The sequence below is a fragment of the Diorhabda sublineata genome, chromosome 8 (genome assembly GCF_026230105.1).
Source record: "Diorhabda sublineata isolate icDioSubl1.1 chromosome 8, icDioSubl1.1, whole genome shotgun sequence".
In the NCBI taxonomy this organism is placed as follows: Eukaryota; Metazoa; Arthropoda; class Insecta; order Coleoptera; family Chrysomelidae; genus Diorhabda; species Diorhabda sublineata.
The window spans coordinates 22,713,645-22,857,823 of record NC_079481.1 but is presented as its reverse complement, the minus strand read 5'-3'; the positions used below and the strand labels follow the sequence as shown (position 1 = coordinate 22,857,823).

At 30.9% G+C, this 144,179-nt stretch overlaps 1 protein-coding gene and 1 long non-coding RNA gene across 3 annotated transcripts; one reads left to right on the top strand and one right to left on the bottom strand.

Annotated features, from left to right (window-relative positions):
• Positions 1-59,801: 59,801 nt before the first annotated feature.
• Positions 59,802-67,122, bottom strand: LOC130447229 (uncharacterized). Its single transcript, XR_008910224.1, has 4 exons — positions 67,111-67,122; positions 66,920-67,054; positions 60,780-61,155; positions 59,802-60,719 (listed from the first exon to the last, which is right to left on the bottom strand). It is a non-coding gene; the product is annotated as an uncharacterized LOC130447229 (long non-coding RNA).
• Positions 65,985-142,699, top strand: LOC130447228 (growth/differentiation factor 11). Of its 2 annotated transcripts, XM_056783934.1 has the most exons (4): positions 66,032-66,445; positions 66,501-66,860; positions 121,610-121,977; positions 131,338-142,699. In XM_056783934.1, coding segments are annotated over exons 1-4 (1,107 nt in total). In that variant the 5' UTR covers positions 66,032-66,444; the 3' UTR covers positions 131,716-142,699. The 2 variants fall into 2 exon arrangements, with proteins under 2 accessions (XP_056639911.1, XP_056639912.1); XM_056783933.1 differs by having other exon boundaries at positions 65,985-66,860.
• Positions 142,700-144,179: the final 1,480 nt, after the last annotated feature.

Below are 144,179 nucleotides of genomic sequence, written 5' to 3'. Positions count from 1 at the left end.
TATTTATAGCTACATTTATAGTATCTCCACCAAAGTTACAATAAATATTGTATATTTAGATGGCTTCTTTAGTAACTTTAGTAACAAATTTCGCCACAAGGTCCAGTGTCAGTAAGTAAATAAAAAGTTTAACGAAACTGGTGCAGTGGAATATGTATCCAAATCATGGCGCAGAAAAACTACAGCAACTAAAGACAAATCTTTGAATGTTTGTGACATGTTAAAAGTAGATCCATATTTATGAAATAGGAAAAATACGACTTTTAAAAAACATACACTAAAGGCGATTACGGCAGATGCTCAAAATTTACTTCAATACAACAAGCCATGCGATTTTTAAAACCTCGCGATACATTTTGCAGCATCAATTCTTCTTATCTCTGTAGTAATCCTATCATTTAATTCCTGAATATTGGCAGGTTTTGTGTCAAAAACGATGTTTTTTATAAGTGACTCTAGAGGCAATAATCTAAAGGATTCGGGTCGGTTGATCGTGGGGGCCATTTGATAAAACCACGCCTTCTAATCCATGTTCTGGAAAAAACAGTCTTTAGGTATTTCATCACCACACACGCAGTGAGGTGGGGCACCATCTTGTTGTAGCCAAATATTGTCCTTTTGGATAATGTTAATGTCAGAAAATTTCTAATAAGTTTTTTTTAATGTAATTGCAAACAATTATTTGGATCTGGAAATATCCGAGCCAACGCAGGTATAGTAATATTTTCCAATAAATCTAAATACACCGGATCATTTAAGTTACCTTCAATGAAAAAGGGACCAATTTTTTTGTCGCCTATTATTCATACATTCAGTTTTTCGAGATATTGGGGTGGGGTTCATGTATCACGAGGATTGTTACGTGACCAGTATCTACAATTATGCCGATTTACGTTTCCATTAATACAAAAAGTAAACTCATTGCAAAACATAACATTACTTTAAAAATTTGGATTATTTTGATTGTAACATTTTTCCAAATTCTTCACGTCTATCAAAATCGTCATTTGACAACTCTTGAAACAACGTTACTTTGTATGGATGAAATTTATTATCATGTAAAATTTTTCATTACGGATATTTACGAAATATCAAGTTCCCTGGATATTTGTCTAGTACTCAAGCGTGAATCGTATTCTAACAGCACACAAAGATCTGAAGATTTGTTTTCAGTTGATGCAGTTTTTCTGCACCCTGATTCGGATAAAACTGAACCAGTTTCGTTGAACTTTTTTACTCATTTACTAACGGTAGATCTTGTTATAAGATTTCGGTTAGGATATAAATTATTAAAGATATTACACACTTCTTATTGACTTCAACGCCTATCACCATATCCTAATAACATTAAAATTTCAATTCGTTCTTTTTCAGATAAACGATCCATTGTGACTTTCAATGAAGTTCATCAATAATAATTTATTGAAATGTCAAATTTGTTATTGTAGCAGTAATATTCACCTAAATATATTATTCTATCTTCGGCGGAGATAACGCTATATCTCAGAAATTATGGCATTGGGAACATTAGATGAAAAATAATTAGTATTTCTCAAGGATTTCTAAAAACACAAAATATATAGAGTGATCTATTTGAAATAACAATGTTCATTATTTTGCTGGAAAAAGGAAAGATCTGACAACAATGTAAATACCACCATAATACCGGCCGTATCACAAGACTGTTGTACACAAAAATTTATGAAAAGTTGTTTCCGAGATAATTAAGCCGTTTCATAGATAAAAATCACTCTGTAGATGAATAAAACAATATTCATATTAATTTTCTTAGTCTGTCAGTCATTTTATCCGTTTTTATTTCTAGTTTGTATTTGTATTGTATAGAAATTTATAATGGAACTACCATATTACTAGAGAATGAGAAAGTGAACCAATATTAGAAATAAAAGAGACACGACCTCAAAAAAATCAAAATACAAAATCATTACCGCTTTCCCAAAAATTTGATGGAACGTCACAACTCTGTAATGCATTATGAAAAATATGAATTGCAATATTCAATAAGCCGGTTGGAGAGTTATATGTTCCAGGAAAAAGTTGGTATAAGGAGACGTGGCATAGATACCCTTCACGCGTTTTCAATTTAAAAATAAAGTATCATATTCATATAGTTCAATGGCTTCAAAGATTGATTTTTTTACCACCTTTTCTTGTATCACAATGTAGGCGTTACAAAACATGATTTGTGAAGCCTACCACTTCTTCTCGGAAAGAAATTCAATTTTAGTCAGAAAAGATATGTCTAACTAATTTATTAAAAAGTGTGCGATATTAAAATTTTGATTCTAAGGACTGAATAACTTGTGTGAAGTGAACAGGCATTATCAAATGAAAATGTCATAAATACGTATGAGGTTAATGATAATGTACCAAACAGCAAACAGCAAACCACCAGAGTTCAAAGTAGAAAGCCCTCTGATAGGAAAGTGCTTTTTACGTAATCGATTGACCATGATTTGAAATTCTTTCAATGACGAATTGTTTGGTAAATTATACTCACTAACAGCAGATTCCTGTTATTTATGAATATTCAATATTAATATACAATATATAATATTAATATGTGAAAATCATTTTCAGTTGTGTATTTCATTTGAAAAAAAACCTCTACTGCTTATAATTTTTGTATAACATTTTTGACATAAATAGAAAGAACTCGTTAACTTTGATTTGAGTTCTTATGACCCTAAGTAATCTGTTAAACTGCTTTTAGTTTTAACTGTAAATGTTTAACATTGCTTGTAAATTACGTTTATTGTGGAATATCTTTCCTTTGTGTAGTCACTTCCGTCGCAAAGTGCCTCCGAAACCAAGAATAAATTAAATCAATTCTAACATGGTATTTCACCAACACTTCCTAAGTGAAGGCACTAATCAATAAATTGATAATATTTAGTCATACCAATAATTTGATAATCTGCAGCCGCTAAGTCATACACTGCTTATATTGATTATCAGTTCTATCGTCTCATCTCTATTGCGATGACAAGTTGAGAATGTAGCAGACCCTATACTTCGGCCTTCAAAGAAAATTGAAATATAAGCACAGTGACTCACTTTTATTCAAGTGGGGAAGTTGATAGACTAGTTTCCATTTATAATATATCAATTCTGTAGTGGTGGCCGTCATAACCTTAGGGAAATTCTGTGGTGGAAAGTTTTTCAAAAATAGCACATAGTTAATCTTTAAATTCAGCTTTTGGAAAATCGTGATTAACTATGAAATATTTCTGAAAATATTGTCTGTTATTATCTAAATAGTCTTATATTACAATATCTCGAATTTTTGATGATTTATTAAATTTAGATGCACTCAAAGGAAAAAATATAGAGATGCTCAGACATGAACATAGTGGTGACAATTACAGTGCTCCATTTCAAACAATTCATCTGCTTCATTTATCTTTTAGCTTCTTTATTTCTTGAAGAAAATTCAAGAAAAGCTCATTAGTTAGATTATCCGTGATAAACAAAGGATTCAGTTATACTACTGATAACTAAGATAATAGCCCAAACTTTCACTTTCTTTAAGTCCTGTTCATGACTTGAAAAATTTTGCTTATTAACTTGCACATAACAAAACGTAAACTTATAAGTGATATTGTAAAAAATATTCAATATTATCAATTCAAAAGTAAAAATTGTTTCACAAATTTCAGTCCTACTTAATAGTCATTAAAAAGCTTTTGAAGTATATGCAATCATTCAATATCAATAGTAGTGTTATATTTGCTCTTTCGTGATATATTCCTATTTTGCACGACACTGTCAAATAGTATTGAGGCTTTTATAATAAAGGTAAATAAAACTTTCATCCAAAACAGAACTATTATTCCTTTTTTTAGTAATAACTGAACTAAACTTAATTCGTAAAAATAGTTAAACCAAAGGAAATCCTTAATATTCTATCGGTTTAACCCAATGTTCAGCAAGCTGAGACCTTGATAAAAAAGTTGACGCCCTGCATTTTTAACATCTCTTTTGGATTCGGACAAGTGCTGGATGTGATAGGAGCAGTACCACTAAGCTCTTCGATCTTATTCCGCGTAACTTTCGCAGTAAGTGGTTTAATATTGTCTTTTTATAAGAGAGTCCGCTTTCGATTAAGTAAACCTGGCTTCGATAAAATCTTATACATTCGTTTCAACTGTCCAACTATATACCTCAGCATTGATAAATCGACCATCTGGGATAATTTCGAAGAACACTAAAATTTCATAATGTCATCAGACACACAACAAGACTTTCCGATCGAATCGACTTTTCTTTAAGACGGATTTAGGTGATAATCCTTTGTATATCCACTGATTTCTCATGTTCTGGTTGTTTAGATAAATCCTCTATTCATTGTAAAGATGATCTTTCGACAGAGCAAGGAGCTGTTTCCACACTTTTACTCGAGGTTTCGCTTGAATCTGGTTAATTTGGCGCTATTCGACAACTTTTCAGATCTTACCAATGACTTTAAATGGGTGATGTATCGTATTTTGCTGGTACTAGGTTCGTTTTTTACTCCTTATATTGTAACGTCAATATCGCAACCTGGTCGCGAACGATCTTCAAGCGTCTATTCTCCACTATTAACATGATTAACAAAACGCTGTACCGTTTGTATATTAACTGTATCTTATTCTTCAATTTTACTGATCTCTACGGCTACGGCTGCTTAAAATTTTTGTTGCCAATAATATCTTGAGAATACACGAATTTCATGTTTATCGCACTGTATTATAAATTTTTGTTTTCACTTCTCTTTGCTCTTTGTTTGTTAGTTAATCCGTAATCTCGCAATAGAATTTTAATTTGAGTTATAAGACACTTTTTTATCTGATGTCCTTTTGAAACTAAGAATTAGATATATATTTTATTTCGATTAAAGAAGCTTACTCGAGCAACAATTTTTAAGTTGAATTAGCACTACAATTTCCTTCGCGAAATGCTTTTTTTCTATATGACACTCGATATATATATATATATCATTAATTTTACATATGTACCTGTCTTAGTTATTAAATTTCTACTGTGACTACAAAACAAATATCAAGAATAATAAATAAGAGTAGCTAGCATATTGTGAAGCTTTTCCATGTCTGACTGTCAAAAATTCTGTCCATTATAGGTACCTCGACACGTATTAAGTTGTATATAATTGCAACTCATTACCTGATATTTCGGTAGGCCTATACATTAATAGTAATTATGTTTGTACTTGGACTAGAATAATTATGTTTAATAATAAAGAATTATCAATTAATATTTTAATAATTTCGTCTATTCAACTGACATGTAACTATTGACAGTCTTGTTGATACCTAAAATTTGCTTACACCCCCGCGAGAGGTTTATTTTCAAATTGACACCTTTAATAAGTCTCGAGTTAATACTTTCCTCATATTCCTGCTTTATATTGATTCTATCTTTTGAATTCGCAGTCAATCTGAGTTTTCACTTTATATTTTCTTCGCTAATTGTTTTCAATATAATTTGATATAAGTTCTCTCCAGTATTTTCTTCTTATTCAGTTTCCATTCTGTTGAAAATCTGGTACGTGTGTCATCGTTAACTTTTCACCCCATCCCATTGGTAGTTTAATTAAGAAAAAATACTTATGGATGAGTTTCCAGTCGGATGCTTTGAAAATATATGGCGTGATAAGCTTATGATTTCATCTGAAAATTGTTGCTTCAATAAATAGATTGTGCAGTCCCCTTTTTGCTAGAATAACATATAATTTGGCATTTCTGTTTGTCGACTGATCAGATGAAAATACGCTTAAAGGATAACTGAAAAATTCACATCATCATGTATCTTCGCCCATTGTACTTTGGTGAGCATGGTCTTCTGGATTGAGCTTCTGAGTGAGTTGATACATTGATGTTTCCGTGTTACGGTTACGTAATCGTGTACAGCAGCAATTCTTCGAGTGACCGCTACATATGTTTATAATGAACCGTTTTTCAAATATTTATTGATAATTTTTAAAATTGTCGATACTTCCACGATCGAAAATTTTGCATGTAGTTGCAGACTAACTTTTATAATAGTTTTCCAAAATAATAACGATCTTTTCAATTTTCAATGCTGATACTAACTGTTAGTTTCAGATTTGTAGCTTCAAAAAATAGCAAAAACCTTAATTATGCACTTTTATTTGAACATTTGAATATCAAAATGACTACCATGTTGGATAATGTGGAAAAATTAAGCTATTTATATGAATGTTCCATTCATGTATATTAAATAATAACATATTTACTAAAATTACAATGAAATTTAGTATCTCAAAGCTTATTCTGATATTAACTCTGTTTATTCCAACATTTCCATACAATTTGAGGTATATCATCATATAAAGCTTTGAAAAAATGTATGTAATAGATGTATATTGTTTTCATTTCAGTTAATCCTAAATTGACGGTCTGTAAAAAATTTGTCTGACAAACATTAGAATTCTATTCATAGCCAGAAATTGGGGCATAAATATTTTTGTGAGACGGTTTCCTAGCCGTCTGGTCCCCAGGAGTTTCAGGTTGCTCTTGGTGACTAAAATTCTCACAGAATGTCGTCTACTTGTCTCAGTTTCTGATAACGTATATTACAATTACGCAGAGGAAGAGCAAGGCTGTTATACTTTGTAGGTCAGACGGACCCGCAAATAATGTGAAAAATATAATCGATACGTTTGAATTTGTTCAAGGTTGTATGTGAAGGGTATATAATAATATATAGGATGTACTAATCTTAGGCAAGTTGCGTTATACATATATAAGTTATATTAAGATATATCAAAATATGTGAGAAAAATCTATATTTTGAAATTATCTCCAACTATACAAAATATTGCATAACTCAGTTACAAACCATGCTTATGAATTTATAAATAAGGATCTCTGTATATTATATCGAATTCGAATCGCTTATACATTATATTAGCTCTCTAACTCACCGTACAATGAAGAAAAAAACATTTATTTTACCTAACGTTCGTATACAGGGTGGATGGAAACTCGAACCTCTCATTTTCTTTTATCTTTTTAATGAAGCGCCCTATATTTTGAAGTAGAAATAGAATCTTGGGTTTATAACTTCAATCTTTGTCACGCCATTATTTTGTCATATTTATTGTAGACGATAATTAATATTAATTTATAACATTTTCTCAGTAAGCGTTAACACAATTTGACATAACTTCAGTCATTTTATTTTCGAAAAGCAGCAGTAATTGTCGTCTGCATCTTGTAGTTTTTTCCAATGAAGTAAAAAATTTTTTAAATGAATATAGTAAATTTTGGTTTTTAAGAAATGGATATGTTTTGGGTATTTTTGAATTAGAAGTATAAAATTATTTGTGAAGTCTTGACAATCCAATACGCATAAAACAACATTAAAAAATTCAGAAAATATTTTATGTTAAATTAAGGACCGGTTAGTTTTTTTCATTTTTCCGAAAGTTCACTTTTACACATAGTTGTTCATTTTTTTTCTCGAAAATTCAAAAATAGAAGCTTTTCCGAAAATATATATTTTATAAATCAAGTATAATGAAATACGAAGATTTGGAGTTTCAAAATACACCTTCAGGTATTGTCCAGAAAGTATCCGATGTTTGTAATTTGTTACTAAGCGCATCAAGACAAAAATATGAAATCGCTTTCAGTGAAGTAATGGATGGAAGAATTAATTTTCTGAAAATACTTAAAATTCTCTACAAAAATGGTATGAATAATTTTTTTCTTAAGAGTTACCATTTCCGAGATATCGCGATTCTTAGAGTCACATTATACGAGTACATGATATGCACACATTTCCACGCCACCTGTGAGGTAGTCTACTCGGCCCGTTTTTTATCGTGGTTTCCCCTGTACGCATACTCCACGGAGTTTCGGAGTTTCAGGGAACAATATACGTCAAGTTCTAGATATTACATTATTATTGATTATTGATACTGCTATTGATTATTGAGTTCACTATTCTTTGGTTTCCTTAGATATTTTAGTCAAATTCATATTCTTGAAAGTCTACTTCAACGGACATGTCTTCTTCGATTTCTTCTTCTTCCTCTTCCTCTTGCTGTATTTTCATGAATTGCTCAAATGTGACTGAGTCATTGGTTTCTTCATTAAAATCACAGGAATCTCCAGCATGCAAGCTAGGTACTGACTATATTTTGAATGAATGTTTTCAGCATGGTATAATATATATAAAAGAGACACAAATAATTAATCGAATCAGTGAATATTTTCACATATAGCTCCTTAATCTAAATATGTTGCACTGTATATAAAAAACATAGTTGCAATTTTAATATAGATTTACCGGTTTTAATAATATTTCTATAGATTTTACTGTATTTTATGTGTCAAATATATATTTCAGTCATCACTGTATCATTGAAAATGATCACAAGATAATAAGAAAAAGTTATCCTATATCATAAATAAATATGATAAAAAATACTAATTTGTCAGAAATCTGTCTAAACATTACATTTTATCAGCTAATGTAATTAATAATGTGAAATATTTTGGCCTTTGACATCAATTATCTAAATGCAAATAAATATTGCAAGAATGTAATACTGGACACATTTTTGAATAGTTTCCAATGAATAGTGAGATGAGGTAGGTACTCACATTAAAATATCTGCCAGAAATAAATCTAATAAATGGTATATACCTACATACATGTGTGTGATTGTTTGAGATCATTCGACCTAATAGTTTTTCTATACTTTTTGATATTATGTGATACCCACCTTTTAGACTGAACTTTACATAGAAATTCCAGATATTATATGGTTGTGTGATAATTTCATTTTTTTTTTTACAAAAAGTTTACTATTTTTCAAATAATTCTTATACAAGTAGTTATCACGCTATTGGGCAATTAGGAAAAAATTGTTTATGATGGTAAATTGTTTTTTAGAATATAAAAACTTTTCCATTTTTCAATATGGTTACTATCAGCATTTAAACATTTGTGAAGTCTTTAAACGATTCAAAATATTGACTCTTCCTGCCTAATTCATCTTTAAAAACGTTTGCCTAATTCGTAAGCACGCGTCTCCAATTTTACGAAGATAAATGCGGAGCAATCTAACCTTTATATACCTACTACACGTTCAGAATTAGTTAAGGACTCAATACTTGCAAAAAAATGCACAATCATTTGCAAATTGAAATCAAATCTATAATATGTTTTACAGTATTTAACAATATATTAAAGGCATATTTACTGAAAGGTGCTTTCTAGTCTATGAATGAGTTTTATTCTAATACATACTCTCTAATATGGAATATACTAAGCACTCGTTTAATGTTGTTCTTGATTCTTAATACGAATTATTAACAATTTTAGGTTTGTCGTATAATTAGTTTTATTAACTGACTTGATTTTGACAAAATAAACATGTGATATTCATTACACATAAAAATTTTCACTTGTACATTTTAAAAGGTGATTTTGTAATTCATGTAGTTTTCTTGTGTATACTTCATATTTAGATTTTATTCCATTATTATCTTTATTTAGTTATTTGTATGTTTGCTGTTTAGTTTTGACAAGCATTTGTCTACAGATTGTAAGCAATTTCTTGACAACAAGCATTTCTCTCTCCTCCTCTCTCGTAACACCAGCTTTTTGATTTTTCTGTAAAGCATTCTGGCGCCCGACCGTTAAACCAGTTAGTAACACCCAAGCAACTTCCACCCAGAAATTCCTTAGTTATAGAAGCAGTACTTATTCAGAATAGCAGAACAGAATGAGGGATGCTATAATACTTCCCAATGGAAATATTTTATACGAAGCTGTAGATTGTTGTAAAGCAAACTAACGATTCTATAGAATAGTTCTCCTGTGATTTTGAATAGCAAGAATAACGTTTCACAATATCGTTAGATAATATCTCTTATCTTGTGATAACTCTTCACAAAAACCCGTTGCTATTATAAAAACCCGTTGCTATAATTTTTTATTCTTTGAATTTTCATGATCGTGTCGGAGAGACTTAATGAAATCAAATGAATTTACGTTTGCTATCTGGAGTGTAGTACGCACTTGACATCTCATCTCCGATCACAATTTGACTCAAACATTGGCAGTCAGTTTTTAATAGTTCTTCAAAAATGTCAGTTTGCCGTTTTTACCATATCTTAGTCTACTTAAACTTTTGTCTGTTTCTATGGAACAAATTTTGTGAACAGTATTTAACTTTCTGTTAACCAATCACCTTGGAATTTTGCATGCTTTTTCACTGCCTATGACAATACATAAATTGAGTTTGTATTTTTTCATGAATTCAGGAATTGATAACGATTGTAACAATTATACTTTCTATATAGATTGGAATAGATCGCGTTAATAATCTACATAATTAAAATACATGAATAGTATACATGTATATACATTAATAGTAGGTATTATAAACGAGGATAACCTAACCAGTAATCAGGAAATAAAGGACACAGCATCGAAAAGGCAAGATCTTCAACCGAATGAGTGCCTTCTTCAAGAGTCACAATCTTTCTCTCAAAATAAAAATAAGAATGCTGAGATGCTACGTTTCCTCTATTTTGCTTTATAGAGTTGAGTCCTGGACCTTGAACAAGAATGTGAGCAAAAAATTTTTAACATTTCCAATGTGGCTTTATATATTCAAGATCCAGTCCTCAGAAAAAAGAAGAAAAAACAATAACTAATGATAACCATAAAATCTCGCAAACAACGTTATTTCAGTCGCATAATGAGAAACGAATCCAGATATGAATTACTACATGCCATCCTTCAAGGCACAATATTTAGAAATAAAAGGTCTAGACGAACAATCTGGCTCGGGCAACTTGGAATAAACCTCTTCTCAACTAAATTCTAAATTTTAAATATATATATATATATATATATATATATATATATATATATATATATATATATATATATATATATATATATATATATATTGACCGGAATGACGAAAATCGAAGTAGAAACCTATAAAGAGTGCATGACCTGGAACTGACATTACTTGAGAAGATGCTCTTATTTTAAAATTACCCTCGTATTATAATATGTTAATCCAGTTTCAGGTTATTTCAAAACAAGCTATTACATTTGATAATATGAATAAAATCAATTTATGAATTGATAAATATTTCTTGGCGCCAGTATTTGTGCCAACGAAACAACGTGAACGAGATATGGAAAACTGACTGCTAGGAGCCATAAATATACTGCAGACACCGGAGTTAGGTGAAATGTAGTAATTGTCTTCAATCCTGACAATATATTTTCTGGTATATAGTATGAAATTAAAGTCTTTGAAGATAAAATACAAATTTTGAAATAAAATAAGTAATACGAAATGCATTGATGAGCGAAGTTTATTATAACCAGGGAATACTTTTGTTTTAAGCAGTATATTAAAGTATCAATAACATCTTTTAATCAATTCTTCTTACCTTCAGTATAACGCTAATTTGTCTTTAGAGCTGTTGGCTTCTCTCATGTTCGTATTCTATCCTCATCTTAAATCTAAGAAGATCTAAAAAAATCGTTGAATAAAACTATGGATATCTAAAAATAATGTTGTTTCGACATGTCCCAATTGCCTGATTAGAATTTTGAACGTCTATAAATGTTGAGAATTGATCAATTGACAGCTGACCCGAACCCAACCCAACCTTGACCCTATCCAACTTCACACTATACTTTTGTTTTATATAGAGTCAAAGTTGGTAATTATGTATTCTAATGTATTCTGATTTTATTAAATTAGTAGGCGATAAGCACCTTTTGACAGTTTCATGTAATAGTGACACGAGCGAAAAGAAAGGCGAAAGAAAAACGTGCTCCGAAATTGTTATTCCGTTATTATTGTTATTTGAACGCACTTTTGAAATCCTGTTCAATAAATCGAACATTGATCAAGATTGGACTCAATTTATTTGCAACTACAAACCCAAAACCCACAGTAAATGAAACAACAGGTTGTGGGCCCAGGGCAGCTGTAAAAGGGTTTTGTTGTAAATGAAGCCAGGAAAGCGATGGCGAAGTCCAGAAAGCAGTTCAAAACGTCAGTCAGGCACGCAGTCAGACGACCACATCCGGCTCGCACAACAAGTCAACGTTGAACAACGCACACGCAAGTCAGAAAATCGCCACGAAAGATTGTAAATTCATTTTGTTTATTTAAAAAAATTGTCAGAAGTCAGTCAAATTGTAGAATTTAAATGCAAAATGGATACTGTAAAATCTCAGTTGGAGATGTTAAGTGAAGATAGTCAGGGGAATGTCAATTTTATGTCTTGGCGATTTAAATTAAACCTAGTACTTAAGAACAAAGACCTGTTTGAGATTGTATCAGGCACGAAAGTCAGATCAGCAGGTGCTGCGTCAGATGCAACTGTTTCAGCTTGGACCAAGAAAGATGTCGAAGCTCAAACACTGATAGGTTTAAATGTAAACAGTAAGATAGCTAACAAAATTGCTAATTGTAAAACTTCCAAAGACATGATAGACAAATTAGTTAGTTTATATGGTACAAAGACTGATGTAACTTTAGAAACGTCCCTAATCAAACAGTGGAGTGGTTTGTACAGCTTGTCGAGCTGGACGAGCCAATCCCAATTGTGATCGGAGATTCAACTAGGCTAGATGGCGTTGCAGTCGGGAACATTGAGATGGAGGCTTTTGATGGTCAAAAGTGGTATCCAGTGGTACTTGAAGATGTGATCTATGTACCAAATCTCAACTTTAATCTTTTCTCAGTCAGTCAGATGTTAGACAAGGGACATGTACAGAGGGCAGATGAAAACTAGTCGATATTCCATTGTAAGAAAAGCAACGAGATTGTGGCAGTAGCAAGGCGCAAAGGAAATTTATACAAAATGATGCTCAGAAGAGAAGGAGAGGAAGAAGAGGCAAGTTTGATGGTTCAGTCGATCAAAGTATGGCATGAAAGACTCGCCCATCAAAACGTGAAGTATGTGAGGGACATACTGAAAAGGAAAGGGATCAAGTATGTTGATGACTGGAATAATTATGTGTGCACAGGGTGCGCATATGGCAAGCAACATCGATCCGCACATCCGAACAATCCCAAGACAGCCCAGCAGCCGTTAGATCTTGTTCATGTCGACACTGGAGAGATGAACATCCCATCCCTGGGAGGAGCAAAGTATTGGCTCATGTTGAAGGACGACTTCATTCACTACCGAAGCTGTTATTTCATGAGGACGAAAAGTGAGGCCCCTGAGAAGATTGTTAGCTACCTGAGACTTGTAGAAAATCAACTAGGAAGGAGAGTGAAGAGCCTGAGATCGGACAACGGCACGGAACTGAAGAATGCAAAAACGAAAGAACTCATGGACAAGTTGGGAATCTTTCACACCTTTACGAATGTACACACGCCAGAGCAAAATGGAAGGGTTGAAAGAGAAATGAGAACTATTGTCGAAGCAGCCAGGGCAGCGATACATGAAGATGGATTGAACGAGAAACTATGGGCAGAGGCAATGAACTACGTGATCTTCACGATCAACCAGACAGGAACCAGCAACGTACCAGGAAAGAGTCCAGCAGAATTGTGGTTTGGAAGGAAAATGAAGATTGAGAAACTGCGACCTTTTGGCTGTGAATGTTATGTGCTGACCCAAGCACAAAAGAGTGGCAAAATAAATAGAAAATCAGAAAAAGGAATTCTGGTTGGCTATGACATTGATTCGCCCTGTTACAGGATTTACATGAAAGAGAAAAGAGAGGTCATTACTTCAGACAATGTAATCTTCGACGAGGAGAGGATACGATAGAGGCAAGGCACTGAAGTTGAGACATCGGCAACAGAGGGTACACTTGAGAAGAAAGAAGAAAGCAGCAGTGAATCAGACGAAGAAGAAGACAACTGGACGACTGGAGAAAGTGCTGAAGAGGAAAGTGAGAACGAAAGTGGGACACAACCGCCAGAAGAAGAGCCAGGAAGGAGAAGTTTGCGAGATCGTCGAACTTTGCAACCACCACCGAGACTGAAAGACTATGTATTTAATAACAGACATGGAGGAATGAGCGCAAAAGTAGCCATGATTGGTGAAGCTGAAGACATTCCGGTGAGTCAGGCACTTAAAGATGAAAAGTGGAGAAAAGCACTGCAGGAGGAGTACGACTCGCTAATGGAAATGAAAACTTGGGAACTGGTGGACTGCCCTGAAGGAGTGAAACCTACCACATGTCAGTGGGTACTTCGAGAGAAAGCAGATGGAAGATACAAGGCCAGACTCGTAGCCAGAGGATTTGAACAGAAGGAAGGAGTGGACTACAAGGAAACATTCAGCCCAGTAGCCCGCCATGCATCGATTCGACTACTACTAAGTCACGCAGCGTCAGAGAAAATGAAGTTGGTATCGTTCGATGTGAAAACGGCATTCTTGTATGGAAATCTGGAACAAGTCATCTACATGAATCAGCCTGAAGGATTCGACGATGGATCAGGTAAAGTTTGCAGGTTGGATAAGAGTCTTTACGGACTCAAGCAAGCCTCAAAGATGTGGAACGAGAGAGTCACTACACACTTTGTAAAGAAAGTTGGCCTGATCAACGCAGATGACTACCCGTGTATTTACTATACCAAGGACAAGAGCATTATGCTCTCACTCTCCGTGGATGATGGACTGATAATTGGGAAAGATGAAAAGAGAATATACAGACTTTTGAAGGAAATAAGCAATGAGTTTCAGATCACTTACAGTGAGAAAGTTCAGGACAAGTTGACGTACTTGGGCATGGAAATCAAGGTCGACAAAGATGGAATCTTCGTGAATCAGCCTCGGTACACGGAGAAGATCTTGAGGAGGATGAAACTCGAACAGTGCAACCCAGCATCCACACCAATTGAGCAAGGAATGATCACCAAGGAAACAGATTTCAAGAACGACGAGGCACTACCGGTGAAGAACAACTATCGCGAGGCGATAGGGAGTTTGTTGTACCTCGCTACAATATCTCGACCAGACATCAGTTTCGCCGTGAACTACCTCAGTCGATTCTGCAACAATCCCATGAGTAGCAATCAGGCGATGGTGAAACGTGTATTCCAGTACTTGAGAGGGACAGTGACAGCAGGAATCTACTTCGGAGGAGGCAAAGAACTCGTAGCATACACCGATTCAGACTTCGGAGGAGACCCTGAGACAGGAAAGTCGACAAGTGGAGTATTGGTGATGAGAGGAGGACCAGTAGTCTGGTACTCACAGAACCGCAGAAGCCGAGTACCGAGCCACAGTGTCTATGATTGGAGATGTGTTCTGGATCAAGAGACTCGCACTGGAACTTGGTATCCTGGAAAGTGATCAGCCGATCACTCTGAAAATCGACAACATGTCAGCGATTCACATGTTACAGAATGCACACGAAGGAAAGACAACCAGAGGCGCAAGACACACATTGAGATACCACGAAAACACATTCAGCAACACGTCGGCAACACTGTGACACTGCAACACGTCGAGAGCAGCAAACAGATTGCAGACATTTTTACAAAAGCACACAACAAAAAAGTTTTTGAGACACTTCGCTGTAAATTGATCAAGGAGGAGTGTTGAGAATTGATCAATTGACAGCTGACCCGAACCCAACCCAACCTTGACCCTATCCAACTTCACACTATACTTTTGTTTTATATAGAGTCAAAGTTGGTAATTATGTATTCTAATGTATTCTGATTTTATTAAATTAGTAGGCGATAAGCACCTTTTGACAGTTTCATGTAATAGTGACACGAGCGAGAAGAAAGGCGAAAGAAAAACGTGCTCCGAAATTGTTATTCCGTTATTATTGTTATTTGAACGCACTTTTGAAATCCTGTTCAATAAATCGAACATTGATCAAGATTGGACTCAATTTATTTGCAACTACAAACCCAAAACCCACCGTAAATGAAACAACAATAAATGATGTCGTTGTCTCACAAGTGGATATAACAAGTATCTTCTCTATATACAAAATAATGAGTTTATACGCGACCATACTTTTGAGAGGTTGATTATGATATTAAGATTTCCTATTTCCATTTTTTCCTATTATTTTAGTTATTGAAGATGTCATGGAAAGGCGGACGCATTCAGTTTTCTCATACTAGTTTCAACAGAACGTAAGCGAAAATTACCAGCACTTGCTAAATGTAATGAAGATATACCAAGATTTGGAATAATAAAATATAGAGCAATTAATGGAAGAAGAATGCACGAGGATAGAATACAAACTAATAAAATCGATGAAAATTTGTATGCAATAGTATTGAACAGTAGAACGTTTTATCGGGTAATGTCAGAGAACAAATAATAAAAGAGATAATCATAGTTGAAATAGTAAATGGACGAAATAAAGCCAGTGACTTAAATAAAACACGGATTTTAGAATAAAAAATAATTAAAACTTTTGTCTTTGTCCTTTTTTAGTCTATACAATTCAATTCAATTATTTTATTCCTTGAAAATATGATTTGTGGAGCTAATTAAAATAGATATTTTTTTGGGTGATGATCGTTGAAATCCGAAATAAAAAGATGGATAAGGAATGATGAATATACTTTTTTCTGAGAGAGTTAATTTCTTCTTATTTATTTTTTAAGATATCCAATGTGTATAATCAACAAAACGGACGTTATGACTTTATTTACCGAGAAAACCACCTAAGCTATATTGATGTCTGCTACTCCAAGAAACCAATCCACCGTTTCGACTTTCATTTGGTATATTATGGTGGATCTATGCTGCTTCAACAGAAAAAGTTTGTTAATCTGTGAAAAACGCTACACATTTCTGTAAACTTATGATACGATACAGTGAAGCCAATTGCTGAATTTTCTTCTTTTAAATTCGAATTGAAATAACCTTACTTATAACGTGATGACATGCTCTACCGTTTTACGAAAACTCTGGGTGAAAATAAAGAAGTAGTGAATGCACAGTACGCAAAAGATATTCTTATTCTCACATCCTAAAATAATATTAACGACTTGGAAATTTAACGATAGAAATAAAAAAAATTAAGTAAGAGTGAAGAGTGCGTATATATATATATATATATATATATATATATATATATATATATATATATATATATATATATATATATATATATATGTATATATACTATAATTTGATTTTCCTACGTCCACCTATTTGTAGGTGAAGTGAAGAAAATATTTGGCAATATTTTGTAGATACTTGACAACATATACGATATGACATTTGCTTTCACAATTTCCAAAAAGCACGACTAATTTCATAGGGCATTGTGCAGTTTAATGTGAACACTTCTAAGGACACCATTCGCTCAATCCAAAATGTATCTTTCTAATGCTCAAAGATTTTATGGTTTTTAAATGAATATATTGCTATTAACAATAAGAGTTTACGTAACAAGTCCCGAAAGTGGTCTTTTACAAGAAGAGTGGGCATATTTTAAGCTTGGGAGTGTACGTGTGTGTAGTGTAGGATAAACACTATCAAATGCATAATTTTTAATATCCATTTTATAATAAATGTCACGTTTTCAACTAACGTCAAAATAAGTCAAGTTATTTTATAGTTTTAAATAATACAAAACTCTGTTAGTAAATAAAAATGTGTCCGGTAAAAGCTTTTACCGGACTGTCACAATAATTTTCTGGCTCGGTCCGACAAAATGAGATTTTCTGACCTAAAAATAAACCGGAAAATACAAATTTCTAGTCCATTTAAAAAAAAATAACATCATATATAGTAAAAAGATTGATAACTTTTCAATTAAACCAAGAAATTTGATTTGTATTATAATAAATCCCGTGTAGGTACTTTATGAGATGTCATACGTTGATGTTATTATCATATGACAAAGAATACGGACTTTTTTGGCTTAGGTACACTAGTATAAGAGAAGAGAACATTTTCTCTTTAGAAAGCTTCCCCGACAAAATAACTTATTTCAAATCATTACTTCTAAGTTTAAGATGAAAATTGGCATCACTGACACATTTGTGTCACTCACCTTGCGTAAAGCGTACTCATAACATAAGATGATAATAATCCATAATTGAATTCACAGAACATATTAGATGATTTCGAAATATGTTGATTCAAATGATTCAAATTTTTTTTATTGTTTTCGATGTAGAGATCTCATCTAGGATCCTAAAACTTTAATAACTTCTGGGTTTGTACGGCCTCAACGAAATTCAGTCTTTTACCAATAAAATTGGTGGTATAGATCTTTGTAGTATTTACCAAGCTCAGCCTTGATTCCAGAACCGAACACACTGTTCACATTATCACTATATCAACATTCATAATTACAGTAGGTTACGCGCGTTTCTTTAACCATTTTATCGTTTTCAGATAATAAGGTGAAGTACAGCCTATGAACTTTGTAGGGAAATTTGACATTATATTTATTATGAGGAACATTTTTTAACAATTTTACATTATTTATATTTCTTTCATGATTATGATTGACATCATGCTCTGCAATATTCGATTTTTTTGGTCTGTTCATATTGTGAATGAGCTATGTGATCTTTAAACCAGACATTAACAGACCTCTTAGTACGCCTAATATACTTCTTATCATAATCATTACAGCTGATTATGATTTTTTTCAAGATCTGGTATTATTATTGTATCTTTCGATGTTAAGTGAAAAATGAATCAAACTATGTACCAGGAAATGGAAACTAGCTATCTAATGTTGGATACGTGATGAGTGTTAGTGTAGTGGTATTATAAACAAAGTGTTCAGTATGAATATCACCAACGGTTTCAGAAATTCCAACTTACTTGGTTCAAGTGAGGTTTTTTTATCACGAATAAAGAGTGCACAAGATTTTTTTCTCTCTCCACACTCCACACTACGTGTAAACTCAAATGACAGATAGACAGTAGCAATTTTCTTCTTGCATTCTAGAGACAGGAATTGATTATTTATTCTAATCATGCAAATCTAATTTCTTTTTTTTCCTCAAAATTTACAATTCAATGGCTACATAATATTGGCAAACTATCATATATTTTTATACATAAACATAAACTCTTGTTGGGCTCTAATTTTTTCAAAAATGCTTCCCAGAATTATACCTTTATCGTAATGGAATATGTCTTGGACTGATAATAAGAAACAAAATTTATACGTATTTTAATACAAATTCCCTTCAAAACAGGCTCCCTTCAAGTCAACACAAGCATACCAATGCTCAACTCAATTTTCCATATACTAGTTGTAAACCTTTTTGATTTTGGAAAAGTGAAAAAAGTCGTAGGGAGCTGAATGTTGTGAATACGATGACTGAACGATGACTGTGTAAATCCTAAAACTCCATTCCAATCATGGTGAAATATGACTTGATCCTTTGATTTTGTGAAATAAATTTATAGTAAATTAGACCACGGTAATCAAGGAAAACGATTAGCATAATATTAATTTTCGACTAACTTTGACGTTGGTTTTCAGTTAATGATTATTTTTGAAGCGCCTTTCGCTAGATTATTTTGGTGTCATATTCATAAGCCCACGCCACGTTTCGTCACCCAAAAAGATCGAGTCGATACATAAGAGATGTTGAGAGACTCTGCTACCTCTAGGATGCTGACGCGACTACAGGTGGGAGGGCGACTCGCGTGAGACAAGTTTCTGACGACTTCATAACATACACTGAATGCTTTATGCCATTTAAATATTTGCGTGGGCGATAGAGAAAACTTCTCAAAATATTTTTGCGAAATTCCCAATGACTCCGTAGCCGTAACTTCATTACAAGCACACACTTATTAAGACAAGGCACTCTAACTTCACAATAACATCGGAATAAATTTTACTAATTTAGGAAATAAAAATGTTACCGCTTATATTTTCAAGAGGAGTTTAAATGCATCAGTCCAGGTCAAATTAGTACAGATTATGTATTTATGGAATACTGCGTATATGTATTGAAATAAATACACAAATATAGTATTAGTTCTATTTACATTTCATTATTACTGCTTCTTGTTTAATGAATGCAGAAATCATGTTGACAACAGAGGCAGTTTGTGCATCGATTACTTATATCCTGATTCTGGTGCTGAAAGAGAATAAATATAAGAAGAATAAATATAAGAGAAATAAAAAGGGTAGATCCGAATAATTAGTAATGAAATATCGAATCACTAGGAATCAGTAGCACAGCAATTAATATCTTATTTTAAAATAATTGAAATTTGCTTCCAATATTTGAGCTATTATTTTCTATTCTGCCAATTATATGGATAACATCAACTTATAACTCGTTAAAACTATTACTACTACTACTTTTTATAGATATTGCCAATACTATGAAACATAACCTTCACAGTCTTATTCATATCATGAAGGACGATCTCTACAAAATATTTTGTAAGATTCTATGAATGGAAAGTATCACTTGGATACTTAATATGGTAGGGAACAATTTCGTCAACATTCAATTTACTTTTATGAATAAACTCATAGAATTGATTACATACAAATTCAACAAAACTAATTGGAAGCAATTTAAAAAGTATGAATAGCGATAAAAAAATTCATTCTTAAATATTTTTAGTCATTTTGCCAGTTTTTGTCTAGAGAAAAATAAACTCCAGTCGATGTGGGTAAAACCGACTATAATTGAAAGTAAAAACTAGAGACATCAATTTGAAGTATATTGCTTTAATGTGAGGGATGAATTTATTCCTTGATATTACATAACTACACCAAGGTCACAATCTGACATCACAATTTATCAGAGGCCAGATGATCCAATTGAAATTAGCAGTATGGTCAGTATAATTTAGTGTTATCAGGAACGATCACAAAGGTTCAAATTTAGTCATGGTTACTGAACATAATAGTAAAATAGAAGAGGGAATGAAAACGTTCGTTACATAGATATAAAGAAGAGTGAGCAGAAGAAGTTTTCATAAATAAGGCTAGCATTTGAAATCAAATTTATAAATAATTGTTGATAAAAAAGTGATGCTAGATCAAGTATAAAAAGGACAGAAAATAATATGAGCTTCTGTGCATAGAAACAACTATCATATTATACTATTATACATTTTGTGAAGACCATATTCCATGCTATCTACATGTTATGTAGAAATCAAGCTGTCAGTGACAGTGAAATTCATAAATGTGTTAAATGATTGAAATATTTCAATAGTTCTTATTAATGGAATCGAAGAATGCTAGCTTTACTTGCAATAGAGAATCTGATCAAGTTCTGTCATCAGATTCATGCGCATTTTGGAATATTGCGCTAACGGTGCTAATAAAACACCTTTGGGATTTTGTGATATTTAATACAAACTAACTTTTAACCTGTGTTTTTTAGCGTACTTGTAATTGAAACAAACATGTTAGTTGACTTTGTACTCCAAAATATCAAAAATAAATCAATCTATGGCCAGTTAATCCTCCAGTTAGGTGAATATATTATTTTATTTTCCTGGCTAGCTTTGAGGTCAAATTTAAATTTTAGGAAGAACTAAGCAACTGCATTATAAAACATTTAGATAGATATTCCGAATTTATTCTAAATGCTCGAATAAACTACCGTAAAAAAGCTAATAATACCCTGAGAGTAATATATACGGTGATAAGCCTTCACGGCTCTGCTAACACATAATTGATAATTGTTTTTCGAGCCATTGTATATACATACTAAGACATACTAAGACTATATTCAGAGCAAATTTTGAATGGAATAGAGATTTTTCCATGGAAAATTTTTGGCATATTGTCTTCGAGATCTAAGTTAGTTTCTATTTTGTTTCTTCTGTTCATAAACGACATTGCCTATCTAGACATCAGTGGTAAAATATATCTATTTGCAGACGATGTTTCTTTTGGAGCAGCCATGATCTCACGGCACTTCATAGGACTATATCTAGTGTCCTAATCACCCTTAAATCATGGTGAGATTCTAGCTTTGTCTCAATGTTTATAAAACCAAAACTTTATCCTATAAAAATACACTGAGCGGAACTTATCCACCTCCTTAACATTCTATTATGCCCTTATTGAGTCGCATCTCCGATATGCACTTCCCTTCTGGGTTACGTGTGGTCAATTTTCAAACTACAAAATAAAGCTGTTATATATGTACTTGGACTAAACAGCAGTACTCACTGCAGGACTTATTTAGAAGACTATAAGTTCTGACCCTTCCTTATTCAGATTTAAATCCGTTTGCCTAATTCTTAAGCACGCTTCTCCAATTTCAAAAAGATCGTTGCACGATCTTTACCTACCTACTCCTCATTCGGAATTAGTGGGATCAATATTTTACAATGCAAAAAGTGTACAATCACTTGCCAATTGAAATTAAATCGATACTATCTTTTTCCGCATTCCGCAATAATTTGAGGGCATATTTACTGGAAAGTGCCTTCTATTCTGTAAACAAACTTATTAACTAATTATTACCTATTACTATTACCTAAAAATTAATTACTCATTATGTTTTTATTCTTTATATTGAAATTTTATTTCATTTGTTTTTTCTTTATTTAGTTATTATTATGATTGTTTTTTAGTTTTTACAAACTTTTGTCTACAAATTGTAACAATTTTTTGACAGTAAAGCATTTCTCTCTCCCTCTATATATATTTTGTCCATTTTATTTTCACTTGAATCCAATATAATGAGATTTGTCGAGATAATCGAAAGAGAAATATATCTTTTCATCAAATTATTTTGTTAATTTAGATAACAAAAAATAATCAATAAAGCTTTAACCTAATGAAAATACCATACTCACATTATCTTGACCAAATTCAAACGCTTTTTTTTTAATCTTCCTTACATCGACCCAATATAATAGCATGTTATTGGCATGTAATTGTTTGAGCCTTTTCGTGGTAGTTAATGAGGATTATACCACAATTGTTTTGAGAAAGATTCGTAATGATGCATAGTGTCTTTCCTTCCTTGTTTTTTAGACACCACAAAAACATTCTTCAGTACTTGTACGGCAAGAACGAAATTGAGTAATCCATTTTTTTGAACTTGATAATGTCAGTAATCATTACTATTTGATTGGGAAGAAGATTCATCAATATGCATGAAATCACTCACATTCACAACTTGTTGGATTCACGAATAAAAAAAAGTTAAAAATGAGTATCAAACACCGAAATGCTTAGGATGCCTTTGTTTTTCAAATGTACTTACTTTCTAATCCAAGTGTGATATTTGAAACAGTGATAAGGTTTCATCGTTGGAAATTATTTTGGTTTTCAAACTCGCATCTATTTGTTTAAATTGGAATTCTAGCAAAAAAATTATTCTCTGTCCGTTGTTATTGTGTGTGGAAGCTGGAAAGTATTAAATTTTGTGGGCGTAAAGAAGCAGGTCTTTACAAATGACAAATTGAAATTTTACTGAAATTTTGGTATTTGGAATATTATTATTTAATTAAGAGGACATAATATGTTCCTTATATAAATAGTCTGTGAAGAAGTCAATTTCATTGATTGAGAGTTTGTCGTATATTAATAAATACTGTTTTACTTGACACCAACAACTAATTATTTGAACTCTCCCACAACATTATGTTTGGAAACAAATTCTAGACGTATGTAAATATTACTTCTCACTAGCTACGACACTGGTTATTGTTTTCGAAAAGATCAGCACCCTGCGAAAGCGGCTTAGAGGTTAGATATTTGACCCTAAGTGACTCTATAAAAGAAAAGGGTTGATGCCTTATTAAGATAATATGTCGGGTATCACATATTTTTTATTTTTTGTAACTCTTTTTACCTGTTCTTTCGGGTACAAGCAGGTAGAGTACATAATGCGATGCAAATTTATGCAGCTTAGAAGTTGAGCGGAATGTTTGATTTTCTTTTATTTTTGTTGTGAGGATTGTTTATAGCTACTAACGAGTTCAGGATCGGTATCAAATTAAATATCATCACATGTTTCAAATTCTAATTGTAGCTATAAAGAAAGATAAAATCTATAGCGGCACCAATTCGCCTGTATGTTAATTTATTAAGTACAAAGATTCCGAATATCAGTTTAATCACGACGAGCAAATCATTTAAAATGAAATTATTGGGCAATATTGAAAAAATGAATATATGGAATTTAAGTTTCTAGTATTTTATATAAAAAACAATGTTAATACATTATAATATTTATGAAGATCATTCAAATCTTTTCCGAGAAAATTCAGGCGTTTCCTATTCAAATATCTTCTCCTATGATACAATAAATTTGCATGAACTATAAGAATATTTGAAATTTTACAAACGAAGTGAAGATTTTGTGTGTTTTTCCTCACTTCAATCTGAATGCATCCATGTAAATATCAGCCATAGGAAACATTAATTGGCAACATATAAATCAGATATAGAGGCGTCAAGAATCAATCTACAAGGTGTAGGTAGACGAAAACGATATTGAAAAAGTTTCTTGTTTAGCTATAATGCAAAAAATCAATAGAAAAATCATACAAAACAAAGTAGTGAGTCATAAAAACAACTGAATGAGTAGAAGTATATAAATATAATTCAAAATATAGTAGTAGAATAAAATATAGTCAAAATCAAAAGAGAAATTTTCCTCATAGCATAAATGTTAACATTGAAAAGATGATTGATTTGCTTGTATCATGTGATGCTAAAATTAATGGTTACTTAACCAATGAAAGATATTTTAATTTTTTGTTCAATATACTTCGATTAAATCTAACACATGCTTTTAAATTTCGCGCGCCGATAGAATCTGTAATATTTTTTTCTAAATAACCTTTTTTGATGTATTCATGAAGTTTAAAACTATTGATTATGGAAAAAAAGAGTGCAGCATTGGGTTTGCATAAAATTGGGTCTAATAGAATGAACGCTACAAAACTATTACACATGTCGTAAAACTGTTTTGGGAGGTCTACTTTATCTCGAACGTAAGAGCTTTTATGGCACAAAGCATTCAGTGAACAAAGACTCTCAATATTTCTTATCAATCGACTCAACATAATCCAGTTGATATTTCCAACGTTTCTTAGCAAATGGCGCTCCAAAATTGGACCGAAACTGAAGAAACCACATCAAAGTCTCTGGATTATCAAGATGATGCTCATAATTTTCCTTGCTTATCATGGTGTAGCATGAATCCTTCCAAAGGACTGACGGTCAATAAAGAAAACTACCGTGGGGACTGTGATGATGCAAACAAGAATCATTTACCCGTGATATTTTCGGTGCATTCGCATATTCTTTAATTAATTTGGCCTTATTAACCATGACCACTTTCTAGATATCGATGAATTAATAAGGCACTCATTTTGAACAACAAGTTAGACATAGGTGAACCTCACCAATTGTCTTTTGCTGCCAATCCTGTATATTTTGTCAGTAGATCTTCTTTCACTAGCTATTGCACAGATTTGATGTTTTAAATAAATTGGAGCACGCGAACAGCCAGGACAAGGCCCCTTTTCTAATGTCCGTCCCGTCTTAAATTCGGCTAACAAGAATATTTGATCAAAGATTTATGACATTCCTTTTGTTTAAGGAATTTTCAAAATTTTGCAAAAAATAAAGTTTCATTTCAACGTGAAATTCATGTTAATTTGCAGCGTCGTAATGTACGGAACTCATCACAATCATATACATAACAAATACCTAACATTCCACCTACAAGTACAAATTTGTAACAAACTTTTCCTAATCGAGACTAATGGCTCAAAACAAATGTTTTCCCAAGTAAATATAATAGAGAAACAACAAAAAAAGTACATAATTCAAGTATTATTATATAATATAAACAATAAAGAAAACAATGTATAACAATGTATAAGAGTTGTCTACAAGTAAAATGAGTAAAAAAATAAAGAAATTGCTATTATCCTGCATAAAATTGAGGAAATTTTAGAATAATCATGAGGTATAAGAAGCAATTCACTCTAGCGACACATCCTAGCGACATGAATATTTGTATGAGTTATATTAACGCTTTCACAACGCGTATGGTATTGGTTCAACCGAAGCTGAAGCAGATCTTTGAAAGATCTCTGAAAGACTGAACGATAGGATTTTTCAGAAATTGTTGCCATCACTGAACATTGGTTGAATAATAATGAGCCTGTTTTTGTAAAAAAAACTATACCACAGTAGTCGGATTTAATAGAACTAATTTATCTCACCGAAGTTCTATGATCATATCCACAAATAATGACTTTTCCGTAATAACGCAAGACTTATGACTTCTATATTGTTTGGCATTTACCTGACGCTGTCGTGCATACTTTCTGTCACAAACTACTGATCTTACTGGAGTCATAACCTCTAAAAAGCAAACTAATTCCATTTGGCGATCTCAATATTGATTATTCCAGAATGTGTGCTGGTCAAGAATGTCTTCATTCAATTTTTGATTCTCTTGGTATGGTCTTGCATATAATGGCACAAACCAGAATAACTAAGACCAGTTCTAGTACTATAGACTATGTTGTTACATCGTAAGATTCAGATTCCACCGACTGTTCTGTCTTTAATTCAGGTGTCTCCTATCATGAAGCAGTGTTAACAAAATTTTTGGTAAAATCCAATATTAAGAAGGCTTCTTGTCGATTATACCGTATCTTTAAAAAAAGTTTTTAAAACTCCAAGCACCGTTGTCAAACAGCTAGCTGGAACATGCTCTTTGGTGATGACTTCGAATTTCAAGGGTGATGACACTACTACTAAACACAATCCGACTCTTCCTCCCTCAGGCGTATCAAAAATAAGCATAATAAGCCCTGGTCCACTAAAGGTTTACGTATATCTGCAAAGTGCAAGCGATCTATATCTCATCTACGGAAATTCGGATAGTGTTTTCTTCGTAATACAATAACAGCTGCCAAAGATATTTGTTACAATAGGAGACTCGCCAGTTCTCGTACTGTTTCTAAAGAAACATGGTCCATTGTGAATTATCTAAGAAATAAGGTTTCTCCATCGAGAATCTCTACTTCACTGATAACCTTAATAATTACGTTGGGACTGTATCCAAAAATTTATCAAATTATATAACTCCTTCTCATGATCCGCTTTCATATCTCCCTGATGCTAGTGCTAACTCACAAAGTTTCTTCTTTATGCCCGTAGTTTCAGCAGAATTTCGCAGTTCCATTAATGACATTAAAAATAAATAATCAGTTTCCAAAGAACTAAATTTATCGTCCTCCTTAACAGTTTATGATGCCTTTATTGAGTCGAATCTCCGATATGCCACTCCCTTTTTTATGTTTATTTTCTAGTTTTTACAAGCTTTGGTCTACAAATTGTAACATTTTTTTACAATAAAGCATTTCTCTCTGTCTCTCTATATTGTTAGTTGTTATTATAATTTGCAAATTTTTGTTTAGTGGAAACTCCATCATCACAATCAATTTTTTTTCCAATTTACATCAGCTTTTTGAAATTAGGTCATTAAAACATTTCCAGAAATCATGGATTAAAACATGAGCAATATAAGTAAATGAACAAATTCCGTCACTGACAAGAAGTTGACTAAGATAATATTTGAAAAGAACAACAAAACTGATCATTTTCAAAATATTTATATTCTTATTTTTCTCTATTTTGAGAAGTCATGTTGAAATAATACTAATAATTTGCTTAAAATTGACACATCCTTTAGTTCCAGTTTGAATTTTCTCTGTTTCGGTATTAGATCATCGTTATTCTCGCACAAATTTTCCTTACGATGCATAATACGATGGACGATGCATAATATTTTGATGAATGTTTAACGTTAACTTTGACATGGAATAAGAAAGCAATTGACACATTTTCTAATTCGAACTCCAAGCCATACATTTTTCATATTTTTCACAATTGTTTTTTGATTGAACAGGTAGTAAATTATTTATGGCGGTAGAGGCTACGTCCCGCAATTCTGGTGATGTAAATTGAAGGTATCCACCCGATATCGGTGTAATTTCCCTAATGTATATTTTTAACACTTTCCAAAAGTAAATAATGTGAATGTAATCCGAAACAGATAAAATAGTATTAAATACTCGAACAGAAGGCCATTCCAACATTCGTTCCTTGGACGTCTTGCTGGATTGAAAAGCTTTTTGTTATTTGTATGTCAATATACTATTTTGATATTGTTCCGTTTTAAGCAGTTTGTTCCTCAATTGTCTTTTCCCTGGAGGTACTAGTATTATATCGTCATCTGCTTCCTGATAATTTATTAGATTTTTTCACTTCTCTGTATTATTTTAATGTTATTTTTCGAAATTTTTCTATGATCTTCCTCCTATCGTTTGGTCATAGAAGTAGTTTTTTTTCACTTTATTTTCTTCCTATTTCTTTTCATAATATCCCTGTCATTAGATTGGATTAGATTTCTTTGTGTTCTCCAATCATCTCATCTAAATACTTTATTTGCCCAGTATTGATTTTCCTATTAGGTTTTTTTTCTTTATAAATTAATACAATTGAATCGCTTATTTCGGAAATGTGCCATTACGTTTGGGAACGTTTTCGAAATGATCCTAGACGAAACGACGGTTTCAAATTAGCGCAATCAAACTTTGTCAATAGTAAAATATTAAAGTTAGTTTGTTATCTTGGACGTTTGATGTATGGTCTATGAACCATCAATTGGTACTTACCATTATGGAGGGTAGGTAGAATAACAATGTGTGGTGTAGTTAAATAAGGGTGGCGCCACATTAACATCAAGGTAAATTTCTTCTGGTTAAATTCACTACATTATTTTGTATAATACAAGTCGTTTAAGTTTCTAATAATGGACTACTCGAGTCAAAAATCATATTAAATTTTCAACTCCACATACTTGGTTGTTAGATCTCATTATTATTACGTGGCTTAGTGTTTTTTAATTTCGACTGCGCAGTGGTGTGTAATGAGTATAAATGAGCGATAAATAGAATCTAAAAAGCTAGTATTTTGAAAATTAGTAGAAAATGAGCAATATTCTGACTAAAGATCTTTTGATGTTAAAGGGGTTAACTCCACGTGAAGCTTGAGTGCTACCACTGGCACTTTGCCACCTTAATATGTTCTTACTCGTGTTTATAGCAAAAGTGAGAATCAATTTTTAAAAGCGTTATGTATTCTAAATTCAGTGATTTGTGCCAAAGCTTACTTGTGGGTAAAAAACTACTAAAATACTCAGTTCTTGCTGTAACAATTTCAATAAAACAAGTCATCAAAGTATCTTAACAATACAAAATAACCGAGAAAATGAAAAAAAGTTAACACGGGTAGATAACAAAAAAGTCTATTGTTTACTCCGCCATTTCTATTGTAGATTTCCTAATTAACCTACAATCACTACATTCATATCAAAAATTTCATATGCATGGGTGCCAATCTAGAAAGATTTTGAACTTTTAGTTTTAGTTTTACATTTATATATATTTATATACAGATGGACTATTTTTCAACTTCTCTCCCATAAAAAAACTCCTCTTTCTCTCTACCCTCCATCTTATCACTTAGATATAATTTATTGTCACACTAACAGCCGGCTCTCATTTTTTGCCGCCACTACTGAAGTTTGACACCGAATGGCTGCTTTCAATTAAAATTATTTTTGTTCGATTAACGATACGTTCGCTGAAGTGACAAACTATGTTGGCATTTTTTAATTTAATATTTCAGCTGCCCTCGTTATATTGTGTAATGACATGTGTTACCTATCTCAAATTTTTTTATTGATTTTTTCGTCTTGATGCTGAAGACTATACCGGAGAAGGTGTTCCTGAAATGACTTTCTCTGTACATTGATTTCATTTGAAATGTACCTAGGTAATAAATTTTATTTTGTTATGTACAGATAATACAGATTATTTGTAGTATTTCATATTTTTCTTATTTCAATGAAGTCAAGTGTTATGCATTAAATTGCTAGGAAAACCAATTCTGAACCTTAATTATTTTGATTTTAATAGTTTCTTCACCACGTTAGTGTATGAAACCTCTAACAAATATATGTTTTTAATTGAATAATTGAAAATTACATTCACATTTATTTTGCTTAACAATTAAAATCATACAATTCCAGTAGTGAAACAGAATCCTTTTGCCGCGGCCTTGAAAAATGCATTCGAAGTCAAAAATTTCATATTAATCATGACATACTTAAAAATGAAATTTCAATATGGAAAAAATAAAACAAAGCTTTCGGCGATATAGCAAACTAGTTTTTTTAAATAACGAAATCGACGCAGGTCCAAATCGTTCACTATCGAGAGCGTCTGTGTTATGAATGTCTTATTTAGCTGGTCCACAACAATGCACGATTTTTTGCAATTTAATAATAAGGTATCATGAATTGCAATTGACTGCATTTTAAAAAGACCTTAAATCCTCTGTTCTTTTTAAAATGCCGCTGAATTATTTCTCAGTGTCGTACCCCCAGCTGCCACACACGAACACTGACAGTGTAACATATATTGTTTATTCAATTGAATTTCCCTTGAAAATATCATTAAACATGAGTATAGGCATTTATTTCATAGGTATAATACTACCCAATTTTGTCATGTTATTTTCTAAAATAAAAATGATGAATACAAAGGAAGTAGTTTCCAAGAAAGTATATTCAATATTATTGTATAAGGCATTACAATAAACCAATATGGCAAAAAAATATAAACAGATGATAATTCCTACCTTTGTTGCTATTTCAAATTTTTGTTGTTGCTGAATTCCGTTTCAAAAAAGGTGATGTTTATGTTGCAATTTGTACCATTTTCTATGCTTGTACAATACCTTCTTCCAAGGACTATACTCACATATGAGTCTTTTTAATTGGTGTTCTTTACTATTTTCATTATTCATTGATATGATCTTAATAGTTTTCTTTGACTGTACAACAAGGTGGCCCAAAAAGTATAACTTGCTCTATTTTGATTAAATACAAAATGGTATCACGTGAATACAATATTTAGATTATCAAATATTAGAATAATACTTCAGACAGATGGCATCCTTCCCCGTCGATACACATAAAAAGTCCTCATTTGAATTTTCCATTACTTTTAATATCATCGTTCAGGATGCGCTGCAGCGAGCGTGGAGACAAGTTCAGAGTTGGAGCGCGCCGCCTAGTGGAACGGCGAGGACTTTGAAGAGCCGACACCCTAACTCTGTTGACATTTTGTGGAGTTCGCTCCGTGCGAGAACGACCTACTTCATAACTGATGCAGTTGTACGAAAAGAGGAAAAGAGGCAGTCCAACGAAGTATTGTGTGTAATATTGAACTCTGTGTGAAAAAGACGTTCTACATTAATAACAGATTCATTACTTTTGAAGAAAAGTTCAACATCGAAAAAGCGATGCGCCATGGTCTACTGCGCCATTGCTACTAAAACTGGACGCACCAACCTACAGAACAACCAGCCCCCGCCGCTCCGCTCCTTCCACTCCCACTTCTAGACTCAAATTCATTAATTCTTTTTACGCCACCCCTTACTTCTATTACCCTTAATCGATATTTTAGGTTTCTAGTATTTATGGTATAGTTGATGTTGATAGGTACATGCAGCAAAGAAATCAATTGAGAAGATTTTTTCTTAGAAACATTGAAATATTGAAATATTTCCTCAGTCATTTTCAGAATATCCCCAGTGCAATTTGTGATGGATCTTTTCTTGCTCTTCGTTGTTGACCAATATTTTCTTATAAATTTTTTATGGCTTATCTGCAATAAGCTCATAATCCTTGTGGGATAGTTTACTGATATCAACTCAATTAACTTTTTAAAAATATTGAAAATAATTGAAAATTTAGAAGATTGAACTTAAAAAAACGTTGCAGTCCCACAGTTGTAATGATGCATCAAATTTGGTAAGAATTATGGTTTGCCCCATACCTGTAACAAACCACAATAGCTTGGTATGGAATCTTTCTAGTTTTTTTTTGTTCATGCGTAAATAAGTGATGTACATTTCCACTAAGTTTGATTACCACTGCAATCTGATTCAACTGTCTATAAAAAACAGTTTTTCTCACAAAGCGTGATGTTGTCGACTTGTTTGCGTTTGTGTTAACAGGTGACTTAATCTTATTTCCAGTGATAACAATTTATGTATACAAATGGGATGTCGTACACACCTCTCATCAATTTAAAATAATAGTATTGTCTAGTGATTTCTTATTGTAATTTCATATTTAGTCTGTGTCTCTCGGAGTAATTTATTTTTTTTAGAACGTATTTTGTTCAAGTAATTTTTATAAGCTATAAAGTATCCACATAAAATTCTCTATAAGGTTTAGAGAGACAAGGGTAGATTAAGTTAGTACGAACAACCTCAATATAGACTGGTCGTGGTTTACTCGGAGTCACAGTTAGGAATAAAAAAAAAACAAAACAATACCCGACAATATCATTTGCTGCAATCCAAGTCCTAACTAGGGTCCCCCAATTGACTTTATCTGTCAAAAAGCCGGTTCAAATTGAAGAGTCCATACGGGTTGTACCTCTTAAATCGCAGATTAGACTACTTCCTTACTCAGACATTCACTGGACAGGGATCTTATACTTATACCAAAAGACTTTTAACCCGTACAGTGTCCAAGATACACCAGAGTACACCTTTTTGGTATTAAAAGCAACAATCAGAACGTTGATGGAAATGAAAATGAGCAAGAGAAACGCTGACAAAACAAAATATGATCTCGACCATGACAAAGAAAGTTGAGATGATATTTAGTGGGTATTATCTTCTTGAAGACAGAGGAGTTAAGTCCGGAATAGCTGGGACCCTTCTCCAGGGGTACGTAGATGTATATTTGTAACTTTAAAAAACATTCCAAGTTTGAGGGCTCAGGCGGTGAGCTTGTATCTCATCATTAGTGCAAAGTTTTAATTTTAAGAAATCTAGCGGACAAACTACACGATTCAGGATTTATCATAATCATAAATACATTCCTTATGACCATATACAATAATCAAAGGTCCAAACAAAAACAACACGAAGTCAAGTTTTTGGAGAAATCGAGAAGATGGAAATAAACATATCAGCTCTAATCATTTGAGATAATAGCTAGTAGGAAAATAGTTCTAGCTACCAATATTTTTCGAAATTTATCTGTAAAATTTTGGACAATCGTTGAGGGATTAAGCCCCATCAGAGACGCTTATGTGCTTTACACAGATTCAAACTGTATAACGTGGGTGTCCTGGTTTTTCTTTTGTTTTTGATGACGGACCGTTGCTAACAAGATTTCTCGAGATATGAAGAGACATTGTATTTGCGTTGAATACCAGTTGTCTGTATGAAAATTCTTTTTTGTTCGATGAACGTATGATGAATGTATCACTAACTACGAGTATAATGTCATATATTAACCGCTTCTAAAAATAAAAAGGAATTGGAAAGTACCGAAAACTCACATTATCGAATCTTGTTTCTCCAGTTGTATTATTATAAAATATGATTGAACCAATGATCAATATTATTATTTTATCCAGATGTGTATAACGAACTACTTGCAAAAATAGTTTGTCCATATCATAATTTTATGTTCATCCGCTATGCCTCTGCTAACCAATAACTTCTTTTCTATTTTCCACTAATTCATTCAATATGTGATCAAAATTTTTGATCATATGTTTATGTATTTTTGGTAAATCAATGAGGTTATCGAACAAGTAAATATCATGAGAGAAATTCATGTTATTTCGTTGGATGAGAAATTTTCATATGGGATATACAAGGTGGAGCTGAAAGCTGAAGCTGAAAAATATTTGACTTGCTCAATAAAAAATTTTCGTAACTCCATCCGTATTCACGATAAAAGGCGTTGAAGAAATACACTTTTTTACCATTTTGCCGCAACTACTGACAACATTCTCTTTAAATTTTATACGAATATGTTTTCGAAACTGATAACATCCAATGTATTTATTTTTATGTCCGACTCTGTAATATTGAACATAACATTTTCAATATTATAATATTTCTTAGGGCAAAATTTCAAGTAAACTTAAAAAAAATGGTACTATTGATAGAGCTCGATACTTTGTACGGTTTTCGAAATAATTTGATTTGAAAATTATGGAGTAATAACCGATGCTGGTCTCAAGTATTGATAAAGTTATTGATTATTATTATTACTAATTAGTGAGCATTATGTGAAAATTTTTTGTCGCGTAAATGAGACCCCCATCGATAAAACGGATACATTTAAAAACATTGGGACCGAGGGCTTTCGTTTCTTGTAATGTTTTATAAAAATACAGTCTAATCAATATAGGATCTCGTTTTACAGAATTAAATATATATGAACACTGAGCTATTGGAGGCATTATTAAGAAACAAACAACAATTTGATGATCATGTAGTTTGCCCTGGAAAACTGTCATTCAGTGATAGTTATGACGTTGAGTCAATAATAATTACATACCTGATACTTTGTTATTTGTTAAATTAGATATTAATCAAAATGAACTCAAATTTTGAATACACTAACACGTTGTCAACCTTATGCTAGTGTACAGGAAATTCTAGTGCAGCTGATACGTGTTGTGCAAAAAAATTTCCAATTTGAAAATGGACGCAGAAGATTTTAGGATTTGATCATTTCTCAGAGATATCGAGGTGTATGTATAAATGATGTAAGGAAAAGGGGCTAGTATGAGGTCTTGTGAACCCAGTAAGGGCGAGAATGGTTGAGATTATTAAGTGGAAGTAAGATATGAATATATAAATTTTATTAATGGATATGGCAGATGAATACTCAGAACATTTCTTGGAAGTCCGGAATCCCAGAGTTTGCTTGTAGACTGATATTAACTTATTGTGAACTTTTCAAAATTTGAACAGAGCTCGTTGTTTAAAACTCAATTGAATTGAAGAAATAAAAAATCTTCCATCACATTTACACGTAATACTGACAATTACATAAATACTAGTCGCTTCATAAGTGTTTAAGAAGATTTAACAAAAGATGTGAATAATATATTGTCTTGAGAGCTTAACATCGAAGAAGCATATATGGATAGACAAACATGTGTGCTCTTTTCGTCGATGATAATTATATAGTAAACAATACTAGAAATACAGACTTTTTGTAGAATCTTTCTTCAATTAACTTTGAACAAAGTATAAAATCGTTATATTATGGATTGCTTTTCGAAAGCTTCGAAATAATATTGAATTTACATTAGTTATGACAGAACGGCTTACGTTTTCAATTGCTCGAGTATGAAAGACCATAAAGTTTAAATCAGAGAACTTAACTTTCAACTAGATTGAACAACTACGATAAATAGCAATCTTCTTAGAAGAAAATTAATGATTTATTTAATAAACAACAATATGGTCTATCATTCTAAAAAAAAAAGAAAATTGAGTGTCTAATCATAAAAAGGATAATTTTATTATGAATTTCTTGCGCTCGGTACTATATCTTTCATAACCAATACGATTTCAATGATAAGGCGTATTTACTATATTGTATGCAATATTAGTGTCATTGGAATTGAAATTGAGATATTGCATAGATATACGGTATTTCCTTCAGACTCGTATTTCTTGCATATCTGATAAGCTTAATATTACAAAAACTCCTTTGCAATCATGATCTTATGTTTCGCATTCAATACAACACTTCAAAGTGATTTGAGCTCGAATGGTGTCTGAAAAATGAAGCTACCACGAAATATTGATAACATAATAATAATAAATAATTGTTTCCATATTGATTAGTACAGTAAATAATCTTATGAGCTATTAAAAAAAAGTAGTACTCAAAGTCATACTATTTCATGATCAAAAAACTTATTCAATGTTTTTTCACAATTTTAATAAATTATTCCACAGGTCAGATTCAAAGTTATAGGTCTTTTTCCCTTGTATTTGCAACCATTTTATGAATAATCATTATTCCACTTCATCCTTGCTAAATACTGAAATATATATTGATTTGAATATTTGGATTGTTTTAATAAATATTGAGTCCACTTCCAGTCATTTTCTGTACTTTATGAGAACAAAAAGAGGTTACTAAATAAATCTAAAGAAATCAAACTAGAGATATATAGAAGAAGAAATAAGGATTAGAAGGAGAAGGATATTAATAGGAAAAAAGTAGGGAGACCTATGGAACAGAAGGACATACCAGAAAATAAAGAACCTGCATGATGACAAAAAAATGTCAAAATTATAAGATACTGAAGACTAGGATGGCTGGAATATTTCGAAAAAATGACGGTATCAGAAACGACAAAAAATGACTGATACAAGTGTGGTAGGAATACGAAAAAAAGGCAGACTCCACAAGAGATGGTATGGGGAGACACAAAGATCTAATGGAAAGGCGAGTTAGGAATTGAAAGACCAAGACACGAAATAGAAAAAAATAGGAAAAAATTATTACCATGATAGGAATAATCTTTTTCTTCTTCAATGTAAGTTTGTTCCTGTACATCTTGAAAGTTCAAAAACTTAGATAGATAAGCTTTAGGTAGGACTAGTATTTACTAAAAACATATTTTAAGTATTACGAGCTATTAAAAAATGTGGCACGAGAATTCATACTTTTCAAAGATCAGAATCCAATGTTTTTTCCCACATATATCATTGCTAAATAATAAAAGATATATTAATTTGAATATTTGGATTATTTCTAATTTTTCTAAAAATTTTATCTCTTTTATCTCTTTTTTACAACTGCTATCTTCATCCCACAATTACGTAGGTACTCTATCTAATTATTACTTATTATTATACTTACTAAAAAATAATTTTTATTCTAGCTGATGTTTTTACTTTCCTTTTCTCTTGAAAGACAATAGCTATTTCCATATCAGAGATTCATCATACTGACAGTACCTTAAGCGAAAAATGGATACTAAGTAAACGAATTGGATATATGGGAGAGAAAATTACTTGAAATGATATTAGGAGAAAAAAAGTAGGAACACATATGAAGAAGAAGGACATACTAGGAAACAAAGAACCTGATGAATAAAAGATTAGCAAAATTATAGGTTCCAGAAAACTAAAAAATAATGCCCGAATCAAGAACGACAGAAAAAGTTATTGATATGAATATGACAGGAACAGGAAAAAACGGAAACCGAAAAAGAAATGGAACGCGGAGGCAAAAGGAGATTAATGGAGAGAGGAGTTCAGGATTGGAAGGCTGATATAAGAAATAGAGAAGAATGGAAAAAATACTATCACGCTATGGGCCTAGATGCCCTGAATGTAGCGCGATATAATTGATTAAAATAATCTTTTTCTTCTTGAATGTAAGTTTGTTCCCATGCACAATTAAAGATCAAAAACGTAGATATACTGTTCTCAGTGCTGCCTTGATATTTCCATAAACTTACGTAGGACTAGTATCCACTCCAAACATATTTCAAATGTTTTTTCGTTTTTGTTTTTATTTTTCAAACTTGTATTATAAATGTTTGAACTGGAGTAACTTACCGAGACAACATTTTCTTGTATTTCTTTAATATTTTTGAAGTTATTTATAAGCTCTGCTTCAGCAGTTATAATAATGTCGGAGAAATTCTCTACCATCTTCTTATTCTCAGATATCGATGAAATTGTCGTTGGGTATTTGTGAAGCTAATGATAGATCAATGATCGCTAGACTAGAGATATTGCAAGATAATCCATTTGAAAATCAGTGATGGAGAAGTATCACAGAAGGAGAAATCTATTATCATATCTTATCTTGATGGTCGCTCAACATTGAAAAAATGTCTTTCTTTCATTAATTATTTATTTTGGTATATAACGAAATAGTAGATTCATTTGTGAGCCCCAGATCATTTAACGGGCATTGAAATTAGTATCAGTTTATAAGTGACTGTGTCATTTCACAGTTTCCGTGAAAAACCATTAATTTGACATTATCCAGTGAATAGATGACGAATGCACAGCAGGATCATATCTCATCTATAGTGACGCTCCACAAGTGTCAGTAATATCAACTCTCCACCAACTCTTCTTCAGGCGTAAAAGTTGTCTTTGTTAAAATAAATTGACCATAATTGCCTCTAAAATAAAGTAGTACTTATTTCGTAGGAAAAATTGCTCAATGGAATAGCAGATACGTACCAATGATACTATTGTGATATGCAGCTTTCCAATAGAATTATCAATTCTATCTTAGCATATGCTGCTGCAATAAACTACAAACAGAATCCAAATATAGTTTCCACCTTATTGGGTGGTACGAAAAAAGTGCAATTATATATCAGTCGTTCTACAGCACATAATCAAATTGCCAAAATCTCCAAAGTACTGGGTGTATGAATATAAAATATTTTTAGATTTATTGCAAAATTGTGGCATTATAATGACACATTTAATGACGCTGATAGGAAAAATAAAATGAGACAAAATCATTATGAGGGAATTGTCAAGTTAAAGCAATATTGACCCATAATAAGAACGAGCAAGATATTAGGTCCAAGAGCGTAATGGAAGTTGATAAACCAAATAATAAGCAGAGGTAACTACTAACAAGACAACTGACTAAACAAATAGAAGATGTGAAAGAGCTGAAAGGGAAATTCATAGAAAAAAATTAATAGAAGAGGATACACAGTCCAAAGTTGTTACACAAAATGCATAACGATTGAACAAGAAGAAGCAGAAGAAGAAGGGATAGAAGCTGGAGAGATACTGATTTCATTTATTCGTATTTTTTATCAACTCATCAATTCTTTCAAGAAATTTAATGTTGGTCTGCATTTCCGCGAATTTTTTCCATATCTTCTTTTTTCTGCTTTCACATTTTGACCTCCCAATGGATTAACCATGTTTTTTGATTAGAGGAAATCGATTCTTCATATTCAACAATGTTATTTGTTTAATAGTTATCTACCAACTTTTTGTTTTCCTTTCATTCTACAGTGTATTCCTCCTCTAAAAAGATGTAATAATAGTTTCCTGGAATGCTTTGTTTTATTCTTGATTTGTTTCATTCATCAGACGTTAAGAAATTTTTGTTCTTATATCAATGGATAAAGTTATTATTCTTATAGTGTTGGAAGCAGTAATAAATGAACAATTATGATTTTTTGAAAAATATAAACTCGTATTGTGGATACATGTTATTTTTTTTTCTAAAAATACTTTGATTTTCTTGGGATGTCGATCGACTGTTTTCAAGCAAAATTCGAAACGGGCCTGTTTTACGAGTGCATCCGTTCGCGTGCCGCGAAGAATTTTTATTTCAATCAAGGGTAAACCTGATGTTAATAAAATCAACATACTAGGTGAATAACACGGTTAAAAGTGCAAACACTTATGCAAAATTTATTGTGTAAATAAAAAAACAACTCAATGAATTTATTCGATCGTGTCATTTGTTATTCCCACTTTTACCCAAATACTGAATTTTTAATAAGTTTCGTATATGTCAAGTGTACGAGAGTTGAAGAAAAAGTTTTCTATTCATTTATAACCGTAACGTATTTAGGTAGAAATATGTGTTAAAGGAGGGGTGGAAAATATAAAAACAAAACGTTTTCCTTAAAGTCTAGTACAATAATCTATGTTACTGGGGAATTTACTCTTATATGATTGTATTGAAATATAAATGTATTTATTATGATTTGTTTGAAGAAAGGACAGTCGTTTAGTACATTAAAAGATACTAGAATCTAGCAATAACAGATCCCCTCAATATAATTAGCTTGACATTTAACTAATTATTGTAAGTCAATTTTACTATAGTTATAGTTTTATATATATTTTTATATTGTAATTGGCCGTAATTTACAATGAATAAATAAGTATTTGGAAGCTCTTAATATATTAGAGTTAGTACACTTTGGTGTTTAATTTTGGTACATTACCATTAGGAAAACGTAGGAGAAAACAATCTTGAAAGCTAAATCTGAAATGAAACACTCTAATTCGGTTTAATATGCATGTGACAGTTATAGCCAATAACACAAATTACTAAATGTAATTGAAGATTGTTATAGATAAATATAGTTGAAACAGTTTTGTGAAAGTTATGAATTAAACTAGAATTAATGTTAGTAAAGTTATATTTTGTAAATAAGCTACTTTTCGTTCTGGAACTGAATCACTTGATTGGCTCATTTTAAAATATGACATATTTTTAACGTGTGCTTCGTGTGACAATATGTGAGATATTGATATTAGATAAACCTATGTCGAGTATTACTAATACGTAATCTGCGAAATATTTTGCATGGAAAGACAAAAACTGATAAATCATTAACCCAGTTATTTGGATATTAAATATGTTGGCGAGATAACTCTTGAGCTAAAGGATGAAATTAATGGCTAATAGGAAATCTATGCATGTCACTTTGCGAGAATTTGTATGTTGCTTTGTATATTTGAACGCTTATAAGATAACGAATAATTCATTAACATAAACACTAAAAGATAAATCAGATTTTATAGGATTCGATGTGTTCATCCAGCTTTAGTCTTTTAGGCATTCATGTAGAAAACCATATTATATTGTTACCGTAGTAGGTTGTAGTGAAATGTAACGCCTAATAGACGTTTAGATCTATATCTACAAATTCCTACTCTCTATAGAAGGTGTGGCACATAAGTTCCGGGAATTGAGTCCTAGCTCGGAAAGGGGAACTCTTTTTTAGCTTAAGTCACAGTCGGTAACACGTTTGGTTTGTGTTTTGTACGATATTTCCGAAGAAACTGTTTTAGTGGTTAGGTTAGGTTAGGTTTTAGTGGTGTCGTGAAACAACTCACTTGTCGCGATTCAATTTTCAGTGAAATCTGTCAGTCAGAGCGAAACGGTTCAAAGAGGAACGTGAATTAGTAAAAGAATATACGAGTACAAGCTAAAGTACTTTCGTTACCGATCCTACCAACAATATGTCCATCGTTTGTGAACGTTAATCACATATAATAGGTGACGAATCATTCGTGCATTGCATCTTGAGTTGAATATCGACAATAGCAGTTAATTACTAATGATGAGAAGATGTCCGAATCATTAACAAACTGCATCTTAAACCACGATAACACTCTAGCCCAATTTGGTCAAAAAGGCATTGCAACGATATTACCCCCCTCTTATAGTCCAGTTAATGTCCCCTGGGCGATAACAGAAACTTTGTTTCTTAATTTTTTATTCAATAACACTCAGTTGCCGCACTTCATATGAAAATATTTTTTAAAAGACCTCATACAGTATGCCCTTAAAATAAAAACTGAAGATACCAGATGTGATTTAATTTGTACCTAACCTAATTTACTTACTAATATCAATGTTTTTACATAGTAAAAACCTATAGTGAATATACACTCCACGTGGCAACAATGTAATGTAAGACATATATTCAATTGTTTCTGTGAAGATAGTATAACAAGCATATGAATGAAGATTTTGTATGTATAAAGTAAAATGATTTGTAGAATTACAAAAATCAAATGGATTGAAATCGATAAATTCTGCAGGCTTCCTCAAATATCGTTAATAAATGGACAAACTACTAAACTATATAAGTAAAACAACGAGCTTGCATGAACCACATAGTTCAGTCATCTTCTAAGACCTACAACCGGTCAATAATTTGTATTTCACATAAAAACTGTCCCGTTGAAGAGTCAGGTAACTCTACTAATCCTAGTAGTTGATTAGCAATTATATCTATCAATTACTAACCAAATAATTTTTTTGAGTATAATACTGATTCCCATGTTAACATGAAATTTATTATAAAATGAATACACAAATTCAGGCATTTCGGGAAATTTACCTGAGGTGATTCTCACTTTGATTACTTGTGACAGCAATAAAAAAAAGTCAGTGAGCATCATATTGCATTATGAAGGATATCATCTATTAGTTGCCAATTAATGAAAGATCAAGTTTACTTTATCAGTGAAATGGGTGTTCTATTAAAAATTTTAGAGCTATATTGAATACATGTTTACACCAACACTCACATTTACACTGCTTGATGCGCGTTTCGATAACCAAGTAATCGTCTTCATAGACTTAGGTAAACTGAGACGTTAGACAGTGTAATTGTGAGTGTCGATGTAAACAGTGTATTAAGTACGAATATCACTAATGGTGCCAGAAATTTCAGCTTAATTTCAGAGTTGTGAAAGAATTGCTTAAAAACATGCAAACCGGAATAGACCTTGGTATTCTGTTCATAGATTGCTAACCCATATCTCCAAATCTATTAATGTTAGATTTCGTTCTCTGGGAACTAATTATATGAAATATTTACAAATTTACTCAATGAGCAGCGAGCGAACAAAAATATGCAGCATAAAATATATGCAGAAAGGTCCCCATAAGAATTGAATAATGTAATTTAAAACAGGTGTACACATGCTACAAATTATGGAAGGTTTAGTGAAATGAGATCTTGAGTGAAATGAGTTTTTGAAATATTTCCTTTTAAAACTAACTAAAAAGTGTTGTCTCTAAAGGGCTCTAGCATTTGTTGAGGGGTAAAAGGATATAAAATCACCTCTAGTAGCTTTAGTTTGCGATTGGCACGATAGTTTCTAAAAATATTTTACTTTATACGAGGTCTGGCTATTAAATAACAAGACTGGTTATGAAAAAGGATTTTCTTCATACCTTGGTTGAATGGTTGAAAGTACGTTCTTTCGCCTCTAGTAGCAGGTACAAAAGTTCAACATTTACTTCCTGTAGAAAGTACACTCACGTCCTTCTTAACAGCGGGAAGGAAAAATTTCTTATGCTTAATTACACTCGTAACTAGGGAGTATTTATTCTGTTGCTATGACAAATTGTTATGACTGTTGTCATTAGTATTGCTATCTCTAACCTTAATAAATAAATATTAATGTTATATATTGTGAAATTTATAATGTACTTTCGACCAGCTATGAAGAAAAATCGTATACACTACACGGGCCAAAAGTTAAAATTTTGATCCTGCTCATCATGACGAGGAGGGCCCCCAAAAATTAACTTTTGGCACTTGTGTAATGTACTATTTATTATAAAAATTATTCTACATTCGAATATACTCCCCATAGGCCTCTTATAAAAATTTATAGCACTTAGTCGGAGTTTTTTTTTTAAATTAACGAGAAATTTGAGAAATTGATATGTTGCTCCCGTTTTCGTCACTTATGGTTTTCGGCACGAGAAAAAAAAACGTTAACTTCAAACCGCTAGTGCACAAATACTATAATAGTGACAAAAAAGTGTTTTAGAACGTTAATAGACAAAATATATAGATACCCAACGCACTACTCGTTTTTTATCCCACCCGTCTAGGGCACCCTCTAGGCGCACAGTTTCGTTATTTAATAGCCAGGCCTCGTACATACAATTGTAATTCCTTTGAGGAGTTTCTTGTACTCGTATTAGATTTGATACAGATAGAAACTTTCTTCTAGACACAATCATGCGAAAAATATATTAGGACCCTGAAATAATTTAAGATTATGAAGATTTTATAGAATTCCTCTGCAAATTTATTATTGCGACAATTTTGTTCAATACGTTTTATTCGCAGTAGGAATCTATTTCAAATGCACAATTTGAACTTCGTGTCACACAATTCGCATTTCACACAGCACGTGGCTGTAAGTAGTTGTCTAGATTATTTAAATTGCACTACTAAAAGTTAAATGGCATTTGGTTGGCAAATTTTCAGGAAATAATATTAACAAAAACGTTATTGCTGTTTGTTTTTAGACAATAGTGAACAGTATAGATTACGAGGTCAAGTTGAAAAGTTCACACTACCGCTTCATTACAACAAAACTGTAATTCATAAAAAAGCCAAAAATTATTTATAGGTATGTATTTCTACCAATAGAGGGCGACATTGAATTGGTATATTGAGAAAGCTATCTTTCAGAAAATACAAATCGCACTTTTGGTAAAGACACGCGATTATCAAATTTCGAAATATATCTATACTACAAAATAACATCATCATTTTGCAGTATCTTTTTTAGCAAGTAATTACTCAATCTTTTAAGGACGGGTGACCTCAATAAGCATTTCCGAAAATTATGCTTAATAACTTATGAAGCCTTGTCGTTTGTAAACTAAACACACTGTGATAAAAAATTCAAAATATGAATTCGATAACAATTTTTGATTTATATTAAAAATAAGAAATACAAGTGCTAATTAATATTTTTCATGTATTTCTAGGAAAAATTAGAAATCTTTCATAAAAGTACTTACTTTCATTGTTATAATCAGGTATTATGAGTGTTTTATTAGTTATTTCATGTCTTCGACTTAAAATTACCAGTATCAATATTTTTTATCAATTTATCGATAATAATTTGAATAAGGATTTGTTGTTAAATTATCACAATTAATCGTTAAAACTAAGTTACACGATTGAAACCTGCAGTCATTCATATTGCAGTACTGATAATAGTGACATTGAAAAGATTCTGTCAGTGAACGTAATACAAAAGTTTGCTGAAATCATTTTGACATCTGAAATTCAAATTTCAATTACAGAAAGTTATATTAAAATTTTATTCATTGAGGTCCGCGATAAGTTAAGTAGAAATCGTGGAAGTATTTAAGTTCGATGTACAAAGTTGTTTTAGCGGTTAGTCGGATAATGAAGTTACATGTGCGTTTATCAATGGTTGGTAGAAACTGAACAATCTTTCTTTCTATTAAATATACAAAAAATATATAATAGAGAATATATTGACAAATAAAAATAATATATTTTATATAATTTTTTCTTGTGAATGAGTCTAATAACATTTCTAATAAATCAATTCTTCATTATATGTCATGCGAGGGCTATTTGGGTTACCTACAGCTACTTGAAACATTCCTCTTCTTAAAAAAATTGAATCACAAGCATTTTGGTGCGATGGTTATCTGTGTCCTTTGGCATGGATTAAGCCAACAGCAGTGTACCGATCATCTCTCTTCGACTGTTGGTGAAGAAGCACCATATCGAGACACCGCTGGTTTTTCTAATTCAATTATAGTAGCACTTCGCTTCAGAATGAATTTCATAAAGGTCGTTCAAAATCGGTTTTTATGCCCGAAAACATCGATGCTGTGCGTAAACTGCTTACTCCACAAAAAGTCTATAAGATCGTGACAGGCGACGAATCATGGATGGATGATCCAAATCCAACAAAAGCTGTTCACACACGAAGCACTTCGAAGTAAATGGTCGTCTGTATTTTCGGAATAACTGCTCATGTCGTCACCGTTCCATTAGAGTAACGTAGAAGGGTCAATAATAATACACCAGAATTTGTTTGCTAGTAGTGTTCGAAAAAATTTTCCACCATAACACTGCAAGCTTTCACACTTCAGCTCAACCAAAAACATTTTTGAACAGTCAAAACATCACATTGATGGATCATCCACCTTACAGTCCTTGTTTGGCACCCAATAATTTCTTCACATACTTTGGAGGTACCTCAATGGGAAAAAGTGCTTCGACAATTGGTTCGAATGCATGCAAAAAGGAGAATTAAATGGAGAATATTTTGAAAAACAATAGAGCTATATCCAATTATGAATATTTGTTATCATTTTTCTACCTCAAAGCATAAGTAGCAACCCACGTAGCATTGTAAAGTTTTTTGGCATTACTAGTCATCTGGTTTTCCCTAAGCGCATCCCGTTAATACTGATAATACGTTCTTGCATGAAAAGACTATTTCATATTTTTTATAATAATAATCTATAAATTAATTGACATAATAGTTGCTGTAAATGCCCTCCTCTCTTTATTTCACTGGTTCTCAGGTAGTGGTGAAAAACTCCTCTAAGGAGTTCCGAATAGCATAAGCTGCTATATTAGGTGATTCCACTGTAACTCTGTTTTTTATAACTTCAAGATAAACTGGCCTATTTTATCTTGTCTTTCAGATATCTTCAAAGGTAATAATTTGTTTGAGTCATAGTTCTAGGTATAAGAGGGCTGATCCAATTGCTCCATTCCTGACCATTTTATGAATAAAATATATTCATCGCCACATTGCAACCTGTTATGCATAGACTAATATCAGAAGCTGATAAGTCTCAATCTGGCAGAAGCACGAAATCGGGCTTAGTATCAAAATGGATCATGTGGAATATAATATTCTTACTGCAAATAAACACAATAAAAACATCTGCAGTCGTTTTTTAATGAAGCAAAGACAAGTAACAATGAATAATTCATGGATTCATTACTATGAAAACGTCAAGACTCAACACCTTAAAAACAATTCATGAGACAGTAATCATCAGGAAACGTAACCATCAGTGGTGGATAGTTCCAAATAACTTCATTTTATAATTTTTTTTAGAGCTCTGCAGTGCTTGTAAACTAGCAGCCCCTGCTAATATTACCCGCAAATGTCTTTTTTAAGCTGCTGTTCAATAATTATAATTCATTCCAAAATTTCACTCATTTCTGAATTTGGAAATGGTGGAGAGTTCGATTGTTTTTCACAATAATTGCAGCCGACAGAATAAGAATTTGTCATTAAACAATCATTAAATTTTTGTTTTTAATTCAAAGTATTTATAATTTATTATAAATATTACAAATTTATAATTTGTGCTTTGCAAGCTGATGCGATGTTATATTAGTCACCTAAAATCGTCAACCATTTTTTATTACGTATATTTTAAATTAATCAATCGTTTGATGTCGTTATGCAGGTTCAAATTTCATACCAATGTTTTTTCCTCACTTATGAGTGCAAAGTACTGGTGGTTTTTTCAACAGGTAACTTGAAAACTGATTTCGCAGAATTATTTAAAGAGCTTGTTTTCACAGAGATTCACTGGATTTTTATATATTTTTTTCAATCTTGACGTGAGCAAGTAAGCAAACAATTATCATTTAATTTAACAAGAGAAATAAAAACATTTCCTTTGAATTCTTTTATGCAAATTATGGGAAAAAAATTAACAATAAATATAGCAATAAATATCTTATATAGACGTTCTTTTCATACTTCAATCATATTCAAAATTGTCTGTTGAACGTCCAATTATTAAGTATTAATTTTTTTTGGAAGGAATATTTTTCGTTATGAAGCAATTTTTAAAAGATTTTGTTAAAATGAAACATTCTATTTAGTCTATTTAGGTCAAAAACTAAGATTTATACAAAGAGTGTTTTCAAAATAATTTAAAACATTGCTGTGAACGATTCGCTATTTAAATTTAAGACGGAAAGTTCCTATAAATACTTGAAATGAGTATAGGGCATTAAATTTTTTTGAAGCAACAAACGTTGACTTTCGGTGATAAATAAACATTGACTGTAGATAGTCAGAAAAATACGCGGATTTTTAGGGAATATTGGGCTGGAGATCTGCTCACTTAAATAATAATTATAAATCTTATACTTCATGGGATTTGAACTATTGTAAATTCATGATTATTGCTGCTTTGATTATTTTATTTATTATAGTTTTAACTAATTTTCTTGAAAATGGTAAGTTATATTATACATTTATACTTTCAAGACAACTATGGATATAGTTTTAACTATAGATATGGAACGAATGGAAACAATATCATAGTTTAGAAATTATTTTTATTATCATTAAGAGACGAAGACTTAATCGGAAGATTTAATGGGGTGAAAAATAAAAAGACTATTTAGAGGTAACGGTACATCAGTATAACGAAAAAGAGTTCATTCTATAGTAAGTCGGTCAGTAGTCATTAATAGCAAAGAATAATATTTCTTTCACCAAAGTGATGAGTTTGATTATTTAAGTCTATTTTACATTACTGATTTGCTGAACATAGATCAGCATCCAATAGATATGTTGCTGACGGATTCGGTATTGCCCCCAGTACGTTGAGAAAGGTTGTAGAGAGAACAGAACTTTTTAAACATTCAGTATTCCAATGCCATAATCTGGTCAACAATTGAAAAACAAATGCATATAAGGCAACAGTTTTCAGCCAATGGATTCTGAAGTTATAGGCGCTATATTAATCACAAAAATCGAAGAGATTATGTTTATAGAGTCATCGTTTCGTAGATTTTCAAATTGATCTATTATTAATCCGTTCGCTGAGCACAAAAATGAGAAATAAGTCATGGGCTTTATTCAAACCACACTTGTGTAGAAAAAAATGTCCATCTTGTCCGGGATTTGCCTTTTTGAACAAAGCTATTATTGCTTTGAATGAAATAATTTTAAATTTCTTCGTTTGAAATAGGGGTTTCGTAGATATTCACACTCATAAAGATACAAAGAATTGTGTTGATGTATTTTTGGCAGCCTCCTTAGTGGATATTCTCGTCGGATTCAGAGGTATGGAAAAAGATTTTTTAAAAGCTCTCATAGGATTACTGCAAAATATAGAGGGCCACCACGAACCACAGCTACTTATTTTTATATGTATATTTACCTCTAATCTTAGAAATCGAAATCTACATTATCGAAGACTACGCTAGACTTCTACCTGGCCAGTGATTCGCAGTTGGAAGTGAGAATGGCGCCAGAGAGCGTTCTTTGGAAAATGTTTAGCAACATGAACTAAATAGCAACGTACTTTCACGTAGTCTTTAGGTCGGGTCTAACAAACAACAAACAAAGTATAACAAACAAAAGTTTGTTATACTACTCTGATGAGATGCAATAACGTCGAAACTAGTTAGCGGTTACAAACATATCCTCGCAATTGCGAGCCATTGGGGACGTGAATATCGATAACAAGGTTGATTGACATTACGCTGTTCAGAGGAGATGTAATTCAATATTCGTCGAGGCATTAGCCAGGAAAGTTGTTGTTTTCTCCTTTGAAGAACAGTATTTTCGAAATATTGAATTTCCAAATTATTTCAGAGGTGAATAGTAATAATAGTGTAGTAGTAATATTTTCATATATTTGACACACCTTATTTACCTTCGAAATCTAATATAATATCAATTTGAATTGATGCTGACTACGAAATATTTATTGATGATTTGATTTTGAGTCATAACATATTATTAGGTGAGTAATACACATATTCTCATAATAAATAGTACCTACTACTGCAATGTTTACACAGCGATAATTTCAATACAAACATGATTACTAATATAATTTAAGCATAAATTGAAATCTATGCATAATGTTTGCTCCCTAATGTTGTTTCACGATGGAATTTGTAAGATCGTTGGTAATATTTATAATATCCACAACCATTAAATCAATACTCACGATTAAACTTTCTGACCCACATTTACCAATTGTTTTTACATATAAACTTGATTTTTCTTTGAAAAACCTACGTAAGCTCCTTTGCTAGAGAGCGTGAAATTTAATATAGATAAGACCTGAAAGATTATTTGTAAATTCCAATATAGTCTCCATTAGGGTTTTCATTTTGTTTATATTGAAAATCTTCACTATAGACATTCAACCCGTATCTTAATCCATTTTAAGTGAAGCTTTACTTGTTAATATGCGCTAAACTGTAATAATTCAACTTCTGTAATATTATGATGTACCCTACCAACGTTCTTTGCTCCTATACTAACACAACGTTAAACCAACTCAAAATGTTCACTTCTATTGAGTCTTCTAGTCAAGTTCACATTGCCAATAAGCTGGATAGGATTGAATGGTATAAGAGCCGTACTCTGTAATTTGCAAAACGGTACCGGAGTCCATTTCCAAGCCCCTTTGATTATTTCTACTGAGAACGACTCCACATTTTTCTGAATTTTAGGTCTAATTCTTCTTTTTGCTTTTGGTTATGAGCTTTCCAGAGTAGCATTTACTCCATACATAAATATTTTCCTGGCACTTGACTTATAATTTATATTGACAGGAAAGTATTGGTTCCTTTCGTTTGTAAAATTGACATGGACCGATTTGATTGATCATTGATTTGTCAGATTATTAATTTTATTAACTTTGCAGACTTTTTCTGACATTTTTTCGTACTACATTTATAGTATCAATAGCAAATGACGCTAACGTATAACGCTCTAATTATTTGGGAAATCTTTGGTGAATAGAATATCTGGCTACAATACATTACCTTGTTGTACTCCTGTATTCATTCCATTTATGTCAAAATAAGTGTCTAAGTTGTTTGAAGGGATTCTCTAAATTTATTAGCCTTTCCTAAATTATTTACCGTCCATATAGCAAATGCACTCTTAATTAAAGTCGTTTAACAAATGTTTCACGTCGATTTTGATTTTTGAAATGAACTGACAATGTGATATATTTCTCAAGCTGAAGTTTATAGATCTGCAAATCGATCAGACCAAAAGTCAATCTACGGAAAGTTTCTTAAGTGTGAGAAGAATTATGGTTACCTTTTCCCATAGGTGGTCTGGCATTCTCGAAAAAAATATTTTGACTATTTGACTATGACTTCATTAACCGAAAAAAATTGTTCATCCCACAAGTTCTTCAAGTTTTAGCCATAGCCTGTAATAGCAGCAGGTCGAAGTTGAAAAATATGGTGGATAATCAATTTACCAACAACTCTGGTAACAAATAACTAGGATACCAATCAAAATAGACCATTTTACGTTGCTCTAATACAACGGTGGCGACATGTCCAGTTATTCCGAAAAATCATGCTACTATTTGCCTCTAAGTGCTTCGTGCGCGAACAACTTTTGTTGGATTTGGCTCGTCTTGAAAGACCCGTACAGTCGATTGTTGTTTATTTTCGGGCTCATAAGCATAGATAAATGATTCGACGCCTGTCATGGTATTATTTTGAAGAGCTACGATTGAATTTTTTCAGCATTTCTCACATCAATCGACACGAGCTTTTCTTCACGATTGCCAAACTATGCGGTATATAAAGCGAAAAAAATTTTTTTGATCGCCAAATGTTCATACAATATTGAATTTTTCAAGTTTCTGTAAGCTACTCAAATAGAACACGTTCTGAGTATGCTCCCCATTAAAAATGTGAAATTTTATGATGGCGATATCAGATTTGACATATTCACAACACGTTGAATTTATTTGAAATTTTGTACACTTGGATTGATGAAAATACAATAATTTCATAAATTAATGCTGGTTCTAATCAGGTTAATCAGGATGTCAATATCTATCCACATAAAATATTTACTTCGATCTACGTCAAGTATCTCATGTTTTTTACAAATACTGTACCCTTACGTGAGTGTTAACATAATTATATAGTAATTTTTAGATTAGTTTAATATTGAGGCATGTTTTTTGTTTTTTAAACTATTACTTATTTATACTGTTAGATTCCTAGCTGCAGCAGAACTTGTTAGTAGAATCCAAGATATCGAGTCAGGCACAATAAAACCCACAAGTGAAGCGATTGAACAATTTATATTGTTGTGTCAGCAAAAATAGGAACAAATAATAAACTGCTATACTCATACACATTAACATTTACCTTACTATAAAGACAATACAAACTAACTATGCAGAATTCGTTAATTTGCATGGTTATCACTTATGGAAGGGATATTCCGGAAATCCGGAAATCCCTCAACCAATCGAATAGTTTTCTAGTATTCAACAGAAAGGCTGCAAGCTATTTTGCCCAATCTTAATTCCTGTTCTATATTTGGCTTCCCTTATTTATAATATTTTTTGGCTTCTTTATATATTCCATTAAGTGTGTTTATGTTGGGCGTAATGATTACTCCGCTCAACATTTTCTTATAGTTGCTACTTCTCATCGAATATTTCTAGTGCAATTCACAGTCATCAGTACATGTTTGTAGAATAAATTCATTATTTTGCATTATTTCAATCATACAGAATTATTATTCTTTCAACGTCTTTTACAGTTCAATCGGAAAACGTTTGATTTTAAAATTGAAAAAAAACTATTAATAATTTTAACAAATCAAGTTGTTTCATATAAATAAGTTTCTGAGAAACCATTAGTTAATCGATGCAATGTCAATCATATTATTGTGAAAAATAAATCCCAAGCTGATAAATTTTGAAAGGTAATAAATATCGGCAACAACTTCTAATTATAACTAGCAAGTGCTACAAAAAATACTATTATATATTTCATTCCAAAATGTAAAACCCGTAACTCAATGACGGTATTACCTGTCAAATACAAAACTTTATCATCAAAGTTTTTTTGTGCTGAATAAATCATCGATATTTGATAAAGGAATTCATCAGAATATATTTTTTATAATGACGTCAATGAGTTAAACCAGCGTTTCTAATCCTGTAAGGCTCGTCTCAATATGGGGGCCTTAGCTCGACGTGGGGGGCTTCAGCACATCGAAATGAATAAAAAACGATTGTTACTATTGAAAAAATTAACACTCTCAAAAAAAATCAGAATGATATTCATTTTAACATTTCCAAATATTGAATGAAATCAATACACTAAAGTATTATTTAAGTTGTGATTTCTGGAACCGTTTATTCTATAACTATAACTTTACTAACATTCACAATCACATTGTCTGAATTGCAAGAATTTGATAACCAAGTTTTCGTCTTCAGACAGCGAAGACGATATCAATGCATTTACATCCCGTTTCTGTAGACCATTGGTTCCCAAACTTTTTTGTTTCTTAGACCATTTCCAAAAAGAGTAGATCTATGTATGGAAACTTGCGTTGTTACTGAGTTTCTACTACGAATTAACAGTTTTCGAAAAATAAGGTTAGAATGGATTGCTTCAAAGGATCAATTATTTGATAATCGAATAAACAAAATTTCCATTAAATTTCAATTCTTCACTCACTTTTATAAGAATTGTGTTCTCCATTTATCATAGATAAACGGACTTACAATTCGACAGCAGAGACTATAGACACTGCTTTTATTTTCGTGCATTGACAATGACTTTTCTACTTGTTTCAGTCTACTAATAGGGTATCATTGAAAGACCTATTGCGTCTTCTACAACTTATTCCTGTCATTTGTTCTGAGTCTTTCAATTGGACAACGCTTTGTACTCTGACAAATTCTGAGATCTGTGGATATCCAAATAGCAAAGCTGGCCTATCGAAGAAGTGACTCTATCCAACTTTACTTTTTTGAAATCTACAGTGACTCACAGCATAAGAACCTATCAATTATCACAAATTTTATTTGGATAACCTCCCATTCGGAATAGTGAAAAGAAATATAGTATTTTCTTGTGTGGTAGGTTTTTTATTGAAATATATAAATTATTACCTTATTATATTATTAATCAATAATAGTCGTAATATAATCCAAATTGAACGCTCACATCATTATGTAAATTGTACAATGGTAGTTAAAAAATTACAAACAACATATAATTTCAAGAGGTGGATAGACAGCAAGTAATCAATATTGGGCTTAAGTTTTGTAAGGAGTAATCACAAATTTCCCCGCTCTGTGATATTCAATCTGTTCCTTTTTTTATTAGTAAGTTTGTAACGGCACCAAAACATTTTTCGATAAGATATGACGAGAGAAACACGATCAGAAGATTTCGCACAACTCCCCACAGTCCAGGTAAAGAGTATCGGAAACCTCTGCATTAATTAATTTCAAATCTTCACCTATTTTATCAGAATGACACCTTTCTAGATGATCTTCCTACTTTCCAACACTGGCAATCATTAATTTATTTATGAAATTCCGAAAACAAATTCATATTCATATTGGTGAAGAATCGAATAAGCTCATGCAAGATTGCAAGTACCTACACCACAAGGCGTATTAATTCGCAAGTGTTGTGGACGGCCGACAAACAAGTTTGGATGCGATGTACTAAATATGGAATATGCAAGTTTTTACAAATAACAGTTCCTAAGATTCTTAAAATATTATCTGCCTATATTGATACGAAAAATCAAGCTAAGATTTAGTTCTTCACGAAACCCCATAAATGAACCCCCGCTCACGATTGTGGACCCCACTGTTTGCTATGGCCAACGTAGATCCTCATCGAGTCCGCTGGTGGTGCATCTGGACTACTTTGGGAATCACGAATGTAAACATAAATTGTTTATCGAAGCTCGCGTCAGATAATTATGAGTGTTAGTCTATAGGTAGTAATAAATAGCGTGTATAATATCCTATTCAATCATAATAAACAATTCTGTATAAGTAGGTAATATGAAATACTAAATAAACCAATATTAAGATGTTCTTGTGCGATATCCATGGACGCACGTAACATCTACCTTTTATAAATATTTTTCCATTTCTCGCAGTAAAGAGGACCTTAAGTTTAACAATAGAGACTACAGAGGCATTAAACTGTTTTTTTCTTATTCTATTGACCATTACTTCCCTTAAGTTTTCTCTCCCAGTAGTTCTAGTCCAAAGCTGCCCTCTACCAATAATGTATCTTCAAAAGACCAATTGCGGCTTCTGTCTGTCGTCTGTTACGAGGTCTTCCAATTGATCAACGCTTTGTATTCTAACAAATTCCGGGATCTGTATTTCCTTACATTTCTGCCCTCCATATTGTCATTGTCTAATGCTATTGGTCTTCATGATCGACAGGATTCAGAGTTAGACCGAATCTTACTGACTTAGAGAACCATCTGTGGTATTTGCGGGCGTTTAATGTACTTGGATAAATAATATTGTTATTTTTTATACGATGTACATATTTTCATCTTGTACTTCGACCATATTTTTACTCCCCATAGATGAATATATGAGCAATAGAAAGCTCGGAATATATATGTTAAACAGAGTACACTTTGGTGTTTAGTTGCCACAATCTCACAAAAAATAATTCGTATATATAATAAAACTATTACTTAGTAAAGCCATGATATAACATTTTGCGATGTAGCTGTGAAACAATTTCACATATAATTATAATTCCATGTCAAATAGAAGTATTTTACCTACAGTCATAATAGATATAAAAAAAATTCAGATTAGTCAGAGATATGAGTGAATAGTTTAAAAGATTCCGATTTACATACACATTCGCATATATAAGTCATCCCAATTAAAAACTGATAATTAAACATTCAAAAAATTTGGAATAATTTATGAAACGTGCCCACTATCTTAATTTAATTAACCTTATCGATCAAATACTTATTTAATTTCTAAGTCCTATTCAAATAAACTGAATTTGTTTTATATTTGATGATAAATCTGAAATTTTGATACTTTGTAGTGCATTCTAATGATGTTCATACCATTGAGTTATTTGTTGAGATTAAACAACAAACACGTTACTATCAGAAAGTAAATAATAATTCACCTCCAGCAAATAAGGTTATTTTTAGCAAAACAAATATTAAATAAAACTGCGATCCTAGAGTAAACTTAAACGAGAGTTGGAAATAAAAGTATCATCACAAAAATTTGAAGAAGTGCAAATGTACAGATTAATTGGAAAGCTGAAATACCATATTCCGAGAAATTATTCAACGTAGAAGTAGTTATAAATCTTAGTAAAATTATTGTAATTGTCTTAAACATGTGTTGTTCGTTACTTATTAAATTTTACATACGAGGATTGCAACAAAACTAGGCTCTCCCTATGAGCCACAGCCTGGAGGGAAAGTACTAAATTTAACAACAGTACCATGCGCAGTGGTTTCCACACCTTCGAACCTGCTCTTTATGGTTTGCGCTGCTTGGCAACCGTCAGATATGGAAGTGTCAACTACCGCTCCAGCCAAGTTTAGTTTTCAAATGTAATCTGGTTTCACCAAGCAAAGAAGTTACCACTCGCGTAGAAACAATAGCAAATGACTGATGCTTAATGCTAAGAGTGGATGTCCGTTCATCAAATCCAAAATGATTAAAGGTTTTTTCTAAAAGTTATGCGAAAGCTCACGATAAAGAAAACAGTGGAAGACTGCCGCAATCGGATGCGATTGTTCAGAAGAACAACAGTGCTCAAAGAGTTTTTGAACTCTATCTTCACGTGGGTGTTTACCCCCAAAAACAAAAAAAAAATTTCGCCAGCGTAATCACTCTGGTTCACCGCCTTCAAAGACATTGCACAAAACGTAATCGGCAGGAATGATAATGGCTACTGTGTTTTGAGATCAGAACTACTGTGTTTTGAGATCAGAACTACTGTGTTTTGAGATCAGAAAGAAGTACTTCCAATTGATTTCATGCAACCTGGGACAATATTAGACTCAGAATGATATTGAGAAACATTGATCTAGCTCCTGCAAGCATTTCACAATCACCAAATAGGACAAGTCCAAGCAAAAACCGCAAACATCAATTTGACTAACTTGTAATGAAATCGATAATCAAATAACAAGTTTTGAAATTTGAGGCATAAATTTAAAGAGAATTCAATAAAAAAATACTCAAAAACTATCCCAAGAATTCAATTCACAACACACATCATTGTAATTTCATTTCTAATCAATAAATACATATTCAATTCAATTTATTTACAACGTTTCCAGAACTCTTGAATTCATTCATAACTTTAACGTTAACGTTAACATAAAGTTAACACCGTTTTATGAATTCTTTTAGAAATTTATTAATTTTTGACATTGATCAAATCGAAACACCAGACTATTCACACATATCCGTGATGGGCCGGCACCGTTGCTCTACGTGTTCCGTGGCCTCCGGAGACATCTGTGATGAATTTTTCTTTGCAATTCCTACAGTACCGTACCTTTGCGGGACAATGTTCTATAGTGATTGAACGTGTCTGCTCGAGTTATATCAATTTTCTTTCCACAATGAATTTCAGTACAGGTGACTTAGCAGTGATTACATTAATTTGAGACGAAGAAAAAAATAGAAGAGGAGAAGACACTGGGTTCATCCAATAGGGATGCTTCGAGACACGGAAAGAGATTTTTTGACTCTAAAATCCAATAACTCTACAGCCTGAAAGTGAAACCAATTGGTTATAGTTTTTTACAGCTTTACATCATTTTTGAAGCGGCTTAAATAAACAAATTTATTGAAATGGATGGATGGAAGTCCATTGGATTCATTGAATGTTTCTGAACTTCCAAATGAAAAATATATCAAACGAGTTTTCGCTTTTGAAGCCTGATGTAGCCAAGTTTTATCCTTAAACCATGTAACTAGATAGCAATCTCGCAATTTCATAGTACTCATTAGCATTTATTGTCCCTTCCTTCTTGAAAAAAGGCAGATACATCCGTTTCTGGTCGTAAAAAACCTTTTTAACAACTAACTGCATACAATTTTTTGTAATTCAGTTACACTGTGACAAACAACTGATATCGAAACGAGGAAATTTATAGTCAGACGTATCGATAGTCTTTTGTTTGAAATAAATTCCTCTTTTAATTTTAGTATCAAAACGTACATCCAGACCGTTCTTAATAATGAAAATTTGTACTTCCTTAATTAGAAAACCTTCACCTTTTACATATATTTCAGTCATTCAATCCCACCTTAATCATAAAATCTAACAAACTTTCGTAAATAATTCGCAATCTAGAAATAATTTACGGATCAGACCTGTACATTCTATAGTTCAATATCTTATTGCAAAGATATTTCCAACATGTCGCGTTATCCGCCTTATTAGATTATTACGTAACAAAAAAAGTAAAATAAAATGAAAGAGTAATTATATAATAGTTGTTCCGTTTGTAAAAAATGGGCATATCTCAAATATATTAAATATTTAACGCATTTGGTGAATTATTTTGGCCTCAATCGCGAGCGAGAAGATTTATTGAAAGGTATGAATTATATTCCTCTGGAAATAATTCCTTTTTCCATCCATAAATCCAATATTGGGAGGAACAAAATAATACTGAAGTTATACTTTTATTTTATGAAGCACAGACATTTAGTGAACAAAACCCAGGGCTCATTACTTTATTAGCCGTTGAAGGAAAACGTAGAAATCAAATTTCAAATCAGTTGGAATTTTTAATTGATGTGAATAACATGTATGTAAGAATACCTAAATTTCAAATAAAAATGGAAATATACTCATAGTAATATCATTTTAAACAACGAGTTTGGAAAGGGATACATTTTGCAAAAAGTTACTATTTTGTTCGAGCCTTGTACACTATTTTCCTACGACCACCTAAAAAATTCATCAATATTTTTTAAATAAGAAAGTCAATTAAACCATATCGCACATGTGTTGAAAAGGATTTTAACACATGTGCTGAAAAGTATAGCAACATGTAAGCTGAAAAGTTCAAAAATTCTACAAAATATTTTTTATTTTGTAATGTAATATTTTGTAATGACAAAAACGAAAAGAATAATTATGAATTTTATAACTAAAGAACAGAAAAATACATTTTCTGTAACTATATTAGATACTTAACAAGACCAGATTAAGTATTAATGATTTTATTCTACTTTTTTCTAAGACGTTATAAAAGTTAAATGTAAAGTTGTTACATATTATAATAATTACTAAATTGCAGTGAATTTTGCAATTTTTTTGGATTGTGCAGTGTCAGTATGTTTTTCAGCATTTTGTTCAACACTATGTTCAATGTTTCTACTTCTTTGTTTAATATGCTAATGTTGCTAATGACATTCATTATTTTATTCGCAGTCACTAATCTTCTAGTTGCAGTCATCTATGTACTGCTCAGCTTTCACTATTGAGAATAAATTTTCATTTAACTCATTTATACGAGTATATTATCCAGTAATAGTAATAACACTTTAACGTTTAAATTATCTTGCAGACACTAGAATGTATTTGAACAACCTCAACAAATCACATTGTCTACTTCTTCAGTCTTCTTAGTTTTGACCTTTTGCCTTTCGATACCCAGTCAGATTCACATTTTATTAACGTAGTCCCTCTATTGTTCGAGACCATATATAACATAAGAAAAAGAAGAATTTTAATACATATATGGACAGTTATTTGTTAGTACATATGTGAAATAAGCTACTTTCTTAGGTAAAAATGAGTGTACAATCTATAATTTTCATAAGTGGTCGTAGAAAAAAATATTTTAAGTCTCTTATATTAGGGCATCAGCACGTAACAGCCGTCAAGCCAGGGAAATTATCACTTATTAATTTTTCAGTTAGTTTCTAGAAATTAGTTAATTACTTAGTTAAGGCACTTGAGTAGCTTAAAATGAGAGGTATAACATTTTCGTTTAAATACTGAATAACCGACCGAACTTTACACTCGAGTCGGCAGAAATTAACACAACGACAAATAAATCAGTTAACCAAGTACTATCAACAGGCGTAAAACTTAACGACAGCATAGTAAGAGATTGGCGAAGAGTGACTGTCCTTAATTGGACGTCACTTTACTAGATGTGCTGACCCCATGCACAATTGGTTCTTGCTTTGAAAACGGCACCTGTATTGAACGTTTCTGTTACTTTTCTATTTGTGTAATAATTGTCTTCTACAATAATAATTCCACTCTTATCTTCAATAATTAATTCTATTCACATTTTCAATCGCGACAAAGATGCATTCATGTAACCTATAAAATAATAACAAAACAGTATGGATTTGTAAGGCTTCAAAGCGTTTTACTCTTCAACATTTATTAAAGTGAACAAACGATTTTGAAATTTACATTTACGGAGGCTGACTGGAATCAAACAGACACAACGTGTTCGTTTGAATGTATGGGTTTTGGTCAGAGATTTTTTTTTTTGAAATAGTAAAATAATAATGTTTGAAAAAAAATATATTAAATATATATATTATATTTTGAATGCATAACACAATATGTTTTATAAGTGCTTATACAAATAAAATTTATAATAACTCACATTTATTTGATGAATTTTGATTTGTGGATAATAGAGAAACTTGTCAAACAATAAAATTTTTCACTACATATGTGGAGAGTTTGTGAAGGTTAATCTGGGGTATATTTCCAATTATGACTGTTTGTTTGTCTTTCGTAGAAAGCCTAACATCCCCTTTTCTTCTTTTCATCCACTAAAACATGGTTGACGCTAATTCGATTAGACTTGGGATGTCTTGTCAAACTTGTCAAACGGATATTTTTTCTCTATTATCGTCTTATGTTTTGCATTTATTACCGTACTTCCTATTATCTGCTCTAATGCTATTAATTATCATTTGATCTCTGAGTGTAAACCGGTGGAATATGATTTCAACTGAACAGAAAGATCTATAAAGGCTTTATGATATCTAATCTAAAACTATTGTCAGTTTTTCCATTTCATCTCAATGTCTTCTCACAAAAACCATTGATGAGTTTTCTTCTTTTGAAGTATTTATATCACCAGTTTTGTATTTGCCGCACTATACCTTCAAGTCATATATGTAACCGCATTGAAAACACAGTAATTTTATTTGTGCCGCTTATTTGGAATATATGGCTTAGACGGAAAGGAAGTTAGTGTCTTATCAGTACAAAATTCTTCTTCTGGTACATAGACGTATTGGAAAATGCATATCTGTCAAGGATGTCTTCATTTAAAGCCGAACATTTTCTGGAGGATTGAAGTTGTCACCGAAATGCCATGTTCTTACCAGTATTTCAAACCTATTTCTTGTTAAAATAGTGTTTATTTCATTTGTACATATGTTATTTGTTTACCACTAATCCTTGACTTAAGTTAACCGGATAATTCCCGTCCACAGTATTACGGACAAAAAAATTTTCATTTTATCATAAGGGGTATCATACCAATTTCTAATGCGAGCATGAGCATGAGTACTTCTTTTTCTTTGATGATGTTCACTATATCTTCAGTTACTGCCTGGTTTTGTAAATATTTGTTCCATTGTGTTCGTTATATGAGTTTTTGTTTTCCATATCAAAGTTCCACATCTAAGTTTCCTGATCTGCTTACGTTTTCCATGGATTTACCAATATGGGTATTTGAAACTAAAAAAATGACAGATAAATAATTATAATGTAATGAAAAAGTTAATAATAAGGACATACTAGAACTGGAACATTTGTTAGGTTTCTGGTCCAACATTCATCTTCTAATCTATTGGTAATAATTTCCAGAAGTAGAGGGCATATTATATGTCTGGTCAAGTTTTCTAACTTCTGTTGTATCGCCGATATAGTTATCAAAATCTAAAAAATAAATCTATTTTCTAACAAAGTAAAATTAGGAAACTTACTGGTAGAAACACTCAAATGGGTATTTTTCATATTGGTATTTATTTCCTTTTATGGTGTTTTTGTGGGTCTAGTAAGGCTCCTTTTCTTGACGAGGATATTCTCATCACTTGAACTCTCGTTCCTTGACTCATCTTTCTCATACTCTTGGTCCCCCCGGCCTTTGTCTAACATGGTACACATGGTAGCGCTAACGGGTTAAAAACCAAAATAAATTAAGAATTCTACTTAAGAAAACTCATATGTTTTGACAAATCTTGTAAACGACTACATTTTAAGCTTTAGGTCTTGCAAAGATCTGTTTAATGAAATTGATAGAATAAAACGGAAATTAAACAGAAAAAGTCACAACAGTGTCATTACTTTTCTGTATAGAGTTAGCTAATTACGATATTTATTAATAAATATTCTCTAAAAAATTTTTGTTCCAATTTCTTGATATTTAATTCTATTATGAATGAATAGTTTTAATTTTAAAGCCATTTTATGAACGTTTTTTTTTTCAAAAAAAAATATATTTTTGCTTTCGCTTTTCATCCAAATATAACCTGAATATCAAAAAACATATGAAATTTTCTTATACGGACAGTTATTGAAACAAGCAAAATTATAAGATTTCTTGTAATAGCTATGATACTATTTTCCTCATACAAACATCTCTTTATTTAGAAAATAGATTGAGAAATCATCAATACGACAAAATAGAACCGCATCAACAAATAATACAATTTTTAAAAATATATTTAGTTCTTGTAATAGAGTCAAATACAAGAAAAGAATGGTTCGCACATAAAAAATTTAGAAATCTGTTAATGATGAGAAGAACTTAACAATTTAAGTAAAATTCATAATAGTATTCTATAAATTTCAAAGTATTTAAATTGAAAATTACTTCTTTCTTGTATAATACTCCAAATTTAGTAGGTGATTAATAAAAAAAACCAAAATTGTCATTATAGGGTTATATTTTGATGATAATAGAAAGTAGATTGGAATTTTTATCTTTGAAATAAATCTAAAAACAAAATCATTTATTAAGGAGAAAAAAAAATGAGAGTAGCTATTTAACTCATCCTAATGACTTTTTATTAGATTTTCGCCAAATTTTTGTCGACCTATTAACTTCAAAACTTTCTTGCCTTTCATATCAGTATTTAATTTGATGAATGAATTGGTGAAATATTCAATACACAATCAAAGTTTTATTAATGGATGGCGATATAAGAAACAAATAAGACATAATTCACTAAACATGGTGTTATGAAATTAAAAGTTATATTAAGAAAAGAAAACTATGAGAAAAAACTAATTATACGAATAGCAATACATATTTTTGAATGTTAAATATTATTAATTTGATTAATTATGATCACATATATAAATTTTATCGCTTAACTATTCAACACAAAAGCGCGTGGAAGTCTTGTAGTTAGGTTTTGGCTTTAACGCCTTCGACAGCTCAAATTTGAATGAGAAATGCGGAAATTCACATTTTCGTTATTCTAGAATAGTATTTTCGATTAAATCAAATTTATACTCAAAAAGTTTTTTATAGCCTCTCCCGTACAAAGTTTCAATTGTAAAATAGATTCTATTGCTCAATGGTTCATAAAAGCGGCTTAAATTTTATGGTGAATAAATGTAATCTTATTAGGAACGTGAGTAAAAACGTTGAAAGAAAATTATGAATTTTTCCTGCTCACAAAACTAAAACGAAAGTTTTTTCTTCAAAATCACACTTTACGTACAACGCACTTAAAAAAATTGGCATTTTTGATACAAACGGTCTTTAAAAATGATTTAGATGATAAATATTTATGATAACAAAGTTTAAAAATTATATTATTTTATATATACAGTGAACTCGCTAAGAATAGAATAAAATTTAAAATATTGAAAGTATTACTATGTTTATAGAGTCTTGAGTTTTTAAAGATTTTTTCAGGCATTGTAACAGTTTTTTAACAACTTCACCTTCATCACATTGTACATGAACATGTACATTAACTTTATTCAATAGCGGATTTTTCAACTAAATATCATAAAGTGATATAACTGAATTTCTTTCAGATTTCTGTAACTATATGTTTACAGAATAATTTAAACTTATCATTATCAGATTCTTATACTTATATCATTGCTAAATACCAATTGAAAAAAGTATGTGTTATGTATACAGTGAACTCGCGAAGAGTAGTCTAAAATTTAAGACTTAATGGTATTATTATGTAAATTTACTCTTTAATATTTTTTCAGTCATTACAACAATTTTCATTTTATTGATTAGCGGATTTTTCAGGTAATTATTAAAAAGTTATTAAACAGTTATCCTTGAAATATGTGGATTGCCATCTCCTTATGTCATAAGATCAGAAATACTAGTGAATTCAATGTAAAATATAATCATATGAATATATTGTTGTCAAAGTAGATCTCAAAATACACAAAGTTATATTAATTTTTGGACGAAGATGATATAAACGATAATACTAGAACATGAAGAAAGCCCGACGGAAGTGAAATGTAATGACATAGTCAACAAAATATTAACAACAACAATAACTGGAAGGTTGAAAAAGGTAGTGGAATCAGAAACAGGGGAGTATCGGAAAGGTTTTAAACAAGGAAAATCGAGAGTAGATGCCATACATACTATAAAACAAGTGATCGAAAAAAACTATGAGCACAACATTAGTATGCAAATGATATTCATCGATGTCAAAGCATTCGACAATTTGAAAAGGAGGACAATGATAAATGACATGGAAAAATTGATAGTACCCCAAAAGCTATTCCGATTGATAAAACTGACTATCCTAAATTCTACGGCAAGGGTAATAACAACAACGGACCATCTGAGCAATTTGAAATGAATACTGGGGTAGGGTGATGAACTCTCAGCGGTGTTGTTTAGGGACTGTGTGATTAATAAATCAAAACATATGCTGATGATTTAACTGTAATAGCAAAGGACCAAAAAAGTTTTAAGAGTACAATAGAAAAAATTGTGAGAGAGGCAGGAAAATAAGGATTGGGAATGAATCAGAAAAAGACAAATTATATGGAAATGAAAAAATGAAGGGAGTTCACAAACAAGAAACTATAAAGATAAGTGACCTCATCTTCGGAGTAGTCGACACTTTTAAGCACCCAAGAAAAATGTAAGCAACAAAAATGGCACAAAAATAATAAGTACAAAATTATAATGCAGAGCAATAGAATAAGCCGAGCAATCAATCTACAAGACTGCGATAATATGAACTATATTTACAAAATTATATAGGCATGACTACACAATACTTGGAGAACAGAATAAATGGTCACAAATACACCAAAAATGCATCGACTGCTCTGCACAAACATGAAAAAAAAATGAACATCATGAATTTAATTAAATAAAAAAACAAAAATCTTAGCTCAACACACGTACCACCAAAAATTATTAATCAAAGAAATGATATACATAAAACAAGATAAGTGTATTGTGCATGTTAAACAAGATATAAAAAAAATCAGCAAAATTTACCATAAATTGATTAATTAGTTCAATCTACGTTGTATAATATCGTTCTATTGAAATTTCGAGGTAAATACATTTATTCTAATACTATGATTCTAATTACGTTCTTAAGATTTTTATCTATTCTACAAATATTTTAATCATTATAAATTAATTATTTTTTTTTTTTGAAAATGCTCCCAAGGAAGAGGCGAAACTTTAAGTTATACATTTCTAACATAAAAATGTGATATTTCATCGACGTTTGATTATTTCAATCAAACGCTATATATATATATATATATATATATATATATATATATATATATATATATATATGCATCTAAATGTTCTTTAGGTCTCTTCTGTTTTAAAATTAGTTTTTTCTGATAATTTTCAAAAGAAAGATAAATTTTGACGTTTCGACTTTTCTTTATCGAAATATGATATTGACACTGATAATTTGCTTATATATATATTGATCTATAGATCACCTTCATCATGAATATCAAAATAAGGATAAAATCAACTCAGAACTTTGTTTTAATAAGAAAAATTAATTTTTCTACATCCCGAATGTATAGTAGTAATGAATTAAATTATTTGTAGTTTTATTGCACTAATTGTGACGCTGTCTACATATGGCAAACATCTCAGTATTTAGAAAATAGACTAAGAGATCATCAATACGATAAAAAAAAATAGAAATGCTTCAACGATCCATAAAATATTAAAAAAAAACATAAATTCAAATATAAAGATTAAAAAATTCTTAAAACGGAATATAATACAAGAAAAAGGGAAATTGTAGAAATGGTTTACATTCATAGAATTAAAAAGCTATAAATGATTAAAAAGATCTAAATAAAGTAAAATTTATCTAAATTGAGTAAACTTTATAGTTCTATTTTGTAAATTCTAATAAAACTACAAATAATTTAATTGATTACTGCTATATATTTGATATGTGGGGACCAAGGAAAAATTAATTTTTCTTATTAGAACAAAGTTGATTTTATTCTTATTTTCATATTCATGATGAAGGTGATCTATGAATCAATATAAATAAGCAATATTATATTTGATTAAGACTTAAAGAAAAGTCGAAACGTCAAAATTTATATTTCTTTTAAAAATTATCAATAAAAACTAATTTTAAAACATATATATATATATATATATATATATATATATATATATATATATATATATATTGTATTTATTATATATAATCGAATAATCATAATAATTATTCACTTGAAAGCTCAAGTTTTTGAACGTGCGACTGTTGATATAAAATTAAATTCGTTCATAACTAGTATAATTAAAAATGTAATTTTTAGTTTAAATAAAAATACTTTCTATTGTTATGAATCAAAAATGTATTTATTAGCTTCGCGTTAAAAATATTAGCGCGCGTAACCAATACAAACACCCTGTATTATGAGAATCTGGCATCGCCACTACATTATCGAACTGGTAGGCCGCCAATAAAAAGATCCTCACGCACTGAGGCACACATATATAGGGCCGTCTTACGCTTTCAAACTGTAGTGCATGTTAAACACACATCTTACAAAGCCTAGAGAAGGTGCGCGGGCCAGTTATACATTCAACTACCGGCGAAATACAAATTTCGAAAACCCCATGACTGAAGAAAACCTACAGTGACAAATTTAACGAGATTGTGATGCCTTTGTGATCTAAAAGAAATCGAAGAGTCGAATGTGATCTATCAAAAGTAAATAAAATTTTCAGTATTGTTTTGCGAAACGATGTTAAGTGATAGAAAAGTGAAAATGAAAAATGTGATAACGCGTTTTGGTTTTTGAACATTATTTTTTTTTTTTCGTATTGTGATCAAATTTTTGAATCCGGACTTTTGTGATAAATTTCGACTTATTTGTGATATTACCAGACTGACTATAATTTAAAGGAAAAAATGATAAGAAACACATTCAAATTCAACTCAAACATACTAGTAAATATAAAAAAAATGTTCAACACAAGAACTTTTTTGACGTATTTCATTCTAGTGTTACTTATACCATTTACGGTAACAGACAAACATAATAGGTCGAACAATGTACAAAAACGGCCTGATGAGGCCAGACATACCGGAGGCTGTCATAGTTGTCGAATGAGAGAAGAAATTAAACAAAGAAACTTAATGATAATTAAAGACGAAATTCTAAGGCGGATGGGCTTTGAAGAAGCTCCAAATATAACAGGGAAGTCCCTTCCTTCAGTCCCTTCTGAATTCTTGATGAAGTTTGAAGAAGAAAACGGAGGTATGCAAAGCGATCAGCCTCAATTTCAAAGCGGTTACACTGTTACCGAGGAGGAGGATGACTACCATGTGAAAACAGAGAAAATTTTAGGTTTCGCGCAACCATGTAAGTTTTTCAAATATACTTATCCTACATTGCCATTATAAAAAAAATAAATTTCATACCTAAATTCGTGATGTGTTTCAAGTTATTTAAATATAGCACGAATTTCATCTCATTTGAGGTAAAGAAAGCTTTATTTATCCATATTAAGTTAGCTGAACGGTATGATTCTCGTGGATAGCAATATAGTTATTCACCTAACAAACAATTATGTTATCTTTAAAATGCTCCATATGAAAATCAAATAACTAACATCGCATATTTTACAATCTTTCTTGTGAATAGATTTTCTACAAACACATCCAGAAATTATTATATTCAGTACAATATATATGATAAAATAAAACATATAGGCCACAACATCCACGTATAATGATGAAAATAAGCACAAAACTAATGTTACTTTAGCTAAGAATAGCCTCTGAAAACTTTATGTACATTCCTTGAGTATTGATAACCTACTTAACCTGACCCTTCACGTTATATGATTATGAGAATTGTTCTTTAAAAATATCAAATTTTTATATAGTATTTCATTATTTTGTTATTATCTTTAGATCGAAAATTCAAGATCCAATATTTAGTGACTATAGTTCAATTGTACAGGAATATTTATTCTATAAGCTAATATTCAACAAGATTGATATTAATAATTAATATATTAATAATTCATTTTTTTTTCTCTTTGTAGAAAAAAAAATCGTAACATTTTCGCGTAATCATAAAATTATAACTTTGATATATATAATTCTCTTGTTTCAATTGATTTAATCATCAGTTTAAAATTTTTTACTACAATAATTGATTGTGATGATTCACAACGTAATCACAAAATGACTTAATTCAATAGATGAGTTTACGGCTCCTATTTAAATGGATGGATTATTTTTTAATTCATACTGTTCATGTTGAAAATACAATTCATGCTATACTGAGAACCTGGTTTAACTGACTTAAAATTGCAACAATATTTTTGTTAGTTTAAGAATCATGGGATTTTGCCTTGAACTTTATTTGTGTTTATAACTTAAAAGCAATGAACTAGATTTTTCAAATCGTATAAAATTGTTACTATGTACTTTAATTTTATTCTAATGTACTCATTAAGTGGGACTAACTTTGCTTATATTAGTATGAAAACATAAATATGATGAATATTTAAAAAATATAAATCACAAATATATGAAGTTTCGCTGTAATTAAATAATAAACTGAAACATTGTTTATTAAAACGGGAAAATAAACGCTTGTGCATTGATAACAATAAGGAAAATAAACTTTTTTTCCATTTTACCACGGCACCGTCTACAACAATTATTTACAATGTGTGGGTACCACACATATACAAGATAATCCAAACTTGTTCAAAGCTAGTGATGTTATAAGGTTATCCATTGTTTACTTTGAGGTAACTACCATAGAGGTGACAGCAACTGTTCCTGAAATTTCTTACTCTAAAATTTTATTTGATATCGAAATTTCATTATATGAACAATCCTAAACAAATATTTTGGACATAATCAAAGATTGCCACTTCATTTTGCTTCAGTACACCTAAAGGGTATTTCTAAATTCATACGACAAGAATTTTTTTCCAAGAACAGATCAAATGATTTCGATTTATTGAAAAATAAAATAGTTTTGAAATAGCAAATTACGTAAATAAATTTTTCCAAAACGCAAAATGAGTAGGTTACATCACTTAATATTGTTACAAGTATTTTATGGAAAATGGCAAAATATATTCCGGAAAATATTCCATTAGTATACTTTAACTTGAATAGAAAGAACTGTATGCAACTTTTATACAATAACTATAATGTACTCGTATGAAATAAGACACGAAGAGAATACATTATGAACTTCAATATTTGAAAAACTAAATTAACATTTTGGATGATACTTTAACAACATACTGAATATATTTCGGAATCTACGGGATGAGTTATATCAAAAAATACAAAAAGGTTACATACCATATAATTAATCTTCTTCGAAGTACTGCCTGTTGCTTGCAATGTACTTAAACCAACGTTGAACAAATGTCAAGAAAAAGCAATCAGAATATCTTCTTTCTAGTATGTTGGCCTGTTCAATGTTAGAATTGTATTTCTCTCTCAAACACATTTTAATTTTGGGAAAGGATAGTGGTTCTATATAAAAAAAAATATAAAAAACATTAATATGACCAGTGATTGCGCACGTCACGGAAACAACTGTCATAAATAAAAGGAAGAAGAACATCTGAAAATAATCTAGAGAAAAATACTGAGAACCATACACCACATACACCTACAGGAGATTGGGAGAGAAGACTGAAGAAAAATAAAAAAATAGAAGAAGAACTGGAAAGAGAAAATAGATAAGGTATGTGAAAGCACAGAGATTAAATTGGGCAGGACACATGAGAAGAAAACCTACAGAAACGGTTAGGAGGATAACACGATGGATGCTTCTATGGCCAAGAGGCAGACCAAGGAAATACCTGGAGAAACTAAACGGAAGAAGATATCAGAATCCTAGAATTAGTAGACTGGAAAACCAAATGCAAAAACAGATAAGAATGGAGACAGCCTAGAAACTAAGCTAGCACCAACAAAAAACTATAAAAAAAGAATAAGGGTAGTTGAAGATAAGTTGAAGGGGCGATAATTACAATAGAATTGAAAAAAACAGGATTCCGCAGTCTTTAGCAGCGACCTGCTGTAAGAATAGCTAAATTAGACTAAGATATTCAAAAAATTTATAGTTGTTATTCGATAGATACTTCGAATATGAATTCAATTCTTTCTTCCCATCAATAACTTTTGTTATATAGAAAACATAGAATTATCCGCTTTCAAATTTTATAAGACGCATTACATCCAATAAATAAAGCATGTGTAGATTATTACTTCATTCCTTTAATTCAACTTCGTAGGCGTTCTTTCAATATTTCTTCTTTACAATATAATTTATTATATAATTTTCCACTAGATATTAAAAAACTTATCAACATATTAATTTATTAAATTTGAAAAGTAAGACTCTTCGTAACTACAATCGTCAATAAGTCATTGTTACTGGCAGTATGGAAATATCAAAAATAAAAAATATTTATCACCAATTCAAAGACATTATGTATCATGTGCGTTAACAGTTATTTGTAACGCAAAACATAAAATACAAACAACCAGTGACAAACCAATAAATGCAAAATCTTTTTGCATAGTCGAAGTTCAGAAACAAATTCAAAAACTTAAAAATAATAAAATAATAAAACTCACCACATCTCCTTATTCAGCACCTGTGTGGATAATAAAAAAGCAGATGCATCAGATCAAAAAAAAATCAGATAAGTTTTAGATTGCCGGAAAATTGAACGACCACTCCGTAGATAATCTAGGAAGATACACTTATTTCGAAACATTGGATTTAGAACAAGGATTCACAAAATTAGATTTAGCACAAAGAGGACTCAACCAATTATACAGTTTCTTTCTTTCGAAATATGTTTTCAATCTTTTCAATCACCACCGCACCCAGAGTATAAACTATTGATGGTTTTAATTCTCATTTGCGGCCTAACCACTTCTATAGGATTTAACACACAATAACAAGGAGACAAACATTCAAGATTCTTGCCAATATTATAACCAATATAATCGTTTCTCAAATTATAACTTTTTTTTGAAAATTTTTGTAAGAATATTTATTTCCTTAACTTTCATCAATGTTTATATCTTATTTTCTTTGGAACCGGTATTGGGAATTTTGTATTCGGAAATTAAAGGTGCGTTATATATAACAATGACTGAATTTGGTAGAATATTTGGCTAATCCCGTGGAGCATTTTTCAAATAATGCCGTGTTCATGTCTCCGTTCTCATGCGCACAAGGATTGGAAATGTTTTAGCAGATAAAGGCAATGCTTTTGATACGAAATCATCTTTACTGCCGGCTTGAATAATTCATCATATGGCACTGAATTGGCTTTATGAAAGTCATAAACCCTTTATCGAATATCTTCGATTCTATCATTAAATTTTATTAGTTTTTAATTAACTTTTTTATTTTACTGTATAATCTGTAATATCTTCCACTTGTATAACGCAATTCATGATCCATGTTTTCAACTTTGGTACTAAAATATATACAAAATAACCGTTTAATATTGGACACTTCTTAATTTGGATAACATTCAAAATTCGTCCACGCAATATCTTTATTAAACTGAGAAATTACTCACTTTAAACAATTTTAAGTGATATAATATACATTTTTTGAGGATTTACTTTGGTTTCTGCGGTAATCTTGACTCGACTGCGACTTATTCTGTGTAAAAGATATAAAAATAACCATTCTTTTATCAAAATAAACAGAAGGTCATAAAATACGAATAAAAACTTCTTAATTTATCGAAAATGTGTTTATTGGTAATAGTCGAAAATCGTTTAGTTTACGTTTTTTTGAAATATTAGATAGATACACTATGAAAAACAATAAAATATTGTTAGATTTTCACTTTCAACTATTATACCCGTCAATTACAATTTTTTTTATATTTTGTACATGTCTGAAATATACATGGAAATTCGTAAACATCTGATGAAGAAATAGAGTGAAATAGGATTAGAAACTCAAATGAGAAAGTAACTAATAGATCATAAAAATACCTTCAATATGTGAAGAACAAATTTGACTGCTCAACTTTCCTGAGATCAGTTTTCTCCTATACTAACAATTAATAATACACTAGATTGTATTGCATGATTCGTTACGTAAAAAAGTTTTCACGCCAATAACTGAACGGATATACATATATTTTTATAATAGTGGGAGAGAACGATTTTTGATAATAATTTTTATCGAATCAACAATGACTATATATCCTAATAAAAGTTAGTTTGGTAGTTCCAATCATTAGCAGAAGATATTTTGAGTGGTTTGTTCATATTTTAAATCATTATTTCCTCTAAACTTTTTCACTTACTTAATCTTTATACTCTGTACCTTTACAGATATTGGTATTAGAAAATTCCTCTAAGTCTTGTATCCCTGATTCATGTCTTTATTTCAATTTCATTGGGTAACTCTCTTTTTCCCCTAGATATTCATCAAATTTATAATCTTTTGTTATAATTGAGCTCACTAGTAACTTTTGCACTTTTTTCATATTTTCTATGAATATTTTATGCATTTTTCGTTTCTTCACTTTTAGCATAACCTTTGCTTTATTGTTTGTTTATCCTTTTATTAATATTTTGTGACGCTTTTGTGTATATTTCCAGCAGTTTTTTATCACCACCATTGAAACACCTAAAAAAATTTGTCCAGTATCCTATTTTATATTGCTTACCTTTTATATTTCTTCTTCAATTGATTTGTTTTGCTCCTAATGTGGTAACAATTTGCTCTGGTTCCTCAAATCTTACACGATTATTTGTATGTTTATAAGATGGCAATATCTTAGAGCTCTGCATATTTTCTCTTTTTTGCTAGTCAAAGGCTTTCATCAGGTCTATAAACAGCTGTGACGTACGTATTGACATTGCATTAGTACTTTTATTGTGCCATTCTCAATTATTTTCTCCTATAGAGTGAAATTAATTCATATAAATTATCCCCATTCCGTAAGTATTATGTTTTCGTGTTTTTCTAAAGCTTTATTGACTTTCTCTTTGATCATTTTGTCCACTTTAAGTATTTCCATCTTCATCTATCCTTTCAAAGCGTTTTCGTAGTAGTCCCTTTATATTCACAAATCATTTCGATTTATTGAAAAATGAAATAGTTTTGAAATCGCAAATAACATAAATTATTTTCAGAGTAAGTTACATAACTTAATGAACACACTCTGTGAACATTGTTACAAATTTATTCTGGAAAAGAACTATATACAACTTTTATACAATAGCCATAGTGCATTCGTATTATTTCTTCGTCTAACCCTTCAAAAAAAATTCGTAATAGTCCTTTCTTCTTCATAGGATTTTATCTTCGTTATTTATAAACGTTTCATTCATATTTTTTATGTTCAATGTCATTTTTCTCTTACCTCGTCTCATATGTTTTAGCGAAAAATAATTTATATTTTTTTCATCCAAAGCACTTTTCATTCTCTTCGTCTACCACTTAGTCTTCCTGCTTTTGAAGCATCTTAATGTTTTTTATTAATTTCTTTGTGTCTAAATTTGTAACATTTCATTTTGTAGTTTCTTACTCTCCTCTTGTATCTTTTCATTTGTTTCATTTTCATTTTTATTTTCTTAGAAACTCTTAACTAATAATCTAAATTGAGAAGAAAAACAGTATTTATTCAAGGATAATCGTGCCACAGATATTGGATCTTACTCTTTTATCTATTATATCTATACTATCACCTTTGTTGATACTTATTTGATTTTTTAGCTCCCAATTTCGATTTCATCAAGTTAGTTTTGAGAGTAGAACAGATTTACATATTTAATGTAGCAATTGTCAGGTAAATTGAAATACTATTCTGTTTATTTGTACAATTTAGAATGTATCTCAGATATAAAATTGATTAGATATTCCAACAAGGTTTGAGAAATTAATATCTTAAAACTTGAATTTAATTTAATTTTGACAACTAACATCTTGCAATACTCTTAATATATTACATTAACGCTAATATTCTGAATATCATCATATAGTTATGGTACAGTTTGAAGAAATTCGAATTTCCTATCGAACTAAGATTATAAATAAGGAATAAAATACAAAATATATACACTGTATCATTAATGGTAGTGGTAGCAACGAAACTACCGCTAGGAGGTGTTTTTATTATCATTTTAACTACTGATAATTATAGAATATTTCACCATTTGAGCTCCGATCAATCATGTGAACTACACTATCACTCAAAAATTATGACCCCTGATAAGGTATTTGAAGCCAATAAAGCCTTTTGAAATGAGTTTTGACTTTGTTAGTCGGCCTTTACCCAGTAATTAAAACAATGTATATTCATTGACGTTTTTTAAGGCTTTATGTTGTCGAAAATTAGGAAATTATATGTATGGTTTGCACATACCTTTCTTATGAGAAACCGATTCTTAATCATTCCCTATAACGCCTTAAAAATCTTACTCCAGCGATGTTCCCGTATTTTAACTATGAAGAAGAAGACAAACAAACAGATTAAAAAGAAAAAGTGGGTTAAGGCATATCTGCGGAAGGCAGAGGCAGAGGCAAAAGATTCAAGACAATTATATAAAAAACCAAAAGCAGATCCAGAGAAAACTAGACACAACCTTGTAAAGAATATTTAATATATGTAACAAACTTTACCTCACAATAATTCCTGTAGAAAAATTTTTTGCAATTAATATATAGGAAGTTTTAGACACAAACATATTTAAAAAATTGATTTCGTGCTCTACTGACTGATATTAATTTTTATAATAGTTATTGCATTAGACTCAAAACTACAAATTACAAAAAAAAATTGAAAGCCTGCAAATTTTGAATGTAATCTATATTAAGCACACAGCACGCGTCAAGACGACATACGACATCTTCGACATTTTTCGTATAATTGTAATCTTGTTTATTGAAGTCAGCTTGTAGCGAAAACACATACAGATAATTATCAATTAATTACCAAAGGCAGGTAAGGCGGCGGCGTACCATCTTGCAGAGAAATTCTTTTCATACCATTGGAACATGAACCAAAACCAGATATCACAAAAAATTAGAGTAGTCGCGTAACATTTGTATCATCACATGTAGATTAACATTGGGTGAACGTGTCCGCATATAATGGGTGGAATAACATCTCGTTAGCTAAGTTAACTCGTATACTAAGATCTGTTGGCTTTAGATTACGTAACAATTAGAAACGATAAGGATGTAATTGAAAGCATCTTCGTAAAATTATCCAACTATTTGTTACAAACGCTAATTCAAGACTAGCTTTCTAAATAGATTTCTTGGGCTTCACGCGAACAACCCTCGCACTCGTTCAACGTTATTACTAGTATATTCATAATGATGATATCATCTACGATTGTTATTTATGTATCACAATCCCACAATATGGAAAGCGCGTTGTAGAGAAACTATAAATTTCGTCTATATACACTGTGTTCCACAGAAAGCTCCATATTTATGTGTGTAAGTATGTATAAATCAGGTATGGAATTTCCTTTTCTAATAATCCCATCCATTTCAAATAGTAAAAATAATTCATAATATAATAGCTGCCAAAGATCTTTTTATTTTATACGCTACCAGGTGTATTGTTATAGACTTTCTTAGTCTCTCATACTGAAATATTTTGGAATAAATTCCATCCTTTATGAAGTAGAATATACACTTTGCATCAACTGTTAAATATAGTCTCCTCAAATATTCATTGAAGCGTCAAAAACCGAACAAAACTTTTATCAATGTTCTCTTCTGCTTATATTCGCTACTAGAGCTTTGTAGCAGATGGCGACAGATACTCATTTATACTAATAACAATAACAATACTGTTTTGTTTGATATATCATTTAAAATTCTTGAGTTAATGTAAGAAATATAATAAAGTGGTAAAGTTATTATGAAACAGTGTGAATATTTGTCAATATACACATAACCCCTATAGTTACAATTTATAATTTTAAACTATTGTATGGGTATTTTATTGTTTAACCTAAGCTATAAGTGTGTTTCTAATTTTATTATAGTTATATCATTAATTGTTCTCTTCTTATTTTAATCGCAGATGACTCTTTATTGAAATATGTCGATTTATCTAACATTTTGTTTTTTAAGAGTGAATCAACTACAGAAACTATTTTAAATTTATTCATCTTGTACCTTCATAATTATGGTAGAGAAAATGCTGACTGTTATGAAGCTACTGGTTGATTACCATATCGTAATTATTGGAACAAAAAATGTTCAACCCTTTCGGGTTCAACAACCAAAAGCGTCAGTTACCTGAACAAAAGACCATCCCAGCTGGGTACCTGACATTTTTTATCTTTTATTCGTCCTTTGTAGATAGTTTAAAAACATCAGGCATGGATAGTTTCTACGTAATTGATTTACAAATAACTTTTAACACCATTAGAAAAGGTGCAAGCCACAGGATATACAGAATTCTGGTGATGTATTAACTTTTTATTTTTATTGCACGTAGTTATTACCTGAAAAATTTTGCAGCTTTAATCTACCTATAATATTATTTATATTTAAAATACTTACAATCCCAACTGAATTAAATAGAATGATATTTTTTTTCAACTACATTCCGCATCTGCCCATTCATATGGAAGATTATATTGGTTAGTTACTCTTATACCCGTAACTAACCCTGCGCAATTGATTAGCTCTCTAATATACCCCCAGAACTCATATTATTTCTAATTGTGATCTGTGAAAGTCTTCATGTTGGCGATTTGTTGACAACGTTAATTCAGTGTTCTGTTCAAATAACTCTAATAATCAATAACTTTTAATAAGATCCGAAATATTCAGGGATATTCTAAAGTTAACTTCATTTAGATTTAATTTGGATTTTAACTTCATTTGGAGATATTTGGCATACATAGTTTCAACCTCATTTACGTGGAAACTATATTTCCATATGAAAACGATTCTGAATTTTTTATTGGAATTTCCTCGAACAGAGTTGAACAATAGCGAAGCAGAATGTTGAACTTAGATAGGTTAACTTGATTCTCTGAAGACGATAACTTTGTTATCGAAACACGCGTTAGATAGTAGGTGAATATTGGTGTAGTTGTAGTGTACACAGTGTCAATACCACTAAAGGTTCCAGAAAATTAAACTCAGATAATCGTATCGAAATATTTAGATGAAAATATTAGTGTTCTAGATACCTAGTAACCTACAAATATCAACTAGGTATAATAAGTTACTTTAGGTAACTCTCCGGTCAACTAATTTTGGAAATTTATATATAATTAATCTTTGTACAAAAATGAATTAGTGGATCTTACAGTGATGGCTTCCAAATTGATTTAAAATTTAAAGTTAAATAATTCTCAAAAATATATTGTATTTAATGAATACGTAGATATTTATATTTATATTTCCGATAAAAAGTATTTTTGATTAGTATTATGAAATCGACGAAATAATGAATATCATTGATATGTAAAAATTCATAATTTCCTTGCATAGTGATTGAATATTCTATACAATCTCTCAAATAGTAACTAATATATAGGGTTTCAGAGTGAATGATTTAAAGAAATAATTAATATATACCTAGATATAAATCAATATATAACGATTAATCCATTTTTAAACTATATATTATGTTTGTCATCAAACTAAATTGAACTACTTTTTTGATTTAAATAATTTGCAATATAAACTGCTCAACAAAAGTTAAGCAAATTCATAAGCTCTGATAACCTTCTAAATAATTTTCCATTTTAGCAATTTAATATTGTTAGCATTTTATAAAACTAATCGTGTGTCACAATAGAATTGCAATTTCATAAAAACAGTTTACTGTTTTGTACAATTGTAATTTTATATGAAATTTAAGTTATTGTTTTTCTGTAACATCCATTATTGCTGAAAGAACATATACTTACTAATAAGCTTTTTGAAGTAGCTTTGGTCAATATGTCTCTAATATTAAGGTAAAAACTGCAAAAGCCTCTTTGTAACTGGCTGTCGTACATATCGACACAATGTTTTGCATCAATTTTTGGTAGAACGATATCCAGTTCAAATAGATCGTTTCTAGCAGTATCGGACAATAACGATGAATCTTCAATAATGAGAAAATGATGAGGATTTACAACATTTGAGTTAGTTGTTTTAGAGCTCTGATTAAACAAAAAAAATGATTCAGTAAAAATGTTAACTGTCTTTATTTTACCGCCGCTTGTGTAACAACGACTTGATAAAACGTGCCTGCAGGCTTAGCAGTGTAGCTGTAGTCTTGGTTTGTATAGGGGCTGTTTTTTTTGTTTTGCCGTAAAAATGACCAATTAAAAATAGACCAATGTATTGTTGTAAACTTTCACGTTAAATTTGGAAAAACTGTAACTAAAATTTATGTAACAAATATATGATAATGAATGTTTGTTTACGTGTTCTTGGGTGGTTTAAACGTTTCCACGTCAAAAAGGATGAAAATATCGCTTGGTATATCTTCGAGTGCTGATTCTATACAAATTGACAAAAAATGTGATCGGCAAATTTCACAATTAAATTTCGACATGCGAAAAGTGTGTGCAAAAATGCCCGTCAAGAGTTTTCTAGTCAAGTACAACATTCCAGTGCTAGACCATCCACCATATTCGGATTTTGCACCGTGCTACTTCTACTTCTTTTCTTAAGGTCTGTATTAAAAGTAACAAGATTTGAATCTGTTGAAGTTATTGAAGTAGTAGAGACGCACGTCGGAAGGAACTGACAGAAAAAAACTTCTTGCTTTGCATCGAATTCACAAGAAACCATTTAGGGATAGAGTAGGGGTATATATTGAATGTTTTAATAAAGAAATATGCATAATATCAAAATAAAATATTTCCACCAGTATCGTGATTCAATAGCCGCACCTCGTAGATCAAGGATTATACAAACTTAACAGTTATTGTTCAAAGATCAAAAATCTATTGAACTATCCTTGCTTCCCTAAATCTTCCCATAAGATGAGTAACCTATGCCGAAGTTCTTTATGCAATTAACTTTTTTACCTAAGAGAAAAGGGTAACCCCTTTCAAATTTTTTTTAAAAATATAAACGAATTAGTTCCATAAATAATTGGTTAATTCCATTTCGTTTCTTTCTGTGAAAAAAATAAATAAGAAATGAGGATTCTTCAGAATATATATGACATAACTTTTTTTAATCTCTAAACAAGCGTTTCAGGGAAGATGATCAATAATATTAAACATTAAATCATTTTTCGAGTGTTCTACTTTACTATTATCTTTCTTCTTCTTTCTTATCGTCGCTTGTTCACAAAATATATATTGACATCGAATTTTTTCTCTTTTTTTCTGCAGGTAACAATATTTCGTTTTGAAATTCATGCACATTTATTCATTTTTCGTACTTCTCCTTTGCTATTATCTTTCTTCATCTTTCCTATTGCCTCTTCAGACTATTCACAGAATATATTGCAATTGGATATTTTTCCTATTAGATCATTGGATAAAACCTTTCAGGGTAGATAATCAATGGATCCTTATCCTTTTTTACGTCTTCTGAGATTTTTGGAATCCTCTCCTTTGCTATATATTTTTTCTTCTTTCCAATTTCTTCTGCGTAGTCTCTGCAAATATGAGATGAAATTGGATTTTTATTTTCATTGAATTTCTAATTGGGCATTTCAAAGAAGATAAAAAATCAATAATCCTTTTTTCCCTTTTCGTATCTGTGGGTAGTAATGCTTAGTTTCATATTCCCTTCACACTTGTTTATTTTTCAAACTCTCTCCTAGATATATACATAGTTTCCTCAAAATACGTGGAAAAATTGGATTTTTATTCCTATATAATCTTTGATTAAGCATTTCAGGGAAGATAAATAATCAATACTTTCTTTTTCTTCTTTGCGGGTAGCAATAATTCGCTTCAAATTTCCCACATATTTTCTCATTTTACAATATTATATTTCTTCTAATTTCCCATTACTTTCTCAGATTCTTCAAAAAAAAATGTAATAAAATTCTTTTTGAATTTCTATTGAATTTTCGAACCAACTGTTTCTGGGAGGATAAACTACTTCTTTTTTATCTCTTCTAATTTGAAGACTGCAAAACTTCGTTTCAATTTTCTACACATTCATTTATATTTCAAATAACCTTCTTTCCTATTTTTTCTTGAAATTTTCTTCAAAATTTCTTGAGATAAAACAGATTGTTCTTTAGATAGCTACAGCTAAAAGTCAGCGTTGAATATACCACCCAAATGACGCTGTCTCAAACCAATGTTTTCTTCATTTTCACCATTTGAACTGGACGCTATTTAACTATATTATAGATAAAAATAATTGTTACTGCATACCCTCTGTAAATTCTTTCTCGTTAGCAACCAATTCACGATATCAAAATGAACTTTCATCATATTGGGTGCAATTGAATCCACTCTAGTAATATTGATGCTTTCTGCGAAGAAGAAAATTGAAAATAATACATGCTTATTTAGCAGTACGTTAAGAGAGAAGGCTATTACAAAAAATACAAAATATAAGATAAATTATGGTATTAAATAAATTATTGGGTATTGGGTAATAATTTTATTAGATTATGCAAATTGATATTTCAGAAATACATCCCGATATCATGGCAATTATCACATAGGTGCAAGAATTGTGTCTGACTAACACATACCATGATGATCAATAACGCTACCAATTATTTCTATTCTTTATTTGTACCTTCTTAAAATGGCTGTTTAAACGTCATATTTGTTGAATTTAAATTCAAATACGTATGATAAAAGCTGGTTTTTAGTTATACATCTATGTATTAAGTGAAATAAGGGCATTGTATAAAAATCATGAGGTACAATTTTGAACAGCACACGCTTCTAGGCAAAAATTAATGCAACAATTCATTAATCGATCAATAATAACTAATAATTATATCATCTAAAATAATTACTATATAAACAAATGTAGAAGTAATGACTGCAAATTAATTGGACCATCTCAACACTTAATCACAATGATAAATATTTATCAATCCAATAAAATCTCTTATTCAATTGTTTTTTTAATATATTATCAATTAGGGAATGACAAAATAATTTATGACGTTAGTTGAATTTAGGTACGTGGCAAAATAGGTCGCCGAAAATACTTGTCTAACGATTCACGAAATTTACTTACAACCCATAACAAAGGACTTTCTCAACAAGAAACTGCTCGAAATTTAAGTATTCCTGTGAAAAATACAATTCCACATGAAAATTATCAAGCTTATTCTAGAACATTTATTGTAAAATGCAATTGTTACAAAAATTTTAAGACACAAGTTAAAAAATTGTATATGGCAACACTTATCTCAAATATTCGAGCATTATCTCTATTTTGGTAAAAAGGAAACGACTTTTCGCGTACAAACAGAAGTCATTCCAAGCAATGAATATAATCAATATACGAAGTATTAGAATGCCAGTGGAAGAGTATCATAATTATTAGATCAAAAGAAAGGTTAAGCTCCTCAAAATTTGAACAAATTGCTTTCACTGATTATACCAAATGAGATTATACTCTAATTTCTTATTTCTTAGATCTTTTGATATGTTTATGTTTTTAAATCCTCTTGATTTCAGATCTCTTCTGATTTAAAATTAGTTTTATATGACTTGACACTGACAATCTCTATTTATAGTGATCAATATTTTACTAGAAGAGTTATGGCCTTCAATCACCGAAATTCATCTTCCTGATGGGGGATTTATATTTCTATAGATAACCATAATGTGAAATGTGCAAATGGAAATCAAACTATTCTATGTATCTCCTATCGAAAGCGTTTAACATCATATGAAAAAAGCCCTGCGAATGACATCAGTTGGCACAACTCCTGAATTGAAGGTTGAATAACAAGAATAATCATATTATCTACAAACACGAACTTGGCTTGGAAGACGTGGGGTGAAGGACAGGATACCAAAGAGAGAACTACGGTGCTTCTATTCATTGGATCAGAACCAAGAATCGGGATATATGGTCAAATTAAAGTAATTGTTGAATATACAGAGCAATTTGGCCAAAATATCGATGAAGTTAGAACAAAAAGATGATAATATTCAACAGAAGTGGGGAGTCACAACAGATAACTGTGTAACCGACAAAGAGATGTAGTTGAATAGTGTCACACGAATTAACCCAGATTCGAGCGATATGTCGAGTGGAGGAAAGTGAACAGCTTCTTGACTTGCTGAGAGATGAACGTTTTCTTAGACATATTATTACTTGCGATGAAAAATGGATTTATCTATATACCTCGAACGTAGAGAATCAATGATTAGACTAAGTACAATTACCAGAGTCCATCGCAAAGAGAGGTCCATTCGAGCAAAATGTCTTGTCAGTTCGGTGGAATTATGACAATTTAGTTTACATTGAAAAAATCACAGATGGTCGAGCTGTAAATACCAAGGTATATACTTGAAATTTGATGCGAATGTTTTATTGGAGCAATATCTAGGTTTAGTTAACCAAAAGTGGGTTCTCTTACAACAAGATAATTCTAAACCGCATGTTACGCAGATCGAAAAACTTGATGATATTGAACATCTACCGTATCCAGCATTTATTCCAGAGCTTGCACCATCAGATTATTATTTATTCAGACCCATGCTGAAATTTTTACGTGGGGAATCCAATTTTCATGAATCTAAGCCAAAACATGGTTTAACCAAAGTTATAAGGAGCTTCCTGTAAGTAGAATACGTCATACTCCATTCTTTCCATTTTAAATTTTAAGCGTAATATCTACCCTTCTTAGGAGAATACAATACGAATATTATAAACCCTCAATTAAATTCTATTATTTGATAATTAAATGGATATGCCTTTTTGATTTCTAATGTTATTAATTAGAAGTAAAGTATTGAGATTGAAGATTAAGTTTTTAAATTGACGTTTACCACAATTGATTATTCATTTATCAATGATGCACTTGTCTTTAATATATAAATATTCGAAAATTCTCAATTTATTACTATGAGAATTTAACCGTTTAAACAGCGTTATAAATTTATCTTGTTACACGTGCTTCAACTTATCTTTATTAAATAAACATTTTATCAAATACCAGAAGTGTACATAGAATTTCGCCAATATAGGTTAACATTTAATCTCTTCATGTATATATTTAATGAAGGCAAGATTTTCATTATCGACATTATCATTATATGAACAAAACATTTAATGAATATTCCAAAAAACTTTAATTTAAAATTTTATTATTATTCTCCAGTAATTGTAATTTCTACATTCGAAAGCTATAAAACTTGACTATTAACAATAGTATAAAACTTCTACCTCATATTACACTATGGATGATAAGACTAGTGTTAATTACTGATTGATTTCTTGGAGAATCCAAAAGTAGTTTATGAAAATACATCAATTCGTATAAATCATCATCATGATTATATTTTTTTTATAGCGATAGTTACCATGTGTACTTGCTTGAGGTGCGTCAAACGCATAATCTATTGTGATCAACCAATGAAAACGATGGATCGTAAGTTTAAACGCATTTTATTGCTTCTTCATTTTATTAGGCCGAAATTTATTTCATTTTATTTATAAAGATGATGTAAAAAATAATTACAAGAGCATTTACATAAAATTTGGAGAATGTATTTGCTAGTATACTGAGTAAAATATGGAGAAGCATGAAATTACAAATGTTTATAAATGTACGTGGAACTATATTAGAACTTGAATCATGATAGTACATAACCAAGGAACAACTAAGAAAAGGCTGAGTGTAAGATTAAACATATTAAACATAATAGCAGATGTTACAAAAAAAGACAAATATGAAAAACTATTGATAGGATATAGGGATATGAATTCTGTTCAAACAACTCATACTAACGAATGATACATGTGATATATGGAGAAGAACTGACGGAAAGTAGTACCAAGTAAAAAATTAACATTGGCAAAACAATAACCATACTCTTATGAGAGAAATATCAAAGAAAATGAAACTAACAGTCTATAAATAAATATTCAAATACAGTACATACATTAAAATTTGGGTATGATTACTGGATACTCTCAAAAAAGCAAAATCAAGATTTAGAGAAGTATCTGAGAGGCGTTAGAGCTGTTACAAGAGCAAAATAAGAAAGTAATAAGAGAAAAGCTAGAAATAGAAATAATAATGACAACTTCAGTAAAACAACAATTGAGGTGAATTTGTTCACTAAGCATGAGACAAAAACGATAATTTAAGTGAAATTAGTATAAAAATAAAATAGAGGAAGTTCAAATAAACTTTGAGATGATACAATGTCAGGAAATCTTAAGAGAAAGCGAGACATCGAAAAATATAGCAGAAAACAAAACACCTTATCACCTAGGTTAAAAAAGGTTATTGATTATTATTAATGTCCTAGACACGAAGACTTGCACATACCAACCGGATAAACTATTTTTATTATCTATAAACGAAAATAGTGGATATGTACTTAGAACCATTATATAAGATCAGAGTTGGCGACATTGAAAATTTATCAAGTTGAAATGATGTGTGTAGGTAATAAAACTATTTGGAATATTCGAAAATAAGATTTATCCGCATTACGTTCCATTTATTGTATTTTCTATCAAATGTTGATCCGCTGCATCTGCAGATTGCCAATAAAATAGCAGTCACAATTGCATAAAATGTTATGTAAACCAGTATGCCTCAAGTGTAATACGACTCCAACAAACATTTTCGGTCAACGTATGACTTGAAACTATTGGCGATTGTTTATTGAAACCATTTCTCTTGCTGGTTGTCCAAGTATACATAATTTTCCAGCTCTTTATACCTCTCATAATAAGAACGCGTATCATAGTGCTCCTCTATATTTTGTACTAATCGTAACGAAATTCTGAAATAACGTTTCGACACTGTTGAATTAAACCTGGATATCCGAACCTGTAGCTTCGTTATAGTACGTCTTAAAAATTGCATCAAACGAAACTTAACCCTCAACAAAAGAATGTATTCGACAATCTATTAAACATCAAGCGGATCGTTTTGTTCCAGTTTAACTTGCCGTCGAAGTTTGAATTGAAAACAATTCAATTTATTGATGTTAAGACTAATCACCCAAAGAGGATATACAAAAGAAGTTCACAGAACACGACAGAATGTAAACGGCTGCTAAGTAATATCCCAATAGTCCCTGATTGGACAGATATGTCAGAAGATGGCGATTTAGTGGATAGATTTATATGAGCCTCTTGAAATGAAATAGCGAATCACACAAAGCCATCTTCCCGATTGGATATATTAAATTGTACAAGAAAATGATCAAAATTTTCCGAATCTCCACATTTGATAATTTTGTTGTATTTTTCTGATATTGAACTTTGTTGATATATTAAAAATCAGTATTTAATGAATTGAATAAAATAAAATCATTCGATAGGTGTATAAACCACAATTTATCATAAATATATCTAATTACAACTAACATAATACTATAATACATAATATTAGACGGCGCTAAGCCTATTTTTGATATTCATTACTAAAAATAGACTTATTAAACAAACAAGGAGAATCTGTGTTAGATATTAAATGAATTTGCTCAACTCTCTATCGCGCTTATCAATTTGCGCTATTAGTGATACAAAAAAAGATGAAAACTGGGAGGATCGAATATTCAAACGTAACTTCAATGACTGTTTTGTTTGTTAACAGTTATTTAAACAAAAACTTAAAAGAACATCGCGTAACGTACGATTCGTTACTTAAAGGAATCATAGATAAAAAATAACAAACAATTGTTTCTTAGGTATAATCGTGTATAATCACAATTTCACCTACTATGACATATCATAAGAAGACATATGAATTACATTGGAGAATATCCAAACAATAGTTAGAATATTTGATTTATCGACTGGAAAATTCACTTCTTCAGCCTATCGCTGTATATTCATGCAACTATTGCACGGACATGTATTATTAACCATTCTTGGAGCAATTGCAGTGAATGATGGTTCCAGATGATCAGCGACTCTTCCGTAAAATGTTGTGAATATTTTCTCAATATTTGTTGACAATTTCTAGAAAGATTAATAATTGCATAATGGTAATAAATATGCGTCATGACATCACGGTATATTCGACTGTTTTCAAAGTAACATAAGATATGAGATCCATATTAGATTCTTTAAAATACAAAGATAACAACTAAAAAAATGTGCGCTAATCTCAAAGCTTCAGCTATTTTATTTATGGTATTTACTGAATACGTTTTCTCAGTACGTGACAGAAAAAATTTGTTCGTGATAATTCTTAAGTCAAATATATTAATAGATCCTTCATATAAAAATTCCTCCTCCTTCCTTCCTCCGCACAGGCTTAAAGTTTCATGTCTACTGTTTTTTCAGTAATGAATGCCTAAAAGCCATTATTATTAACAATCGCAGTCGGCGTTTGATCATTGCCAATTAAAATGATTATACATTTCTGCGTCCAGATTTTTGCATGGCCAGTTAATTCAATTTCAATTTTTTGAGGATTCTCAAATGCATTTATAATTGATACTTCTGCTAAACAATAAAAAATAAATAAGATAACGTGACACTTAAAATCAGACTCAATTTTATCAATAAAAACAATACAGCAGGCCTAATACAAAGATAATTGATTGTTCACTTCTTCACTTCACTTCGAAAAATTTAAGCCAACCAAAAAGCTGTAATATTTTATGTTTACCTAGCAACGATTAAATTTCAGCGATAATACTGCACTAGTGCAAATTATCGATAATTTGCACTAGTGCCAAATTTTCGTCTAGGATTAATAAACATCATTTGGTTTTAATTTTATATTTTAAGAAGAGGAACAATTATTATTTATTTTAAATTAAATTTTTCTCAGGAAATAGTCTGCCAAAATTCCCTCTCGTGCATGTCAAATTGTCTCATAATTTCCTCGAGAAAATTAAATTATCGACAATTTGACATGCACTCGGGACATTAATATTGAAAATACTAATTCTTGAAGTTAATTGAATCCTGCCTTATCCTTTTTGTTTCTATCTAATAACAATTGAAAATATGCTTGATTATATCTTGTCGAGGGCTATTCAGAAAATAAGTTTCGCTCGTTTAGAAATGTAAGAATAAAGTGGAAAACAAGGTATTTCTTCCTCTTCATCCTCAAAACGCTGTTCTGATAGGAACATTTACGCAAGTCTTGTTACAAGTCATGATTTGACGTCGCTATAAGCTGGCTTAACGCCAATGAGGATGCTCAGTATGAAGACAATAAAATACACTTGATATAGCCGCGTTATAAGAAAACATAATTTACTTTCTGAAGAGTCGTTGTATATATTTTTTTAGATAATACGCTCGTAAAGAAGTTTGTAACGAAAAACTGTCATAACAAGCTAATGATGGAAATTCCTACGCAATAAATTGTTACAGATTTTGCCGAACCTAGGCGAAATATTTTTGAAAAACTGAGACATATACGTTCTACCAATAACCACTTTATACAAATTAGAAACTAACTCGTCTTTCGACGATGAAAATCATACACTTTGAGTTGTTTGAATAAGAGGATTGTGATGAGAACTAAGAGTTTTGTTTACACTGTGTTTTCAAGATTGAAAAGAATAATCTTGTGGTGGAATATACTATATTATATTCAAGCAACAATAAATAAATAAAATACGTCACCAATTCTTATACTGTAGAAAAATAATGGACAATAACTTTTCTCGTCAATTGTCAATAATTTTAAAATGAATATTTAATATTTCAAGACGTTGTGATGTTTTAAAGCACATGTTTGTTTCGTCACGGTAATATTGTATTGAAATCGTTTTATTAGTCGCTAACATATGATTGAATAGGCGTACATAGATATTTTAAACATTTGAAATATTTTCCCTCATTTTTTTAACAATTCTAGGAGAGGAAAATAGCAGGAAATGACCTTTTGGCCCACTCTTGTATGAATCAATTAGCATAATATCTAAAATATAATTAATCTTTGAGAACAATATTTGTTTTGTTCTTTTACTGCAGCTTGAAAATTATCAATCAAGATCTATAACCAATTTAAATCTTGAATTATTAATTTAATTTTGGAACCAAGTTAGTAGCTTCTGTACTTAACTATTTCTATTCAGGGTACATGTGTATTTGGGAGTTTTATAGTTCTCCAATTAGTACTCATACATGTTACAGAATAGAATGAAACAATTGCGTAACCTGCTATCATAAAGATAAAAGGATGATGCATTGAATAAATAAAGTTAAGCTTTAATTGATTGAAGAAATAAAATTATATTCAATGGAAAAAAATTGTGCAGAAGCACGACATGAACTTGACTTTTATTGTCACAATCACATATTCTTTTTTATTTTCACAATTCATTTATTCGGATTGGAAGCGATGAGCAGAATACAATTTAATGAAATAATTTAATAAATGGTTTGGTGGTTAAAGATACAATTCAGTTTTTGCTATTTATGCTTTATATTTCCTACACAAACGTAATGAGACTTTTTAAAATCCCTAAATATTCTTGAACAAGTGCGTTTATGAATAATTTGAGGCCGAACTAATAAAGTACTCGTCTAGTAGTTGTCTGACGTGCCATTTATATATCGGCTAGTCAGTTCACTTTTTGTTGACCCTACTAATCGGTATTGACCCGTGAGTACATTTTTTTAAAATAACTTATTGCAAATTATTCGGATCAGCAGAAAGATTTAATCTATTAAATCATGACTGAGATTTAATTTATTAGTCTCGTGTCCAGGAGGTTACTTCCAAAGTTTTGGAAACGAATTTGAAATTTCAAGGTTTAAAATAAATAATATTTGTACAGGTTACGGTGATGATAAAATTTTGTGAAGAGTAGAGGAGATTGATATATTTTTTCAAATAAATTTAGTTATTGAGATCTAAATTTCGAACTTCAAAACTAAATAAAAAATATTGCGAAATTTTAATAATGAGCCGTATAAACGATAGTTATTAATTTTATTATAGTATTTAAATATTGGACAACTTTATTATCAAAATTCACAATATCTATCTAATACAATCCTCTAATACAAGTAAATATAGATAAGGAAACACGGGAAACGAAATATCTTTCTACAAGTGCAGTTTGGCAAATACAGGAGTGAATGTCGAGGCACGAGAGGCACGAAGTTAAAATGAGAAAGTATTCGGAGGGTTGTGTCCACTTTGTAAATTAGTATGGTAAATATTCAAAGTACTAAATTTTGTACCCCAGAATAAAATGTATATTCTTTCTCGGTACCCAGTAAAAACAATGGAAGTAGGTACCCACGCAGTGCTCTTCACTATCTAACAGACATAATAGAACTGACAAACGTAGTCAAGTATACCTACTTGAGGGACCGTACTAATCCCTACTACCATGATCTAGTAACGCGCATTAACCGATGTGGCTACTTCATATTTATTCCTGTATTTGCCAAAGTGTAAGCCCTATTTGTACTCCGGCAGGTGAATTTATCGTAAGATGTCCCAAACCTCTTGGTTAATTTATTTTTTTGTTTAAGTTTTTTTGATTAATTCCAACAATATCAAATAATTTCCTTGTTTTCATCTTGTTGTAATAAACGTGACTAACACTTATGGACTTTTAGTCACTAAGGTATAGGACCAGAAATACCTACTAGTTTATCTTCTTTTCCACATATTTCCATTACACGGTATTTTCTGAGGATGTAAATCATCCAAAATTCATTATTTTGTCGTAGAAAAATTTATTTGTGAAATAATGAATTTCAATGCATTGCTTAGGAATTGTATAAAAAACTCTACTACAGTGGTTAGAAAAATCAAGAATATTCATTCAAAAAATACTTTCCATAATTAATTTCTATTTTTTAAGCAACTGATTCAATTTTAATAGAATCCTATATTTTTCTACAACTGAAAAAAATGAAATATTAGTAAAAATTAGTTAAGAGCTGACGTAAAAAATTTTTAGAATATGTATCTAATAAATATTTTTGAAGACGTTGTGTCTGATCAACAGTGACCAATGAGCAATTTAATTCCAAATTAATCTAATAGAGTAGAAACATAAAACTAAGGTATACTCATTCCAGAGTTCCTAGGGCCCTGTAGCATGGATTTAGCTCAAGTTTAACGTGCAAATACAATCTCTCTTTTTGCACTAAAGAGCTGGATAAATGATTATTTAGTCTTTCTTCATGACTCCTGGCTATTTTCTTGTTGTTTTGGTCAACAGTGACAATTTTCAGGTCCCTATGGAGGTCATTATTGTGGATGTACAAAGAGATATCTAACCATGTTCCTCATTACTTTGTTTTGGATAATTTTGGGTAATTGCTCAAGTGCTTGGTTTGATGCATCCCCGTACGTCCATTCAGGTTTAAGTATCTTCTCATAAGACATAAGCTAATTGTTACGAATTCTTCCACGACATGGAACGTGAAGCCGGTCCTGTCCTGTTATAATGGAACTCTAAAATTTGGCGAATACGCCGAATCGTTTGTTAATCCTTTTGATGTATATTTTTTATAAACAGCGACAAGGAAATAAGAAAAACATTACATTATTATGTAGAAATAGAGTGGAGTTTCTCCCAATCATCGAATCTTCTATATTTCAGTCTAAATTTTCCTCTTTTCTTGTTAACATAAACTTTCCATTGAAATTTAGCATCTAAAGCTGAGGTTGACGTAGAATCAGAGTATTATTTATTATGACAAGAATATGATTTCTTTTTTTGTGTGTAGATTTAATATGAACTAATTTAGTTTAATTTTCTATGTCTTCAATCAGTCACAGATATGGTGGATAGCTTTTTATAGCTTTTTGGTTGTTTCTTTATTGATATTTCATACTGCTATAATAACAGTAAAATCGGGTCCTAGAAAACTTCCTTGTAATAATACTGCCTTAGATCGGGATATAATGAATGGAAGATCTTGGATATTGTTTTGAGCTATTGTTTCATGCCTTCATGCCTAACCTCATTAAAAGCTTGTGCTACATCAAATATAGTAGAACAAATGTGTTTCTCTAACGATTTCTATTTCTATAATGTTGGTTATTCTATGAACTTGGTCGGTCGTCGAGTGTTAATTTCTAAATCCAAATTGATGATTGGGGATAATTTCTCTTTCTTCTATAAGCGGTTTCAGTCCTTTAAGTAGTAGTCCCTTAAATAGTTTCGACACAAAAGGCAGTAATGATATCGGTCGGTATGATGATACTTTGTGTGGGGGTTTCCCTGACTTGGGTGTCATTATAACGCAATTTTCCAAAGGCTAAGTACATACTTCAGTTTGAAGACAGTATTTATTGAATTAATTATACAAAATACAAAATATTGCTTTATTGTGTAGTTGTTTGAAAATCTTATGTATATGAAATATAAAACAATACTGCATTGAACATATAAATATAGAGTAAATAAATGAAAATTATTTTTCAACGAGAAACTGAGATAAACTACAAAATTTTCATCAAATCATCGATTAATTTCTTCTGATAGTTTGGTGTACTCTAGTTGAGTAATGAATTATTTAGAGTAAAATTATTTTAAAAGAGATTCATATTTCTGAGATCAACAAGAAAGAATTACTTTGTATTTTCTTTATTAATTATTTTTTAATTTTCAGTGTAAATTCAAGGAGAGGGCCGAAGTTAAAATTTATAACATATAAAGGGTACCATTAAAGTAAATTGACCAACTTGATGATAGTGATTTTTATTTTTCAATATGCATTCTCGTAAGAATTTAATACCTTACCTGAACGTTTATTGCTGTCAAATTATTAACCAGAAAACTATAAATTTACGATTAAAATAAAATACGAGTTATTATACTGCGTGTTAATGATCAGCGTGCTGGTTTTAAAAATTATGCTGTGAATCTCTTTAAAAATACGTATCGTACTAAAAAACATATAGAAATTGAATTGTTTCAATTCTTAGGATAGGCATAGGAGGTTGCGATTTATATTGCTCCCTTTGCTACCAATGAAATGTCCATTAGTACTTTACTTTGAGTGCAATTGATGTTAATTGCATCTTCAATGAAAATTACTCAAAAATAGAATGGAACACAAAAGTGCATGAATGAACATAAGACAATATCTGATGATGGATCGTCATTCTACAATACTAAAAATTTGCATAATGATTTCAAATTTGGCTTTGGTCCCTCCAGGATAAAAGCAATAAAATTCTTAAAGCTGCCGTTGGGCCTGAAAATATCTAGGCTGTAGTTGAAATAATAAACAATCGTTGAGTAAAATTGAGACATATTTGGCATCAGTATGTTCAACATCAATAAAATACTTCATGATTAGATTGAATTGTTGTTGTTAACTTTTAAGACGTTGAAAATTTATCAAACATTTTTCGCAAACTAAAGGTAAATGTTTCTTTGGAAGATCCAATCATGTGAGAACCACATGGATAGTCATTTCTGAATAGTAAAACACTGTATACTCACCAATTTAATCACCAGATGTCATTGGATAAATTCGTAAAGGTCATATTAGAAGCGAATCATATTTCATCATAATAGGCCCCCACACAGCTCTGACTTTTTTTCTTAGCCCTTATTTAGAATGGTTCAAATTGTATATTTTGGAGCGACTACAGTGGAAGTTGAAAAGTTTATTAATAATAGAAGATTTGGATGGACAATTTAGCCAATTTCGATCACAAATATTTATTTCTCTTTTGTTAGGTCATAAATGGAATTACACACTTTCGTTTTTGGTTTTTAGTTTGCTAAGAATTTCTTCTCGCTCTCTTCATGTTTTTTTCGATTACCGAATAGGAATTGCACGTTTTATTCAACTTTTTTTCTTTAGAGCCAAAATGATAAAAAAAGAAGTATTGCTCTCAAATTACTTATCAAAAATATTCTTATTATATATTCACTAAACTAAACTAAACCCCTTAATTTTTGTTACATAAAACATTTTTTTATACAACATTGAAAATTATTTTCATTTCCTATGTTAACAGTGTATTATAGGTGGCTAAACATCTTCTGAATATATATTCTTTTATTCCCCCATTTTTTGAAATAGTCTGAAGTGTGCACCGACACAAAAAAATTGCAATCATTAAAAATAACCGAAAACAATGAAAAAATAATTCAAACTAACGAAATCTGTTTATTTATTATTGATGTAGATTATTTTACTGTCAGAAGTACGAATTATGCATAAGGATAAATGTTAGGTTCAATTCTTACTATCACTAAGTAGACAGCCTCAACTGAAAAAAAAAACAAAAGTATCTAATTGTATTTCATGTATTTATTGATAGAGAAGGTGTGATATGATGAAGCTATTTATTTTGGTTTGTATTGAACATAATTTCGTTTTTTAAGCTCATTTCATTTCCATTTCCAGTCTATGAACTTAATCTTTTGAGATAATGTAGGGTCTATAGTAAACCGAAAATAAATATGAAGTACATATTCAGTACATCAAACTAGTACATTTATGCTTCAAGTGGGGAGTGTTTTTGTGGAAAGAAATATTACATACCATCCTCTTCTCACTTTTTTTTAAAACAGCGATAAGATATTATCCATTCCGTCCAAATACCACATAGACTAATTCAAAAACTTATAATCTGTAGACTCTTTCGTAGGAAGTGGTAATCGGCGTCAGTTAAAGTATATAAATAAATGGTACTCGGATGGTGTGAACAATTATATTAAATAGGACACCATCAGCTTCATAAGGTGGAAAACAACTTATGAAATGAATTAATGATACTAAATAAACTACCCCAGGACACGATTATCCAAATTAATATTTATTGCTGAGAACAATAATACATGTTTCAGCAAATAATAAATTTATCAAAAAGTAGAAGATTAAAAATAAGAACTGGAACTTATCTATAGAAAACCGATATGGTTGCTGATTCCAAGTTATTGGAGTTGAACCACATCTTAATTTAACATAACTTAAGTTCGTAGTGACGTCGATATTCATCATATGCTCCGATGAACCTATAACGACTAATAAAATCAAGTACCTCTACAAATCACTTTCCTTTCGAAAACACTTTTTATTCCCACATCTGCTTTGAGATTTAAATATATCATAAACAATGACATAGAATCACTTATCTTTATCGGAAAATTATTTTTAAACCATTTTTAATATGTCCCTAAATAAAGCAGATGCTGAGTTTTAAGGGCTAACCCTTTAGTGGCGCCTCACTTCTCAACTGTTTTTTTTTTATTAGAGGTAATAAAAGCATACTTTAGGTATTCTTGACATGAGGAAGGATGAGGATGTATCAAAAGTTGACGTTAACATCTGTTGGCATTAATAAGCAGTTACGCAGCGATGAAGATTTAAGATATAAACACAGCAGCGTATCAACCTGGCAATGGATGTTAAACTTGTTACATAGCGTTTTATATAAAAACATATATGAAAATAATTTAAAGGATGTAACAAATAGTGATTATTTGATATTTAAATCATAATAATTGTTTTATGAACGGACCCAACCTTTTATGGTAGAGAATATGAATGATAATATTTGTTGTATAATTTCAAGTACATTCTGCTAGTTATTGGTAAAAAAATTAGTAAACAATTAACCAAACAAAATTAGGAAAAATCCCAATGAGTAACTATCAATATTTGTATACTACAACATGAAGTAGTGAAAGAATATTATCCGAAAGTGTCGGATAACTGCAAATCGAAAATACTCAAACAGGTAAAAGATAACATAGAATAAAATAAATTAATATTAAAACTCGATGATCTTCTATGTTTTTTTATATTTTTTTCAGGTTATTCATTGTAAATAGTTTCACAACAAATAATCTAGTACAGTAAGGTCAAACTCGATGGCTATTTAATTTTCACGTCAACATTTTCTTAATAAAATCAACAAAAATAACATTATCAAGGAATTCAATTGTCTTGATCATGATGTTGATTTAATATGTTTTTTCTATTTTGGGTATCGTACTGAGCACCAGTACTGTTACTGTTAAGTCTCAAATAAAAAAAATATTTTTTGATGATCTCGTCAAAGAAGTCGAATAATCTCAAAATTCATGAAAACTTCATCCACTATAGTGTATGACGATTCAAGGAATGAAAATTTAAAACTTTCCATAGTTTATCTAGTTTGTTTATCAGTGTTACCCATTTATAAATACCTCAATTTTTCTGGTATAATATTCAAACATTTTTTTAATTTAAACTAGAAAATGGGGGCAAAATAGAAAAAAATTGTATTAATATTCTTTCATAAGCCAATTTTGTCGTACACAATGTCAAAATAGTGTCTTTTAAAACTTAAAATAAATAACTAATTTGAAACCTAATGAAATTCGCTACTGTTAATGTTTTTGCAAGCCCCAATGTTTACTCCAGTATACTACCAATACTAAGTATGACTTTTCCTCATTCAGTGCTTACACCAATGCCAACAATTTTGCTTATATGTTGCCTCATAGAATAGAAGAATACTTTACGCAAACATAAATTCACATGTTTTTCATAGATTTTTATAAACAGATAATACTTTTTGTGGATTTCATGCAACATTTAATACTAGAGCACTCAAAAATACCTTCAGTAACATTTTGCAAGATTTTGAATGTGGGTACTAAAACTAAGCGAGTATAATTGAAGATATCAGCATCGACAATAATAAAAACAGGTAATCAAATTTCGGAAAAAAACTATGAGCAGATGATATAAGCGAACAATCTTAGTTGTTGTATAGGACGACCAACAGTTATCTACAAATTTGACCTGGTAAAAAGCAAATCAATCTAAAAATTGATATGCTTTTTACCAGTCGAATCTAGAAGAAGTAAAGAGCCATGTGACAAAACTTACTATGACATGGAATAATATCTTTTGGAGACATCCAATTTAAAACGCCTACTTGACCCAGATATCCTATAAAAACAAGTCACATTTCTCGATATTACAGTTCAAAAAACAGTTCAAAAGGAAATTTTGGGAAGATCATATAGAGATTCATTGAGTCTAAGAGAGTCTCATGTCAGAAAATTGAATTGATGCTTAAAAATTATAGAAAGCAAAAGGTACAAAATTATTGAGAAGAATAGATGAAATGAGAAATAATCATAAATTTACATGGAATTAATAAAAAAAATAGATCACCGTGAGAGAGAATATTAAACACGAAACACAGATTTTTAACAAAAACCCATTCAATATCTCAAAAACTGAATTGGTTATTAGAATGTAAAGTAATTAATAATTCACAAACGCATTTTGTTTTACTATTTACTGCATCTTCTTAATTTACATTTTGGCCGCAGGTGCTTAACAACAATTAATTTGTTTTCCTCTGCTTAAGGAATCACTTATTCGTATCAGTTTGATTAATATTCAACAGTTGGTTACAATTCCCTTAACTTTACGTACCTGGCGCCTTTTTATCGGAATTCAGTAGCGTTCGACTAAAATTAGAATGAACATTGGCAAGCTTAGAATGAAATCGTACACAACCAATAAATTTCATTGTATTCATTTTGTCATAATTCATTGTATATATATATATATATATATATATATATATATATATATATATATATATATATATATATATATAAATATATATATATATATATATATATATAATGTTGAAATATGTTTCATTCCGCGAATAAAAAAAATCAAATTAATGAAATATTCAATTCATTCATTCCAAAATTATTATAGTCGTTTTATTCTCATAAGAAGAAAAAACAAAATTCATACGGCGAATTTAAAAAATAACAAAATATTCTGAGATCTTCAGCTGCATCCTATTTTTAAAATAATTAAATTATAATAGGCAATAGCTGTAACATTATGTTATAATATTTCATAATAGAATTCTATGTACATTATTGAAGCTTTTCAAAAATAACTTTGCACAGTCAAAAAAAATGCCCACAATTTGTTTTGTTATAGAATTTTGATTCTGAATGTTTTTTTTGCTGTCAACAACTTATCTCGAAGAAAATAAAGAATTAAATGCATGATTCTTATGTTTGATAACGTATATTTTCAAAAACCACATCTAAAGTAGTAAACTATTTTATCCAGTTTCAATATGCTCCAAACAATTTCTATATATACATAATAAAACGAGAAGAGTAGGTACACTGAAGAAACTTTCAAATGCTATCAATGATATACTAGTTTGTCATGGATACTTTGTTCAATATTCGGGAAGATAAGGAAAATTAATTAGACCATGCATCAAGTACAACGAACCACCATTGTAAATATTAGATACCAAACGAAATATTGTATTTTATGCAAATAAGATTGTGAAAACCCTTGCCGACAATTTGGTTTGATCTATCTTAGGCGTACCTACGTCATTTTATAAATCCAATATTTTTATAAATACTTTTAAGAGTTAAAATGCAATCGAATCAATTTAAAATGGACGGCATTATATGCCGTTGTTTAGACAGATGCACTTAATTGTAGTTCTACTTGGATCTTGGAAAAAAATCATTATCATACTTCGTTAACGTGCTACCATTGAATATTAAATTATAAAACGTAAATAGACGAGTAAAATATACCTGCCTGTAAGCAGGTTTGGTTTAAACAGGGTACCAGACGTGAACTATTAAAACTTTGGTAGTCTTTTATATGACGCAAATAATCTTGTCACCATCGAACTACCCTTGACGATTCGGTTATTGCCATCCGTTAATTCAGTTTTTTGTGTATAAAATCACATGCTGACAAAACTTGAAGCAATGTTTCTAAACCAACATAATTGTATTCTGCATAATTTGCTACGTTTTGTTGTATTATTTCTGATGTCACTTCTAAACATCTTTTTTAAACTATACGTTGTCCTACAGATAAAATGTTGAGTGGCTTTGTCAACTGATTTCAGTTTTTCTTTACATGTTTTTCGGTTCTGTGATTTATCCACAGCAACCCCTATCGTGACTACTCGATAAATGGAAAATTTATTTTCTCTAGTTAATTCAGCAATTATTATGCTGAATATTTTCCTTTATTAATCATTAGAATATATTTAAAATAACTTACTTACTTATTCTTACTACAAATTGCTATTTTATTGTCTTCATTCGACCATGGTCCAAAGAACGCCATATTAAGGAAATTTATGAATTTAATTAATCTCACCGAGCCACGCTAATCAGACTGCCTAGCAGGAATATTTCAAAGGAATTGGCTACATACGCCTTCCGACAGCTTCGACCAAAAGAAATGCATTTATATTATTATATTTACTATTCGATGTTTTCCTTGGTAAACAATGGAGATGATGAGGGCACATGGACTGACGGTTTGTTAGATGTTTACCGAATTTTATACTTGGATTAAACATTATTTTTCATTTCTTAACTTGGTATGAGTGCCGTGAGTCTTTAATTGATTGTTACTTACACAACTGTCTTCTGCAATTGACACTGGATACGGCTTCTTTGAAGTAATCAGCCGTCTTTTTTGATCTAAAGGCTTCTAGTAGCACATGTCCTTCCCACTTTGATTTCTTATCGAGGCTGCTAAGAATACAAAAACTAGTAAAATTGACCAGTTTTGTGTGCGACTTAATATTACTTATTATTTTTCACCGGTATATTATGCGGTGGGAATTATCCGATTTTAAGAACAGAAATATAACAATACCACAAATTTGGAAATATCTCATCCTACTTACGCAGAATTCAAAGGAATATATATAAAGTTTTGGAAAGAAAATGAATCAATCAGTTTAGTTAAGATAAAATGTGATGTTGGTTAATCTTAAATAATGTTGATAGTACAAATAAAATAGGATTAAACCCGAAATTGAATTTGACGCTTCTGATTTTCTAGATTCTCAGAGGTTTTCGGTTATTGAAAAAGCCTAGCAACACTTAACAAAATAGGAGCAAGGGTTGAATCATCTTCAAACGACCAATTTCATGGCCCGAAGTAAGCCTTACGAAGGAATTATAATAGCTATCATGATATTTAGATTTATCAATAAAAATTCCTAGTTGCTTTTAGAATGAAATCTTCATATTCAAGGGTAGATACCACTTATACATTTTCAAATTTTCCATTTGCTTAGTCGACGCAACATTAGCAATATCTTTTGAAACAAACATCTGACTCACTCACAAGGGTCTTTTGATGGGAGAGCTAATTGTTAACATCACTCTCACTACGGTGAGGATAGTCCCAGAAGTACCTGGCATGACCTAAAGATGGCAGTAGCTTCTTGAGAAATACCACTGTATTATATTAGAAATTTGGCAACCATCAATAATAAACGTTGTTAGTGAATTTTGAATCATGAAAAAAATTGGTCATCGTTATGTAATACAATACTTCCATTTGAAGGGCGTTAGTCTTAGCAATATAGAAGCTGACCTAGATTCTACTCTGGGTGAGACTGCTCCTTCGTTATAAACAGTAAAACATTGGGTAGCAGAGTTTAAACGAGGCCGTACGAACTGCGAAGACCAGAATTGCAATGGTCGACCAAATTATGTGACGACTCTAGAAATGTTGAAGAAAATCTAAGAAGCGGTACAGTATGATCGTCGACTAAAAGAGCGCGAGCTAGCAGTCATAGTAGGCATTTCAAAAAGTGCAGTACGTCGCATATTACAATTACATATTGCAACGTTAGGGCGAATAAATCGAGCAAATACGGCCGCATTTGACTAAGAATTAAATTAAAATAAAATTAAAGTTTAAATTGTTACTTCATGCACCCTATTCGCCACAGTTAGTCTCGTCGAAGAGGTCGAAGATTTTCCAGCAGTAAATGTGATGTCTTTAGTTAATGGCTGTTTTGAGGAGCTTAACGATTCTTATAATAAATAATAAAAAACGTATCGAACTTATTGAACGGCGCTGGGAAAAGTATCTGAAGCTAAAAGGATATTACGTTGAAAAATAAATATATTTTTTTCCAAAAATTTTTGTGTTTCCTTTGTTGGGCCTGGTACTTTTGAGGAAATTCTCGTGTTTACTCAAGGAATCGTTTATAAAATCCTAACTCTTGTATCTAACAATCGTGAGTTCACTGATAAAGTAAATCGAAAGGTTGGGCAATATTTTGCTCGGTCGCATGCAAACTTGAAACGAATACTTTGACATTTTCAAACGTAATCCAAGTACATTTTCTCGTCAATATATTTTATTGTATGAAATATTTTTACATTATTAAATAGCACTGGACTTTATCAGAGGAAAGTGCTACCAATAGTTTTTGGATTCCTAAGGTATAATCTTTAATGATAATTTAGAAGAAAGAAATATATATTGACACATCGTATGCCGCCTTTGCTGACACATTTCCTACCTTTTCTGTTTTGCGCCGTCTTCAACTGAAGCAAGTCGAGTGTATATTTTAATAACTTTACCAATAATTTCTCTGCAAAAAACGGTCAGAACTAATAGTTAATTGTTTCCAATACTTTCTTCAAAAATAGGCAAGTGTGTGACCATCGCAATCGAGGAACGTCCTAACTAGCTGATATCAATCAATATTTATGAAGCAAGAAACTAGGCACTGACCTATGGACTTATACATTGAAATACTCACTCATTTTTCAAGTTTCAAAATCGCGATTTTCATCATTTCAAAAAAAATCTGGAAAAAGCCTCACTTTTGACATTAGACAAATGTTTTTGCATAAGATCAATAATAGTATAAGTTGAAATAGTGACACTTCGCTTCAATGATCATAAACAGCCTCAAAATTGGAATGTTTAATATCTCTAATCAAAGAAAACAGGACATTAAAATTTCTCATCCATGATATGCCCCAACTTTGTTTTTTACTATATTCACAATTCGTGGTAAAACTGCATCATTCATTTATGTTACCAATGCATATAAACATAATTAAGTGAATCACTTTAAATTATTTTTGTAGGTTCAGGTTAAAAGTACAATAATGAGACATTAATTCGCAAAAGACAATCAAATACAATTCTATGTAGTGTATGTAGGATGATATCAATTAGAGTTTACACGAATCTATTAAGTGCTTCAACATAGCATATTATCACTTTGCTTGCTATTAATCGATCGAAATTATTGAATTTCTTCCATTAGTAGATAAATTTATTATTTAGTATTAATATTTTCTCACGAAAATATTTTTTTTTTTCATTTTATTAATATCGTGAATAGGAAAAAGTTACTTTTTTCATGAATTTTGTTATAGTAATATTAAAAGTACAATTAACTGTGAGCATTATTAATTTGAAATGGAGAAGAAGTTACATTACTATAGGTACTTGGAATGGCAACATTTAACGGCTTCAAAAAAATAACATTGTCTATAATTGTATTATTAGTACTTATTAGATTGTTGGTAGGATCGTGAACATTTACAATGTTCACGATCGGCGGAATCCATTTTGTTTTTTATTGAGTCGTCTACGTAACCCTCTGCAACTGTGTTGGATTTCCACCCACCATGTATTCTCAGTATAGTTTTTTAGATTAGGTAAATTCAAATATGTTGCGGTAAGCGAGGGAATTTTAGAACAGGTATTGATACCTACAACTTGGGTTTTGCATTTTCCATTTCTATACTCCAAAAATAAATGATCTGTTCTCACATTTGTGGGTCGTTGGTTTTTATATCTTTTTTAAATTTTTACCAACTTTAATCTATTGTCATATATTTCATCAATAACAGTAAATCGACGTTGAACATGAGTTTTTGTATCAGGTACTGTGTTAATTAAAATATTTCCAGTATTATTAATAATGTTACACTTCCGAATATTAATGCAACCTGATAGATGTTACAAATAATATCTATCATACCTTATGCATGAGATAATGATCGTAGGTAGCTTGCAGCGGAAACTTATTAATTTCTTCGCGGGAAAATTTTATATTTTTTGAAGTCTATAGCCAACTGATTTATTTTTCAAATAAACAATGAATTTCCTTATTTACCATTAGGGTACCTTTCAGTTGGACTAAATCGACGAAAGTGTTGAGGACATACACATTTTGGATTTAGTTTGAAAGTAAGCTAGTCACACTCTTTCTGTGAAGCTGTTTATGCCTTTTATAGTACGCCACTCCATTAAAGAATTATATTCCTTTAAATACTGTTCCTTGGATTTCTCAGGGAGAAAATTCACAGTCGCTGGAGTTGCCGATTCATCGACATCTTCTGGTGTGCTGTTTAAACTTTCCTCACTATTACTCTCTATCGCTAATAATAATGCTCCTTTTAATTAGACACAAAACGGGTTTTCTTGAACGAATATCAAAAAACAAAAGTGTGACAGTTTATCGGAGAAACGAATTGACATGAGAAAGAAAGCGTTCACAGCCCACTATTTTAAAAATGACACGTTATCTCATTTTTTTAATGGAATAGCGGGAAAAAATGATCTACTATGGTAATTTTTTTCACGCTTTTTAGCCGATTCATAAATTACATTCTTTATGAATGCAAATGAATGAAAAAAAATGTGAATATTATAACGGATGTAGAAAAAGGAATTTTCATATTCAATCACGTAAAAACCGCGAATTTCAATGAAATTCAATACCCTTTATACTCTTTATATTGAAAAATTTGATGCTCACGTGATTTTAAAAAGCAATAAGATACAGAAAGAAATAATCATCCATTTTATATTCGATGTAACTTCTTCACACGTATTTATGTTTTGTACACTTTCCTATCTAGATATTTCTGATTTTATGTGTACGTCAATGACGATTTCAATACCCATCCCTCTCTTTTTGAATCTAATGATATCTGGCTTATAAACATCCACAGCTCGCAGTAAATCATCTCATGATTTTCCATGATTGGTTATGGGTTGATCTTGTAGTAGGAAGCAGTGACCACATAATATCTACATTTTAGTGCTATTTGTTGTTGGACAAATTATCTTTTTGATTTTGTCTCCTTAAGAAGGCAGATTGTGTAAGCATTGTACGGCAAGTGATATCTTTGATGGTTTCACCACTCGTGCCACTTTCGACATTTGCCAGCTTTCTTTCCGTAAGTTTGTCTTAGTTTTGTATCCGATACGCAATTTCAAATACAAACTGCAAACAAACTCAGAACATGTCAGCAATTCCCTGAAACTTAGAAATAAGTCGCTCGCTTGGAGTATGAGAACGTGCAAGAAATTACATGCGATTTCTTATAATTTTTCGTGAATATTGAACGCTATTCAACATTTTCAATACAAAAATAAAATTAGAGTTAATAAAAATAAAAACAGAAAGCGAAACTACATAAAAGGAAAAGTTAGTTCAACAAAAATGGTTCCATCTATTAGCTGACCTGATCAACATTTGGCTGGTTGTTTATCCAAAAGTAACTGGATTTATCCTTAAAAGAATAACTTAAATTATTATCAAAACAATGAAATTGAAAATGCGAGATCTTGCATAAACCAAAAAACTGAGCTTGATTTTCGCATGATTTTGATCAAGTTATTCTATTGCACGTTCATCTGCTCCATATCAAATGGCCTATGCATTTCATACCACAAATAAGTAGAAATTATGGGAAATTTATTTGATATTATTAGCATTTTACAATTTTTTGAAAATAATTCTTTTGGTCCAAATTATATTCATGTATTCATAATTAAATTATTTCTATTTCTCATCTATATCTATTTTGCCTTCTTCAAAGTATTCTTTGGAATAAAACACATAGCTCGCATTTCTCTAAATTCAATTCTTTTACGCACTTTTTGGTATTGCTCACGACTCTTCCAGCGATGCCCTCTCTGTCTCTCGAGCTGAGACAAAACGTTGTTCTCTAAGTATTCAATCGAGCACACACATTTGACCGAACTTGGTGGCTTTTATAAATTTGGCTCGAGTGGTCGATTCCATTGAATTTTTCTTTCGACTTCATGAACCAAGTAAACTAAATTTGATTCTTTGCTTATAGTACGGTGCTTAAAGGTCAAGAAATTCCTAAAAACTTGAATGTTTTAGCTTAACACCACAATGTTAGGCAATAGACCTCATTCGCCGGATATTGTGCTTTACGATTTGTTGAATGAATCTCAATTCAAGAATCTAAGTGTGACTCTGTTGAAGCTGTGGAAGATAATATAGTACCATTTCTGAGGAATTTGATAGAAGATGATTTTAGCACTGTTTTACCAATAAAAATTCACATTGAGGGTTGTAGGAATAGATGAGGATCATGATCTAATGATTATTTAATGTATTATTATTTTTTATGGTTTTGATTGTCACAAATAATTTTCTAATAATGTTTAATCACTACTTTTTTGTTAAATTTGGAAGTAAAAAGAAATTACCGACACAAAGTTGAGGAAAATGAGTTTCTTTTTTCTTTGCCTTCCTAAAATTACCGTGAGAGCGGAGTCAGTTCATTAGAAACATTCATTTTTTTGCCATTTCGTTTAATTTTAACACCATCGGCAACTCTCAAAGACGGTAACAAAATTCATGAAGCGAGTAATAAACGACAAACGAGTAATAAAACAATTTCAAAATAAAAAGAGTTGTGTGTATGTGTGTCTTATAGGTACATCAATGGCGTATCAACAATATTTTTTATTCATTTCTACAAATTAATTTTATATTACGATGTAGTTTAAGTATAAGTAAAAGAAATTAGTTGTTTATCATTCAAAATAGATTTGGTTGATTCTTTTCATCTTATTGTTAACCTACATTATATATAAATGTAATTAGTTTGTGAATATTTATACTATTGTGAGCGTGTCAATGCCCATTGTCACAATGAGACAACTTCATTTCAGTCAATTTTGTTGAGCTAAACTTAATGTACACTTTCATTATTTGAGTTGAGTTGATACAAAAAATTCAGGAGTGAGTAGATGACGTGAAATTAATGCTGTAATATAAAGAAATTTTCTCATACGACTCCTCGTTTCAGAGTTATACGCGCTTAAAGTTTCGAAATCAGAACTTATATTTAAGTATATTTTCTAAATTATACATTCGAACATTATGAGTTTTTAATGAATGATTGCGTATGTCCATGTGGCGTGTTGGACGGAATAACTAATTCTACACTATTATCTGCAAGTCAGAGGCGGCTCATGGCTAATAATCCGTAACTTTTACAGGGACAAGCTGTACAATCTAAACAGCTAAAATGAATTTTGTAACCGATTTTTTAACGAGAAGGTACTCTTTGTTCGACTCTATAAAAATTTATCGTTATGAGATATGTAGACTTTTAGATCATTGAAAATGCCAAGGAAACAGAAATATGTATAAGACACAATCAAACATTTCTAATTGAAGTGCATAATATCAAACATGCTGCTAACATAACGAAAAAATTGAAATGTAGAAAAACAAAACAACTATAATAAATATTTGAAGTAGGCACTGGACCTCCCCGACCAATCTTCATAAGGAAACATGATATTATGATATTAAGATTATTTTTTACATCATTTAGGACGTGTGGAGGAGCTCTATCGTGCATGAACCACATGTGTCTTCAACCTTCGCCACCTTTTTAGCAGGCTACTACCTAAAATATAATTTTATAAAAAATAATGGGAATTAGTTCACTAAATTTATGTGAAAAAAACTGTTTTCCGTTAGCTGCGGTCAACCCTAACAAAAGTTGTACAGTTCTTTCCGGAAAGCTTTCAGTATACAACCTTATAGCTTCTGACGATTTACCAGAAGCTAAACTATACATCAAATTCATGCCGGCATATTCACTAACGGTAAATTCTACCATTCTGAAACCTTGAATCCGATGTAATAATTAATGATGACAGGTTTTGAGAAGATTAACAGCAAACTGACATTAACAAATTAAGTCACTAGCAACTAGCAATGTTTAATTGCTTATTACATAGTAGCTTATTAAATACTAGCCTACGAGATGAAAAATGTAACATCTCTTTCAAGTTTTCCCTTATGCTAGTAATATGATCTTCGATAGTATGTAGTACCAATGTTTATTTATTTATTCATTGGAACTGTAAAAGTTAATTGTTAACCATTGGGCATGAGCCGCTCCTGGCTTTCAGTTAGTAGTGTAGAATTATTTATTCCGTCAAACACACTACATGAACATACGTAATTATTTATAAAAAATTGATAATATTCGAATGTATAATTTAGAAAATATACTTAAATATAAGTTTTGATGAAAAATTTTTTGGTCACAACATTATTGTCATGTCATCTACCCACACTCGAATTTTTTATATCAAGTCCCGGAACACTTTATATATTATGTCATTATTTGGTACTGAGAAATTTAAAAAACTAGGGGTGAAAATAAGCCCTCCATACTTTTTTCAGATTATTAAATAGAATTCACTAATTCATATTACGACCATTTTACCGTTTCGTAGTTGCGACACTGTCTGGCGTCGATATGAAAACTAGTGACCTTGATGACGTCCTGTACTGACCCAAACACTGACCCCACCATGCAATTGCAAACAATTGCACTTGAATTTGTGATGGACATGGACACACTGAATAACGTCGATGATGGTGGCGGCCGTGTCGGAACAATTTTGTTCCACTGCCACTATTTTATTAAAATTAACAACACTATTACAATATAATTATTATCTATCCGAATATTCCAATTATGATAAATGATGAGTATTTACGAAATTTGATTAGGTTTGTCTGTTTGTCCAATTAATTCGATAACATTTGCAATTCTGCACCGAAATTACCAATAAAAATAACATTACTTACGAAATTGGTTGGAAAAATTGGAAATGCTAATAAATGTACGAGGTGTGACAGGACTAATACTATTAAATGTTTTATTTTTAATACATACATTCTTACTTCTTCATATTCAATATATACTGTTCTATTCTCATAAAGCTCTAAGTGAACATACCATTGTTTGGTAGTCCGCTTTTTCTTTCAGAGTTTTAAGCTTCATCTTATATACTTTTTTAAGTTGGCTAATTTTCAATGGTTAATATAAATACAAACTATTCTTATCAACGATCCCAGATCTGGCATGACCTAGAGATACTTGCTTTAAAAATACCTCTGTATTAAAAAGTGCATAATCCATAAAGCATATATTTCAAGTTTGAAGACGCCATTTTCTTTAGTATTTGTTTAGTATCCATCGATAGTGAACGTTTTCAATAAATTTGTAAACACGGAAAAAGTTGGTCATCGTTAAGTGATACAATAGTTTTGTTAGAAACATATTAGCCCAACCAAATATTGAAAGTGAACTAGATTTTACTCTGGGTGAGACTGCTCATTTCCTTATAGTATATTATTAAAAGAAAAATATTGGATAGCCGAGTTTAAACCAGGCTGTACGACCTACGAAGATCAGTATCCTACACGTCGAATGAATCAGGTGATGACTCCAAAAATGAAGAAAATCCACGAAGCGATACTGGATGATCGTCCACTGATAATAAGCGAGCTAGCAAACATAGTTGGCATTTCAGAAAATGCAGTACATCGCATATTATCTGAAATTTTGGACATCGAGTGTTCGGCAACGTGTCATAAGAATAATGCCGAATTTTTGCGCCGTTCTATAAACATGGATAAAACATGAGTCCATCACTTCAAACCCGAAACAAAACAACAATCAAAACAATAGACTGAAAAGGAAGAACCGGCTCCAAAGTAGGTTAAGACCGTTCCATCTGCAGGGAAAGACTAACTTGATAAAGAAGAAACTATACATGGAGTTTCATTAAACAATGCATCAGCTCACACAACCGTTATCGCAATGGTCAAATTCAATGAATTAAACTGAATTGCTACCTCATGCACCAAAAAAAATGACTCGGTGGTCAAAGATTTACCAACAATTAGAAGGTGATGACGGCAGTTAATGGCTATTTTGAGGAGCTTGACGATTCTTATTATAAAAAAGGTATCTTATTGAACATAACTAGGAAACGTATATGGGGTAAAAGGGGATTAAGTTGAAGAATAAAAATATTTTTTACAAAATTTTTGTGTTTGCTATGTTGAGCCAGGTACTTCTAGGACCATCCACGTACTAATATGCCGACTAGGCTCATAGGTTTGGATAATCTGTGGTATTCGAAGAGTGAATTGTTTACTAATATATCAACGATAAAAAACAAACAATTATGTGTAGAATTCGAATACATCAGAAAACTGTAGCAAAATTAAATATTTTAGGGGCTCTGTGGTGGTCAACAATCTAATTTTTATTCTTCACGTTTCGTCACAATTCGTGGAAAAACAAGTATTGAACAATTAATTTAATGTTCAAATTCCGATCTATTACCACTTTGTTCTCAATAACTTTCAAGTATTCCCATAAAAAAAGTTCGAAAGAGGGAGACCCGCAGACCGATGTGGAATTCAGTAAGCTATCTGAAAATATATCGAAAAAGCAATCAGTATGTCATACGAAAAGAGAGGGAGCATTACCATTCTGCAACAAGATGTCATTTTCCGGGAATTAGCATGCTTAGGTTTGTGAAACAAATAACACATTTACGGTACTAGTTTTTCTTGGACAAATTCCAAATATCGTACTCTATTAGGCGTTGATATATAGAATACACTAATTGTTTCAACTTCACTGATGGCAGTTTATAGATGAGTGAATGTTTTTCCTAAATTGTCTTCCTATTTTACTTACAGTACTTGGCGATATGGCTGGTGATGCTTTTCTCTGATAAAATGCTTAACTTCTTTTTTCCTTCTTGTCTTATCTTCATGTCCAAAGATCTGTACATCTTTTGTATTAAGTTAAACAAATCATATTGCACGAGCTAATTTTGATTCTGAAAACTAACGTTAAAGTTATTATACACATTTTGTCGTACTATTCTTTATGAGTTTCAACAGTTTTAGAAACAGCACGAATACTTAACCAACAGTCAGATCGAATGAAGTTACTGATTTTTCCAATATTGTCAACCCATTCTTATAATTCGGCAACCGTGAGATCGCTTAAATCATTCAAAATGCGTATACTGAATGAACATTCGTAGCTAAATACTTCTTCCAATAAATTGAAAGTTTCAGCTGAAGTTTGTCCAAGTTTCACGCGAAATTTCGTAAAAGATGGCTTTAGTGTTACATTTTACTGACAAAAAAAAACATCTCTGATGCGTACGAAGACATGGTAAAAGAAATGAATTAATTAATTAATCTCTTTGATTAGTAAGGCACTTTAAGTTAAGCCTTATAAACGTCAAAAATTATGTTAACAGGCTTCTCTTTTATCATATATTATTCTTTCGTGAAAGCTCGATGTAGTATGGAGTTAAAGTGGATTGTAGTGGGGAAGTTGGAATAATTTCGAATTTAAAGAATTTATTAAAGAAACAAATGAGCTTAACGGTTACTGAACAGGATGGAATATTAAATCCAGAATTCATCGAATTATTTAATTTTTGCTCAATACCACAAATAGAAATCAATTTTTTATCTTTCGAACAGATAATTATCCATTGTAATAATATTCATTGACTGCCTGACTGACCTACAAAATAGAAGCATTTCTTACACACTTCCTTTTCTTGAAAATACTACGATGTAACAGTATTTCTTCCTGATGAAAATAATCAAATAAGAGCTACATCCGTTTCATACAATATCACATTCAATTGCAAAAAGGTCATAACGCCATTCGAAAAAAATAAAACTATTATGCAATTACAAAAGGACATACTTTCAGCAGGATGTGAATGGATTTTGGGTAATGCACCCATTGTATAAGACATTCGAAGTCTCGTTGGAGCACATTGCACCGACCTTATGGCTCTTTAAGTGTTGTTTTGTACTGTTTAGAAAAACACAACACAATGAGTTTATTTTTGCGGTTATAATTTTTATTGAACGGTGCAGGTTCACGGACATATTATAAATGGTTAATATACACTGAAACAAATATTTATTACTCTCAAACCTTCACTCAAATATTCATTCAAAAGTTCAACGACTGTTATGAAAAGAAGCTTTTTAGTACAAGTAAAGTATGACAATATTTTGTACTTTTGAAAAGCTAGCCAAAATGAAATTAATTACAAAGTACACTTTAAAGATAGAACTAAGAAAAAATATTGAACCAATTTGTTTGTTTAGAAAAGGTATATAATATATTTCTCTCATAAGTTATCAATCAATAACTTCCCAGTCTCATTGGTATAGATCCTCACCAATGATATTTTCATTCAACATTTCGTGTATGAGAAGTGGATTTGAAAAACAGAAAAAAAATTGGTCCAACAGTTAAAGTGGTCGTACCAGCACCGAGTGATAGTAAATATCTCATTATTTGACATGCGGGTCTAAGAATAAAGAATCTTCTTCCCAAATAGGCACCTAGTTTCTTCACAATAAATCAATCACAACAACAAAATGTTTTCCGAGATGGAGAAAAATTACAATAACAAAAATAATTTCATACCAAGTATTTAGTATTGAGATTGTTTATTTTATTTATTTTATGACGGGTAATAAAACACATAAAAACATAAAAATCCAAATATGCTAGAATGTACTCAACATATTTAAACAAATTAGTATCACTGATCTTCCTCAATGAAATATTGACGCTGTGGAGTTAAGAAATGAGTTGGAAATTTCCACCAAGTGAGAGAGAATTACCAGTCTTTGGAATAGGACCTATTAATGCTTTTTTCTGAGTGTTCGAGTTCAAGTAATATATCAAAAACAATAAATAAGAAAAACTTTTGATCGAACACTTTGTTAAACAAATAAATTTAATCAGAACTTGTGAGTGTATTAGGAAGCACTTCAATAGTTTCTACTTTTATTTTGTATTTTGAGAGAGTGATTTGATTTTAACCAAACTCACTCATTTGAAAGTTGTTGTTATGAATAAAGTAAGATGAGAGGAACTCCCAAAATTGTTGCAAACAGCTCTAACTAGTAATTGATTAACCAGTACTTTATTGTGGAGAATGTATTTTATAGAGCAATAATTCTTTTGTTTGAGGTTGTTATATATTTTTGACGACTCATTATCTTTATTCTTCTTCTAAACAATCTTCACTGTTGGTGTTAATGCTTTACTTTCTTTTGTTTGGGGTTGTTATATATTTTTGATATTTTTGACCACTCATTATCTTTATTCTTCTTCTAAACATTCTTCACTGTTGGTATTAATGCTTTACCCCGGATGAATCTAAATTTGGCTAAAAAACATTGATGTGTAATGATTCATCATCAATATTCATCAATTCTTTACAAAATTTCTATTTTTTTTTTCAAAAATCACTTCTCATTTAAAAATAAACTTTTTTCGGTGTTTCTTGAAATCGAAAAAAGGCGATACATAATGTGCAAATAAAACTGTATACTATGATATAAAAAACACTGAAATCATGGAAAATCTATTTAAGATGAAATTGCTCAGGACTCAATCATTGATGTATTTGCTAATGCCGTTACTTTCATCTGTTCTCTCATTTCATATTTTTTTCACCTACTTTCATAATCTTTTTAACCCTTTTCATATATCCTTCAACGGTTTCATTTCTACTTTATCGGTAGTAGAAAATACATGAATATATTTGTGTTACCGTAAAGTTGCATTCAACCCTTCCTTACTCTATAAATAACACATTACAACCCTTATAATTATCGACTGTTACAACCCACGACAAAGACGACCTCAAGAAAAAAGTAAAGATGACAAACCACGCGAAACGATGAAAAAACAAAATTTCCGCTAGGAAGTCGATAGGTCTCTAACTGAATTAACATCATCAGATAAACTAGTTAATAAGTGGGTTTGCATGTTACCAACATGCATGTTAAACATGAGATTACATGCGTATGCGATGATGGCTGTATATTTTAAAATACGCAATTTACATGGTCAACTATGAATTATGAGAAAATGGTTTGTACGATTTCTTTGTGAAAATATAACTCAAATTGACAATTCTTCTAATGAACAGATAACTTTTGGAATGTAAGAAACTAGAAATACTACAACGTAAATATTTATAAAGTGAATTGGTTAGGATATCCTGAATATCCTCCATTAAGATCAATATATTTGTGCATGCGTTTGAATCAATTGTCGAAACATTTTTTCCATTCCATTTAATGGAATCGTCTTCTGCGATTGGTTTACCTGATATTTCAAATAGTTCTTGCAAACAAATGCTGGTGTACCATTTAGAATTGACCATTCTACGTTGCTCCATGACCAGTTATTCAGAAAAAAACTGGCTACCATTGCTTCGAAGTGCTTCGTGTGTGAACAACTTTTGTTGGATTTGGTTTGTCTTGACGATTGCTGTTTATTTTTGGCTTCTTATGCATAGATCCATGTTTCGTCACCTATCTTATGAAGCACCACATTTCTTGTCACACGACACGAGCTTATGAGTGATTGATCTTTCTGAAAGTCAAATATTGAGATTGTATGCAAGTGGAACTTATGGCCAAGTATGCCTTAATCTCACGATATTTCACATGACGATCTTGCAATATCAGTTTACGTACGATGTTTTCTGGCACAAAAGCCGATTTTGGACGAAATTCATCCGGTAGCAAAATGCGACCACGATTAATTTGAAAAATCAGAGAGTAGTAGAAGAGAGTTGATCGGCACTACTATTGGTTTAATCCACATCTAAACTCATAGAAAATTATCGCCCGAATCTATCTTTTGACGTTCTAAGTACATTTACCATTAAATATGTTACACTTTATGATAGAAATGTTAGACATCAGTGTTGCTATATCTCCAAACTTGAATAGCAGCCTTCGTATAAAGTGAAACGCGAACATATGAGGGAACTGGCAAATATGCACTCTCTGTTTCTGTTTCCCTATAACTGTTTGATATTGAAATAAGTACTGAACGTATTTTGTGCGCACATCTTGTTTCCTCTACGGCAATTAAATGAAAGTTCCTCTAATAGTTTTGACATGTCTATTCTAATCCCCGGTATTTATATTTCTACATAATTGGTGGTAATATGTCAACGAAAACAACCAAAACATATTTTCCGATTCTTACAGCAGATGGTGTTAATGGCGATATATCGAGAAATATTATTCGGATGCATGTCTCACAGGTATTATTTAAAGTAAAATCCCTATTTTACCTTTTTCCACTATAAAAAAGAATATTACTCATCATTCACAGAGAAATTTGTGCTGTTTTCGTTAAAGATGTTTATGTTGAATAACTTTTCTGTGTTGGAAATTTGGCTGTGAAAGATTTGTCTTGTCTCGGCACTCTTCTAACTGAAAAAGCTGATGACATTCCACAACTAATCAAGATAGACGGGCTATGCAATCATGATACTACCCAAAAATAGCATGAGATCGAAGATCAGAATGGCACTCATGTACTCGATTAATATCGATTTTGTGAGAATCGTAAATACTATTTATATGATCTAATACTTTTTAATTCCACAATTTTGTTCATACACATTTTGTTCATTTTCATAATAAATTACAATAAATCAATCGATAAATTCGTATTAACTTCAAAAATTTGTTGGTATTTTCAAGTTTAATGACAATAATTCCATCAAAATTTTTAAAACCATCAGTTTTGAGTTTTTCATCGTGATAGATAACAGCATCGATGTTTTTTAATTCCTCTTAGTTCCAACATATGTCTGTAGACATACAATCGTAAGATACTTAGATATCAAATTTAAAACAATACACTCATCGATATGAGCAAAGTTCAAACATATATCGCTCAAAAATAATACGCATTTCTACTCCGCCGTTAACCAAACCAAATAATATCCTTTGCTGCCAATAGGTTGTTCACGAGAGGCTTACTTATACCTTAATGAGGATTTCTAAGGCGAGCCTGACTTAGAAGTATTGAGACCAAAAAAAAGTGAAGATTATTTCAACCATGTCCTGGTCTTCGCTGCCACCTCGTCACTCAAGCGATGTTTTCTTCCACGGTCACCGGTCGTTGACTAATAAACCGAATAGAGACAACTATTTCTATTTTCCTCTGCTTGATGACCCAACTAATTAAGATTTGTGAGAATGGATGACTATAAGACTGTTAATTATATTGTTATTTAATTATCAAGATAAAGAAAGGATACTCATGCTACTAATACAAGGACGAGGCAAAAGAAAAGACATTTTACCGATATTTAATAGTCGAAAATTAGAAACACTTTATCAGTGATTTCATGATTAACCCCTACACTCATGATGGAGCCAATAGTTTCAACAGAGAAGTTCACTATCTCTAGACATTTATGTGTTTATTTTTAGTAATTTTTATGTACCAAGGCTTCAGTAAAACTGTTATCCAAAAAACTGACAATTTTTATTTTTCTTTGTCATTCAACAACCTATTGTTTTCTCAATAAGAGAACAGTACTTTACTTCAATAATGCTCACTAAGTCTGAGCCCACATATGCACAGTCCTAATTCAAATACAAAATGAATTTCATACTCCATCTCAATTTCACGTTGTTAATCCAATAAAGTAGTAAACATAGTATAAAATATATACATCCAAATTTTTAGTGAGCATTCAACTTTTTTGTAATATCGTCTCCCTATCCCTTCTTTATAGCCTCTTCATAGTTTTTTGGCTCATTCTCTGCGAAAAGACAGTAAGTAGAATATAAGTGAAAATCAATAAAATAGTTCGCTATCTCTCGTTCTTTTGTATGTAAGTATGCCTTCCTTCTCATCTTCTTCAAATCCGTATACTTCCCTATCCGTTGAAGAAATTCTTCTATCTAAATCTTCTCTTCCAAGGCTGATTCTTCTTTACCGTCACGTCCTATGCTTCAACATTCATTTTTTCTACTAGATGGAACATAAACGAATGTATGGAAATATGGATTCAATAAAATAATTTATGATTCATTAAAATTTAATCTCGCGACATATTGATTTTATTTATTCTCTGGCTCCCAATCCAGCTCCAGCGTATCCTACTTCCTACCTCCTACCTTCTCTTCATCTCGGTTCCATTTATTCCTTTTAGGTGATCGCACATGCCATACTTCAGATCCAGAAACTCTTTAACTGCGACAAATCATTCTAGCCATAGTATATCTCAGTAGTGGTTCTATCATTTAATGCAACTATTGAAGACCGGTTTTTAGGCTGCAGTACGAATCGTTTCTCCCATAAATATAGAGACAAATTACTATCGACAAACATTGTTCTGAGCTTATTTAATAAAATAAGGTTTAACCTCTCCTAGCCTCACACTGTTCAGATGTATAGCTTACGGTAAATATCACACAAGTTTGAAAAATTCTTTAGCTTGTTAGATTTCAAAGTCTCCACCTCTATCTGACCTTATTCTTGATAGATACAATCCTTCGTTTCTTATTAACTCCATCAGCACATCAGCCTCTGATTTCTCTCTTAGCAAATAGATTATGATAAAATGCGAAAAACCGTCCAAAATTGACAAATATTGTCAATCGCCATCTAATGTCTTCTCATTAACAGTCCTCCAATGTCAGTATAAATTAACTCACTAACTAACAGTGTAATCGTGAATGGTGACGTAAACAGTGTATTCAGTATCTATTTTGGAGTAATATTCGTTTCTTAAAGCTTTCTAAGCATTTGAATTGCCTTAATTTTTTTTTTGTTGGATTTACTAATTTGTGATAAATAGGGATGACAATAAGAATATTAAGAAAGGGTATCGAGGATATTCTGTGTTTGTCACACAGTTGAGTAATCCAACTCCACACAGACAAAAGAATGTATACTAAAAAAACTTCACATCAACATGTTTTTTTAAAAAAGTGCATGATTCTGTCTCGAAGAGATAGCACAAATTTGTCATTATTGCCTTAGAGAATATGTTTTCAAATGTAGCGACGTATTAAGAAAAAAGTGTATCAGTCATAATTAATATGTCAGAGTTCAAATTTTAATCAACTATAAATACAGTTTAATCACTTATAACAATTACATGTGATATTATTAAAGCATTTTAATAATTAAAATAGATATGGAGGTCATAACGTATTATTTATGTTACGGTTACTAACATTGTATTTATTTATTAGTAACAAAATGAATGTCAACAATATTATTTTCCACTTACGAAGGATTTAAACGCAAAAAATCAGCAGTCATTTCTATAAAAATAATTGGATTTCAAAAAATACATTGATATCTTCTGGAAATAAAACTTTATCAAAAATTTGACTGTCTTGTGTTATAAATAAGTAAAAGTCGAAAATATCAAACGGTATATGCGATAGTTGCGAATGTTTGCATGAAAGAAATGTATAATCAAACGCTTCAATTTGAGACTAATAATAATTTTGTGTGAACAAGTGTTGATGTTTTTATTAAATTATTCATATTACATATAGAATGGAAAATTATATTATATTATGAAAATTAAAAAAATTAGAACTTGAATTTGAAACTGGAACTCGATATTTTAGGTCGTAATCAGACGAAAAAAATATATGATATAAACAAGTTTGCTTTTGAATACCGATTGAACGATATTTTTCAAAATTGTTGATTGAATATAAAACCATATTTTTACTGTCAAAGTAACTTCCAAAAAATTATTTTATATTAATATAAACCTCAACTATAATCATATTTTCATTGTATGTAACATTGTTCGTAGCTGATAATGTCCTAAGAGAAATATTTTTCTTCTTCTTTTGAATAGACCTCATGTTGTGTTTAAATATATCAATATGGATAATTCAACATTTGTACTTTCAATGGCATCTTGCAGCACATGATCTCGAAAATGTTTAGTAAATTCTAAACTAAATTTTCGTAGTTTTCACGTGTGTTGTGTCGAAACTACCGTCTCAAAACTAATTCTATGTAAACATATAAATTCTACTCTGATCGCAGGGGATTTTTGATTGTATTGAATGTATTTTACAAAACCAAATTCTATACCGTCAAAAAATAATTCATTTTCGCTTCTGTGCATAAGTTTCGGGTTATTATTCGTATTCTATTCTCAAATAAACAAATATATATTTTTTTCTTCGATAGGAATGAAATGAAGTCATTTAAGACCAATCTACTATCTCTGGCTCTATTACTGATTTCAAAAAACAGAAAAAATTTTGATTTGACTTTCTATCTCTACTGATCTACTCTCATCTCATTGCAAGAATCTATTTTTATTCTAAAACCGGAATTGAGACATTACTGACGAGTCCATTTATTCACGTTTGAATCGACAATCTACTTTATTGTCAACTAGAGAGATAGGCCTTTAAATCGTACGTTAGAATTTAAGTTATTTCCTTCCATATCTGGATTAGTATGGTGTGGAAAATCTTTTTATTATAATAATAATTCACATAATTTCTCATTAGCTCTGGACGAGACTGAGAAGTCTTTTACAAAATAAATGGAAGCCATTTGAAAAAAGAAGATAAAAAATTGAGAATTTCTTAATAATTCAATACTTTGTTGAATGGCTCAATTATTTTTATTTAAATTAAACGAGACGCGAGTCAAGGTTTTATATATAAATATATATATATATATATATATATATATATATATATATATATATATATATTTATAAATATATATATATATATATATATATATATATATATATATATTACGAAAACGGAGTATTAGTTAATGGATAGAGGATCAACAATATAATATTACAAACGCGTTTCCGCCTTGGAGCCGGTTCTGTCTGAATTAAGTTAAATTCTAAAATTTATGTTCATTTTTTTATAAAACTTTTTATTATAGCAGGTGGTTTATTTACATTGTTTCTTTTGAATAATTTCTAGGAAGGTTTATTTATTTATTTGTTTATTTGTTTCTTCAATTTCTAAAACTTAAAATTCTTTTGCGATATATAAAAGACCGATATAGAAAGTAATTGAAGAATTTAAATAAATTATTTCAGTTAGTTAATTGTGAATTATAATAAGTTAGTTAAGTGGAGTTTTTAAATAAATTTAGAACGTAAGAGACTGTGTATAATAATTCACCCCACGAATAGAGATCGTATAAATAAATAAGAAAAACATTACATTTGTGTCAGGTGTAGAGTATTGTGAATAAGAAAGGATATAAATATGGTGAACTGTAAGCCGAAGTAAAGAATCGCTTGAAATGGCCGGTAAGAAGAACGAATTAGTAGAAAGACTCAAATGGGCACTGGTATGTGACGGGTTTGATCCGGAAACTTAGCAAAGACAAGTCTTCCGTCCTAATCTCGTCATTTTCTGAATACAAGAACGATATTTCTACTAAAATGGACGAGAAAATTTCGACTCTGAAAAACGATATTTCTCTCAATATATCGAACATGAAGTACGATATTTCGACTATAAAGAACGATATAACAACTAATATCGATCATGAAGAACGACAAGTTTTATCATTGAAAACCGACATTGCCGCTGAAGTTGAAAACGAAATGTCTCTCTAAAATCAGATATCGGGAATGAATTGACAATGATGAATAATCAGATTGACGAGAAAATCGAGGAGTTAGAGAAGAATATGCCAGATTTAAGAACAAAAGACATCCCAATAAAAGAGAAAAGGATCGAACATATAAAACCATGCAATATACAAGCACCACTCAAAACAAAAGACATCGGCAGTTTAACTCGTATCAAGGCTCCAACGTTTGACGGTAAGATGTCTTGGACCAATTACGCTAAGAAATTTGAGGCAGCCGCTAGAGTGAATAATTGGTCCGATAAAGAAAAACATTACAATATATCACGCTGATGACATTATTCTGTTCACTGATTCCCTCGAAGGGTTTCCAAGTTCATGGTAATTGATAAGCATAATGATTAACCAACGGCAATTGAAATTACTTACTTATATTTGGGAATTAAAGCACTAAAGTCATCTAAAATGTCTCCACACCACACTGAACAATGAAAATATCTCCAGTGATTAAAGGATTTTAAAGATAATTTATTAATTATTCAATTAACCCCACATTTCTGCTGAGGTTCACCTATTAAAGACACTCTTTTACAGACTTCTTCTGGTCGTTTGTAAAATTTGCTCCAAAAATTAAATTAAGTTTGTCTATATGGCATTGTTCTTAAGCTGTTTGACTTGGTTCTGTCTAAATATGATTATTTTATTGACCAAATATCGTCGCTGTTATTTGGAGGAGAGGAGAAGAATCATAGCTTGCCCATCCTCGAGTATAGTAGCCTGGAAACCAAATTTCCTGTCTTGAGATCTTCTAATTAATCATGACATATTATTTTGGTATGTTATTTTCTATGTTACGAAAACGAAACGAAACGAAAGGAAATGCCTTTCTACTACAGTGCTACATGCTTTTTTCCTATCACACCTTGAATCTTTTTTATGCTTCACGTAATTTATTTTTATCCAAGACTTCAAAGCTGTAATTTTTCATGATAGGAACATTTTTCTCCCTCGTCCTTAACTCTAGAAGCATTTAATTTCATAAACAAACTCTATTTGCTGATTGCTAACTTGACTGATAAGTTCCAATAGCTACTTTTCGTTACTTTCTGTCCATGTCAGCACTAGGTGAAAAAACATTCAATGTCCTTCTTCACTCACCGCCACCCCTTCTCTTTCCCGATAACGATATTTCTTCGGATTTTAGTTTCCTCTCCATTACATTGTATCATTTTTGAAAAATTATATTGTTAGTTTTCTGGGTTTCCTATTTTCAACTCCAATAAATTTCATTTGGAGTCGAAGGCAAAATATTAAATATAAAATTCATATTTAATATTTTGTAGCAGTTGATGTGGTAGTTGTGTATTTAAATAAAATAGGTTACAGGAAGTAGTTGTACATTATGACTAAGTTTTGCGTTACAAACATTTCAATTGCATTTAGTAACGAGTAGATTTAGAGAATTGTACGCACATTTTGATAATGGAAATGTTTGTCTAGACTTCACATTCTTTGAATAATTGTATTTTCCGTTATTTTTACAATTATTTCCCAATTTAATACTTTATTGAAATTAACAAGTGTTGAGCATCTAATTATGATATCATAGTATGTAATAATCACTCGAAACATTTCTTTTTCCATTATTCAATTGGTATGAAATTCAACTGAGAAACAAATAGAATGTTATTCGATATGTATTGAAGACATTTTATCTGAATATTTGCCAAACATAATAAGTCTTTGACCATGTTGTTAACTATACTTGAAATTGTTATCCCTTGCTTTCGAAATAAGCATAATAAGCAAAAACCCAAAATATAAAAGAGTCGCAGAATTGTTTGAATAGAAGAACACGAAGAACAAGTAATCTATCGAATGAGATCTGATAGTCATTGAATAAAATATGAATAAAATGATTCAATAATTGAAAGTGGAGAAAGATATAAAGATATCATTTAAAATCACTTGAATGGTTCTTTTTTTTTTGTTTTGGAAATACGCAAACCCATTGACTAATATTTCCAATAAGTATTTTTTACATGTGTTAATGAATATGTGTAAAGTTGTATAGGGTTATCAAATATAAAAATTTTATTACTAAAAAAGTAAAGAATAATAAAATGTGTCAAATACTTTTAATGTAGTCTATTAACTATTCGACTTTATTTTGAATGCGATAGAAATTAAATCTGAACATTTGTAATTGCTTTGAGCGAAACGAATCTACACTAATTTCTTATTCTTGCTCTTAGTTCCCCAGTATTTTTGTTTTTTGTTGAAACGTTCAGTTTCCAATTATTCCTCTAATATGAAGCACAAAGGATTGTACCTGGAGGTCCCGTAAGTCATTTAATATGTCCCATTCTACCTATCCATTTGCCTTCAGATATGCATGAACATGTCTTGGGAAATAATGAAACCAAATATTTCTTGCTATCTGCTAACAACCCTTCAGTAATCATGGCTCCCTGATCCTTACGTATGGCAGTTTGACCTACAAGTTTCTTTGTCTTTGTCTAGCTTCAGAAGAAAGTATGCTGATAAGCCAATTGCAGCATCAATTATTTTTCTAAAGAATGCAAAAAACCCTACTCCTCTGACATTTTTTCTGGCGTGATTATGATAGTCTCCCCTCACTCAACATAAATCTACCAGCAGAAGGTTCTTGACTTAAATTGTTGCTTCATCATCATCATTATCATAATTGTTCACAAAATTGCAATATTCAATCATTATCATTTTCCAGTATTCTCCAAAGGATTGTGGGCTTGCAAATCTATGTGTTTTGAGCATTATTTTAAATTCTATATCTGCCTATTACAGATAATAGGATTGTCTTGAACAGATAATATCACATTAATTTTGATATCTTCAATAAGGGCAATTAGATAATGAGTACTTGATTTTATTACAAGCTTTATATCACTGAATTGATTTTCTGTTTTAGTTATTTCATAGGTATTACTTTGCGATAGAATGACAGGTACCATATTTTGAATTTGTACTATCTTTAAGATATTTATTTTTATAAAATGACTTGACATGATCCAATTTGACTTTTCTTGTAATTGGTAAGGAATCAAAGTTGAAATTATGTGGATTTTTTAAACATGCTTTCTGTTAAATACATCAGTTGCACAAATTGAATTGAAATATCAAGTAATAAGTATACAATTACATATGACTGACTTATGCATTCTACATTAAAATTATCAGTCTGATTTGTTTCGTTCTCGCAGAAAAAAGAAAATGAAATGAAGTTTGATGAAAAAGGAAAGTCTCTTAGTAAAATCAATCCTTAACGTATGATATATACTATGTGTCAAATATAATATGTATTAGTTTTCACGTGAAAATTATAGTGCTTATTTTAATTATTGCCACTTAAGTGAGCTTTATTAATCAAAATAGGTTAAACAGAATAAATATACCCCCATTTTATGTGAATAACAACGAAGCAAAAGTGTAAAAATAGCTATCAAAATGAGTGTTACCAGTTAAACAAATTAACGATGGTTTTTATCATATCAATTGGGAACACAGTATACATTATCATTGTATGTAAAAAATCACGATTAAAAATACTATTTCACGAGTCCAATCATTAAAAAAAAATATGGGAGATACAGACTCAAATTGTATGGTAACTTTCTTCTATGAACTTTTTTATTGTTTCAGATCCAAGACTGAGGCATAAAGGCCGTGATATTCTACATTTCTCATTTAGCGACAGTATTACCAAATATCAAGTCAGCAATTCTACTCTCTCCGTTTTTATCAAAGGCAGTGAAAGGCGGCTACCACAAGATGTTATTTTGGAAGTGTTCAAAATAACTGATCATTCTGACCCTGCGGCCTTCGATATGGTGTATGGCAAGAAGTTTCGTCAACCCCCCGGAAAAGGAGAATGGATAAACATCGATTTCACAGAAACTGTATCGGAATGGTTTAAAAATCCTAGTGAAAATTATGGTTTCGTAGTGAACGCGACTGTTAATGGGAAAAAAGTGGTCGTTACTGATGTTAACGTGGATAAAGGAAAAAAAGTGAGTATCAAATCATAATGCTATATACTGCGTCAAACACAAATCTTAAATACAACTGTGTAAACTATACTGTAAATATCCTCATTTCCCTATATAATATTATAAGAAGAAAAAAATTACGTTATGTCTACGGTTACCGAATCATTTAGCACTACCAATTATCTTAAATTCAATTCCTAAACTCTAAAAACAATCAGCTCAAATGAAAAGACATATTAAGAATATAGATATATATTCAGTTATGAATTTATGACGTGGATTAGTCTCCCCATGCTCTTCTATCCATTACCAGGGTCACCGCTACCAATTCAGTTTTGTAATTTCAATTTTTTTAAATATTGGCGTTTAGTCTCTTCCCTATATTCACTTCATATTTTGTCTGTTTCTCCATTCCAGAAGTTTTCTTAGGTACTTCATCCCCTATACTTTTTTGTTTTAAACCTTCCTGGTAAGTATCTAGCTCGTTGCTAAAAGTAAGGATCGTTGCATACATGTAATATTATATACCTATCTTTAGCTCTTCGTTAAAAATATATTTTGAATTCTACCATTCATGTCTACTTTTTCATTTCTTCTATCAATCTATTTCTACTTTCAAATATTTGGAGTTGTTGTATGTATGTATGTATTAATGTGCCATATACACCACAACCTGTGACACTGGGGATTCTCAGTGTTTACAGCTAATCTATTAATCCTTCTAAAAAGTGCTAGCTGTCAGATTCTATTTCATATGCTCTCAGGTGTAGTACTTTGGAGTTCCGTCGTGTCCTAGAAAATGCGGATAGAGTCGTCTCTGAGCAACAGAATCTGATAAACCTAGCGTCTCCAAGTACCCATTGAGGCGACACTTCCCCGACAAGACTCCCGTTAGTATTTCAAGTTGTTAAATTGTTGCATCTCCATTCAGAATAACGTTAACAGCCTTATTCTTTTCACCAGTTTTCTTATCAATTCTTTTCTTTTTAATAAATTCGTTATTCCATTGTCGAAGATTCTGTTTCACACTCTGCTAAGCAGTACAACATCGTCAGCAGAAACAAATTCTGATAGATGGATTGGTTCCAGTTATTACGATGTAAGTTAATGAAAATATTAACTGTACTCGATGTATCTATAAAATATCTTTACACATACCTACTACATGTTCCGTGAAGCAAAATAAACAAACTTAAATGTTTTGTATGAAGTGAAAATGAAAACTATTTTTGGACGCATTTGAAAATACAAAGAGTCTGTGGAAAGTAAACACAAAACTTCTTGATTTCACTAAAATAAAGATTCGTAGAAATTTTGGATTCTGATAAATCAATGATTTATTTTGTGGATTAAAAAGGTCTTGAATAACTTTCCAGAATTACATATTTTCCAACTTTTTTTTATATTGTTTTGATTGGAGGATACATAAATGGTATCATGATATCTCATAGACCATGTGAGGATTCATTCAATTATAGGAATGTTGTATTGTCTTTTAATGCGTATCAAAATTTAGAATCTACTTATTTCAAAGATTGTTAATTTTATAATTGATTTGGTTCATGTTACTTACTGGTTGATAAATGTATGTTTGTATAAAAAGAATCATAGAAACACGTATTTTGCATTTTTTAATTGTTCCTATATCGGTTATTATTTGCAAATTAAATGCATCCAATCGAGTAATAACAATGGTAGTGAAGCACGTGTGTCACAGATATGTATACTATTCTTAGAATAATAGTTATTGTGATTAAAAGTTTTAAGTTGATCAGGTAAGGAAACTGTATGACACCTTCTATATTTAATCCATTCAATGGTCTCGAGAATATATAGGTCGTCTATTTGAATTTGAATTTCTGGAGCCTTTAGTGATATTTATAATGAACACACTGTTTACGCTATCACTACACCAACACTCACAATTACACTCTCTGACTCGCGTTTCAATTAACAAGTTATCGTCTTCAGAGACTGAAGGTAATTTTAGATCGTGTATTTATTTATAACTCCACAAATATATTCAGATAACTAATACCTCACATTAATTCGTATTATTGTGCAAATATCATGGAAAAAATCAGAACTTCACCATACACATAGATCTGCATAAACATTCACCAATTTGAGGTCACTTTTCCAAAGTGCAAACTAAGTAATATCATTAATTGAATTAATCAATAATTTAAATAAAAGAACAGTGAATGGTATAGTAGGAAGTTATACACAAGTTTTGACAGCGCGTATTTGACTAATAGAGGTCACCATTTTCTCCAACCATTCATTCATTTTGTAGCTTAAAAAATAGTTTGTCTGCTCCTTGACATCGACGAATACTAGCTATGTGCTGTTCAAATTACTCGTTTCAAAATGCAGATATTAAAGTTTTAGGAGAAGTAACTGTGCTCATAATTTTTTTTATGTTTGATCAAGATTTTTGCTATTATTATATTATATATATTATATATTACAAAAGAGTTCACAACTTATTAAAAAAAAACAATATCAATAAAATATAATAGAAATAAACAGCCTTACATAGTATTAACGAAACTTCACCATTACTTTTGAGAACGACAACGATTCTTTTGGAAATTGTATTTAACAGTTTTCGGCAGTAGTGTACCATCAATCCATACCGTACTTGATGCGCGCCTTTCAACTCTTCCATTGTTTTTGCAGGAATTGCGGGCAACATTCTTTTTCATTTTATGCCATAGTCTTAGCGATGAGTCAGAGCTGCTTAATACCAATTTTACTAATGGAATATTATTGTCCTCAAATCATTTTGATACTGACGTATGATCATAAATATTAATAATAAATACTCTCCGAAATCAGCGTTTTTTGCATCGCGAGTAAAAAACATTCGTTAAGAATAGTTTGATTTTTTATTATTTATTATTTGATTCACGAACTGATTGTCGAATTGCTATGTATTTTAGTCCATTGTTCCGAATCCTTATGGTATTTTTCTATTACGATCAATGAAGATTTTTCTTCAACCTAGAGAAAAACGATATTTGAAAAAAATTCTATTTTGAAAGTGTCATCTACTCAAATCCAAATTTAAGTTTCTTAACATATGATATTTGAAACACGTCTTCAAACAACTTTACTCCGTAGTATACACAACTGGCCATAATTAACATACCTCTTTTGTTTTATTCGTTTCATAGTTGTAGTTATTGGTGAATTTTATTTCCTTCTTATAAAATTTACAAATGTACCTTGATATGTCTAAAAATTTTTCAATATTAGCTCTATACTAGCTATAAGTTTTATGATCTCAGAGATATTTTTTCACAAACATATCTACTAATGTTTAAAATGTATAATGATATGGCGAGGATCCTTTAATACAAGCATCAATACTAGAAAGGACACAATGTTATTCTCAACTGAAAAATCAATGAATCAAATATTCTTCAAGTAAAACTACTTTTTACTTACCAATGTACGTAGTGAAAAATCTGACCAAGCTTTATTATAGTAGACTTCGAACTACCTTAGGTCAAGTTTTTTGGAAAATGTCTTAAATCTAGTTTCAGTGAGCTATAAAATTTCCGACCAAAGGAGAATTAACACCAACACAAATAAAAAAATAATGAAGGCTGTTTACGGTAACTTGTGTCCATTATGGTCAATTGATAAATATTTTAAAAAAATTTTTCGCCAGGGATGAAAATCATTAAAAATTACGTGCAGGAACATCTGTGACCATGACTACTCGAGTAAATATTGAACTAGTGGAAAAAATGCCGAGGCCTGAAAACACGAAAAAAGGTAAAACAGAACGGCATTTCTAAAACAACCCTTATAGGATTTTACGATGGGCCCAGTATAGGCCCAGACTTGGACCAAGTATCTACAGCTCTGGCTCTAGCATGGAAGCCATTATTGGCCCAGACTTGGTGGAACTCTGGGATGATAACAATGTCCCTCGTTTGGTTTGCAAGCCCGGACCAGGCCTGATTGCCTTGATGAACCGAAAACTGCTCTGCAATTCAGGGTCAGGCTGTTTGTTTATAACAAGGATTTTTAATATATTGTTAATAAAATTATAGTTTTATGACAAATTTCTATTAATGCACTCTACTAATTAATGTACTTAAAAATATTAGTTATATATTTACACATATAAGAAATGATATTATTTTTTGCTATTCTATTTTTTATTGTCTTTTATGCTTAAAAAATTCTATAAAAAAAATTATCACTTTTAATGTTAAAATATCTATTATGGATAAGAAATTAGAACAAAACTTAATATAGTTATTCAGAGTTCTGCCAAGCCTGGCTGACTATAAGATGGATGAGGTCGAGATACCCAGAGTTCTGAGATAGACCTGTACTTGTAAAAATGAATAGAGGAGAAAGGAAAATGGAAATATTACAAAGCGCAAAAAAACTTAAGGGTACGAATATATGGATCAACGAGGACTATACCAAGAATGTACAACAAAGTAGGAAAGTACTAATACCCTACCTTAAGAAGGCGAGGCAAGAAGGAAAAAGAGCGCATATCAAATACGATGAGCTGCACGTGGAAGGAAATGTTTATGATATGTATAGTTTCCAAAAAGATCAGATGGACATGGAAAGGAACCTACCAAAAAACAGTGGGAAAAGAACGACAAGTGAACGATCACTTGGAATGGAGACAGCGCACTTAAATAAAATCTCAAGTGACGAAAAAAACTAATGAACCATGGTAATATGGAAATATGCAATGAAAACAATGACAAGATCAAGGACGTGCTAAAGGATAATGAAACAATACCGAAAATAGCAAAAAACAAGAATAAAATGGGAAATAGAACTAAAAATAAAAAAAATAAAATGATAAATAAAAAAGTAAATAAAAAAAAGGAAATTAAAATTAGTACATGGAATGTTAGAACTATGCTGGCTCCAGGAAAAATGGAAGAAATAGCAGCTGAATTAAGAAAATATGAGGTGAATGTAGCAGCCATACAAGAAATTAGATGTAAAGAACAGGGAATTATAAACAAAAAAGAGTACACCCTCTTATACTCAGGAAACGAGAAACAAGGGCAAGGTGGGATAGGTTTTATAGTAAGCAAAAAACTAAAAGACAATATAATAGACTTTAGGGCGGTAAACGAGAGAATAGCGTATTTACGAATAAAAGCAACCCCCTTTAACCTATCAGTCTTAAACGTGTATGCACCAACAAAAAATGCTGAAGAAGAAGAAAAAGAAAAACTATATGAGAATCTGGAGAAGGAAATCGAAGGAATGCCCAAGGAAGATACAACTATAGTACTGGGGAATTTTAACGCACAGATAGGTCAAGAAGATTACATAAAACAAGTTGCAGGAAAACATACAGTACACAATGTAACAAATGATAATGGAACAAGATTGTGCAATTTAGCTATAAGTACGAATATGCATAAGCAGCACCAAATTCCAGCATCCGTACCACCACAAAGTGACTTGGAGTGCCCCGAACAACAAAACATTCACGCAAATAGACCATATATTAATAACAAGAAGGAAACAAAACTCTGTAAAGGATGTCCGAACATTTAGGGGAGCTTGCGCAGATACGGACCACTTTCTAGTTACAGCAACTATAAAGCAGAAGGTTAAAAGATGTAAAAGAGATGCTAAAAAAAAGAAATGGAACATTGAAAAATTGAACCACACAAATGCAAGAAAAAAATACAGAGATACTTTAACAAAAAAATTAAGAGAACAGACAAAGTCAAATGATATACAAACGGAGTGGGTACAAATCAAAGACTGTATAAAAGAAGCAGCAGCAGAACATGTCGGAATAAAAGAAAAAACAACAAATAAAGGCTGGTATAATGAAAATTGTCATGAAATACTAAATAAAAAAAACGGAGCAAGACTAAAATGGATCCAAACTGGCAAGCAACAGGACAAAAATATAATGAGTTAAGAAAGGAATCAAAAAGCGTTAATACAAGAGCAAAAAGAAATTGGATAGACAGCAAAATAAAGGAAATAGAAAAGGAAAATATAAACTCGAAGAAGTTCTATAAGAGCATAAATGAACAAAATAAGGTAAATAAAGGGAAGATAAAAGGCATAAAGGATAGCAACGGAAAAGTTACGGAAGATGAACATCAGTACAAAATGACATGGACGCAATATTTTAAGGAAATACTTACAGATAAAGAAGTACTCCAAGATGAAGAATATCAACAAATAGAAGATCTAGAAAATGAAACCGAAAATACGGATGAACCAACAAGAGAGGAAATCTATGAAATAATCAATAAAAACCGCAATGGGAAAGCACCTGGATTAGATGGCATTAATATGGAGCTAATAAAATATGGAGGCTTTGACCTCCAATATCGGCTATATGAATTGATCAAAAAGATATGGATCGAAGAAAAAATGCCTGAGGATTGGGAAACTGGTGAAATTATTACTATACACAAAAAAGGGGATCAACAGATATGTAAGAATTACAGAGGACTCACGCTGCTAAACACCGCATACAAAATACTGTCAACACTCATACAAAAAAGAATTTCAAAACAAACGAAAACCATAATTGGACAGTACCAAACCGGGTTTACATCTGGAAAATCTACAATAGATGCTATCCATACGGTCAAGCAGATAATGGAGAAAGCGCATGAGTATAAAATGGAAGTGGAAATACTCTTCATAGATTTTGAACAAGCGTTTGATTCGATAAAAAGAAGTAAGCTCATGTCGGCACTAAAAGAACTGGGAATACACCCCAAACTAAGAAAACTAATACAGTGTACAATGAAGAAAACAACAGTCACAGTAAGGACACAAGTGGGGAACACAGAAGAATTTGAAATAAATCAGGGTGTAAGACAGAGGGATACTTTATCAACGACGCTGTTCAATTTGGCACTGGAATATGTGATGTGTAAAATAGACAAGAGAACAATAAAAACTAGTGTGGACAAATAGTAGCATATGCAGACGACATAGCACTTATCACAAGAAGTCGAAATACAATGGAAGAAATGCTAAAGGAAATAGTACTAGAAGGAAGTAAAATGGGTCTTAAAATAAATGAAAAGAAAACAAAAATAATGAGGCTAGATAAACGTATTATAGGAGGTAAACAGAAAATAGAAATTGGAAATTTTGATTTTAAGGAAGTAGATACATTCAAGTACTTAGGAATAACCTTAAGTAGTGACGGAAATAAAGAGGCAGAAGTCAAAGAAAAAATAACAGCAGCTAACAGGGCATATTACGCTAACAAAAAACTACTGCAAAACAAAATACTAGGAAAAAGTACAAAAATGAGAATATATAAAACAGTTATTAGACCGGTCTTGATGTATGCTGCAGAAACTATGACTATGACAAAAAAGCAAGAAGAAGACTTAAGAATTGTTGAGAGAAAAATATTAAGAACAATATTAGGACCAGTAAAACTAACAGAAAATGAGTACCGAAGAAGAATGAACTATGAAATAGCACAAGAAATTAAAGAGGACATAGTAAGAAAAATTAAACAACAAAGAGCAAGATGGCTGGGACATGTATGGAGAGCAGGAGAGGAAACAGTAGCGTACTCAATATTAGATTGGAACCCTGGAAGTGCTAGAAGAAGAGGAAGACCAAGGTCTACATGGTGGCAAGAGGTAAAAGACGAGCTTAAGAGAATTGGGAACTGGCAAGAAAAAACGAAAGATAGACGAGCCTGGCAGGATATGTGCCACAAGATATAAACAGAAGAGAATGGGGACTGATGTACCCCGAAACAAAGAAAAAAAAGATCTAGAAAGCTCGTAAGAGCGGCGTTACCCCATCTGGGGTGTTTAGCCACCATATATATTAAATATTTTAATTCTGCAAACTTCAATTTATCTACAAGTGCTCCATTCATACCTTGCCATTTATGTACACCAGCCCCATTCTGGAAGGTTTTTCAATTGTTATTTATTTATTTATTTTTCTCCCATATTATTATGAGATGCGTTAAAAAAATTATTTTCCATATAAGTCGTATAAATTTGTTTTTGATTCCTTGTAAATCTAATTCTTTTAACCCAAAACGCTTGATACACTTTTATCAATATTAGTGGAATGCATTGATTGCATTGACAAACAATTATTTAAACATTATACAAGGTGCCAATTTGGCAACATTCATCCCTATTGTAAAATAAGAAATCACAATTATTTTTGAGTTAATTTGTGAGCTGGTTTTCCAACTAAATTCAGGTTGTTCAAGTTTTCATTACCAATATAAAAAAATGGACATGTTTTGGATGAGAGAACACAAATAGAAGTTTCAAGTACTTTCACTGCATAATCCTCGTAATTCGGTACTCCATATAGGAATATCACACGAAACAGTAAAGAATCTACTTTGAATGTAGTATCAAATACAATTTCTTTAATAGCTTTTCTACAGTATGAATGAATTTTTTATGACGGCTCTTGTTAATAAAGACCAAGATATTCTGTATGACATTCACTAATGAGGATACGTTTCCCCTTGGCCTGTTAAAAATCAAAAGACGCAAGAGAACATCATGAACAATTTCCAAAGAAAGTAAATATTAGAGCTGATATTCTTGGAATTAGTATCACTGGGCGTTCATCCACTTAGGACAATTCAATTAATGGACACTTAAAAAACTAGTTTGGAAAATGAATTTAATATAACGGATTAAAAAGGGAGCAATGTAAACGAACTAAATAGATAACATCCAAACACAAGCAGAATATACCAGAAGAAGACAGTTGTGCTTCACAGTATGTACCTTCTAATCTTCGCTTAAAAGTGTAATCGAAAATTTTCCTTGGGCAAATAGATTTTTTGTTGAATTTGTTAATAATTAAAATGAATGGAAAATATCAGAGATATACTGACGAATAAGAATCAGTGTGAAGAAACTAAACGCAATATTCTCAAACTCCGCGAGAGTAAACGAGTAGAGGACAGTTGACTTAGTAACAAATATTTTCAACAATTTTTTCAAGAAAGATCTTTGAATCTTAAATTGTTGACAAATCAATCATCTCTGTCATAGTATTTTTCTCCGAATTTTTATGTTGCCAGATTTTATTGAATTTATTCTGTCAGTTAGTTTGTTTATTTGTTGGATCCGATTAAATATTGATTTAAACAATATCTGATTCAATGAAAAATTGGTGAAATCTTTAATGATATCGACTGATTTAATCTATTTGATTTCTATTTAAAACATAATATTCTATTTTACATTATTGTTACTCCATAAAACTATTTTCAATTAAATTGATTACATTTTCTGTAAAATGATAAATATATAAGAGCGTTTTCGTAGTTGGATGGAACATTGATTTTCATAACAATAATTGATACTTTAGTGAGATCACTCTTTTTTGTTGCAGGTTCCATTTATAGAAATCTCTACTGTAGAAGCAAAACATAGAGTTCGTCGAAGTATGGGTCTAAATTGCGACGATGACTCCAACGAAACCATATGCTGCCGATACCCACTTATGGTTGACTTCGAGGCCATCGGCTTGGACTTTATTATAGCACCGAAACGCTATGACGCTTATATGTGTTCTGGAGAGTGTCCGTATGTTACCTTACAGAAGTTTCCCCATACCCACTTGAAGCAAATAACGAAACCAGTGAGTACGCCTCCTTGTTGCACTCCTCGAAAATTAGGAAGTATCTCCATGTTGTACTTCGACCAACATTTAAACGTGATGTACGGATCATTACCCGGCATGGTAGTGGAAAGGTGTGGGTGTATGTAATTATGATGTGAAATATTACGGTCATTATCGAAAAAGCTGATTCCTTTAAACCAGAAAGGTATTACAATTTGGATGATTCAAAGAAAATTTCAGTTAAGCTATGAAATATAATAAATATATCTAAATATTACAGTTCGTGGAAAATTTATATAATTTTAGTTATTTCCGATATTTATTTTCATTGAACTTTTCGTTTTCGTATCTATTAAATCGGAAAGTGATTGCAAATAACAGAAAAATATATGGTTCAGTCTGATAGAAAAAGGTCATAAATTCCGTCCTTTTGCTGTGAGCTATCCGTTTAGTCAAAACTTCACATAATTATGTTTTGATTTTGAAAGAACACTTCCATCTATTCGTCTCGTGAACATTGAACAGGTTTTTCAGCCAAATTTTGTTATATTCTTTCGACAGTGATACAAAATATTTTCCAAAATTGAATATAATATAAATATAATGGACTCAAATATGTTGGAGATAACAGCTTTATTTTTAGTAAAATACGATCCTCTATAGTTTCTAAATCTATTAGACCATTTTTATGTAGCTCTAAAAAAACTGAATCAAACCATTTTATTGCTTATCAAAGTTCTATCCACATATGTGCGAATACTTTATCTAAGAGAAGAAACATCTTGTTAATACCAAGTCATTAAAAAATAACATGGGGTTGTTATTCGATTGTGACTAATATTGCTGGCATAATATTTGAATATCAGTCACCATTCAAATTACCTTAGCCTTCAACATTTTCATTCTCTCTACATCTCTTAACAGGTCTCGAAAAACTGTTGGTCTATTAATAAAAGCCTCGAAATAGTTATTCATACTACGAGGTATGTAAGTAGTATTGGCTTTCTATAACAGCCAAATGGATAGAAAAATCACCAAATATTAGTTGTCTGTTTATCAGAAAAATCGAGGAAGACATATGAAGCAACGTATCTCAACTTCAAAAAACAGTGACAAAGACTTCTAGAGTAATTTCAAAGACCGTGCTTTTAGTGTACTTTCAATAAAAATCCACTATATTAAACTATGAATATTCCATTCATTCCCATAGAGAAAACATAGATATATCCAAAAATCCTAAACGAGTATTTTATAGATAAAAAGAATGAAACATTGTAATTTCTATTAATATAGTGTGAGTAAATGAGATACACGTTTTTTATGGCGTAAACTATTACCATAGCATTGATTATTCGATCTAATATCGTAGTTCCAAATTAAAAATTTTTCTACCAAAATTATAATAGAATAAAATCAATTCCACATTTGAGATGGTAGTATACCGAATTTCCAGTAATTCTAATTTAAATATCGAGAAATTAACAATAAATTACTTAAATACAACTTAATACAGAAAATGCTACTGCAACAAACATATTTGCTAATTGTTGACAAATGACCCTAAGTTATCATGAATATTTCAATATTAAATGGAAATTTGAATGGAATGGACATGACATTTTTTTCCTTGGAATAAATTAGATTTGTAACATTGATATGACGAAACAAAATTCAAATGATGCATTCTTTTCAACAGAATCTGTCACGAGTTTTCAATAACCTTGTAGATTTCGATTGGCGCTAGATGGATTATTGAATCTAATTATGTATACTTAGTATGAAATTGTTCGTTCATTTGGAAATAATGAATTGCTATCTAATATTTAAAGTGATACAATATTTCAATTCAATTTTTGCAATGTACGTTTCAATGTACAGAGTCTTAAGTATCGATTTCAACCAACATAATTCCAAATAAGACAAATGATCCAATCACGGTATGCAAAGTGAGAGCTTCAACAAAAAGTTAGTGTATATGTGCGTAAAAATTTCATAAAAAATTCTTTTTTGGTAATGATTTTATATGTCGGACAGCAAATCATATATTTAGGAGTTCAAAGTATTATAAATTGTCTTTTATCATAAACCTATTTTGAATCTCTAAACATGATGTATATTTCTAGATTACTTCCGTTGCTTGCATCAATGATCAAAATTTTGCTTGATCTTGTATAGAGCTTGTTCAACTTGATCCCATCCAATCAAATCCATTGAATGTCTTCTTCTTTCTCTTCCGTGTATTAGGCGAAGTCGCCTGTTTTAACTTCGACATCCTTGCCTCCTATCCTGCTTCAAGGTTGCCGCTCCATCTTTTTGTGAGTCGGCCGATACTCCTTCGGCCCAATGGGGATTCATCGCAAGGTATCTTGACCAGTGTGTTGTTATCCATATCTACGACTCATTCCATTCTCCCTTTCTTGATAGAACCCATTCGTTGACGTCATCTACTTTGCACAATATTTTGATGTTCTCACTTCTTTCCCTGTCCAGTTTTTTGGTTATCCTGCGTAGCACTTCACCTGCATGCCCTATCGGAGGATTGAGTAGTTGAGAAGGGCATGTTGCCGTTCCCAAGTCCGGATAGAGAAGGAGGGCTCTTGGGTTGGATTAGCTCTGTGCCTAAGGTAAAAACAGATATTACTCAAAGAACCTATACTTCGCCTCCAAGAAATGTAAAATAAGATACCTATGAAAATTTTAATTCACTAATTACCAAAGTTTCGTGAAAATAATATCATCCAAATGTAAACTGTCATCTTCGTGGATTGTAATCTTTATGTAAGCTTTATATTTATGATAACTCATCAGAACAAGACTGTATAACTTATCTCGCTTTCGCTTCTTTTGAATGTTTTATTGATAATAGCCACAAAATTTATCCACCAGCAACATCGCAACACTTCATTTTCAGTAATGATGTGATATCACATGCGTGTATTATGAAGACGTTACACCCCAATAGCAACAGTTTCACTTATGTAAGTATTGTTGAGGTGTGAAGGAGCTTTATTCGAAAACGTCAAGGTCAGATTAAATAACAAAGTTAAATTTTCTACGAACTTATTAGGCTTTTGATTCACACGCTCTTCCGGAGCTAGGGGTCTTTACTACAGTACTCTCAAAAATTTGTCTGTTCTCGGCTGCCTTAATTTTACGAGGGGTATATTATCCAAGTGTCGAAAACCAAAAACTACTCACTCTCTAATTTCCAAACCGTAATGTGTTTTAGAGAAATGATCTATAACAATTAAATTCACAAGAGCCATGCTACTAGTCAGCATTCCGCTTTGTTACGTTATTAACGAGTCTGCTACGGTTTTCCCATTTTTGTTAGTTTGAAACGTATTTTTTTCATTATCTTATCTACTAGTTCTTTTTATTATGTAGTGATATGAACATGGATATTTCTACTGAAAAAAAGTATTTCATTTTTAATTTCTTTCATGAATAGCGACCAGGATGCATAATAATTATTGATTATTCATCTGTCGTGTTACGGTTACGGATCTCTTACATTTTTTTACAATTTAGTTACAAAAAATATTGCTCAAATGCCAACTTTGCTATTGTTATACATCTCGCGTTTTCTCAATCCAATGCATTCAAGGAGTTAGCTTAACAAATTAAAACATTTTTTTGTTATACTTTGTATATTGGTAAAATAAAATGGAATCAGTACTAATATTTCTTAACTTATGTAATATTGGTATGGTATTGTTAATACTATTTCGATACCTTTTTGACAAGGAATCAGCTTTTTTGTATTATATTGACAAAAAAATATTTATGAAAAAAACATGTACATTTTTCATGAAAACTGTTGTGCCATCCGCCCTTTCATGCAAAAAGATTGATCAGTAATTTATTTTCATATCATGGGCATAGGAATTACAATAATTGCTTGTATAATTTCAGCTTTTAGTGCAAATTATTAAAAGAATGTAAATAGATTCAACAAAATTTTATTATTAAAATTTTGTAATTATAATTGATGTCAGATGTCAGAGTTTGCAAATGAACTTTTCACAGTATTATTGTAAACGGTTTATTATTAGATGAATTATTGAAATTTATATATAGCTTATAACAAATTATCAATTTTTTGTAATGTCAAGCTCATTTTTGGAAGATTCATTAAATCTAGACTCTTTTTTATACTTTCTGTTATCGTTCTCATTCTTCTCAAATGATCTTGGCAAATACAAAAACTGGTGTTTTATGAAAAAAACCGATAAACAGTTAATTCTTGCATTTATATTAGTCCGATTAAAATTTCGAATCATAATAATTCTCATAGAAATATAGTTCCAATAAACCCCATTGATTCCATGTGGGTCTAAAAAATTAAAGACAATATCGTCACCCACGTTTTGTTATGATAGAGTTTTAATATATGTTAATATCTTGATATGATTCAAATCCTTCAAACTCTACTACAAACTTTATCAACCATTTCTTCTTAGATGTCTTCTGTTTCCCGTTCCCCTTACTAGAAGAATCTCTTCATTGTTATCACACGAATTTTCCTTTATAAGATTTGACTGAACATTCAAGCGAGTCGTGCTATGGCAATTAGTATGGCCAGGACAACCCTACTTTCTTACAATTGCAAAAAATATCTATACTTAACTATAGACTAAATTTTTATTAGAGCTCCATAAACATAGAAGAGAAAGCAAAATACTTTTGTAATTATAATTTAAGAAGCATAGTCAATTTATTTTAATAATTTAGCACAATCAAATAAAATGGTATAATTTTAATATTGAAGTTGGAAAGTGATTTAGTACGGTACGAGATCGATGTTTATGGACGAGGCGACGAAGGAGCAGAGTCAAGAATATCTAATCGAGTAACGAATAATTTCACGGATGTTTATATCGTAATTTGTTTTTTATTCATACTTTTTTTTGTTTGAAATAAAAAACCAAATTATCCTTTGATTAGTCTCTTATTATTTAAAAAATAAAAATTAACAGAAGTTACTAAGGTAACATTGAGATAAAATCCTATCTCTGTATGCCTGTATCCACTATAGACAAGCTCTTAATGATTTCGTACTTCGTAAATTAGTTTCAACAAGTTTTCCGCCGTCTGAATCGACTAAACGTTCTTCAAAAATAAGTTCTGGTAGCTGAGACTGTTATGGATTGATTTGTACATACATAACCTGTTACATGCCGATCTTCTGTTGCATTAGTTAACTATCTATCAATGCTGTTAGTTCCCTCGTACTATTTGGATAAATCATGTGCCCCTTGTCCATCTACATTGGTGTTTAAAATTGTGGAAAATTGTCTTTATGTACATTTTTAGTAAGGTAGCAACGGTGAAATAAATAAAGGTGTAAAAAAGGACTCTATGCTACATATGTCAATTATTGGATTATAGAAAACTTACGAAAAGAAATTATTGTTGCAAAATATATCCATAGCTAGTTGTGCTAATTGAAGTATTACGCCCGCTTCATAGAATCACATTTACAAAAAGCTCTCGGAAGATGCAAGTATGAGATCTAATTATCAAAAATGAATGAAAAGTGATACATTGAAAAACTAAATTCCAATGAATATTATAAAACAGAATGATTTTTTTGTCAAATATATACAAACTCTGGCAACTGAAAATGTGTATATATTTTCGTAAATTAAAACACCATGTTTATACACAAAAAATTTATTTTTAAGATGCGGATTGTGATCCGTAGATCCAAAAAATGGAGAGGAAATTTTGAAAAATTATTTCATAATTTATTTTTACGATAATTTTGAAAGTCTTAATAACTTTTTATGACTTATTGTGAATATCTTGTATAAATATATGTGATATGTTTAGTTTTAGAAAGCCTTATATTTATTTTTCTAGTAAGTTGAATAAAAAAAAACTAGTAAAAAATATATTTTAGGAAAATTTTGCACAAATTCGTAAATTATTTCTACAAAAACGAATTGCTTCTTTGTGATAAACTGCCTTAAAAATATTTTTGGATGATTTGTTAAAAATCGGATAGTTAAATATTTTTCAAATGATCACTTTTTAAATAGTAGATGTGTATATAGACTGTGTAAATGTTTTAAATATTAAAAAATATAGATCTCGTTAGCATAATTGAATACGTGAATTTGGAATAACTTTTTAAAGTATAAAATAAAGTTTACAGTTGAAATTCTAATTTTCGGAACGGCAAGTTTAATAAAATCGACTTTATTTGTGACATATCTGACGCGCATAAGGCGCCATAAGTGCCATCTTTTAATAAAGGAAGGCATTAACATCATTAGAATCGGCTTTATGGCTCTTTTTTTAATCGATGTCTAGTTGTCTATATGACTCATGAGTTTTTAGAAATGAAGACAAATAAAGTCAAAGCAAGTAAAGTCGGCTTTAATTAAATGACCATCATTCCGATAATTTTCTAATATTCCATCAAATCTGTTTCACGACAGGACGTATGGAAATCATTAGAGCAAAAAAAGGAAATAGTCCTCCTAACATAATTTTAGATATCGTTAGAACCATATAGTTTGGCGTTTGAGTTTGTTCCCCAAAAATCTAACATGCTCTCGTCTTTTGAGAAATATATCATGACCTAGTTTTTCAGGCAATTCAGGAAAAGTAGTTTTATAAGGGATGGCTGAAGCTTTAAATTTGTGTAGAAAAAAGGGTATTTTATAAGAAGAATTTCTGATGATCAGTTTATTGCCATTAGTTCCCTAAATATGTGTCGATGATTTTAAACGTTTGGAAACAGGCGTTCCACTGACTTTCGTGAGTTTATTTTTAGGGGATATCTGTACGGTGTTATATTTTTGTTGTCGAAGTGCTTAATGTCACAACAGGGAAGTTGGAGGTTCGAATCCTCTGTTGAACGAAGTTTTTATCAAATTATCCCCTTGCTCTTAGTCCAAAGGAGAGTTAAATAATAATAAACAAATCCACATACAGGTGAATCTAATATAAGCGAGTCATAAAATGAGTATAAGTGTTTGGATCAATGAAAAAAAAAGTTATTGAAAGTAGGAAACAACAGCTATTATACTTACTTCAATTGCAGTTCGGAGGTCGGGAAAAATCAAATCAGTTTACATGACCATGCGGGCCACTCAACGAATCCTCGTCGGCTTACCCATACTCCAAAATGAGCTTGAACGTACTCCTGTACACATAATACGTTGTATGGCGAAGCTCCATCCTTCACGAAAAGACGGATGTACTCGAGTGTTGTTTCGTTGTCCATTTGCTCACGTAAATCTTCAAGCATTTCCAGATAACTTTGGCCGGGATGCTGGAACTACAAATCATCCTGATTGTATCCGAGGTACTTTTCGCAAAATTTCAATATACGATCGAAGTCATCCTCGTCAGGTGCGTGGAGGAGAAGCGGACGAAAAACTCGATAGTGCATGCTTTTCAGCATTCATCGTAAAAAACGATCGAATATTTGGAGTTCTCCCGAACAAATCTGCAGATCCTTTTTCACTGCGTGCTTATAATTCCAATATTCACAACTAAATTTCATTTGGACTTATTTAAACTGGTTTTTCAGTTCTATTGAGGTTTTTATAAGCATAAAGGCTTCTTCTTCTTGTTACGAATGTTTCCTTCGTTTTCCAAAAGTTTTTTAAACATAATAGTAAAATAAATAAGGAGATATACATACCATTGTTTACTCACATTATTTAACCTGGTAACATCTCGTTTCTGTTCTGTTTTCTCGATGTCAGTGAAGAACTACATATTTGAATGAAATTTACTAATACCATTTACTTTTCAATAGTAAATATTGTTAAAAAACTGTACAAAAATTTCCGAATTCACGTAACCATTATAGTACTATTTTTATGTATCTAGAAAACCAGTCAAGTCAATATAAAGAACTGTATTTAAAATTTTGAACGTTTATATACTGTAATAATTTATTCACGTTTCTTATTATTAAGTTTAGTGTCTATTTGAAATTTATAATGTGATTAAGTATTGAGTAAACTCCATTTCCTTATCAGGCTTTAACAGCCCTGGATCTTGAACTTTTTTGAATGGAAAAAACTGAAAAAGGTGACACCTTTTGTTTATATTGTTATCTCAATTATCAATACATAAAGCTATTGAACATAGTTCTCGCGGTCTAGCACTGATCTTTTTGTGGTGAATCTATTTTCATGAATATAATATGTGGACGAGTAATCAATCAATCAATTTCGATATCGTATTGAAATTACGTTTCCACTTTTCGAGCCTTTGGTTCTGTAATAATACTATGGTTCTATCGCACATAGCGTACTTTGCTGAAGATCTTATCTACATGCCAGTTTAGAGGTTCGATAGGATTCATCAACTATTTGATTAAGATCGCATGACCTTGATTGCTACCACTTTAATATTTTTGACATTATACTCTCACTTCATTTGGTGCCTTTCATTTCATCATTTTTAATAATTCTTATTAATTCTACTCAGAGGCAACGAATATGATAGGAATCTGATCGTAAAGCAAAAAAATATAAGGAAATATAGCAAATAGTGTACGTAGATTAGTTCCTTAAGTTTTTTTTTTGAATCATGAAATTTTAAATTCCTCATATGATTCAATTGAAAACCATATTTGTTTCTAGAGATAATTTGAACAGGTTCCGATTTCGTCACACACATATCTTAAAATTACTTTTTTTATGCCTGATATCGTTTATTTGACAAAATAATCAATACGCCATTTTTTCAACATTTTATTAAATGATCTAAACAAGCTGGAATATATCGTCCTATTTGGGAATTTTTTTGTTCAATTCAAAATAAACTTCAAAATCTTACATGAGTGATGTAAAAGACATAATTACTTTAAAGTGCTTTACAAAGTGAGTATTCGATAATAAAAGACGTACTTTGAACCCTTAAGATTCAATTTTCCTGACTTACTTTGAAAACAAATGAACTGAATCTGATGAATGTAACAAATAAACAAATTTGTCGAAATTTTTCATGCAGAGATTTCTCCATTCTGGAAAGTTTTTTAGTGTGTATTCAATTCTCAATGGTCTAAATTATCTAGTCGATTATATGTCATTCATTCAATAAGACCTCGCACACATGTGTCTGCGAAACAATAATTATTTATGCGCTAGTGATCTAAGTTGCGTTAATAATATGTTGTGTATTCATTTAGCAAGTTTGGATGTGCCGCCACTGAAAAAGCTCCGACTTTCCTTATCCAGATCCGGATCCCATTTCCTTTGTAAGCGCTCAAACGACGACTTACTTGTTACATTATTTGGTTTTCAGGCTATTCATGTTAATTGGAGCTCCAATCACGGTACAAATATTTTTGGACTCATCACTTAACTACTGTAGCTCATGAGGAATTGGATTATTTATTATCCTCGAATGAAATAGACAATGCATAGGATTATATTTTCTTCAATAATGAAATTTCATTGTTTATAAAAAATTCTCTCTTAACCTGAAGTTGCTTATACTGATAAATGTATTTATGAATCTAAACCGGTGTTACAATATGTTCTATCCCTCTCTAGCCGTCCACCTTCAGGTCTCTTTTTGCTTTCCTTATTTATTTCTGTTCTCTATCTATTTTCTGCATATGTCTAGACCAGACAAGTTCTCCACCTCTGATATCTTCCACTATCGTATATTTGGCTTCTATTTCTGATGTTCCTCTTATTTGTGATAATCTCGATCCCAGATATTTCCGCTACTCTCTGCCAAACATTCGTAAACCCCATTATTTTCTCTATTCTAACTTTCCACAGTCACACGTATGAACTGTATGATATAAAATTTTTCAAAATTGTGTCAAAAATTCTTTCTTTAATTGTCCTTTTACATGTTATTATCTCAAAGTGTCGCTTCTCTCAACGATTTATTGTTTGATAGTCTTATACCTAGATATTTATCGCTACCACTCTATATGATCATTTGCCCACCATTCAGCAAAATGCTTCTTTCTTTTCTTCTAGTCTACATGTATATGGTTTTATTTCCATTAAAATCCAGCACTATTTTTTATATTTTTATATGAGTACCCGGGTCATATAGTTCATATTTTCATATTTCGATATTACTTCTTGATCGTCAGCAAAGCTCAAAGTCGAGCGGTAGACCCATAGTTCACTTTATCGATTTTTCAGTGATATCACGTTATAATTTATTCACTTGTATACTCTTTTTGCATTTTTCAAATCTATAATATCCTTGGGTATTTTCTGTTTATTGACACAGATTTGAAGCAACTTAGCAGGTGTCTACTTCCGTATAATATCATTTCCATATCCTTTTAAGAAAATCTATATACATCGTTCGCTCATAATTTTTTTTTTCAGCTGTTGTATCTTCGGTCGAGAGTTTTCGGAAATAATTCTTTAATGATATCATAGTCAGAAAATCCTTCATACTTGTACTTTTCAGTAACTTTCGGCATATTTTTTTCTTCTGTATTTATATGAATGCGGTTTTTCCCTCTTTACTTTTTTTTTTCTCTGCTATCTTCTTTTACTGTCATCATCAGCTTTTTTATCATGGTTCTGGTCTTATGAAAGTATGTTATATGTTATCTCTTTCCCTATTCTATATTCATATATTGAAAAAATTTGATATTCAAGTAAGAGCTAATTCTTGATCCAAGAGATGTTGGGGCATGGGACCTAAAGAAAACACTCATACAAATCATGAATATGTTTCTTTTATTATGCATGAAATCAAATTATTTACGGTGGTGTCATTGTCTTTTCTGGGGAGGACCATGAATATTTCACTAATATTTATAAATATCTCTAATATACCAAACACTTACTTTATTACTGAAGTTTTCTTGAATAATAATATTAGTTTTAAAAAAACTTATTTATGTTATCAATACTTCCACTGGTTAAATTGTTGTAATGTCGACTGGTTTCTTAGAATAGAAGTAGTACTTTGTAAGTTGTGTAGTTTCCAATATCTGTACAGTTAGCTGTTGTAAATACAAATGGCAATGATTATGAAATTGATTTAACTAATATTTAGTTCCATTTATAATTGTTTCCTCCTGGAGAATATTGTCAATTTTTCTATGTGTTTTGCTTTTTGTATCTGAATTAGATTTTGCTAAATAAAATTCTTCAAGGTATCTAGAGTTTTATTTTATCTATAAGGTGTAGATTTGAAAACGTATCATATTTCGACATTAAAGATCAAATCAAGAATATGCGATACTAAGTCACACTTATTTTTGTAGTTTTTCAACTACATTAAAATTAACCCTTGTAAATGCATGAAAAGCCAAAAAAAATTTATCGAAATTAAGCTACTCATAATGTTCATTAAAATCTCTTGGATTTGAATAAATTTTATAATATTTTTCAGTTTTCTTTGAGTTTTTGGGTGAGTGAAATGCTTAGGCGTTACCCTTAAAAGAGTTAAGTAAGAGTAAAAAAGTTAATACGAATAAACTTAGTAATGGTAAATGCTAAGCGAAAACCAAAGCTAGCACGTCGAGGTAGAGGCCATAAAACTAAGTAAAGAATAACGTGTTTCAATCATACCTCATTTTGAAATTCTTTCAAACAATATCACATACTCAAATGAGAAATCTACTACACCAACAATGTGTTCGGTACCATTGGATTACAGGTAACAGTAAATTTCAATGGACACTTCTTAGTTTCAACTTAATTCGTATGATGTTCTTGTGTCTAGCTTTATAAAATCAATAGTTTATATTAAACCAATACGTGAGTTAACTAATGCTAGAAAATAGAATTACATATACCAACTTAATACGGAATAATCGTGCCACATTCTTTAATCTACAATTGAATACGTGCTGCTAGTGATGTTGAAAATATAACGATACTTCGCTTTCTCTACCCCCAATCTTCAGGCAGTACATATCTTTCTCTTATAAAATTTCTTCTCAAGGTTTCTCAAGTTTATTGAGTACCGTCATTTCATTACTCTAGCACATTTAAATTTGATCAATGCGCAACTTCAAACCAGTGATTTCAAACAATATAATCAAATTTGGATATTTAAAAAATCAGAGTTGCTTGATATTCAAACAATAGTTCCTCCAACGTATGTCTCAATAGTTTTGGCAAAGAATATTTCACCAAACATTTTTGTAATAAATATCTTCAATCGTACTTTTCTTATTTGCCACAATTGACAGCTTAGTAGCTAACGAAGTTAGGGGCCTCTGCTTCTCAGCCAGGCGAATTTTTTGCGAGCTACTTGAACATCTATGTCGCTTATTTTACTAAAAACGCAAAGCCTTTATTGTTCAGCATTTCCGGCTTGCCGCCCTCCATCAATGATTTTGCGAGATTAAAGGCGCAGAAAAATTTATAAAAATCGTACCAGTTGTTTCTGAGATAATTGAGGCGTTCGACACATAAAATTCATTCTGTATCATGTACTATTACAACACTACTAGCTATTTAAATACTATATAAATAACAAACTAGAATCAATTTCACTAAAAATTCTTAACTATTTGTATCAAATAGTTTGGAATCATTACTTCAAAAATACTATTCTAACCTTTTGAATGTTTATTTCTTCATCATTAACTAAGAACAACTTAATCTTAGGAACATGTCTTATCGTTCAATCAGGCATAAACA

Coding starts and splice junctions, on each gene's coding strand:
- LOC130447228 (XM_056783933.1), top strand. CDS start 66,407: ATGATAAGAAACACATTCAAATTCAACTCAAACATACTAGTAAATATA. Junction 66,861..121,609: donor TTTAGGTTTCGCGCAACCAT/GTAAGTTTTTCA, acceptor TTATTGTTTCAG/ATCCAAGACTGAGGCATAAA. Junction 121,978..131,337: donor ACGTGGATAAAGGAAAAAAA/GTGAGTATCAAA, acceptor TTTTTGTTGCAG/GTTCCATTTATAGAAATCTC.